General features: G+C 35.1%; 7 protein-coding genes and 1 long non-coding RNA gene across 11 annotated transcripts; 3 read left to right on the top strand and 5 right to left on the bottom strand.

The window, feature by feature from the left end:
• Nucleotides 1–42254: 42254 nt before the first annotated feature.
• Nucleotides 42255–54028, top strand: LOC131643603 (uncharacterized). 2 transcript variants are annotated; one of them, XM_058913862.1, is made up of 24 exons: nucleotides 42255–42468; nucleotides 42598–42750; nucleotides 42872–43031; nucleotides 43143–43461; nucleotides 43677–43814; nucleotides 43894–44083; nucleotides 44167–44297; nucleotides 46335–46538; nucleotides 46873–47039; nucleotides 47340–47418; nucleotides 48766–49671; nucleotides 49762–50132; nucleotides 50315–50389; nucleotides 50463–50567; nucleotides 50814–51038; nucleotides 51250–51318; nucleotides 51509–51733; nucleotides 51988–52098; nucleotides 52281–52391; nucleotides 52582–52689; nucleotides 52801–52908; nucleotides 53015–53122; nucleotides 53226–53333; nucleotides 53675–54028. In XM_058913862.1, exons 1-24 carry the CDS (start codon nucleotides 42366–42368, stop codon nucleotides 53832–53834), a joined length of 4434 nt encoding a protein of 1477 aa, XP_058769845.1. In that variant the 5' UTR covers nucleotides 42255–42365; the 3' UTR covers nucleotides 53835–54028. The 2 variants fall into 2 exon arrangements, with proteins under 2 accessions (XP_058769845.1, XP_058769846.1); XM_058913863.1 differs by lacking the exon at nucleotides 53015–53122.
• A 677-nt stretch (nucleotides 54029–54705) lies between these two features.
• On the bottom strand, nucleotides 54706–60936 carry LOC131643604 (uncharacterized). 2 transcript variants are annotated; one of them, XM_058913864.1, is made up of 15 exons: nucleotides 60266–60936; nucleotides 60049–60170; nucleotides 58914–59056; nucleotides 58606–58838; nucleotides 57808–57866; nucleotides 57579–57673; nucleotides 57123–57225; nucleotides 56929–57023; nucleotides 56790–56852; nucleotides 56422–56497; nucleotides 56245–56353; nucleotides 55939–56051; nucleotides 55800–55858; nucleotides 55204–55315; nucleotides 54706–55027 (listed from the first exon to the last, which is right to left on the bottom strand). In XM_058913864.1, exons 1-15 carry the CDS (start codon nucleotides 60657–60659, stop codon nucleotides 54890–54892), a joined length of 1914 nt encoding a protein of 637 aa, XP_058769847.1. In that variant the 5' UTR covers nucleotides 60660–60936; the 3' UTR covers nucleotides 54706–54889. The 2 variants fall into 2 exon arrangements, with proteins under 2 accessions (XP_058769847.1, XP_058769848.1); XM_058913865.1 differs by having other exon boundaries at nucleotides 58717–58838.
• Nucleotides 60937–61565: 629 nt separating this feature from the next.
• Nucleotides 61566–64943, bottom strand: LOC131643601 (G-type lectin S-receptor-like serine/threonine-protein kinase At5g24080). Of its 2 annotated transcripts, none has more exons than XM_058913859.1 (5): nucleotides 64648–64943; nucleotides 63061–64433; nucleotides 62747–62927; nucleotides 62207–62660; nucleotides 61566–62050 (listed from the first exon to the last, which is right to left on the bottom strand). In XM_058913859.1, the coding sequence occupies exons 1-5, from the start codon at nucleotides 64893–64895 to the stop codon at nucleotides 61706–61708; spliced, it is 2601 nt and encodes an 866-aa protein (XP_058769842.1). In that variant the 5' UTR covers nucleotides 64896–64943; the 3' UTR covers nucleotides 61566–61705. The 2 variants fall into 2 exon arrangements, with proteins under 2 accessions (XP_058769842.1, XP_058769843.1); XM_058913860.1 differs by lacking the exon at nucleotides 64648–64943 and having other exon boundaries at nucleotides 63061–64036; nucleotides 64125–64398.
• A 2918-nt stretch (nucleotides 64944–67861) lies between these two features.
• On the top strand, nucleotides 67862–72821 carry LOC131643602 (uncharacterized). Its single transcript, XM_058913861.1, has 4 exons — nucleotides 67862–68245; nucleotides 68350–68505; nucleotides 70336–70401; nucleotides 71091–72821. The coding sequence occupies exons 1-4, from the start codon at nucleotides 68126–68128 to the stop codon at nucleotides 71757–71759; spliced, it is 1011 nt and encodes a 336-aa protein (XP_058769844.1). The 5' UTR covers nucleotides 67862–68125; the 3' UTR covers nucleotides 71760–72821.
• A 3452-nt stretch (nucleotides 72822–76273) lies between these two features.
• LOC131612863 (probable membrane-associated kinase regulator 6) lies at nucleotides 76274–78185 on the top strand. The gene is made up of 2 exons (XM_058884616.1): nucleotides 76274–77173; nucleotides 77647–78185. The coding sequence occupies exons 1-2, from the start codon at nucleotides 76504–76506 to the stop codon at nucleotides 77658–77660; spliced, it is 684 nt and encodes a 227-aa protein (XP_058740599.1). The 5' UTR covers nucleotides 76274–76503; the 3' UTR covers nucleotides 77661–78185.
• Nucleotides 78186–84473: 6288 nt separating this feature from the next.
• On the bottom strand, nucleotides 84474–87452 carry LOC131643600 (uncharacterized). The gene is made up of 3 exons (XR_009296248.1): nucleotides 87182–87452; nucleotides 86647–86734; nucleotides 84474–84716 (listed from the first exon to the last, which is right to left on the bottom strand). It is a non-coding gene; the product is annotated as an uncharacterized LOC131643600 (long non-coding RNA).
• Nucleotides 87453–104244: 16792 nt separating this feature from the next.
• Nucleotides 104245–110750, bottom strand: LOC131612852 (uncharacterized). Its single transcript, XM_058884609.1, has 2 exons — nucleotides 109791–110750; nucleotides 104245–104480 (listed from the first exon to the last, which is right to left on the bottom strand). Exons 1-2 carry the CDS (start codon nucleotides 110737–110739, stop codon nucleotides 104467–104469), a joined length of 963 nt encoding a protein of 320 aa, XP_058740592.1. The 5' UTR covers nucleotides 110740–110750; the 3' UTR covers nucleotides 104245–104466.
• A 339-nt stretch (nucleotides 110751–111089) lies between these two features.
• On the bottom strand, nucleotides 111090–117491 carry LOC131612842 (uncharacterized). Its single transcript, XM_058884597.1, has 2 exons — nucleotides 116638–117491; nucleotides 111090–111325 (listed from the first exon to the last, which is right to left on the bottom strand). Exons 1-2 carry the CDS (start codon nucleotides 117437–117439, stop codon nucleotides 111312–111314), a joined length of 816 nt encoding a protein of 271 aa, XP_058740580.1. The 5' UTR covers nucleotides 117440–117491; the 3' UTR covers nucleotides 111090–111311.
• Between the last annotated feature and the right edge of the window lie 12305 nt (nucleotides 117492–129796).

Genomic DNA, 129796 nt, shown 5'->3' with positions numbered 1-129796 from the left:
TCCATGAAATCGCTCAGTCAACTGCTCAAACAATCAATAATCAACTAGTTGACCTAAAAGTCAAACTATGGTCAAATCACAGTCAAAATTCCTGATTTTTTTGTCAACAACCTTATTTTGAAGTATCATTCCTCATTTGACCAAGGATTGACCATGGTTCATCAAGGAAAGTTCAGAAATCAACAAAACCTAAAGTTTCTAAATTAGGGTTTTTGACCTAAAGTCAACTGAACTTTGACCAGCCATAACTTTCACATGGAACATCAGAAAATTTCCATCCAAAGCTTATTTTGAAGGAAATTTGATTCTCTACAATTTTGTCTCTCGCATGCCAAGTCTAAAAATGCTTCATTTGATAGATATGGACCAAAACATTATAGGTCCTTTTCGAAAGTCAACCAAAAGTCACTTTTTTCAAAAGGACACACAAGGAGCATGGAAAATCATTTTGATATGAGACCAAAGACACTGGTTGAAGGACTCTCTAAGGTTTCTAAAAAGTCCTAAAACACTTCCGTACCTCAAAAATTGAGAGAGTTAGGCCTTGTCAAAGTTGAGCAATTTCAAGGGAAAATGTGAAAAGAAAAGGTCCCAAAATCCAAAATTTTCCAAATGGGCCTATGTTCTATTAATCCAATCCTCACATTAAGCCCATGAACGACCCAAAAACATATATCTTAATTTTATATTATTTTTATTAATTATTTTATGATTTTTATACATTTAAATCATGATTTAGTTATATAAAATAATAAATTGGTAAAAGATATGATTATTGCCTTGATTCTAAGCCAAATACCAATCAAATTTTCTCATTAAGACAACCAAATTTCGTTCATATAATTGGAGGTACAAAAAATCAATTAAGGGCCAAATTTAGAAGCTTTTATCAATCAAAATTTTTCCAATATTCTCAAGTCATCAATCACACAAATTCTTTCCAAAACAAATGACCTAGTCTCTCCCTCTATATATACCTAACTTATGCAGATCTGAGGACGAGAGAAAAAAGGTGTTGGCAGCCAAAGAAAAATAGGATTTCCACTTCCAAAAAATTCCTTTAAACTTGCACTCTCAAGTTTCAACTTGCAGCCTGATTCCAATGCTTTCACGCGCTTTATCTTGTTCCTAAGGTATTAAATAGTAGGTCCAGGTCCCAAGCCTTGGCTCATGCATGCTGAAACATCCGTACGCAAACTCACTTTTTTTGTTTTCTTATGTTAAATCGTATTCCGTTATATAGCTTGTTTTGATCCAAACTAACGACACTAATGTGTTCTGGAGAGTTCTAAGAACAGGTTGGAACCATCGAAGCAGAGTTTTAAAGCTTGTAACGCATACCACCATGGCTAGGGCTCACGAGAGCTTTGCTCTCGTTTTGGTACTTACGGGTGTTTCTTGGCCAAACGGAGATCACCATCGAACTTGCAGCGGTCTAATTTGGTAATTGGGCATTCTTGGATACTCTTAATGTGTTTTGATGTGAGTTTTTTATTTTTGCAGAATTCGAAGGAGATATCCGCAGGAGAAGACGCAGCTAAATCCATAAAGAAATCCGCAGGTAAAATGTAGAAGATGATGAACAGTAAACAAGGGAGTTTGACCAGGTTGCGTGGCGTGTGGATGCGTTCTAATTGGTTGGTCAGAAAATCCATTCTCTCTCTCTTCACCTAATTCGCTAGTCAACACGTATTGGGGCCCAGGCTGACTATGCGTTTGAATTTTCCCACTACCACTTTGTTTTCTCTTTTGTTTATTGGTGTTGATGCTTGTATCAATAAAAGCACACAGCTCAATGGCCAGCGACACGCCCAGAAGTCCTATCCACGAGGACGCAGGTTCGATTCCTGCTCTGTCCATAATAAAAATTTTCCTTGCATTATTTTCTGTTGAATTGCCTGCAGATCCCCTACGTATGACACACGCTCCTCACCATACGCTCTCACGTCCCAACCGTTGATCTCCCTCCAACCCAGATCTGAGGACTCACGCGACAGGGTCTACCATACTCCCTCAGAAGCATGATGCACCAGATCACACGCCAGGTTTAACTTATTGTTTTCTTTTCCCTTATTTTTATTTATTTATTTTCTTGCTTGTTTTCTTAAATTGTTTTTTACTTTCTTTTATAATTTTCTTTTTTAACTAAATTATTATATTTCCACATAAAACATAGTTTTTTTTATGTATTTAATTTTTTCTTTATTTCACAAAATATTAAAAGATGTTTTTTTAAATTAGTAATTTAGTTTTTTTAAAGTTAAATTTAGGTTAAATAAAATTAGGTTTTAGATTAGACATAGGTTTTAATTAATTTTAATTTCGTTTTTATATATAATCAATTTAATTGGATAATTAACTATGATTGGTCTTAATTTAATAATTAATTAGTAACTAGGTAAAAAAAATAGGTTTTTTAATTAATTTAAAATACTGATTTATTCTATCGCGATTCTCTTCTCATCTAAAATTCTCAATGATTGGCGCATGGCTGCTTATTTAATTTTTGCTACTGATTTAATTATTTAAATTATGCTATTTAATTTCCGTCTTTATTTAATTTTTACCTTTTATTTAATTATACTATTTTTTGTCATTTAAATTCTAGAAGGTGTATAGGTCGCTCATTTGATTTTTGATGTAATAGTAATTAGGGCCTTTACCTTCTCGCTTTTTACTTTCCGCACCCATAAACTGTTTTAGTTTTCTGTATATATTAAACCGCGTGGTTAGTAAATTAGGGAGTGACAAGACTAATTAATTAAACGGTAGCTCACCTAAATCAAGATAACATAATTGAATTCAACTCACGTGATTGCTGCACACACTCACCTTTAGGGTACCTCTCTTGTTGCCTGTTGCCTTCAATTTCGATCAAATAGTCAAGTCCCTTCGAGCGTAGGGATACCTTAGCTTGCTGCCTTCGATTCAAAAATCACCACGTCCCTCCGATAAAAGATCATAGTCCCTTCGAGTTGCCTACGATAAATATGATCTCGTCCCTCGATTAAATGGTGATAGTCCCTTCGATTGCTAAGGTATCCTTACTGTTGCCTACAAATGACTATTCTATCCTTCCCTTAGACTACCTGCCCTCTTTATGGCAAGGGACAGTCTTATGGCGAAGATACTTTTCTCGATGACCCGCACATCCAATTGAAAGACTTCCTGCCCTCTTATGGTATGGATAGATCCTTTCACCCGAAAGACTTAAAGATCAAGAAAGACAAACTTAGGGTAGGTAGTTCTTAATTGCTTGCTCAACACATTCAAATTCAAAATACTTTTCACACCTCCTTTCAAATACTTTCAAACAAGGCTACGCTTATTTACAAGCTAAAGTCCTTAACGAAATCTTTTTACTATTCACACACGACACTTCAAACTTTTCAAACAAACAAGTGAGCTAAGCAATTAAGAGCCCATGGATAACCATGGATGCAAAGGGTGCCTTACACCTTCCCTTTGTATAACCTACCCCCCGGACTCAATCTATTTTCAAAGGTCTTTCCTGTTCTTTTTGCCTTTCCAATTGGGTAAAATAAAAGTCGGTGGCGACTCATGCTTAACCGCGACATTTTAAAAAAGGTCAGTTCACCGTATTACACCACCCATGCTGGGCCCGACCCGGTTTCGTTTTCAGAAAAGAGATTTAGGGTTTTTGGAGGTTTTTTCCTCCATTCTTCCCTTTTTCCTCTTTGTTCCAAGAATAGTAAACAAACAAACACACTCCAAGCTCTTAGATTCTTGCATTTGCCTCATTATTTTCGTCACTCCACTGTCATCAATCATCAAAGGTTTGTCTTTCTTCTCTTCTTTTTCCATTAATTTAGTTTTAGAAGTTTAGATTTTTGGATTTAGGATTTTTTTGATAAATTTTGAAAAACTAGGGTAGAAAACATGTTATTGATGTATATATTGCGTGCTGGAACCTTTAGAAGGGAGGAGAAACTTGTTCTCCTCTTCTGTTTTGCAGATTTCTGAAGAAATTTTTTGGGTTTCGCAGAGCGCGCGTCGCGCCCTGGGTTCAACTTTAAAAAAAAAATTAGGCATTCTGAGTAGTTGTTTAGGCCTGATTATGTGATTGATGATGAATGTGGAATGATGTGGGCTTTTAGTTGAGAGGATGTGCTAACTTTGTTTCAATTTGTGTGTGTTTGTTTTGATTTAAATTGTGCAGGAATGACACCGTTTTTGAAAAGAAAGAAAGCCGGTTCTGGTGAGGGTTCTTCCTCACAGGCTGCTAGGTTTGATCGGTCAAAATTTCAAGGACCGGAGCAAGAGGCTAGGTACCATGAGCTCGAAAGCCGTGTTGTGTGGAGCGAACGCACGGTGGTTCCTATTGACCACGGTAACTTCCAAAGGGCGTGGAATGCTTTGACTGATACTTGCTGGGACAAGTTGTTCACTCCAGGACAATTCTATCAGGTGGAGATTGTTAGAGAATTCTATGCGAATGCCTTGCCTCCTAGCAATTGGACGGGCACAGAAGCTTACCCGTTTAAAACATGGGTGAGAGGTAAGGACATTGACTTTAGCAAAGATGCAATTTTTGATTTTCTTGACAATCCTCTTGCTTTGGTGGAAGAATGTGAGTACCATCCCAGGTTGAATAGAGGAAATTGGGATGCAGAGAATATTAGGGAGAAGATTTGTCGTGCTGGTTTCACTTACACTTTGACTAGGTCCGGGCTTCCAAAGACCTTCCTTCGTAGTCAGTTGACGGAGGATGCTCAGCTGGTGACTTCGGTGGTCCTTTATTACATAAGGCCACAAAGCCACACTTCCTCCATCACCATTGATACTGCAGGCCTGGTCCAGTGTATTTTGAATGGTAATGATGTGGATGTATCTCGGATAGTGGCGAATGAGCTGAAAAGAGTCGCCCTGAATGGGACTCCTCATGGCGATGGGGTAAAGTGTAGGTTGATTTTTCCTGGTCTGATAATGGGTTTATGCAGGAAGGTTGGTGTCCGGTTTCCATCTAGGGGTATGATTCCCATGGATGGTGTTATCGATGATGTTTTTGCTAACAGGTACTGTTTGCCTGGAGGCCGTCCTTTTGGTGCTGCTGTTAATGCACCTGACCATCCTGATGCCGCTCGAGCTGTTCCGGTTGCTGCCGCACCACCTGCTGGTCCTCAGTATGATGATACAGGTGATTGGAACTATCAGATGCACATGGCACATCAGAGAGCATTTATGTTTTTGCAGGATTCTATCCGGCAGTTGTCTCTGCAGCAGCCTGTTGGTTCTAGGGATGATTTATCTGCCTATGCTTCATGGCCTGAGGGCAGGCCAGATCCTGAGGAGGGGATGGAGCAGGATGATCCGGAGACTTCCGATGAAGAGTAGACTTTATGTTTTATTGCTTTATGCTTTATTATTTTTAGTTTGATGTTAGAACAATTTTTAGTTGTTTTTAATTTTGTTCCATCCTGTTGGATGAGGTACTTTGAAAGGCTAAGTTTACGCCTTTGGATAGTTAACACCATTTGGTGTGGTTTTTATTTTATATTAGTTCAGTTTATTTTATTTTTTGCATTTATTTAGTTTTAAGTAATTTTATTTTTATTTTTAGTTCAGTGTTTATATTGTTTATATTTTAGAAATAATGGTTTTTGATAAGTTGTCCTGATGATTAATTAGCTGGAACACGAATTTTTGTTGTCACGATGAATTTGGGTGATGCAACACAATTTGAGTGGTGATTGTCATACCCCAAAATTTTCCCAACTTATTTATTCATATTTCAGTCCATCTGACTTTCAAAGACATACAAGAAGAAAGCATGCAGTCTCTCTCCTAAACAACAGCCTCTAAATTAGGGTTTCTGATTTAATCAAGGAACTTGAAATTCTGACACCTCAAGTGGATTTCATGATCTCTCATATGATTCTAAGTACCCTCATGCCAAGTTTCAAGCCCTGATTCAAAAGATTACTCACTCAACGGCCCAAACGATCAATAAACGATTGGTTGACCTAAAAGTCAAACTATGGTCAAATCATAGTCAAAACTTCTGATTTTTGGTCAACACTAATATTTTAATGTTAGATTCATCGTTTGATCAAGGGTTGATCATGATTCATCAAGAAAATATCAGAAATTAACAAATTCAAGAGTTTCTAAATTAGGGTTTCATAGGAAAAGTCAATTGAACTTTGACCAGCCATAACTCCCACATGGAACATCAGAAATTTTCCATCCAAAGCTCATTTTGAAGGAAATTGAATTCTCTACAACTTTGCCTCTCACATGCCATGGCTAAAAATGCCTCATTTGAGAGATATAAGCAAAAACATTGCAGGTCCTTCTAAAGGATCGCAAAAAGTCAATTTTTCTCAAAATTCATAACTTGAACATGGTAAACTCAATTGAGATGAAACCAAAAGCATCCTTTAGAGGACATCTTGGGATTTCCAAAAAGTCCTATATCATCTCCATATGATAAATATTGAAGGAGTTATGATTGACAGAAGTTGGGAAAATTGAGAAAAAGACATGAAGCCCTAATGGATGAAATTCATATTTTTGAGTATTGGGCCCATAAATTTGGATTCTCCACGTGATCATAAGCTTACAAGAGGCCCATTAACCAACTATCCTTTATTTCTTGATTTTATTTTATTTTTATCTGAATTAAATCACTTATATTCAAATAAAATTAAATATAATCATAAACTAAATGATAGATGATGGTGAGAATTTTTTTTAATTTCTTGATCAATCTAAAAATCACCTTGGGGGTCCACAAATAAATCTCATACAATATCCTATGATTTTATTCTTTTAATTTTGAATTTATTCATTTTTATTCAAAATTAAATCAAATAAAATTATGATTTAATTATCAAATATTGTGAGATTTATTTTTGATTTACTAAGCCAAATAAAACGTGAAGGAGATATCATGAAAGGAGAATTGGATAAGATTGGATGCAAAATCAAATCAAATATTCTTTAAAAATCAAAGGTTTGATTTTTTTTGTTAACCTAATCTCACCATCTATATATTCAATCATTTAGTACACAAAGAAGGGGACATAAGGATTGGCAAAAGAAGAGTAGGGTTCAAAAGTGGTGGAGATACTCAAGTTTGAGGGCAATTCGCAAACACAAATTCCAGGAGGTTTCAAGACAAGCCAACCGTCTCAATCAGTTTCAGTGGTATTAAAGGGTAATGCTAAACCAATATATAAGCTTCATAATATTTGGAACGCATACATCACGTGTACCATGTTCATAAACATTCATGTTCTAATTATTTCCTTTTTATCCTGTTTTAATCTAAGCTAATGACGTATTTGAGTTCCTGGTGTTAGTTAGAAGAAGTTTGAATTGTTTTTGTGAAGCTTCAGGAGCTGAGACGCAAGACACCGTTCTTAGGGCATAAAGGAAAAAGCTTTGCGTTTTCAATGATCATGAACGATTCAATCCAAAACGACCTCATATTCCGATTGAGGACATGATTTTACGTGGTTCTGGGTCCTTATATTGATTGCCTAACGTTGTCTCGTTGAGTTCCATGTTTACAGATTTCTTTTCTACGAGATGCAGCTAATCCGCAGGTAAAAAGGAAGCTAAAAACGCAGCAAAATCCGCAGGTCACAAGGAGAGTGATGATGAATAGTCCCTGGACCGGTTGACCATGCGTGGCGTTGCTCCATTGGTTGGTCAACGATTGTCGATTCTCTCTCCAAGCATGATTGCACGCTGCACAACGCTCCCGGGGCCCACGTTGACTGAGTTTGAGTTTTTCCACTTACTTTACGTTTTATATATATTAATTTGAAGTGAATTAATTAACAGAACAAATACACAACTTAGTTGGTGAAAGGCTATGAATGGTCGAGTGGGGGTACCCGGGTTCGATCCCCAGTTCTTGTGCGCCTCTACTTTGATTTTTTGATACAATTATTTCCAAGATCCAGTGCATACCACCAACGCAAGCCTATAATGCGCCCTCATGCTTTCACCATCAGATCTTCATCAAGATGGATCCAACGCCCTAGAATGCGAAGGCACACCATGCTCCTTCATCAGCCTATCACACAAGATCAGAGCTGAGTTTCTCTAACTTTTTATTTATTTATTTTTATTACATAATTCCTCTTTATTTATTTTATTTATTATTTTCAAAGAAAATTATTTTATTTAAACTTTTTATTTATATTTATACAATTATATTTTTATAACCCTTTAATTTATTTAATCGAACTTTCGATTTTTTTTATATATATACCATGGCTTTAAACCCTGATTTTGTTTTTAGCCATTTTTATCATGACCACTAATCACTGTTAGGTAGATGTCATCCATCAACTTAGTGTCTTTTCTCTTAAAACCTCATCCTTTAAAAATCAGGGTTTGCCCTGGATCTTTTCAAAAAACCTCTTGTTTTTATTTTTAACTATTTTATTTGGTTTGCTTTCACCAATTAGGGTCGATCTTTAAATGCACTAACACTTCTCTTCTTCGCGCCTACTTTTCAGGATTGCATCAAGATTCTCCGATTACGCGCCATGGCAATAAAAAGCTAAGTCCCTATTTAATAATTATTTTAAATATTATTTATTTTTACCTCATAGAATGTGAATTAGGGTTTATTTTCAAGTGTTAAAGAATTCCGCCTACACTCACCTCTATTATTTTCATTTTAATTTCCAGGGTCAATCGAAGGTTCGAGGGAGATCAAGGCATTCAATGTTTAAAACTAATTATTGATCCTTCTTATTTTCGTTTGTTAGTTTCCCTCATCCCCGCAGGTGTTTATTGTAATAGCGTAGGAATTTAATTTCTGCTCATTTTAAACTGCATGGTTAGTAATCTTAGGGAGTGCAAGCCTTTAACAGAATTAGGATAACTAATTATAAGATAAATATCTGAATTAACCACTTGATTGTGCCACACACGCACCTTTAGGGTAATCCCTCTTGTTGCCTTGTTGTTGTCTTATTACTGTTGCCTGTTGCCTCTAAATTTACTAAATAGTCAAGTCCCTCGATTCCGAGGATACCTAAAGCAAGGTTGCCTACAGAGATTAAAAATCATCTAGTCCCTCGAAGCTGCCTCGGTAAAAGATGATTGTCCCAAATTGCTAAGGTATCCTCGCATGATGCCTAAAAAGATTAATGACTATTCTATCCTTCCCTTAGACTACCTGCCCTCTTTATGGCAAGGGACAGTCTTATGGCGAACGATAACTCGATGACCCTTCAACATCCAATTGAAAGACTTCCTGCCCTCTCATGGTATGGATAGACCCTTTCGCCCGAAAGACTAAAAGAACAATTTTTCTAACTTAGGGTAGTTGCTACTAATTGCTTGCTCTAAATTCAAATTCTTTTTCATAATCTCTTTTCAAAATCAAATTCAAAAAGACTATGCTTATTTACAAGCTAAAGTTCTTCTTCAAAATCTTTTCCAAATGCACTTCAAACATTTTAAACAAACAAAGTGAGCTAAAGCAATTAAGAGCCCATGGATAACCATGGATGCAAAGGGTGCCTTACACCTTCCCTTTGTATAACTTACCCCCCGAACTCAAAATCTTTCAAAGGTCTTTCCTATTCTTTTAGACTTTCCTAAATTGGATAAAATAAAAGTCGGTGGCGACTTTTGCTTACCGCGACATTTCGATAAAAAGTCAGTTCACGGTATTACAGAACTGGCGACTCTGCTGGGGACACTATCGATTAAAAGAGGGGTTACCTTAGAGTTTAGGATTCACTTTAATTGTTTGATTTGTCTGCTTTATATTTCAAAGGCTTTTTTGGGTATTTACTTGTGTGAAAGATCCTAACCCAGATCTGAGAACCTTAGGTAAATGGCATGAGACCAAGGAGACTGCATAGTGTATACTGATGTGGTTGATCTGGTGGCCATCGTTAGTGTGACACATTTGTTTGTCCTGGTGTTCCTTGGGATCCGACTTGAGGAAACACTTGGTTGCTGCGTGGTGTCATTAAGCACTAATTTGCCCCTAGAACCCTAGTTGAACTTGACTTTGGCCTATTAGAAAGTAGCGAGATGGCTGGTTTTGGTTCCGACTGAAGTTGGTTGATACTCGAAGCTACACTCATATGGACTAGACTTTCAGGACCTTCTCGGTCGGTGATTCGATTGCCGAACTGAGATAAGCGCCTTCGAGAAAGGTCAATGATATGAGCTCCCTAGAACCCGATCTTTATATATGACAGGTTGAACCAACTTAACTTCAGTGGGGAGGGTACTTTCCTACGAACTTCAAGCAAGCCTCTAAACCTAAGGGCACTTGTGTGACTTGTTTGTGTTTGCTACTAACCTTTGTTTCCTTGCAGGTTTTATCAAAGGACTTGTTTACCCTTACTATCTCACGCTGTGCCTAATGAACTGCATTCGCATAACATTCATGACATCATGACATCATAAGCATAACATGATTTAACTAACCCTTTCAAGGATCTTAGGGATTTAGGGCGCACAATTTCAGGTACTCTTATCAAGGACCGAATTCCTAATCAAGGGGCAAGAGAATTTATTTTCCTCTGGCCACATACCTTCCAATTCAGAGACGTTGTACCTATCAAGGGGCAAGAGGATTTATTTTCCTCTAGCCATGTACCTTCAAATTCAGAAGTTCCCGAATCAGAGGCTATGACCCACTGGATATGGTGAGCTTGATTCCCATAGAAGAACATCCAGAAATCAGAGTTCTTCAAACGAAGAAGCGACCAAATCATTTTTGACGTTGCTAACTAAATTTCCAGAGATCCTTGAAAATATTGCATCTGCATTCATAACATTGCATCACAGGTTTCCACCACAGGTTTCTCACCTCCTCGCTGTTTATTTCAGCATCATGAATCTCGAGCAATCAGTCAAAGACCTTCAAGCTCAGAACGCCCAATTTCAAGATCTGATCCTGAACTTGTCCAAGGGGCAAGATGAACTGAAAGCACTCCTTACCAAGAATAAGAAAAAGAAAGGCAAGAAGACTCTGGGGAAAAGGCTTAGACCGATCTTGCAACTCAGGGATGCCGAAGCCTCTGAAGACAGTGACGAGGATGAGCAAGATGATGATCCTAGTGTCAAAACTGATGCAAAAAGTAACCATGATTCTGCCAAACCCTCTGAAGAAGAAGAGGACTATCACCATGAGGATGAACATCCTGATGACAAATACAAGTTGCTGGAGGAACGTATAAAGCCATGGAAATTCAGAAGATACATGGACTGGATTTTGAAGATCTAGGACTCATCTCTGGAGTTGTTATACCTCCGAAATTCAAAATTCCAATTTTTGCAAAATACGATGGAGTCTCTTGTCCTAAGCTGCACTTGAAATCATATGTGAGGAAGATTCAACCTCATACTGCTGATAAGAAGCTATGGATCCACTTTTTCCAAGAGAGTTTATCTGGAACTCAACTCGAATGGTACTATCAACTAGAAAGTACCAACATCCGTACCTAGGAAGATTTGGTTGTTACTTTCTACCAGCAATACCAATACAATGCTGACCTCGCACCAACTCGCATACAACTACAAAGCATGTCTATGGGACCCGAGGAAAGTTTCAAGGAGTATGCTCAAAAATGGAGAGATCTAGCTGGAAGAGTCAAACCCTCCTTGACTGACAGAGAATTGGTCGATATGTTCATGAATACACTGACTGGTCCTTTCTACAGCCATTTACTTGGAAGCTCCTCGTCTGGTTTCACCGACCTCATACTGATTGGAGAACGTGTTGAAAGTGGTATCCGAAGCGGAAAAATTCAGGTGGCTACTTCTTCTAGTACTATTAAAAAGCCATACAATGGGAGGAATGACTCCAACACTGTTGGGGCAGTCTTGGTCCCTAGTCAGGCTCCAACACAACAACAATAAAAGACAGATCGACGTAAGCAACAAGGTGGCCAACGTACTTGGAAATCCAAACCCAAAAGGTCATTTACCCCACTACATATGCCATTGGCTCAAGCTTTGCAACACTTACTCGATCGGAGTCTGATAACTCTACTGCCTCCATACTCAGCTCCTGCTAATCCCGTCCCTGGGTACAAGCATCATGCAAGATGTGCTTCCCATTCAAATAGTCCTGGTCACGATACAGAAGATTGTGGGCCATTGAAACATAAAATTCAAGACTTGATTGAAGAAGGGGTCGTCGAATTTGGCCAACCAGAGGAGCCACACAAAGTCTAAAGGATGGCTATTTAGATCATTAATTTACTCGCATTCGCAATTTCTTTCTTGTTTGTTTAAACATTCGTCTTATGTCAAACTCTACTTATTTTATCATAATCATTAATGCATTGCATACGTTTGTCTTTATTTATTTCTCTTCCTATTGCTATATTAAAATTTGTTTTTACTTGGTTTTCTTTATGATATTTAATTCTCGCTAAAGCTGTAAGCCTTTTGAGGGAGGATGACGAAGACGATACCGCAACCTCATACAATATGCTTTTGAACGGACTATGCTGACGATGTACAGGCATTATTTCAATCCCTAAACAGTGGAGATATAAGGATGTTAATCCCTCTTCAACCCCTTCGAGCCTAAGAAGTAGAAGTTTTCTTTCTCATACAGATTAAAACCTTTAATCATAACCTGGGGCAAGGTAGTTACTCAGTTACCTCAATTATATCAGGTGCTTTACACAAGTGATGGATTCCCGTAATTCTCAAGTCAGGCAGTCAATATCCATAAAAGAAAAAAGAAAAATGTTAAGTCAAAACCTATGAAGGAGACTTATCAAAAATCGAAACATCCCGCTGATTGTAATCTCAAAACAAACAGTTCAGGCAAAAGTTAGGGACAACAAAGTCAAAAAGAGGTCGCTACAAATCCTCGACAAAAGAAAATTACAAAAAGGATGACTGCCTTTTCAAATAAACTTTCGGTGCTTCAACCATCATCAAAAGTCAACATTACGACTTCAAGACCTGCTAGAACTTAAATGCAAAGTTAACTGAGCATAAGATCGAAGAACATCACGAAGATTGGGATGGGTACAAATAAACTTTGAGCCTTTATCCTTTGTTTCTTAAACCGTGAACCAAGCCACGTTACAACCCTTGAAAGTCCTAACTGAAGCATGGTAAGTTCGAAAGCGTACTGTCACAAAAAGGGTATCCTGACTCCTTAAAGTTTACCAAAAATCTTGAGTTGATATCATGTTTTTACAAATATCACTTTCTTACATATTTTGTTTTACTAAAATTATTTTTAAACTCCAAGACAGACATATGCATTGCATTTTAATGAGTGTCATTATAAAACAATTTTGTCTACGTGATTTCAAATGTTTGACATCAGGAAGAATCTGCATGGGGCATAATTACTGACTAAAAGTCCTCCCGACAAATAAATCTGCAGAGACGTCTCGTATGCATGACTTCATCAGCTAAAAGCTTGTATATATAATGGGAATGACACATTACTATCCCATCTACCAGGGGCAATCGAGTCACGATTCATAAAATCTCTCAAAGGCGCTGAATAACCAGAGAGACTAGCCCATCACTAGAGGCATGTTGCATTAGTCACAAATCTCAGCAAGAGCTGTTTAGCTACTAGTATCAGATGGCGTCAGTATCTGTCTCTCCTTCGAAGTTCCAATTCCAGTAATCTCCAGCGTCAAGCATACCAAGCTATTGATTCCAGGGGCAGGTATACTCTCGCAAGTGTTTTTCAACAGCAAGTACTCAAAGACAAGGGGCAATGAAAAATTGAAAATCTCTGGGAACCTTCCCCACAGAGCAGTTCTCATAATATATCCCCACATAACACCTTAAGAAGTTATCTTCAAGCAATCTCTTCCTAAAAAGAGACTTGGTTCCCCAACGGAATTTATACCTCTGACATTGCCGGTTTTCCGACACAATCTTCTTCTCTAGCATGATTCATTCAAACTCGCTATCAAAATTGCCACTCAGAAATCTGGTCGTATAGTATGCTCATTTCTCTTGCCCCCGGGATACATCAGGATCATATCACTCAAGTCAATCTCATCCCCAAGCGAAGATCAAAAACCCCCAGCTGAATATCATTGAATAAAAGACAGTAATTCTCTTGTCATCATCTCCAACAACACACAGAGATTTATTTTCTCAACCAGCACCTGCTATCAATACGCTCTGGCTATATAGTCCATCCCTACATCATTCATGAATACACGCATAACATACCGTACTCTCGTTTATTCCGAGAACCTCAATACATGCATCATGACATTGCATAAAACTAATCTCTCCTTTTTAGGTCATTTCAAAGTCGAAAGAATATTATCATCCAAGTGCGGTGAAATACAATTGTATCAACGATTCAATCTCAATACTCATTCAAGACAAATACAATTCTAACACTTCATTACGGGTCTTTCTTCAAAGATAATTCAGAAGTAATCAAAGAACTTCCCATCCTTTCTAGGAACCTTTCTAGGTAATCTTTTCTAAGATGGTTCATATCCTTTCTAGGAACCTTTCCAGGTAGTCTTCTCTAAGACATTTATCATCCTTTCCAGGAACCTTTGTAGGTAGTCTTTTCTAAGACATCTATCCTCCTTTCTAGGAACCTTTCTAGGTAATCTCCTTTCAAGGAACCTTTTCTAAGATGATTCATAGCCTTTCTAGGTAATATTTTCTAAGATGATTCATATCCTCTCTAGGAACCTGTCTAGGTAATATTTTCTAAGATGTTTCATCCTTTCTAGGAGCCTTTCTAGGTAGTCTTGTTAAAGACGTATCATATCCTTTCTAGGAGTCCTTCTAGGTCAGTCTTGTTTAAGACATATCATACCTTTTTAGGACGTATCATACCTTTCTAGGTTAATCTTGTTTAAGATATATCTCAACCTCTTTAGGTAATCTTCCTTTAAATATTTATCCAACATGTTCTAAGACATCTACTACCCTTTCAAGGAGTTTTCTCAGTTAATCTTCTACAAGATACTTTTTCCCAAGCTTCGTTTAAAGCCTAATCTCTTTTACCTCAGTCAATGATCTATCTATTCATCAACCTCTCCAGGTAGTCTTCTGTAAGACATTACTTCATTTTAACGAATCTCCTTCAAATACAATCAATGCATATGATCCAGTCTGAAAAGCATTTGCTTTAGACAAACAACTCTTCAAACATCTGATGGCATCTTCAAGCCCATCTCCGACAAGCGCCTTTCAAATACTTCAAGCTCGGATATAGTCTAACGTACGACTTATCCTGACTTTCGTATTTATACAGATTAGATGGCATCTTTAAGCCCGTCTTATGCATCTTTTCCAACACTTGGACGACATCTTTAATGTTAGAACAAGATTTGTTCTGATCAATTATCTTAGTTTTGATGATAACAATAATATGAATTTTGCTTAAGATAATATGGTACTCTAATCCAATGCAATTTCCTTTTCAGGAAATATATATAAAGAGTATGCATAATTCAGCGCTCAGAAGCTTTGTCTCAAGGGTTCAGCATGCAACATCAGAACATGGTCTGGCAAGACATCAGAAGATGGTCGAAGCAGAATCAGAACATGGGTCTATGGAAGCATCAGAAGAACATGAGATCAGAAGCACTGAAGTTCTGATGGTATCACGCTCAGAAGCACTTCAAGGTCAGAAGATCAGAAGATGCTTTGCACCAAGTTGTTTGACTCTGATGATTTTCAAACGTTGTATTCACAAACATCAGATCAGAAGGAAGTACAAGTGGCAAGCTACGCTGACTGACAAAAGGAACGTTAAAAGCTATAATAGGCAACGTCAGTAGACACAGCGTGAACAAGGCTCGAGGTAGTTGACAAAAGCGTATAACATTAAATGCGATGCTGTACGGAACACGCAAAGCATTAAATGCACTCAACGGTCATCTTCTCCAACGCCTATAAATATGAAGTTCTGATGAGAAGCAAGGTTAACGATCCTGAAAAAAAACAACTCATATTAACTTGCTGAAACTCTGTTCTATTCAAAGCTCAGAATCTTCATCTTCATCAAAGCTCACTACATTGCTGTTGTAATATATTAGTGAGATTAAGCTTAAACGTTAAGAGAAATATCACAGTTTGTGATTATAGCTTTTAAGAAGCAATTGTAATACTCTTAGAATTGATTACATTAAGTTGTAAGGAACTAGAGTGATCGTGTGGATCAGAATACTCTAGGAAGTCTTAGAGGTTATCTAAGCAGGTTGTAACTAGAGTGATCGTGTGGATCAGAATACTCTAGAAAAGTCTTAGAGGGTATCTAAGCAGTTGTTCCTGGAGTGATCAGTGTGTGATCAGAAGACTCTGGAAGACTTAGTTGCTGACTAAGTGGAGAACCATTGTAATCCGTGCGATTAGTGGATTAAATCCTCAGTTGAGGTAAATCATCTCTGCGGGGGTGGACTGGAGTAGTTTAGTTAACAACGAACCAGGATAAAAATAACTGTGCAATTTATTTTTATCTGTCAAGTTTTTAAAGCTACACTTATTCAAACCCCCCCTTTCTAAGTGTTTTTCTATCCTTCAATTGGCATCAGAGCGCCGGTTCTAAGGTGCAAGCACTTAACCGTGTTTAGAAAAGATTCAGGAAGAGAAAAACGCTTCAGTAAAAGATGGCTGATGAAACTGCAAAGTCTACACCTGCATCTACATCTGGCTCTGCTGAGCAACACAACGGTAACAATGGTTATACTAGACCGCCGGTATTTGATGGTGAAAACTTTGAATACTGGAAAGATAAACTGAAAAGTTACTTTCTTGGACTAGATGGTGATCTATGGGATCTTCTGATGGATGGTTACAAACATCCAGTAAATGCCAGTGGCGTAAAGCTGACAAGGCAAGAAATGAGTGATGATCAGAAGAAGCTTTTCAGGAATCATCATAAATGCAGAACTGTTTTGCTGAATGCTATCTCTCATGCTGAGTATGAGAAGATATCTAACAGGGAAACGGCCTATGACATATATGAGTCCTTGAAAATGACTCATGAAGGAAATGCTCAAGTCAAGGAGACTAAAGCTCTCGCTTTAATCCAGAAGTATGAAGCCTTCAAGATGGAGGATGATGAAGACATTGAAAAGATGTTTTCAAGATTTCAAACTCTTACTGCTGGATTGAGAGTTCTTGACAAGGGATACACCAAGGCTGATCATGTAAAGAAGATCATCAGAAGCTTACCCAGAAGATGGGGTCCTATGGTGACTGCATTCAAGATTGCAAAGAATCTGAATGAAGTTTCTCTGGAAGAGCTTATCAGTGCCTTGAGAAGCCATGAAATAGAGCTGGACGCAAATGAGCCTCAAAAGAAAGGTAAGTCTATTGCATTAAAATCCAATATCAAGAAATGCACTAACGCTTTTCAGGCTAGAGAAGAAGATCCTGAAGAATCAGAATCTGAAGAAGAAGATGAACTGTCCTTGATCTCCAGAAGGCTAAATCAACTCTGGAAGACCAAGCAAAGGAAGTTCAGAGGCGTCAGAAGTTCAAAGAAATTTGAACGTGGAGAATCTTCTGATGACAGAAGATTTGACAAGAAGAAGGTCATGTGCTATGAATGCAATGAGCCTGGACACTTCAAGAATGAATGTCCAAAACTTCAGAAGGAAAATCCCAAGAAGAAGTTTCATAAGAAGAAAGGTCTTATGGCAACCTGGGATGAGTCAGAAGATGATTCAGACTCTAAAGATGAGCAGGCTAACTGTGCGCTGATGGCGACAGAAGATGACGGATCAGAATCTACGTCAGAATCAGATTCTGAAGAGGTATTTTCTGAACTTACTAGAGATGAGTTAGTTTCCGGTCTAACAGAACTTCTGGAATTCAAGTCTCAGATTAGTCTCAAATACAAAAAGCTGAAAAAGCTATTTGAATTTGAAACAAAGAAGCTTGAGTTGGAGAAGTCTAAATTAAAAGAAAAACTTTTAAAATTATCCAATAATGTTGGATCTTCTTCTGATTCAGAAAAATCCACTCCTAGTCTAAACCATATTCTGAAAGAATATGATTTAAGTTTCAGGAAGTTCTTATCTAGAAGTATTGGCAGAAGTCAGCTAGCTTCTATGATATATGCTGTGTCTGGAAACAAAAGAGTTGGCGTTGGTTTTAAGGGTGAAACTCCATACAAACTTGAACCTGTTGATGAAATGAAATTCACATACAAGCCATTGTATGATCAGTTCAAGTATGGCCACTCCCATGATATTAGACACACTTCACATGCTCAAAGTTTTCACATAACACACACCAAAAAGCATGTGACACAACCTAGGAAATATCATGAAACTCACATTAAAAATTATCATGCTGTTCCTCCTATTGCTTACAATGTTAAACCCAAGTTCAATCAGAACTTGAGAAAATCTAACAAGAAAGGACCCAAGAAAATGTGGGTACCTAAGGATAAGATTATTCCTATTGCAGATATCCTTGGCTGCAAAAAGGACAAAGCACAACATGTCATCGTACCTGGACTCTGGATGCTCACGACACATGACAGGAAGAAGGTCTATGTTCCAAGACCTGGTGCTTAAGTCTGGAGGAGAAGTCAAGTTTGGAGGAGATCGGAAGGGCAAGATAATTGGCTCTGGAACTATAAAGTCTGGTAACTCTCCTTCCATTTCTAATGTACTTCTTGTAGAAGGATTAACACATAACCTCTTATCTATCAGTCAATTGAGTGACAATGGTTATGATATAATCTTTAATCAAAAGTCTTGCAAGGCTGTAAATCAGAAGGATGGCTCAATCCTATTTACAGGCAAGAGGAAGAATAACATTTATAAGACAGATCTGCAAGATCTTATGAGTCAGAAGGTGACTTGTCTTATGTCTGTTTCTGAAGAGCAGTGGGTCTGGCACAGAAGATTAGGTCATGCTAGTTTGAGAAAGATTTCTCAGATTAACAAACTGGATCTTGTCAGAGGACTCCCTAATCTGAAATTCAAATCAGATGCTCTTTGTGAAGCATGTCAGAAGGGCAAGTTCTCCAAACCTGCATTCAAGTCCAAGAATGTTGTTTCTACCTCAAGGCCATTAGAACTCTTGCACATTGATCTGTTTGGCCCAGTCAAAACAGCATCTGTCAGAGGGAAGAAATATGGATTAGTCATCGTAGATGATTATAGCCGCTGGACGTGGGTAAAATTCTTGAAACACAAGGATGAGTCTCATTCAGTGTTCTTTGATTTCTGCATTCAGATTCAATCTGAAAAAGAGTGTAAAATCATAAAGGTCAGAAGTGATCATGGTGGTGAATTTGAGAACAGATCCTTTGAAGAATTCTTCAAAGAAAATGGTATTGCCCATGATTTCTCTTGTCCTAGAACTCCACAGCAAAATGGAGTTGTAGAACGAAAGAATAGGACTCTGCAAGAAATGGCCAGAACCATGATCAATGAAACCAATATGGCTAAGCATTTCTGGGCAGAAGCAATAAACACTGCATGCTATATTCAGAATAGAATCTCTATCAGACCTATTCTAAATAAGACTCCTTATGAATTGTGGAAGAATAAAAAGCCCAACATTTCATATTTCCATCCTTTTGGATGTGTATGCTTTATTCTGAACACTAAAGATCATCTTGGTAAGTTTGATTCCAAAGCACAAAAATGTTTCCTTCTTGGATATTCTGAACGCTCAAAAGGCTACAGAGTATACAATACTGAAACATTGATTGTGGAAGAATCAATCAATATCAGGTTTGATGATAAGCTTGGTTCTGAAAAACCAAAGCAGTTTGATAATTTTGCAGATTGTGATATTGATATATCAGAAGTTGTTGAGCCAAGAAGCAACGCATCAGAAGCAGAGCTTCTCAGAAGCAAAGAATTTGAAGATCAAGTATCAGCTTCTCTGGAGAATCTAAGCATTTCTGAAGAACCATCTGTCAGAAGATCATCCAGACTCATCTCTGGTCATTCAGAAGATGTCATTCTTGGAAAGAAGGATGATCCAATCAGAACAAGAGCATTCCTTAAGAACAATGCAGACTGTCAATTAGGTCTTGTATCTTTGATCGAGCCAACTTCTGTTGATCATGCTCTAGAAGATCCAGACTGGATAATTGCTATGCAAGAAGAACTGAATCAGTTTACAAGGAATGATGTTTGGGATCTTGTTCCTAGACCAGATGGATTCAATATAATCGGTACAAAATGGGTCTTCAGAAACAAGCTCAGTGAGAAAGGTGAAGTGGTAAGGAACAAAGCCAGACTGGTGGCTCAGGGTTATAGTCAGCAAGAAGGGATTGACTATACATAAACCTTTGCACCAGTGGCCAGGTTAGAATCTATTCGTCTATTAATTTCATTTGCCACTCAACATAACATCACTCTCTATCAGATGGATGTTAAGAGTGCCTTCTTAAATGGTTATATAGATGAAGAAGTTTATGTCCATCAACCTCCTGGTTTTGAAGACTCTATGTCTCCTAATCATGTTTTTAAACTAAAGAAATCGTTGTATGGATTGAAACAAGCTCCCAGAGCTTGGTATGAACGCTTAAGTTCTTTCCTTCTGGATAATGGTTTCACTAGAGGAAAAGTGGACACTACTCTCTTTTGTAAAACCTTTAAAAGGGATATTTTAATTTGTCAAATATATGTAGATGATATTATTTTTGGAACATCTAATGCTACACTTGGAAAGGAGTTTGCTGAGTCTATGCAGGCTGAGTTTGAAATGAGCACGATGGGAGAACTCAAGTATTTCCTTGGAATACAAATAAATCAAACATCAGAAGGAACGTATGTTCACCAAACCAAGTATGTGAAGGAACTTCTGAAGAAGCCAAAACTCCTATGCATCCAACATGCATCCTAGGTAAGGATGAGGTAAGTAAGAAGGTAGATCAGAAGTTATACAGAGGTATGATTGGATCTCTTCTATATTTGACTGCTTCTAGACCTGACATTCTGTTCAGTGTTTGTTTGTGTGCTAGATTCCAATCAGATCCTAGAGAATCTCATTTAACTGCTGTTAAGAGAATTCTAAGGTATCTGAAAGGTACTACTAATGTTGGCTTAGTTTACAGAAAATCTAAAGAATACAACTTAGTAGGATTCTGCGATGCTGACTATGCTGGAGACAGAATTGAAAGAAAGAGTACTTCAGGAAGTTGCCAATTTCTTGGAAGTCATTTGATCTCCTGGTATAGCAAGAAGCAAGCAACTATTGCTCTATCAACAACAGAAGCAGAATATGTCGCTGCTGCTGGTTGCAGTACACAGATGCTCTGGATGAAGAGTCAGTTAGAAGATTATCAGATATATGAGAGTAACATTCCTATATTCTGTGATAATACTTCTGCTATATGTTTATCTAAGAATCCTATTCTTCATTCAAAGGCTAAACATATTGAGATTAAACATCATTTCATAAGGGACTATGTTCAGAAGGGTGTTATATCTTTAAACTTTGTTGATACAGACCATCAATGGGCTGATATCTTTACAAAACCCCTGGCTGAAGATAGGTTTAAGTTCATTCTGAAGAACATCAGTATGGATTTATGCCCAGAATGAGAAGATGAGAAGTTCTTACGTATGAGTATCTTCTGAAATGAATGTGGATTTTTTTTATCAGAAGTTCTGATTGAAATCTTTTAGAAATTATGATTCGGTTATTACTAACGTTTCATTGTCTAAGTTGATTCAGAACCTCTTTTAAAGCAAAACAGCTGTAACGTTTTATCTCGGGATGGTAAACCTGTCGTTACTGTTCATGAATAAGCGCGCGTGCAGTTGAAGGGACGCCGACCATAGGTAACTGTGCTAGTCACCTCATTTGTCTTTATTATCTCTCCTCATGTCACGTAACATTAAATGCTATCCATCATTTGTTTCATTTTATTTTCTTTTAAATACTCTACAAACGCTTCTCCTTCCCTCCTATATTTTCTCTTTTACATTCTGTCTGTGTTCTCCTTCTCTATCTCTTTGCATTCCTCATCAAGTTTTTCTCTCTCTCTCTTCCGTTTTCTTCTCTTGCTCAAACAAAGTTTTTCTTTCTTTTAAAAAAATCCTAGTTCAAACCTAGCGTTCATCTTGAATCCTTTGTCTGGATCTCTTAATCATGCTCTAAGCCTGTTGAAGATCTATGACTCAAAGGCGGCAGATCTCTGCATATCTCGGGATGGCTCTCCTAATACCTCTCAAGTCAGACCTCTTCTGTGATGTTGTTATCAACTTTCACCCAAAGACAGAAGACTTTCTTGAGTTATGGGAAGAGGTTAAGAATGATATTCTTAACTTCTATGTTAAGGGAAAGCCCCGTTTGCAACAGCAGTTCTCTGTCTGTGAACTGTCCCTCTCTTCCTCTTTGGTCTCTTGAATCTCTCCTACAGTGGAGGTTCTAGTCTGGAAGACAAGAAGACCACGGGGATTCTTGATGGGTTGACACAGAATGTGTCTTGCTAGGGTTTTGTTTATAATTTTTGTAGTCATTTCCTCTTGGAATGACTTTTTATGTATTTGCTAGGAATGTTTCTCATCTTGTTAAACATAGGAACCTTTTGTAATATCTTTTGATTATCAATGAAAAGTTTCTTTGTTTTTTACATTCCAGTGATTTTATTTGTCGTTTTATTCATCTGAATCTTTTGATATATTCTTTTTGATGTTATGACAAAAAGGGGGAGAAGATAAATGATAAATGATTTGATTAATCTATCAGTTGCTGGGTAAAGCTCCCACACATTTTCTAACAAGAACTGCAAGTTCTATATGGTTTAAGTGTTTTGCAGGTATAAAGAAGTGAAGAGAATCTTCAAAGCAAACACAAGAAGCAAAACCATAAGAAGTGTTATTCTGTAAAAAGAATAAACTCATGGAAACTGAAGCAAGCTGAGTGCTGTCAAGCTTCAGAAATCAGAAGCTGTGAATGCTCTAAAGATCCAGAAAACTCAAGTTCTGAAGCTGTCCTAAAAGGAAGCAGAAATCAGAAGCTGTGAGTGTTATAGGGATCTAAAGAAATTCTAGTTCTGAAGCTGTCCAATGGAAGCAGAAGTCAGAAGCTATGAATTCTCTGAAGACAGAAGCTTATGTGATCGTCTCTACCGAAATAATCAGGGAAGTCTTTTATTAAAGTTCTTCGAGTATTTATTTCAGGGGGAGATTGTTAATCTCAGGGGGAGACATATTCATATGCTTATGCTATAGCTGTGTAATTTGTCTTTTGCCGTCTGCTCTTTCTGATCGCAAATTCATATCATTTATATATGTTTTTGTCATCATCAAAAAGGGGGAGATTGTTAGAACAAGATTTGTTCTGATCAATTATCTTAGTTTTGATGATAACAATAATATGAATTTTGCTTAAGATAATATGGTACTCTAATCCAATGCAATTTCCTTTTCAGGAAATATATATAAAGAGTATGCATAATTCAGCGCTCAGAAGCTTTGTCTCAAGGGTTCAGCATGCAACATCAGAACATGGTCTGGCAAGACATCAGAAGATGGTCGAAGCAGAATCAGAACATGGGTCTATGGAAGCATCAGAAGAACATGAGATCAGAAGCACTGAAGTTCTGATGGTATCACGCTCAGAAGCACTTCAAGGTCAGAAGATCAGAAGATGCTTTGCACCAAGCTGTTTGACTCTGATGATATTCAAACGTTGTATTCACAAACATCAGATCAGAAGGAAGTACAAGTGGCAAGCTACGCTGACTGACAAAAGGAACGTTAAAAGCTATAATAGGCAACGTCAGTAGACACAGCGTGAACAAGGCTCGAGGTAGTTGACAAAAGCGTATAACATTAAATGCGATGCTGTACGGAACACGCAAAGCATTAAATGCACTCAACGGTCATCTTCTCCAACGCCTATAAATATGAAGTTCTGATTAGAAGCAAGGTTAACGATCCTGAAAAAAACAACTCATATTAACTTGCTGAAACTCTGTTCTATTCAAAGCTCTGAATCTTCATCTTCATCAAAGCTCACTACATTGCTGTTGTAATATATTAGTGAGATTAAGCTTAAACGTTAAGAGAAATATCACAGTTTGTGATTATAGCTTTTAAGAAGCAATTGTAATACTCTTAGAATTGATTACATTAAGTTGTAAGGAACTAGAGTGATCGTGTGGATCAGAATACTCTAGGAAGTCTTAGAGGTTATCTAAGCAGGTTGTAACTAGAGTGATCGTGTGGATCAGAATACTCTAGAAAAGTCTTAGAGGGTATCTAAGCAGTTGTTCCTGGAGTGATCAGTGTGTGATCAAAAGACTCTGGAAGACTTAGTTGCTGACTAAGTGGAGAACCATTGTAATCCGTGCGATTAGTGGATTAAATCCTCAGTTGAGGTAAATCATCTCTGCGGGGGTGGACTGGAGTAGTTTAGTTAACAACGAACCAGGATAAAAATAACTGTGCAATTTATTTTTATCTGTCAAGTTTTTAAAGCTACACTTATTCAAACCCCCCCTTTCTAAGTGTTTTTCTATCCTTCATTTAAGCCCGTCTCCGGCAAAAGTCCCTATCTCAGCAAGGGCAAATTTCTTGGGTATTCTAGTGTTCAATCCTCTTCTACCTTCAGGTTCCAACAGGCACACATGCCATTCTACATCTTCAGGTATAAGAAGATTGAACAGGGGCAGCTGTCATACCCCAAAATTTTCCCAACATATTTATTCATATTTCAGTCCATCTGACTTTCAAAGACATACAAGAAGAAAGCATGCAGTCTCTCTCCTAAACAACAGCCTCTAAATTAGGGTTTCTGATTTAATCAAGGAACTTGAACTTCTGACACCTCAAGTGGATTTCATGATCTCTCATATGATTCTAAGTACCCTCATGCCAAGTTTCAAGCCCTGATTCGAAAGATTACTCACTCAATGGCCCAGACGATCAATAAACGACTGGTTGACCTAAAAGTCAAACTATGGTCAAATCACAGTCAAAACTTATGATCTTTGGTCAACACTAACATTTTAATGTTAGATTCATCGTTTGATCAAGGGTTGATCATGATTCATCAAGAAAATATCAGAAATCAACAAATTCAAGAGTTTCTAAATTAGGGTTTCATAGGAAAAGTCAACTGAACTTTGACCAGCCATAACTCCCACATGGAACATCAGAAATTTTCCATCCAAAGCTCATTTTGAAGGAAATTGAATTCTCTACAACTTTGCCTCTCACATGCCATGGCTAAAAATGCTTCATTTGAGATATATAAGCAAAAACATTGCAGGTCCATCTAGAGGATCGCAAAAAGTCATTTTTTTTCTCAAAGTTCATAACTTGAACATGGTAAACTCAATTGAGATGAAACCAAAAGCATCCTTTAGAGGACATCTTGGGATTTCCAAAAAGTCCTATATCATCTCCATGTGATAAATATTGAAGGAGTTATGATTGACAGAAGTTGGAAAAATTGAGAAAAAGACATGAAGCCCTAATGGATGAAATTCATATTTTTGAATATTGGGCCCATAAATTTGGATTCTCCACGTGATCATAAGCTTACAAGAGGCCCATTAACCAACTATCCTTTATTTCTTGATTTTATTTTATTTTTATCTGAATTAAATCACTTATATTCAAATAAAATTAAATATAATCATAAATTAAATGATAGATGATGGTGAGAATTTTTTTTAATTTCTTGATCAATCTAAAAATCACCTTGGGGGTCCACAAATAAATCTCATATAATATCCTATGATTTTATTCTTTTAATTTTGAATTTATTCATTTTTATTCAAAATTAAATCAAATAAAATTATGATTTAATTATCAAATATTGTGAGATTTATTTTTGATTTACTAAGCCAAATAAAACGTGAAGGAGATATCATGAAAGGAGAATTGGATAAGATTGGATGCAAAATCAAATCAAATATTCTTTAAAAATCAAAGGTTTGATTTTTTTTTGTTAACCTAATCTCACCATCTATATATTCAATCATTTAGTACACAAAGAAGGGGACATAAGGATTGGCAAAAGAAGAGTAGGGTTCAAAAGTGGTGGAGATACTCAAGTTTGAGGGCAATTCGCAAACACAAATTCCAGGAGGTTTCAAGACAAACCAACCGTCTCAATCAGTTTTAGTGGTATTAAAGGGTAATGCTAAACCAATATATAAGCTTCATAATATTTGGAACGCATACATCACGTGTACCATGTTCATAAACATTCATGTTCTAATTATTTCCTTTTTATCCTGTTTTAATCTAAGCTAATGACGTATTTGAGTTCCTGGTGTTAGTTAGAAGAAGTTTGAATTGTTTTTGTGAAGCTTCAGGGGCTGAGACGCAAGACACCATTCTTAGGGCATAAAGGAAAAAGCTTTGCGTTTTCAATGATCATGAACGATTCAATCCAAAACGACCTCATATTCCGATTCAGGACATGATTTTACGTGGTTCTGGGTCCTTATATTGATTGCCTAACGTTGTCTCGTTGAGTTCCATGTTTACAGATTTTTTTTCTACGAGATGCAGCTAATCCGCAGGTAAAAAGGAAGCTAAAAACGCAGCAAAATCCGCCGGTCACAAGGAGAGTGATGATGAATAGTCCCTGGATCGGTTGACCATGCATGGCGTTGCTCCATTGGTTGGTCAACGATTGCCGATTTTCTCTCCAAGCATGATTGCACGCTGCACAACGCTCCCGGGGCCCACGTTGACTGAGTTTGAGTTTTTCCACTTACTTTACGTTTTTTATATATTAATTTGAAGTGAATTAATTAACAGAACAAATACACAGCTTAGTTGGTGAAAGGCTATGAATGGTTGAGTGGGGGTACCTGGGTTCGATCCCCAGTTCTTGCGCGCATCTACTTTGATTTTTTGATACAATTATTTCCAAGATCCAGTGTGTACCACCAACGCAAGCCCATAATGCGCCCTCATGCTTTCACCATCAGATCTTCATCAAGATGGATCCAACGCCCTAGAACGCGAAGGCACACCATGCTCCTTCATCAGCCTATCACACAAGATCAGAGCTGAGTTTCTCTAACTTTTTATTTATTTATTTTTTATTACATAATTCCTCTTTATTTATTTTCTTTATTATTTTCAAAGAAAATTATTTTATTTAAACTTTTTATTTATATTTATACAATTATATTTTTATAACCCTTTAATTTATTTAATCGAACTTTCGATTTTTTTTATATATATACCATGGCTTTAAACCCTGATTTTGTTTTTAGCCATTTTTATCATGACCACTAATCACTGTTAGGTAGATGTCATCTATCAACTTAGTGTCTTTTCTCTTAAAACCTCATCCCTTAAAAATCAGGGTTTGCCCGGGATCTTTTCAAAACACCTCTTATTTTTATTTTTAACTATTTTATTTGGTTTGCTTTCACCAATTAGGGTCGATCTTTAAATGCACTAACACTTCTCTTCTTCGCGCCTACTTTTCAGGATTGCATCAAGATTCTCCGATTACGCGCCATGCCAATAAAAAGCTAAGTCCCTATTTAATAATTATTTTAAATATTATTTATTTTTACCTTATAGAATGTGAATTAGGGTTTATTTTCAAGTGTTAAAGAATTCCGCCTACACTCACCTCTATTATTTTCATTTTAATTTCCAGGGTCAATCGAAGGTTCGAGGGAGATCAAGGCATTCAATGTTTAAAACTAATTATTAATCCTTCTTATTTTCGTTTGTTAGTTTCCCTTATCCCCGCAGGTGTTTATTGTAATAGCGTAGACACTTTAATTTCTGCCTTTAATTTCTGCTCACTTTAAACTGCATGGTTAGTAATCTTAGGGAGTGCAAGCCTTTAACAGAATTAGGATAACTAATTGTGAAATAAATATCTGAATTAACCACTTGATTGTGCCACACACGCACCTTTAGGGTAATCCCTCTTGTTGCCTTGTTGTTGTCTTATTACTGTTGCCTGTTGCCTCTAAATTTACTAAATAGTCAAGTCCCTCGATTCCGAGGATACCTAAAGCAAGGTTGCCTACAGAGATTAAAAATCATCTAGTCCCTCGAAGCTGCCTCGGTAAAAGATGATTGTCCCAAATTGCTAAGGTATCCTCGCATGATGCCTAAAAAGATTAATGACTATTCTATCCTTCCCTTAGACTACCTTCCCTCTTTATGGCAAGGGACAGTCTTATGGCGAATGATAACTCGATGACCCTTCAACATCCAATCGAAAGACTTCCTGCCCTCTCATGGTATGGATAGACCTTTTCGCCCGAAAGACTAAAAGAACAATTTTTCTAACTTAGGGTAGTTGCTACTAATTGCTTGCTCTAAATTCAATTTTTTTTCATAATCTCTTTTCAAAATCAAATTCAAAAAGACTACGCTTATTTACAAGCTAAAGTTCTTCTTCAAAATCTTTTCCAAATGCACTTTAAACATTTTAAACAAACAAAGTGAGCTAAAGCAATTAAGAGCCCATGGATAACCATGGATGCAAAGGGTGCCTTACACCTTCCCTTTGTATAACTTACCCCCCGAACTCAAAATCTTTCAAATGTCTTTCCTGTTCTTTTAGCCTTTCCTAAATTGGATTCTGATGTACGCGCAAGGTACATCCTTTATTGTTTTATTTATCAAGTACCTTTGATTCTGATGCTTTTAATTGTACAAATTAGTTGTCATTAATTTCTGTTGATAAAATTAGTTCAATTGTGAATCACTTTAGCCTAGCTGTAGTTGTGAGGAGACTTTCCACTGTGTAGATATATAATAATTGTGCTGGATACCAGCAATGTGCATTTTAATTCGTTTTTCTTATGATTAATCTTGCATTGTTATTAAATTGTGTTAAGCATGAAAGTGATCAAGGCGTTTTGTTCCTCACTATGAGAAAAACTTCCTATCTAAATGTAACCTACCCGGTGAGTGTGTGAGTATTTGCTAACCACTTTGAGCCGTTTGCCAAGATTCTTATCGGTTAAGATTATGTGTATATAGATCTCTATACCGATTTTTGATAGAATCTTGAAGACTTTCTTTTTACCTTGAACTGTTGCCATTAGATATGGTAAGGATTGATTCCTTTTTGCCTTAGAATAGGGAGCATTCTTATTGATGTCTTGGTAATATACAAGTTGGGGAGAATGACATAAAGGTGTACATTGGTGGGGATAAATCAAAAGATATTGCTCAAGGGGTATATATATATATATATATATATATTTATGTATATAGTAAAGAAAAGAGAAAAAGAAAAAGAAAAAAAAAATATATATATATATATATATATATAGAAAAAAAAAGAGAAAAAGAAAAAAAAAATTTGTAACCCTTGAGCAAGTAAAGAATTATGTGGTGAACTTGGTTATTTAGGTTGTGATAATTGAATTGAATTTGAATGCTCTCTTAGGTTTTGACACTTTCGTTTCAATGGCCGTGAGATATGACACTTCTTTGTAACCAAGCCAAGCTACAACCCGAAAGTCCTTAGTGATTCATGCTTATACATTTTTTATTTAGCTTATGCTTAGATGAGTTCATAATTAATTCTGTATGTCAGCGTCATTGTCTGGTGAGTGTTAGGATCCTCCATTTTTGTTCTCTCAATAGAGAAGTGCGTAGGTGTGATTCATTCTTTAACTTCTTTTGCTTGTGGAATTTCTGACATAGAATTTGTATATAGGATTAGCATTGTTATCATGGTACTTTGATGGAAATTGGTAAGGATTGATCTTTGTGTACTTTTGGAATTTGAACCACTCAATTGTTCTTGTTTCTGCCTGGTTGTTTCATTTGTGAGATTTTGTGTTCCCGGTAATTTATCATTGTTTTGTTTGAGGACAAACAAAAGTTTAAGTTGAGGAAAGTTGTTAGGTGCCAAATTGTGTTAATATTTAGTTTAATTAGTGGCACCTTTCGACCGATTTTATCGAGTATGCTTTTAATTCTATGAAGTTTTAGATAATTATTTATAGTTTATAATTTTAACCTTTCATTTTATGTTAATATGTGTTTTAGTTATGATTTTGTAGGTATTAGCCAATTTTGGGAAGTTTGGAGCTTGTTTTGGCCCTGATTGAAGATTGCTGGGCAGAAGTATGCGCGCGTCGCGCGGTGATATGGGCGCGTCGCGCCCTGGCCAAGATATTTTGTGAAGCTGGAGGCAGAGAGTTGCGCGCGTCGCGCGTCTGGGCGGTTTATCTTTTAAGTGTATTGGCGCGTAGCACGCTGGAGGGCGCGACGCGCCCTAGACAGATTTCAGAACTCCTATATAAAGAGTAATTCAAATATTTTCCTTCTTCTTGATCATCTTTAGAGCTCAAGGAACCCAAATCTACTGTAGCAAACTGAGATTTGAAGAATCGAAGCTTTGATCGTCGATTAATCGCCGTAGATGCTTGTTGTTCTTCATCCTTTCCTTCTTGAGCAAGCTACCATTCTCATGGATAGCTAAATCTCTTTTGTATCAAGATAAGATGTAATCTTCCTAGCTTTTTGTATGTATTTCTTGTGAATATATTATGTATGAACAAGTGATGATCAATATAGATGGTTTAGTTTGTTTATTAAAGCTTTTCTTTGGTATAAGTGTTTGAGACATCAATGTTTGTATCTAGACCTCACTTTATCATCTATCAAGCTATAAGTTGCAGACATGGATTTAGCGTTTGATGTTTACTTAGTATCGGTTTTAAAACGTTATTTGTATTGTTTAAACGGTGGAGAAATCGTCGGTTAAACAATACGGTAAATCTAGCTATATCGTTGCGGACACGGACGGTATAGACGTTGATACGTAATTATATTGATCGTTAACTAGTTCATATACATATATTTATAAGGAGACATACAAATTTAGGTCGATAAAATCGAATCTTGATACATTTTCTTTAACTTAGAACTTTCATCAATTTACTCTTTGCTACTAAAATTGTTGAATGATCTTTTGCAAACCCAAAACTAAAGTAATATTAATTCAAGACAAAATAGGCTATAGAACGGCGGTGATATCGCAATAATCCCTGTGGATACGATATAAACGAAAAGTACACCACAATACTCTTTCAACAGTGTTCTGAAAATTTTATATTCATATAAATTAAACTAAATTATTATTCCTTTCATCTTAAAATAATTGTTATAATTATACTATTTTTGGTGACCAGTCCTATTTATTAGAAAATATATATGATAAATAAAAAGAGAATAATAATTTTATTAGATTATTTTTATTAATTGTTGATGTATTTAAATTAATATTAATGCAAATTGAAAATATTAGTTTGAGGATACAATTAGAAGAAGATTAAAATTGTATTGATAATTAAATTAAAAGTGACAAATATTTTAAGGCCGGTCATTTTTTAAACTTAATACTTTTTTTATAATTAAAATTGTAAATTTAAACTATATAAATTAAAAAAAGAGTTTCTGGAAATACTACTATTAAGAATCATTGCGTTAAAATGATTTTGGTAATAAAATTATCTTTTGTATAATACTTTGAAACAACTTTCACACAATGAGAAGACCTTCACTACAACCATTTAATTTGTCCCAAGATTGCAACTTGAGAATTCTTAGTGATTGAATTTGTCAATTTGACATCAATATTTGACAACAAACCCCCAAAATCTCGAATAAATCATTTCTAACTAATTCACTTCTCTTCTATCTCTCAATTTTTTTTTTTTTAAATTAAAAATATATTAACGACAAAATAACTCTTCAAACACAAGTTTTGCTAGAAGAGTTGTTCCAACAAAAAATACACTAATACAAATCACAGAAAGACAACCAAAGATCCAAACTAGCCTTCAGTGCCTAGAATGCACTGAGGCGGCGTACTCCTCCAAACCTAATATTTAATTCCAAAAGATGACTCGTTAGCTTTTAACCGCCAGAAAGCTTGGACTTTAACCTTCTCATAAATGCTCATCAACGAAAGACTCTTATTCTGAAAAAACTCGTTGTTTCCTCGTTTTCCAAATTAACTAAACGGCAAATACCCAAATAGTATGAAATACATGTTTATGCTCATTTATTTGACCACCAAAAGACATAAATTGGTCATAATGATCCTTATAATTCTCCTGAAAAATCGACTCAATCCTTAACCACCCAGACAATAACAACCAGAGTTTACTATAAAACTCACAGCGAAAAACATGTGATCCTGGTTCTTCTGTAGACCACATAACGATGGGCAACTTTGCTCCTTTGCACTAATAATTTGTCTTCTAACCAAATTATCTTTCATCGATAATCGATTACGAAATAACCGTCAAACAAAAAGACCAACCTTCAATGGCATCGCTTTCATCCACCATACATGATAGTCACGAACTCGATGATCATCCATGGTCTTTGTCAAGAATTGATATGCGTTGCTCACAGTATAACAATTTGAAGCATGTAAATTCCACACCCACGAATCGTCAACATTAAACTACAAAACCACATAACGCAACAACAAAATACACTCCCCCACCATTTGTTTCCCCCATACAGACAACCTCCCACGCCATCTTCACGCCTCCACATTCACCTCCACCCTAAGGAATACATTTCTGCTACTGACACATCCTTTTCAACCGATAACTCAAAAAGCCTACTAAAACGAGTCATCGACGTCCCTCCTTCCAACCAATGATCCATCCAAAATAACGAGTTTACCCCCGTTACCAACAACACACTTATTATTATTAAGCAACCATCCACAATTGACCGTCTCAATCCCTGACCTAATATTATTCACAGTCTGCCACCAGACAGATCCTTCAACCCGATCATACCTCAATCGCCCTCATTCCTATCCATATCGCTGAGCTAACACCCCAAACCAAAGATTTCCCTTTCCTCCAACATCCTCCAACACCACTTCCCCAACAAAGTCACATTAAACTCCTTCAACCTTCTCACACCCAACCCTCTATTCTCCTTACTCAAACAAATAGAATCTCAATCGATCCACGCCATTTTCCTCCTATCCTTCATGCTTCCCCTAAAGAAAGCATTAAATAAAGATTCAAGAGAATAAATGATACATGTGGCATGTGGGAGCTTTGAAGAAAGAAAAATAATAAATTGCAATAGAGGACAAAACAGACTTTATCAAAATCAATCGACCACCTGAGGAAAGGTTTTGTTTCTTCCACCCAGAGAATATTTTCTTAATAGATTCCACCACCAATGGGCAGCCCCAAATACACAAAAGGAAAATTTCCCATCTTACAGTTTAACACAAAAGATGCCTCTTTTAACCAAGAATTAGAAATATTAACTGCCACCAACATACTCTTGTGAAAGTTCACTTTAAACCCCGATATGGATTTAAACAACAACAAAGCTGCTTTTAAAGCTCTAACATTCGACCAACTCTTAGACCCAATCAAAAGAGTGTCATCCGCAAATTGGAGATGCGTAACAGGGTTACCTACACCATTGCCCACTTTAAACCCATAATATAATTGCTGGTGAACCACAATTCTCATTAACACATCAAAAACTTCAATCGCAAGTAAAACAATAAATGGCGATAAAGGGTCACCCTGTCGTAAACCTCTCTCCAACCTAAACTCATATATTGTACTTCCATTAACTAAATTGGACGCCGTAATGGTCGAGACACATTCATGGATCCAATTAATCCATACCAAAAAGAAACAGATTCCAGCCATCACACAAGATAGGTAGGTCCAATCAACTGAATCATAAGCTTTCTCAAAGTTCAATTTGAATAACAACAGTTCCTTCTTGTTTTTCCTAACGTCATCAACCACCTCATTAGCAATGAGAATGCCATATAATAGTTGTCTTCCACTTATAAATGCATATTGAGTCTCTGAAATCAACCCTCTAATAACCTTTCGTAATCGATTAGCCAACACCTTTGCCCGAAATTTATACAAACATCCCACTAAAGAAATAGGATGAAAATTCTCAACCCGTTATGGACTAGTAACTATCACAAGACCACACTGCATCTTTTACTTCCTCCATCGAGAAAGGCTTGATGAGATTCACCCCTTCCTCCCCATAAATAGTTTTAAACACTAAGTTATCAATCATCGGTCGATTACCTTCCACCACCCTAAAATGAGACTGAAAATGTTGGAACACAACCTCCCTAATCAGGCCTACCCCTCCACAATACCATTATCCATAATTAAGGCAGTGATCGCATTAGACCTTCTTCTAAATGTGATAAACCCATGAAAAAAATGGAATTCACATCACCTTCCTTAAACCGATTCAACCTGGACTTTTGCCATTGAATACTATATTGCAACTAGATAACGTTAGTAGATAGACCGACAAATCAGTCAATTATTCCACCTCAACTTCATCTAAATTGACAGTTTCCCCTTTCACTTCAATGGATTTGATGCGCTTTTCTACCTTTGTAATCTGACCCACAATGTTTTGAGAATGTTGTTGATGCCATCATTTCCAACTCCGTTTAATCAACTTAAAATTTTCCTTCAACACATACCCACCTCATTCCGCCACCTGGAACAAACACCACTGACTAACCATATAATCATGATAACCTGTAAATCTGCTCAACACTTCAACATACGTTGAGGTCGCGGCCCCTAATCCTGAACATCAACGGGCAATGATCTGATGAACCTCTAGGAAGCAGCCACTAAGTACAAATAGGCTAAGTAACACTCTAATATTTCGTTACCAAAAACCTATCCAGACGGTGATACTGATGTGGAGAGAATTGGCAGTACTGGCAACCGATGGGCCATTTGGTTTTTGTTTAATGTACTTTTTGTTTATGTGCTTTGTGAGCTATGACCTGGATAATTTGCGCACCATGTGCGCTCTTTTGGTTTGTTATATGATTTGCTACATCTATGTTTTGTGCTCCTATTGAGTGTCGTGTCTTGCTTTTGTCAATTTTTTTTGGCTAAAATAGGGGAGTAGTAGTTGTAGTAGTTGAGGGGGAGTTATCCTGATCTTAAGGGGGAGTTATTCTGTGCATGTTGTCATACCTGATATCTTGACATCCTATTTTGAAGAAGTTTTTGTAAGAATTTATTTTTCTCTAAAAGAATGCTATGTGAGGCTGAGTTCTAAATGTTTTTCTGTTGTGTATGCCTCTGACGTGAACTAGTGTAGTTCAAATTTATTTTGTGTATTATTTTTGAAGATGTTCTTTTGAAGTAATGATGTTGTTTTATCCCTCTTGTTGTTGAATGCCCTTTCTATATTTTGGTATTTCCAAGATGCTTATGCTAAGGTTGTTTTAGCCAAAATATTGCCAAAGGGGGAGATTGTTAGTTTAGTTTTGTTAACTACATTTTGTTAAAACAAGTTTTCAGTAATATGTTGGACAAGATGTATTGACATGTTAGTACGACATCGTAGCATGACTTGTTTATATTTCAGAAGATTTGTTTCAAATTCTCTCAAGATTTGTTATGTGTTTACCGCAATCCAAATAATGTGTAAGAATAATTGATTCTCTAAAGATTTGTTTCAAGATGAGATATACGAAGATTTGTTTCGCAAGAATGGATGTCATAAAATTTAGGGAAAAATCAGATTTGATTTGATTATGTGCAAAAGATTTGATTTGTCTTGCCAACCCATTGTTTTACGAAGTCCATGAGTTCTCTAGCTATAGAAATAGAGGCTCTAGACCTAAAGAAGATAGAACACGCAAGTGTGAGAATATTCATTAGGGTTTAGTTTGTTATTGGTGAGCCACTATTGCATTACTTTGATGGTAGGGGTGGACTGTTATTTGAGTTGTAATTTTGAATCACTCATTAACTTTTAAGCAATAATGGATTACGTTTCATTGGAAGTGTGTATTCTATTTGTGGTCATTGTTGTTTATCACTAGTTTTGTGATTGGGAGGAAGTGATATGGGTATCATATCTAGGAGAGTCTTAGATGGAAATATCATGGGTAGTAATTAGGTGCGAAGTTTGTAAAACCATAGGTTATTTAGAACTTTAAGTTAATACCATTATAGTGGATTTTCTTTCTAGCTTGGATGCCCCTAGATATAGGTGACGTTGCACCAAACTGGGTTAACAATTGATCTGTGTTATTTACTTATTGCTACTTACTTTAATATGTTAATTGTTATTGGTGTTATGATGTCGTGACATTGCATTCGACATTCTAGAAGTCCTGACATCATATACGACACCTGGTTCCTAAGTTCCAGAGTTTCAATTAGCATCAAAGCAGACACCCTGTTATGTTTTTTAGTTTAGCTCCAGGGAAGATATTTTCTGGTACTATAGGAAAGGAAAGAGGAAATACTAACAGACCGCCTATTTTGGATGAGACCAACTATGATTACTGAAAGGTACGTGTGTTTGCTTTTTCTAAAATCTATGGATAACAAAACCTAGAAAGTAGTAGTTATCAAAGGTTGAGAGCACCCTGTGGTGAAGGACAAAGACGGGAACACATATGAAAATCCATAAAAGGACTGGTCTAAGGAAGAAGATGAACTTGCTCTTGGGAATTCTAAAGTGTTGAATGCATTATTCAATGGGGTTGACAAAAATATATTCAAGTTAATAAATACCTGTATTATGGCCAAAGATGCTTGAAAAATTCTTAGAGCTTATAAAGTTTTCAACACGAGAACCAAATTTATTATAGAATCCGTTAATGCAGTGGTTGATGACTCTATCATTCAAAAGGGGACTAATGTCGAAAAAGATGTTGGAACATCATCTCAATAGACAGATGTTTTAGCAAATGAGGGAGACATGAGTCCAACATTGAACCAACGAGTAATGGAAATTCTTAAGCCGACAAAGGTCCTTCTATTAGAGTTCAGAAAATCATCTTAAGGAACTCATTATTGGGAATCTTGATGAAGGGATCACCACTATATTATGAGATGTGATATCAAATTCTTATTTTGTATCTAAGTTTGAACCTAAAAACGTGTAGGAGGCATTGAATGATGAATCATAGATTAAGGCCATACAAGGAGAACTAGGTTAGTTCAATTGAAATGAAGTATGAGACTTGGTACCCAGACCTAAAGAAATGAATATTATTGGCACAAAATGGATTTACAAGAACAAATCTGATGAAAAAGGTATTGTGACTAGAAACACGGCCAGGCTTGTGGCCCAGGGATACACTTAAGTTGAAAGAGTTGACTTTGACGAGATTTCTGCTCTCGTTGATCGTCTTGAATCCATAAGGTTGCTTTTGGGAGTGGCTTGCATGCTAAAATTCAAGTTATTTTAAATGGATGTGAAAAGTGCCTTATTGAATGGATACTTAAATGAAGAAGTGTTTGTTGAACAACACAAAGGATTCATAGATCCTAGTTTTCCAGACCATGTTTACAAACTAATGAAAGCTATATATGGTTTGAAGCAAGCACCTAGAGCTTGGTATGAAAGGTTAACTGATTTTCTTGTCAACAATGGCTACAGGAAATGGGCAACAGACAAGACATTGTGTGTTAAGGAAGAGGATGGTAAACTCGTGATAGCTCAAATATATGTTAATGTCATTGTATTTAGAGGGATGTCAAACCAGATGGTACAACATTTTGTCAAACAAATGCAATATGAATTTGAGATGAGTCTTATTGGTGAATTATCTTATTTTATTGGTCTTCGAGCCAAACAAATGGATGATTGTATCTTCATTTCTCAAAGCAAGTATGCTATGAATATATTGAAGAAATTTGGCCTTGAAATTATCTAAAGATGAAAAAGGTGTTGATATGGATCAAAAGTTGTAAAGGAGTATGATTGGTAATCTTTTGTATCTTACAGCCAAGAGACCTGATATTGCTTTTGTTGTACGAGTGTATGCAAGATATCAGGCAGAGCCTAAAATAAGTAACATTACTCAAGTGAAAAGGATCTCGAAATACATCAATGGTACGAGTGCTTATGGCATGTTGTATTCTCATAGTACTAATTCCATGCTTGTAGGATACTGTGATGCAGATTAGGCAGGTAGTGCTGATGACGGAAAAAACACTTCTGGAGGATGTTTCTTCTTAGGGAACAATCTTATCTATAGGTTCAGTAAGAAGCAAAATTGTGTATCATTGTTTACCACTGAGGATGAATATATTGCAGTAGGAAGTATTTGCTCTCAATTGATTTGGATGAAACAAATGCTAAATGAATATAATGTCGAGCAGGATGTCATGACATTATATTGTGACAATCTGAGTGCTATGAACATTTCCAAGAATCCCATCCAACATAGCAGGACAAAGCATATTGACATCCGTCATCATTTTATTAAGGACAAAATTGTGTCTATTGAGCATGTGGCCATTGAGAAGAAAATGGTAAATATTTTCACAAAGGCTTTGCGTGCAAATCAATTTAAAAAATCAAGGGGAGAATTAAAAATTTGCACTGTTGAGAAATTATAATTACATATATGAGGGAGTGCAATGAATTATTTTGAGGAATTATTTTCTCTTCTCTCCATTTATTGGTGCATCATCTACTATAAGTTCATAATCTATTGGTAAAATAAGAGTAAATTGTTTAATAATATCATATGAGTAATTTAAAATTTATATAATTCATGGTAGTAATTAATTTATGGTATAAAATAATTTTAGTGTATATCCTATTTTCTCATAAAATTATGATAAATAGTTGTAATGAGATTAATAAAACTTACAACTAAACTCTTTTTTTTTAATAAACTAACATTTGCTGAACCGCTTTGTAAAAAAAAAACATCCGTTGAATATTTAGTTTAATGATTACTAGTATGTTTGTTGACCCGTGCGATGCACAACATATTAATAATCTTAATATAAAATTATAATTAATATAAACAATAATTAATTATATACTTAAATAAATTTATTGTAGGTTAGATTTAATTTATTGTAGGTTAGATTTAATATTTACGAGGCCGGTTCTAGTTAAATACAATAAATAAATATAAATTCAATAACAGTTCTCAGTTCTCAGAACTTATAGTTATTCAACATATATATATATATATATATATATATATATATATATATATATATATATATATATATATATATATATATATATATATATATATATATATATATATATATATATATATATATATATATATATATATATATATATATATATATATATATATATATAGGGAGCGTATCCGGTGAGAACTGATATCTTTTATGAGAAACGAGAACTATCAATATCAACCATCTGATTTAATTAACGCTTAAGATTTAATAATTCCATATAAAGAGCACCTTATTGAATCTTTACTATTATATTTAATATTTAAAATTTTCATAAATATAAAATCTTTCCGAAAATATTTTTCAATATGATATTTAATTTTACCATTAACATATAAATTTAAATTTTTTACAAGATATCTCGTATAATGTTTTTTAAACTCTCGTGATCCTTTACAACTGTTTCAAAAAGAAATCATATATTTATTGTTATGGAACTCTGTTATTATTTATTTTACTAAAATATACATGTCTAAAATATATAATTTTTTTTCAATTATTAATCGTTGTATTGTTAAGGAGTTCGAAATATTATTATTTACAAAAAAAAAATCATATTCTATATTTTTGTTAATTGTTAAGAATTTTTTTTGATATTTTAATTTGGATTATTTATTTCTTACTAAATTTTTTTTTCCAAATTTTACCATTGTAATTATTTTAAATAAATTTTATTTTTAATATTATAATATTTTAATAATTGTTGCCTCTTTTGAATATTGACGAACTAAAAATTTTAGTCTTATTTTTTATTTAATTTTTTTATATGTTATCATTCTTGCAAGTAGCATATTGAAAATTATTTTCATTCTTTCAAGAATAATAATTTTATATCGAAACAAAAGGAATAAATAATAAGATTAAAAATTATAATTTATTAATAGTTAAGACGGGTCACAATTATTAAAATATTATAATAATAGTATAAATTATTAAAATAGTCACAATGATAAAGTTTGTAAAAATAAAAAATTTCCAAACACGCAAATAAATAAATCAATAAAATTAAAATATTAGTAATACTTTCATATTTTTTAAATATTTTTAATAAAACATAAGTGATAAATTAAATAAAAATATTTTTTTATAAAATAAATATTTTTAATTAAATAAAAATATAGATGATAAATCAAAAATGTACTTTTATTTTGTAGAATTTGATAAAAGAATAATTTCCTAACTTGTAAGTAAATAAACCAGACACAGTAAAATAGAGGTAATAATTTTAAATTCTTCAATATTATTAATAAAAAAATTTACAAGTGATAAATAAATAAAGTTCTTTGTCCAAAATAAAATTGTATACCTTAGACATGTCTATTTTACTGTCATGTATATTTTAGTAAAATAAATAATATCAAAACTCTCCAACAATAAAAAATAAAATAAAATATGATTTGTTTTGTAATAGATGTAAAGAATCAAAAGAGTTTGAAAAAAAATGTACGAGATAAGATGAAAAAATTAAAACTGATATGTTAATGATAAAATTAAATATGATATTGAAAAATATTTTTGGAAAGATTATATTTTTATGAAAATTTTAAATATTAAATATAATAGAAAAGATTCAGTAAAATGCTCTTTATATGGAATTATTAAATCTTAAGTGTTAATTAAATCAGATGGTTGATATTGATAGTTCTCGTTTCTCATAAAAGATATCAGTTCTCACCGGATACGCTCCCTATATATATATATATATATATATATATATATATATATATATATATATATATATATATATATATATATATATATATATATATATATATATATATATATATATATATATATATATATATATATAATACAATAAAAAAATACTAAAGTAACCCATAAATAAAATTACAGTAACCCTTAATAAAATATTGTTTATTATTTATTTATTTAGATAAAGTAATTTTTTTTTTTAAAATAAACAAAAATAATATTAAATATAGGTGTTAATGGAAAAGACTTGGTTTTAATTAAATAAGTGGTTTTAATTAAATAAGTCAAATATATATATATATATATATATATATATATATATATATATATATATATATATATATATATATCAAAAATTACTAAAAAGTGTTTTTTTTAATTAATTATAAAAATAAGAAATTGTCGAGAAAATGTTAATTTTTATTAAATAATTATAAAAATTAAATAAAATAAATAAAAGAGGTATAAGATAATGTTTATTTATTACTTTTACTGAATAAATAGAATAATAATAAATAAAGAAGTTAAAGGAAGAAACTTAGTTTCAATTAAATTAATAATAAAATAAATATTAGAATACCGTAAAGAAAGTTTCTTTTATTATTAATTTTAAAAATAAGAATTAGTTGAAGAAAATTAATTTTATTAAATAATTATAAAATAAATATAAAAAATTAGTGGAAGAAAGTTAGTTTCTACTAATTAACTAATAAAATAAAATAAATTTAACGGTTAGTTAGGGGAGAGAGTGATAAAAAAAATAAAATTTTATAGTTATCAAATAGTTATCCCTTATTTTAATAAAATAAAATAAATTTATAGGATGATGTTTTACTAATTAAAACAAGGCTAGTTAGTGAAGTGTATGATAATAAATATGGGTAAACACAATGGAATCATAGGAGTAGTTTTTGAATGACCAAAAACAAAATTTATTAATAAGATAAATATAATAAATTTATAAGAAAAATAAGCATTCATAATTAGTTATTACTAATTGTTTTGATTCTCGCAACTGCGATTGGAAGTAGATTTGATCCATTTAATGTCATAGCTGATCTTCAAATTGGACTATACCAGTTGTGATAAGCCAAAAAAATTAATTATTACTAACGGAAGTTATGTTACATGCATATGATTTTATTTTTAGAGAAATGATTTTGATTATTTTGTTGTCGTAAAACTAAAGATAGATAAAAAAATTAAAGATGAATAAGATATAATAAAAAATAAAAATACGAACAAAATCTCGTCAATATTTTGAGCTTAGGTTTAATAGTTTAAGAATTTGATTTAAAGAAAAAAAATTAATTAATAATATTTTAATATGTAAAAAATAGTTTATTAATTAAAATAAAAAATATTAGTTAGTGGTGTAAATAATAAAATAAAATAAAAAAATAAATATATAAATAACAAATTATCGAATTATCCTTAATTTTGACGCTAAAAAATTCTTTAAAAAATTTAACAACTTTAATTAATAAGATTTCTAATTATTTATTATTATTATTATTATTATTATTATTATTATTATTATTATTGTTATTTAATTTAATTATTTATTATTATTATTAATTTGCATAAAATAAAACGGCAGCGTTTTCTGCTTAAGCACTCAAAAAGGCGGGAAAAGTTTCCGCCACATCAACTAAGATCTCAAAAACCACACTCTCTGCAACTTCAACACCAAAATCCCCAAATCTCTTCGTTCTCTCAAAACCCTCGCGCACAATCTACCTGTATCCCTATCACCATGGACACAGATGGGTTATCCCAAATCTGCAGCGGCCTCGGAGCCATCGAAGAAGACGACGAGGGAAACCGAATCGGTTACTCCAAAGGCGAATACTGTCTCGGTATGAACCTCTTGCATTTTGATTATTTGATTATTTTCTCTCGTATTTTTTTCCTTCGATTTGATTTACTGAAAATTTTCGGTGCATTTTTGGTGCCTAATCGGTTATATGCGTTATCGAAATTATCAGATAACCTAAAAGACTTGCTAAGGTTTTTGAGACGTGATGATCCGCAAACACGTGATGTGTTCAAGCAAGTGTGCAAATGGAATATAGTTTCTAAGGATTTGGTACCGATTATCGAGCATTACCACGAAGATCGTAGCATGCTTCTGAATGCAGGTTTATGTTTTTTTTTAATTCGTTAATTTGCGTCCATGTATGATGATGATGTTGGCTGATTGAGATTTCATTGATTGGATTAGTCGGCGTTGAGTTTTTTTTTTCTTGTTGAAATTTTCAGTGAAGGTTTTGGTGTTCCTTACAATGCCAATTGAGCCTGGTTCCACCGATGTATCTCAGCAGTTGGAGTATTTATGGGATTTGAAGTCTGCAGTGACTAACAGTGACGTTGCTACAGTGATAGTGTCCATTTTGGAAAAACCACTTGAGAATTTGGAACTGTGAGCTGATCATGATTTCATTTTGTTTTTAATGATTTGAAAGATAGAAATTGGAAAGGTTACTCAGTGTTTGGCTAGATTTATTTATTTATTTGTTTCATTTGTTTACAGTAATAAATTCACGGAGGATGATTGGAAATTGGTACAGCTGGTGTTTACATTATTTAGAAATATACTTGCTGTTCAAGAAATCCCATTGCATCAGAAATCAGCAGGATTTGCTAGTCATTTTTTATCATTGAGAGATAGATTTCTGGAACTTTTGTTTCGGGAGAATGTGATGGATATAATCTTGGTTGTATCTCAAAACGTCGGCAGTTCTAATGTTTATATCCGTCAGGATAATTTGCTTCTATTGGAAATATTCCATTACATTTTTATGGGTCAGGAGCCAGAGTTGATTGTCCGGGGCCATTCGAATGGATTGAAGGTAACCTCAATCAACTTCGCAAGCATCATATCTTAGTGGATCTCCCCAAGAGCACCCTACTACTTTAGATTTTTCTTTCTAAAATGTGTTTTGCCTACATGGTTTACAAGGTTTTTGTGGATGTTACCTCTCTTGTGCGTGCTGTTATATCTTAATTATTATTCTTGGCTGTGTTTTGTTTGGTTACTTACATTTTGTAGAGTTTTTTTTTTCAGGTTGAAGAAGACTCCCAAGCTTCTCTTGATAGTCTCCAGTCCATCATGGAGGAAGAAAAGAAGAAAAGAATTATTAATAGGCTTGGCAATATAAGCCGGCATTCACAATTCAGTGGAACATTTGCACGGGTTACCATGGTACTAATTTTTCACCCATTGGACTTGTTTTTTTTAATGCTGTGGACTTGAATGACACTAGCCTATTATTTGTTGGTAGGATGGTTCTAAAGCCGTGTTTAAGGGGAATCCTAATTCTTCCCGTAATATACATCTTAAATCACAAAATGTTATTCGAGGTCGAGCCAAAAAAATTGCGTGGGATCATCCAAGGTTGCCTTCAACAAAGGACAAGATCTTGGAGATGCTTAAAGGATTTGTAAATCAGTTTCTTTCTGGGGGATACAACGGTATGAATTTTCAGAATATGGTGTATCATTTGCGATGTGTGTGTGTGTATAAGTAGTCTAATTGATGGTTAAATCTGTATCAGTTTTGATGCGATCGGTCCGTGAAGATATTGTCAAGGAACATCCTGCAATTCAGAAAAATGACATCATTGTTTTCTTTCAAGTGGCTGACTTTATCTCTTCATTTCAGTTTTACAAGTATTCAACTTCAAAGGTGAGTATAATAATATGAACACAGCACATCTCTTGGCATGCCTTTCTCTGTTCCTCTTTCAAACTAAAGTACTTCATTCCACTCATTGTGGATTTCTGATACAACTACATATTAAATTTTGATATAGAATCTCCACACATTTCTATCTATTTTCGCATTACTTAGCTTTTAGCAGTATGCAACCGAAGTGAATTTCTGATTTATTCATTCAAGTAGTTGCAATCCTCACAGCATGTTGAAGCAAAGTTTTCATATAATGATTGTCTGTACTTACAGTTTCTCATACAATGTGGGTATCAGATTGTTTCTGACATTAATATATCCTTGAAATATCCTTTTTCCCCTTTTCTTTTAAAGAAATTATATTTTGACTTCAAATTCGACAACAAATTAGAGGGAGCAGAGAGCAGAGAAAATAGCTTTTCTGTGCATATCACACTCATTTCCTTTTATTTATGTAGAATCACTCTTAAACTGTTTATTTTCTTTGAATTATTTCTCATAGCCATATAAAAATCTAATCGAATATATAAATATAAAAATATAATATAAAATCACTCAATATATTTTCCCAACCACTTACGTTTTCGGGTTATTTGGTCTTGTGATACAGCAAGAAAATTTCCACAGCTAAATTGTTTAGGCTATGATTGGGAGTAAAGGAGGGGAGAGGAGGGATTTGGGAATACTGAAGGAATGATAGTCTACTTGAGCGAGGGGTTTATTTTTCTCTCAAATTAGGTGTATTTCCCTCTTTTCCTCCCCTCACCTCTAAACTCCCTAATAAAGACTTAGGCTATGTTTGGGAGTTGGGTTTTGGAGGGAAATGTAGGGGAAGACTTGTTTACCATTCCTAAATTAAAGTTGTTGTATAATGTAATATATATCTGTGAATATTAGAGTGTAGTGGCAGCAAAGCATGCAACTGATTTGCATACAATTAGCAAGACAGAATTACAGTAAGGAAGAAGTTAGTTATAAAGCTCTAGAAAACTCTAGAAGGTTGTTACAACCATATGCTGAACTGTAACTAAGTGTAACCAACTCAGTTCAGTTCAATTCAAGTCATCTATAAATAGCAAGTTAGCTATTCTATTGTATTCAAGATTCATTTTCTGTTTAATACAATAACATAATTACAAATTTCTCTCTTCTAACAAACCTAAGATTAACCGTTATTCATCATTTCCATTTTTCTAATAGTTAAGACAAATAAAAGGGTGATTGAGCTATAAAATTATATGATCATCTATCACTTCTTTCCTTCAGGTTTTTAAAATCTCAAATACATGTCAACATAGAGAATACTACAAACAAACTCTCCCAAACCCTCCAAAATCCCCCTACCAAACAGACCCTTAGATGTGTTCTAACTGTCACCTTCCTCCAATAAAATAGAATTGGGTTAATAGTAGTTCACCCCCCTGCAATGTTAGCGAATTTTGCTTTTCCCTCCTCCCTACCTTTTGGCAACGGTTTTTTCAAAAAAACCGTTGCCAAAACCTGCCTTTGGCAACGGTAGGGGGGTAAACCGAAACACGCTCATATTACAGGGGGGGTAAACTACTATTAACCCAATAGAATTTTAACATAAGGTAGATGTCATTTACATTGTATATGTATCATCAAGCCCAAGAGCTCTTGTATTGTAGGGCTTGTAAGAGATGAAACATAAACCAGTTGTACGTTTCCACCCAACAGTTTATGCGTTACGTATAGTTAGTTAATGACAGGATGCTAAATGTTTGAGATTATATACCTTAATTTGAATTAGAAGTTAACTACATGTTCTTGTGTATCCTATTTTGGCATTATTCATGTATGTGCTAAATGTTAATTTTTTAGAAGAATTTTTGCTGAACATATGGAATCAATAAAAATAATTTAGAACATAAATCACAGCATAGCATGTGCTTATCTAGTGTTGAGATATCACTTGCTCCTTTATTTGTAAATAGCATATGTTATAACTGTCATTTGTTAATCTAATCTACATTTGTGAGATGTTGTTTATACATATTTTCTCTTCATTAATAGACAGAGGAAGAAAAGGACATATTTGGTGATAATGATGCTGAAGCTTCAGATTTCAATGGTAAAATATGTGGCCCAATTGAGGCATCGTTGAATGAGTCAATGTTCCAACTAGTTATTTCACAGTGGCGGCAGGCCTATGATGGTCTAAAGCAGACCAATGACTACAAGTTTCTATCTGCAGCTGGTTCTCTTTTGAAAAACATGGTAATACGAACTACCGAATCATATGTATTTGTTTTGTTATAATATATATGCACTATCAGCTGGTTCTCTTCCGACAACCTTTCTTTTTTTCCTTCTCTTAAATCTTTACTTGGGCTCTTAACGGAGGTATCTAATGCTTTGCGAATCCTATCTCATTCCATTTTGATTTGTATTCCATGTCTTTCATTTCACTTTATTATTATTTTGGTCAACTTTGCAGATTAGGACATATATGCCTCTAATATATTCAGTTGAACATAGGAACACAGACAAGAACTCCACCTTTATTTATATCTCATCAAGTGCTTCCTAATTGCTCTTTCTTTATTTGCAGATTCGCATGCTGGATTTAGTACTTAACTCGTTGCCAGATGATTCTAAGGAGCCGCAAACAGCCCGCATTCTTCTGTATAAGTTATTTTATGATCAGACTGAAGAAGGGATGACTCAATTCCTCTTGAATTTGATCAAAACGTTTGACACACACAAACAATGCAAAAGGTTTTGCCTCTTTATTTGAACCAAGAAAATTTTCACATTATTTAACCATGGACATTTATGAGCTTCTTTTCTAGCATACTAAATTAATTTTTTAGCAGACTTCCATACTCCACAAATGATTGAAAAGCTACATAAAGGACATTTATGGATTGAGTAGTATATTTATGTCTTTATACAAGAATGAATTGCAGCATAACACTCTGGTTTGAGTGTGATAAAATAGATGAAAGCTATATGCTAAGATGCTTTGAATTAAGTTAATTTCCTTGCTGTCATACTCATGATTGCTCTTTCTTACAGTGATCTTGCAGATTTGGTTGAAATCATTTGCAAAGTTGTGAAGCTAATGGATTATCTTCAGTCTCGAGGAACATTGAGGGTAAGTTGCAACTATGTGTTGGTGTGTCTATTCTATTTGTGTTCTCTCTACAATAAATTAATAATAATGATGACAACGATGATGATATAACAACAAGAATAACACAAATAACCTTTACGTATATAGAATCTGTCCAAATGACTACAGCATGCAAAGTTTTAATTTACTTTTTTGCTATCAAAAGAAAATTCTAATTATTTACATATAATGCGCAAGCATTTATGAATTGAGTGTGATTTTATGGATGAAAATATGTCAAATTGTCTATCGGGGGTGTATGGCATTGTTTACACCAAGTTTAGTTCTCACTAGACTTTTTTACCAAATCGAGTAGGTCAATACCATTTTCAAAATCCTATCTAGCAAAAAAGGGCCAAATTTAGCTATTGAAAAGCCTCTTAGACCTAATAAGATGTTTATTTAAATATATAAATAATAAAATAATATTTGATAGTTGTTGGTACTATTATGAAGTTTTTGAAGAATCTTTTAATCATTCTTATTGGCATGTTTAAGGATTTAAGAAAATTGGTCTATATGAAGACATAAGTTTGTAACCTTATTTAAAGAATCTTTTAATCATTCTTATTGCCATTTATTTGTTGTTTCTTTTTCTGTGCAAGGTTTGAACCCAACCCACCATACCAGTGTTATTTATTATATTATTAGTATGAACTTAAATTTTCTCCGTCACTCGTTTTAGCTTTTTATTCAATTTTTTATGTCCATTTTAATGACAACTTTCTCCATCACTCGTTTCTTTGCTTTTATCTTTGTAACAAATATTAGTTTCATGGTTGATTTCCCATCATTAAACCTAATTGATACTCCCTCCGGTCCTAAATAGAAGAGAAAGTTGAGTCAACAAAAGTTGTTGTATTTTGTCTAAAGTATAGCCTAAATACAGTACACCAACTTTTGTTGACCCAACTTTCACTTATATTTAGGACTCGAGGAGTTTTTATGATTCATTGTATGACTCATAAGCTCATAAGTTTAATTCCTCTGTAGTTGGCACAATTATGCGCCTATCCTATTGTTGTTAAAGATAGGGATTATAGTACTTTTCCACCATTAGTCATATTCTTAGACTTCATAATCAAGGTTATCTAATCAAGGAAAGAGCTTGTGTAATTATGTCCTTTGAAATTTTGCAAACACGTTGCAATCTTTGCTAGAGCTTGTTACATGGAAATGTTACTGTTTTCATGGTTTTTCATAAATATACTTGAGAATAGAGGAAAAGTGAGAAATAAAAAAAAATGAAGTAAAAGAAATAGAAAAAATATATATGTGCTTTTAATTCAATCATTTTAATTTGTTTCTCTGCATGTCCTGTAATTCAAGGTGTCAAAAAAAGCTAGGAAATTGAAAAAGAAAACTTCCAATGGAACAGAATCAGGGAGTAAACCAACTGGAGACCATTCTTGTGTTAAAAAAGAAGCTGGCATTTCTATTGACAATCCATTAGGTGAAAATCATTTGCTACAGAAGGAATCCCTACCGAATGTAATCTCCAGTGACCAGGAGGGCATCCCTGACGATAATGAACATGAAAGTCTCGAGAAAGATGTGAACTCTCAAGTTCGCTTGGAATCAATGGAAAACACACATCTTGATGGTAAAGAGCATGAAAATGTCAAGGGAGATGCGAACTCCCAAGTTCGTTTGAAATCAATGGAAAACACACATCGTGATGATAATGAACATGAAAATGTCAAGGGAGATGTGAACTCCCAAGTTCGTTTGGAATCAATGGAAAACACACATCTTGATGATAATGAACATGAAAATGTCAAGGGAGATGTAAACTCCCAAGTTCGTTTGGAATCAATGGAAAACACACATCTTGATAATGAACACGATAATGTCAAGGGAGATGTGAACTTCCAAGTTGGTTTGGAATCTGTGAAAAAGACAAATCTTGATGATAATGAACACAACAATGTTGAGGAAGATGTGAACTCCCAAGTTGGTTTAGAACCAGTAGAAAACACAAATCTTGAACATCTTAATGAGGATATGTTGGATGACACTGGTGACTTTTCTGAAGATGAGCAATTAAATACAATTAGTGAAGTTGATTTCAATGTTTCAACACTTGTCTCCGCTTTTGCAAATCACAGTATCATTCAGAAATTATGTTGGTTGCTCAAGTTTTATAAAAGCAATTCCCTTGCTATAAATCATTACATAATAAGCATGTTGCGGAGAATTAGTGATGAGCTTGAACTCCATCCCATGCTCTACCAGGTTTGGTCTTGAAAGAATTTCACCATCAATGAAATCATGTAGTTTATGAATGTGAATAACATTTCTAATCTTGTGAACATATTCTTGTAGTTGTCGCTGCTCACAATTTTCTACGATATTCTTGCTGAACAAAAGTCATGCCCCTGCAAGGAATATGCAAGTATTGTTGATTTTCTGAATAGTTTGGTCAGAAAGATGCTAAAGAAAATGAAAAGGCAGCCCCTCCTATTTGTTGAAATTCTTTTTTGGAAGACTCGAAGGGAATGCCATTACATCAATGCAGAATATATGATGGATGAACTTAACCATTTGAGAAAAGAAAGTAAAAAGTGGAATGATAATCAAGGAGATGGAGAAATTGGTTCCTCCCCAGTGAAGGCACGGACTCATAGAAGCATTGCTGATGCACTTGGTGATGATGAAGCTGATGTCGTGATCTCTCATGACTCAAGATATCAAAAGTAAGATAAGATTATGTTAAGCTTCTCATGTAAATTTCCCCCAGCTTTTGGGTTTTGTTTTTCTGAAAGAGATGTCATTTTTAGAATGTGGGGCCAGTTTACAGTTTATGCTTGACTGATCCATAGTTCATCTAGAAAAGATACTGCAATGCGACTAGTCTTATTTTTAATTTTTATTTCAGCAATGGCGAAAATCTTGATGATGTTGAAGGCTTTGCTTCTACCTCGGGAAGCAAGAATGGCAGAGACGTTAACAAGTATGTTTAAACTTTGAGATCAAAGTTTATTTAGATTTTACAGCTTCTGATACTTGGTTTACTTGGATAACAGTGGGGAGCCATGGCTGGAAGATGAATCTCAAACAGCTCCCAGAAGAAAGAAAAAACTTGTTCTAGATGCTGAATTAGAGATGCAAATTAAGAATCTCTATGAGAAGTAGGTTTTACCTGCTTAAACCATATTTTCTGTAATCTAGTGCATGGTTTATATTAGAGATTCGATATTAATATATTATGCAGTTTAGCTTCTATTTGTTTTTTTATACTATTCTCCACCATTGGTGCAAACATAAATGTGTCACAATGATAAATTACTTAACTGCTTGTCAGTTTTTTTATTGTCTTGTTTATAAGATTAGCATTCATTTTGATAATCGGTTCTTCCATGCCTTGAATATATCAGATTCAAAGATGACCGAAATTGCAGTCGACTTATTGCTGAAGAGCTAGATCCAGATGGTAAAATTTCTCCAGCTCAAATATCCAATAAATTGAAAAAACTAGGGCTAACAATTGCATCAAGGAAAAAGAAGGGCGATGCTAATGAGACTCTCTCAACAAGCCCTTTAGAAGGTGCCGGAGTAGCCGGAGTTGTGAATTTAGAGGGAAGCCTGTTGGTTCAGCATCGGTGAGTGTAGAATGAACTGCTATGCTTATTAAATATTACTGGTTCAGTAATAAACTACTATTTAGTATTTTTTCCTTAACTTATTTTTCTTCTTTGATACAGTAAGCTTCAGAATTATTGTTCTTCGTAATTCAACAATTTGCTTATGCTTTCATTGTATTAAATGTGTCAAGGTATTCTCTAAGTTTGTGTTCAATTCCCATATTCACAGGCAGAAAAGAAAAAGAGTCAGTGCTTTCAATGAAGATCAGGAAGCCCTTATCAAAGTTCTATTTGAGCAGTAAGTGTTACTTAACTTGGTTGCTTGGTAGAGGACTGAATTTTCTCTCTTTGCTCTCTTGATGAATGCTGAATGAATAGTTAAAAAATAACATGTTTTCTGAGTTTTCTTATTTTATTTTTTCACAAGACAACTAAAAGAATTATAGCCTGTGCTTTTCCTTTTAATATCTGGGATGTTACTTTGGCAGATTCAAGGACCATAGAAGATGTAGCTATATGATAGCCAATGCACTGGATGTTGATGGTAAATTCACACCTGCCCAAGTCTCTCGAAAACTTACGCAACTTGGCTTATATGTTCCGCAAAAGAATTCTAGAGGAAATATCCACCAAAAGAGGGAGGATCTTATGGATTATTCTAAGGATGGAATGGATGAATCTGATGATGAGACATTGGTATCATTGATAGAAAGGTATTGTTGCATTAATCTTACGTTTATACAAATTTGCGATATTAATACTTGTCTTTTATAAAATTATATTATTTAATCACCATGCAGAATTCATTTCAAAACATCATATATGCACATTTTTTAGTTGATTTTATTCTTCCATTTTATACATAGATATACACTTGTTCTACTTTATATTAATGCAACTTTTTGTGTACCCTGCTGAACGAGTCTCTCCTTTTTTCTCCCTTTAATTATTGTTTATTTAATTTTAGAAAAAAAGTGAAGAATGGAAAAAAATCAAGCAAACCATTACATGAACAGACCAACGATGATAAGCTGTCAAAAGATGATTCTGATGATGAAATACTTGGCTCCATCCTCAAGTAATGTCCCCTTTACTTACTTTTCTGAGACCAGTAGTTTACTGATAATGATGGGATCTTAAATGTTTATATTAAGAATATATAGTTTGAACTGGCGATTTTTCATTTTTCTGCTTCTATCTATTCAAGATATGTCTCTCCTTCTCTTTCCTCCCTTTAATTATTGTCGTATTTAATTTTAGGAAAAAAGGGAAGAAAAGAAAAGAATCAAGCAAACAGGTCCATGAACATTCTGGTGAGGATAAATTGTCAAAAGATGATTCTGATGATGAAATACTCGGCTCTATCCTCAAGTAATGTCCCCCTTTACTTCCTTCTCCAGGACTAGTTGTTTAATGATAACGATAGGACCATAAATGTTTTATATTAGTAATTTAGTTTGAACTGATGATTCTTCATGCTTCTGGTTCTATTCTACTATAGACCTCCAGTCGCTATCTACAATTTTTTTTCAGAATTAACTAATGTTTTTTTTTTAATTAGGAAAAAAAAGAATAGATCTGTATCTGGTGAACATTTACATAAAAACACCAATGTGGGTGAATTGTCTAGATATGATTCTGAAGATGAAATTCTTCAATCTGCGCTGAAGTAAGTATTCCATTCTTCATCTTTTCTATTCTAGTTCTACTATAGACCTCCTGTCTCTGTATCTACAATTTTTTTTTCCAGAATTAACTAATGTTTTTTTTTTTAAATTAGGAAAAAAAAGAATGGATCTGTATCTGGTGAACTATTACATGAAAACACCAATGAGGGTGAATTGTCTAGATACGATTCCGAAGATGAGATTCTTCAATCTGCACTGAAGTATTCCATTCTTCATCTTTTCTATTCTAGTTCTACTATAGACCTCCTGTCTCTGTATCTACAATTTTTTTCCAGAATTAACTAATGTTTTTTTTTTTTTAATTAGGAAAAAAAAGAATAGATCTGTATCTGGTGAACTATTACATGAAAACACCAATGAAGGTGAATTGTCTAGATACGATTCCGAAGATGAGATTCTTCAATCTGCACTGAAGTAAGTATTCCATTCTTCATCTTTTTTATTCTAGTTCTACTATAGACCTCTTGCCTCTGTATCTACAATTTTTTTCAGAGTTAACTAGTGTTTTTTTAATTAGGAAAAAAAAGAATAGATCTGTATCTGGTGAACATTTACATGAAAACACCAATGAGGGTGAATTGTCTAGATACGATTCTGAAGATGAAATTCTTCAATCTGCACTGAAGTAAGTATTCCATTCTTCATCTTTTATACTCTACAGATCAATTTACAATAGGACCATCAAATGTGTATATTAGGAAATTAGTTTGAGCTTTTAATTTTTCCTGCTTTCCCATATATCTGTTCCTACTTAAAAAAACTATCATCAATTCTTCCATTTATATATGTTTAGTCTATTAGAATTTTTAGAAAATCATGTTCTGGCGCTTATTTTTTCCCCCTCTGTTACACTCATCTTTAGAGCATTCGCCATTTTAAACAATTCTGACACTGTATCAAGCTTTTTGTATTTTTTTAATGTTTTTAGCTGATTACTCTAATGGTTGAATCAAATGGCATTTGCAGTGAAAATCAAGTAGGTTTTAAGAATTCCCAAGTAGAAAATAAGCAAGTGGATCCTGACTTGGAAGATTCAGAGGATGATGTGGCTGTTAATGTACTTCCTGACAATGCTGTATCAAGAAGGAAGCTGAGAATGGTGATGGATCTTGAGGATGATGAGTGATGTGAAAGTATGGTTAGGATGCTGGTTGATTCCTTTATACTTGACTGTTTGCTTTCAACTTGTACAAATATTATGTGTACTATTGAACTGATTATGGAAGATTTTATCCTCGTGTATACTGTATAGTTGGTTTTGTTGTAATTTCTCAAACAGAGCAACATCCATATATAAGTTATTCTCCTATTTATTTTCAAGTCTAGAGATATGTGAACACATTAGCGTGTGGATTGAGAGTATGAGAATTGAATCATATAAAAAAGAAAAAAAATACTTTTGTTTGCTTTGCACATAATCGATAGAAAAATGCTATTGTTACATTTAAAATATACACTACACCGATAGAAAAATGCTATTGTTACATTTAAAATATACACTACACCATATTAAATGTGCACCAATAACACAGTTTTATTATAAAAATAGTATTTTTTTTTTTTGAATTAAGGAGCACAGATATAAAAATTGTCTGATTAATCAATTAATATATATATATATTGGAACTAAATTTTTTAGAGAACTTAAAAAAATCATTTTTGTAAAATAAATTTTAAAAATAAAACTTAATATTGAAAAAATTAATCAAAATATTTCAACTAATTTTGAGGATGGATATCCCTCCAAGAAAATGTTAATAGATGAATTAGATGAATTTTTTTTAATAGATAGATTGAATTGGATTTTTAAAGAGAATTTTAGTGGAATGTTAATGGATTATTGGATTGTTGTGATCCATCAATTTATATTCATCTAATTCATCCATTTTGTCACCACTAGAGACCATTCATAATTCTGCAACCAAATCTCTATTGTGATCTATCCATTCTAAGTGAAAAGAAAAAACAAAAATAAATATATGTAGTATTGTTGTAACTATAAAACAAACAAGCAAATTGCATGAATATACATCCTACCTGGAGATACAGAATTTACAGAGTCAGTTGCAATATACATTATAATGAGAGAGAGGCCAATAAATTACAACATAAAAATCCAATAGAACCTATTTAAACTCTCACCAAAGAAAGAATGAAAAAATCCAAGATAACAAAGGGGCACTATGATAGTAAAGATGTTACTCGGACAGAGTTATCAGCTGATCCAGTCAAGAAAATGGGCAAAGTCGGATGCCAATCTACAGCAGTAATAGGAGCACCGTGAGAAAGTGTTCTCCAACCAGTCAAATGATCCTGAACCTGACAAGATAACCAGACATTGACATTTTCAGTTAACTAACAAGATAGCTAGAAATATCCATGCCAAATTTTACTTGCTTTAAGAAGTCAAATTAAAATACATATAAGCAGATTATAACCCCTTCAAAGGGAAGGTCTAATTATAATGCATGCAGAGGAAACCGAGAAACATCAACCTGATATATGGGTGCTATAACTGAACTGGATGTTACCAAGAGTCTCCTCCCATTTGCATCTAATGCCATATCACGTCTATAATAATTTGAATCATTAACGGGGTAACAAAACCTACAAAATGCAAAAAATAACACGGTGAGAATTAATTATTCAAAACATATCTAAAAGCAAAGATAGTGGAATAGGGATTACACCATTATCCCTCATTTAGCATGAATGAGCTAAAACATTTTCATTAGGAAAAAATGCATAGGTCATACCACCTATTCCACAAATGCATTGAATCTGATTGACATGGATTATGTGATTGGTTCCAGCCCCTCATAATTTGAATTGAATTGTCACATGATTTTATAGTATTAGTAATACTCTAAATAAAATATTATTTAGAGTATTTGAAATTGTGTACACATGTATACTATTTGAAATTGTGTACACATGTTCTGTAGTAAGAAAGGCGGTCCTGAGAAAAGAACCTGCCATTTATGACATCCCTTCATTTCATTTATCTAATTTCACAATCTTTGGCTGGTATTGGCAAGAAAAGAAAAAAGAAATATGAGTTTAATCATAACGTATCAAACTATAAATATACCTACTACAGTCTCTCGACCACAAGATTTGACCTTGGTTTTGCAAGCTCCACTCAAAAATCTGTTAACAAATAACTAATTTACAATGAAGTTTGAAATCTATTCCACAAACTGGAATAACATTAAATTAATAGTACTTGCCTTTCCATCCGAGCCGAAGCTAAAAATGCTAGTCTCATCCGGTCCAAAAAGAATAGAACTGATGGAAGAATCATGTGCAGGCCAGCCAGTGATTTGTAGACCAGCGGACATGTCTTAAGTTTGTTAAGAATGACATGATTGTCAAACCATGTGACTCTTCTAGACTTTCAAAATGTGTTTTCTTATGTGTAAAAGTAAAAAAGAAAAAAACTGAATTTTATTTCATGAGTAACTTTTAAAACATAAATACAAGCTATAAAACAATTTATTAATACACAGTAGCAACCAAGTGAATATAAAGGATACCGAACATGTGAATCATTCCATCAATAGCAGAAGCTGCTAAAATCTTCCCGTTATGATTGAAACATAGAGAAGTAATTGCGGGTGGATCTTCTCCAAGAGGAAGAACTGTCTTTATGGAATCCAAAATTAAACATAGCCATTGAATAGCTTTAGTATTATACACAAAGAAGCACATACCATGGCCTTCCATGTCTTCATGTTCCATACAGTGAGTGAAGCAAAACCCAGGTTGTCAAAATAGTTTGAACTAGACCTACAGAGACAAAATGGACCTCATAATTCCTTTCTAAAATGTATCAACAGTGTAGTATAAACGACAACAAAAAAGCAATGAAAGGATGTTCATTTAGTGCGTAATAAAAGGTGGGATACCCTGACCAACACTATTTCAGCATACCTTCATTATTATGTCCAAAATAAAAACAGAGAATGTACAAAAATTGGACTGACATTGTGTTAAACAGATCATCAATATTCAAATCACCAAATTCAACAATTTTACTATTTCAGTAAAAGGATTCAATATTTAAAATTTTGATGCATACCCTCCAGATGCTGCTGCGGACACAAAAATAGGTTCAACAGGACTGCACTTTATGTCCAATACACTGTAAAATCACGTACACTTGTGTCAGACAGTTGAAAGTAATACACAAACCTGAAAAGTTTATACACAAGAAATACCTTGGAAATGCTTCAGTTGTGTTAAGGTCACAAACAACTCTCTTTGCGTCCACATTCCATGCCTTAATGCACGCATCAGATGTACCTATCAGAAGCTTTTATCAAGAAGAACAACTCAATTATTTTAATTTACAATGTAATATAATCAATAGAAAAGAATAATTTCAATCACAATGATAAATCAATTCACATACCAAGCGGTCTGATTTGCATTCCCAGTCAAGTGACAGAATTTCAGTGCCGCAATATATGGTTGCATTTCTAGACGCCGGAGTTGATGCATCGTATGTCCATATCCTTTACCAAAAGATGTAGAGCAAACCATAAAATAAGACCAAATTTCTTGAGAGAGATTTCTTAAAAATAAAGAAGAGTTGTAGCCTTGTAGGTATTTGAAAGGTAAAGAAAAAACATTATTGAAAATAGGCAATATAAAGTGCTATAGTACAATAAACTTCATTTCTATCTATTTAATTTCTTATACATTGTTGACAATGTTGCTATAAATACATCCACACACAGTTTTTCAATAGTGGAAAATGAGTGCAGACTACAGCCAGCAATCTCAGGACTAGATAAAAACTGATCTATTTTTCCACTTAATCAATAATCTCGATATATTAGTTTATATCACCTCCGAGAGAGGGTACCTGGCAGTTCCATCTAGAGAAGCACTAGCAATATTGTTTCCAGATGCAGAGAAGCGGCACCGGCTGATTGGACTGGTGTGCCCCAAAAAAGTCTCCTAAAATCCATAATGATATCATATTTACACAGATTTCGTAGAAAATATAATATGCTCCTGATAGTTAAGAGTAAGACGAAAAATGTAGAACAAAGGGAGAAGAAGAACACAAATAAGGCTCGTACAAATTTTACCTGGTGCTCTACATTGACCTCATCAAAGTCTTCTTCCCTAGACACATCCCCATCGTTTTCTGCCACAAAATTAATTGTTATTTTTTTATTTCCAAATATATAATCAAGGTAACTGAAATGGCAGTTGATATCTCAGCCTAAAATCAAATTACTCAGCATACAGAAAATTCAACGTGTTTTGGAGTTCAGATAAAGTGTAACAAGATTAGGAGCTAATTAAGCGAATACAATGCATCTTGAAATTTTTTCAGAAATAATAATATAATAGTAAAAATTTGGTTGCTTCTCTGTCTCAGTGCTAAATAAAAATACAACGCTTTCTTGTTTCATTTCCATGAGTTCTGCAACAGAATCCACATTTTGTAGGGTCCGTAACAAATACCATCATTTGAAACCAAAACATATTGTCTATCCTCATTCAAAATCAATATATTGTTTTAGAGCAATTTATGCTTACAAGTTAACAGCAAGCTGCAGTGTAAAAGTAATATCATAATTTGTCTCAACATTGCATATAGAGTCATACTGCATGACAATTTCATTTACTTCTCAGGATTCACTAACTAACATTATCTACCTTTTCCATTCACTGATGACTAGTTAACTAATACTCCTATCATGTTAAAACAATAATTCAACATCAGAACATATCAGCAAATAAATTTTAATAAGTCTATTTATATAAAGTAGCCATCAACTTGCTTAAAAAACAATGATCAGGCAACTAGTTAAAGTCACTTCACACAGAAGAAGCGGACTTGAAGTATATCTGTCTGCCTATATGGGGACTGTCATGACCTTTTAAAGTGGTATTGCCAGCCTTGCCATTTCCAACATCATTCAATAAGAAAGTTGAATTATCGCCAGACTTAGAGCTAACAAACTCAGACTGAAAACTTCCAGGCTCACCCACAACTAAATCTTGGCCAATATCTGTTTGAACTTCTCGTGGAAAAGTCTCTGGAGAATCCTTTGACATATGAGTACTTTCTTCATGCAAATTGCTTGATGAGCTAATACTTCCTTCCATACTTCAATCCAAATTAATTAGAAAGGTAAACAAGACTTATTTATTAGACTTGAGCGTTGAATAAAAATGTGCTTACCTTTTAAACTGCCTTAATTGTGTCTCTTTTTCATTGAGTAAAGCCTGAAGTTCTGACAATTTAATATTTAGCTGTGTGATATCTCTTTTGAGTAGGTTGGTAGCATTCATCTCTGAACTAATCTTCAGTAGAGCAGGTAGACGTGATTTTATTAAGGATAATTACAGAGGGTTTTGATGAAATTGTGTATGTAGAAGACACGAGAAAATCAAATAAGAAATCATAATCTATAGAAACGTTGTATGCATGAGATCATGACATCAGTGTTGTCAAATAGCGGTGCTATAGTGCAATAACATAGGGGAATTTGATTAAATCACTAGTGTTCCGAGATCTGCTATTTATTCAAATATTGTCATATAGCCACTATTGCAATGGTTATCAAAATCTCGATTTAAATCTTAAAATCTTACGATTTTGCGATCTCACTCACCCCCAACGATCTAAATCTTAAGCAGAATCCTGCGTTGTAGTTAAATTGTAAAAAAAAAAAAAAGGTAAAAAACATTGATTATGAGCGATCTTGGGCACTTCTAGCCACGATCGTCCATTTTCCGGCCACCGCCATTACAGGCCGAGAAGGATGACGAGATATAGAGGCACAATAATTATGATTCGGCAGCGTCTATTTTCCCACAAATACACTTGCCTAGGAAAATATCATTTAGGAATACTTCAAATATGAAGTATTATTTTATGTTTTAGTAGTATCTTACGATTTTTGTTACGATCTTATGTTTTACAATCTTGCTACCCACTCTCGATCATACAAAAATAATTGAGTAGGATCTTCCGATCATAGTTACGATCTCATGTTTTACAATCTTCATAGCAGTAGCATCATATCGTTCTGTAACCTGCTTCATTTTCCTTCCCCCCCCCCCCCCCCCCCCCCCCCCCCCCCCCCCCCCCCCCCTAAATTACCAACATACTAAGCATGAATCAACCTATCATAATTTTAGTCACATCCTTCAACCTACTTTTGAAACTATTAACAATTGTAAAATCAGTAATCGAGCGAAAACCATGTTACCTAACAATCTGTAACTACACCTGAAAAATGCACCCAAAAAAAATCAATCTGAAACAATAGAAACTATTTTTTTTTTTTCAAAAAAATGTTGTGAAGGATATGAGTAGCATTGAAGATCTCACTAAAGAAGTTTCTAACAGAAAGATGCAAGGCCTGATACCACTCCTTGGAGAAGAAAATTCGAAATTCCGGATCCAATTGCGGATTCTTCACATAAGGAATTGCTGCAATGCAGTACAAAATCTCATCATCACATATTTCACATTCATACACTGAAAATTCAATACAAAAAAAAACCACAAAAAACCTAAAACCTCACCAAACCATTGAGTCCAATCCTCCTGAGAACTCTGCAACAAATCAGGACCATGCACAGTGAAAAACTCAACAACCTTATCCCTCCGGTTGGATTGCAAAGCGTGAACGACGTAGAATCGTAAAACAGAAGCTTCCAGCTTAGAGAAAGTTGAAACGAGTGTAGTTTCGAAAGACGAAGATAGATAGTGTTTGAAGAAACCGAGAAGCGCTACCAGTTTATCGATCTGAAACTTCGGAACGTATAGCGAGAAGATTAGGTCAAGAATTTTGTCGACCTGAAAGCCTTTTCCGACGTCGGTGCGTAATTCCGTTTCGTAAGCTTCGAGAGTGTTGGTGAATCCTCGGAACACGAGAAACTCTCTTACTAACTCCTCGGCGTAATGCATCTTCTCCATGTTCTACAACGCGCGAGATAACACTGTTATCGATTATACTCGATACAATTCAGAATTGATTTTGAAGTGGAACGGAAGCGGTGATGGAGTAGTGTAAGGTATTGTTTTACGGTTACGGCGTTGTATCGGAAAGTGTGCGGTTGGTGAATTGCGCCGGTGAGGGAGTTGGTGTAGTGTTGTTGGTCTGGGCGAGTCGGCGATCTACCAGATGTGGAGGTTTTAGGACACAACGGTGGTGGATACACATGTGTGTTTGTCACGTGCGTGACACGTGATAAACAGAATGGTAGTTACTAAACTAAATTTTTATTTGGGATTTCTTCATTACACTTTTATTACTAAACTAAATTTTTATTTGGGATTTCTTCATTACAATTTTATTACTTTTAAACACTTGTTTGAATTTTAAAATTCACATAAAATTTAAAATTTGAAATCCAGATAGATTTATTTTAGTATTGGATGAATTTCGGATGAACTTTAACTCTCTTGTAATATATTGAGCGTTTAGATTTTAAAATTTGAAATTCGAATTTTGTTCAGATTTTGAATTTCAAATAGAGATATTTATGCATTGAGTGTGTTTTGGGTGTTGTATTAGAATTTCGGTGCAAGAGAGACATTTCTAGAAATTCCATAGAAATTGAGAGATAATACTAAGAAATAATGAACAATCCTCTTTATTCTTTATTTTTGGAACAATTTTTTTTATCTCAGTATTTATTTTCAAATTTTCACATAAGTTCATTTGATTCATATTTTTTTTTTAGTGGGAGAGGTAGTTCAATTAATTTCATATAAGTTTATTTAATACATATTTTTTGAGTGAGAGAGATAGTTCAAACTAATTTGAAAAGAGTTAAATCTTAACAGTGTAAATATATACGCGACAATTTGTCTGCTTAAAGAAAATTTGATACAACTTCTTATACAATTTGTACAACTTAACATAATTTGCACAAAACACCAATCTTAATCTTAAGCTTTTGGAGAAAGCAATAAATTACAAATTCATCACAAAATTTATCTATACTACGATTTAAACACTATCTTGGTGACATTGTGGAATTGCTACATGTTGCATGAGATGTAAGATGACTAGTAATGGTGAATGAGCTATAGTGATTATACTCTCTTTTCATAGCTTTGTAGACATGATCCAACCCTTCTTCAATTAACTCTAGTACTGTTTGTGGCATTGGTGGCATATTTATGATATTTGATTCTTGGCCTTCGAGCATTCTCACGACTTCTCCCATTGGTGGTCTCATTGAAACATCATCTTGGATGCACCAAAAGGCAACATTCAAAGCTCTTGTTAGTTCTTCTTCATCAACTGCCCCATTTAATCTTCTATCTGCCACTTTGATTGTTGATCCACTTGTCATCTCCTATAATAACCAAACATTGTATTATCACCGTTTAAATAACTGAATCATAGACACTTCTGGGTCACGATTCATCTGGTTGAACCATTCTGTTCGGCTTTAAAAACATTATAAGTAAAGACGTAACAATAAGACAGTAGAATTAATAAATTAGTATACCTTGTAAGCCCAACCAGGATAGAAGAAATCTTCTTCATCAAAGGACAAATCAAGATTTCTTCTACCACCAATGATTTCTAAAAGAAGCATTCCATAACTGTAAACATCTGCTTTTACGGTTATCGGTCGATTACTAACCCATTCTGGCGCCAAATAGCCTCTAGTGCCTCTTACCATTGTTACCACATGAGAATGTTCCCTTGCCATCAATTTAGCAAGTCCAAAATCAGATACCTTGGGACAAAAGTTTTCATCTAACAATATATTTTCTGGTTTGATGTCACAATGTATTATCTTATTTCTACACTGCTCATGAAAGTATGCAATCCCTTGTGCAGTATTTAAGGCTATATCAAAACGAGTTTGCCAATCGAGCAATCTATCTCGCCCTCTAATCGAAGGGAAGATCCACTGATCCAATGAACCATTCTTCATAAACTCGTAAACTAAAAGCCTGCAAATTAACAAACATTGCTTAAGCCAATTAAAGCGATGAAATTTGAATTCTTATGAAGGAATTGTAAATAAAATAGTACGCACCTCTGAGGTCCCTCGGAACAAAAACCACATAAACGAACCAAATTCATATGATGCATTGAGCCAATCGTGTTTACTTCAGTGATAAATTCTTTCTCTCCATGAGGCAAAATCTTATCGAGTTTCTTCACCGCGACTAAGGTACCATCTCCTAAGCTTCCTTTATACACACTTCCAAATCCACCTACAAAATATAAACTGTTAGCAACAAACTATAGTTTACGAGCTTTGGTTTCAAATACACATTTCCAATCTCCTAAGCTTCCCGCGCTTTATACACACTTCCAATCTCCTAAGCTTCCTTTATACACACATACCTGTTCCTAGAAGCTGCGAAAAATTGCTTGTCCTGATTTGCAAAGCGCGGTAAGTAAAATTCACCGGAGCACCTGATAATACCAATGAACTTTCCATCTCTCTTTTCAAAGTTTTTTTTCTATGAACACTATAATACAGTAACATACATAGTAAAATAATGAGAACTATCATGCCTAGAACAATTGGAATAATCACAGCCTTTTCCTTAGCACTCCCCATTCCATTAGAAGAACTGTTATTAGACCTTCCTTGTCCTTCTGCTGTCCACGAACTATTTGCTCGAATCTTCACAAACAAAGTCGAGCTCGTATCTTCAAAACCGCCGAAACTTAAACTCCTCAACACCCAACAAAAAGGTCTTTCTTCATTTAGTCCATAAACAGAAGCAACACAGTCACAATCTGATAAACATGCATCGCCGCATTTTGATACAGAAGAAACATCACTCTCACTATAATTAGCTATTATTGAAGATTCAGAAAAATAATAATTAGTTTGTTGCACTGTTGAAATTCTAAAATTCGATGTCATGTTTTCGTTTTTTCCATTAGTACATTTTCCAACAAGAGATGAATTCTCATAACACTGTCCATCTCTTCCAACTTTGGAAGTTCCTGGTAAACAAGTGCAAGAAGCATTAGTCTTAGTTTTATCCAATTTGCAAACTCCATTACCACAAATTCCACCAATATCACATGGATTTGAAACTGCAGCCCACTGTGACACCCATTGTTTCGATCCATTTACGTCTTCCCATCGATACAACCGCAGATTTCCATTCTCTTCGAGCGTAAGTCTTCTAAGAACGGTTAACGGCGTAGATTGATGAATTGCAGAAGCTAAACCTGCATCATCATTATCATTCTTATAAACATAAACTGCACCATCAGATGAATTTCCATACACAATTCCAAAGCTTCCGGCCTGATCTAAAACCGCGATAACTTCTCCGGTTACATTGGAAATGTCAGGACCCTGCCAATAAGAATAATTTGCATATGATTCATTTTCATCAAAAGTTTGAAAACTTTCTGGAAGATTGTAAGTTAGTCCAAGACTTAACGAAGTCGGTTGCTGAAGCATTTTGAGAGCATAGTAGCCGCCATGAGATGAAGATTTTGATGATGTTAATTCTGAAGAAACTGTTAGAGGCTGATTTGGGAGAAGTGTGTTTGAAGGTTGAGAAAAACTCTGCCATATAGGGTGGTTGTTTGTGTTGTAAAGGATGAAGTTACCAGATTCTGACATGGTTGCTGATTCTACATTAGCATTTGAGGTGTTTGAGGCCCATATGGTGACTTTTTTGTCAACGAGAATGAGGTTTCCTGTTGTGTCAAGCTCCAAAATTGCTTCCTGAGATGTAGGTGAGTTTCTGTTTGGATTGAAAAAGAAAATTAATCAGTTCCTTGACAATGTATGCAGAAAGAGAGTATGATAGTGCAACAATGAAACATGGACGCGATACAGGTATTAGTATCTGATAAGCAGATACATCAGTCATTGAAAAATCTAGGATACTGATAGAGTAAGCATTATGATTAATTATACAATACGAAAGTAGTGATATTAGTTAATAGCAGATGTACCTATTGGGTGACCAAACGAAAGTTCGGTCTCCTGGAAGGCTAGCAAACCAAATGCCCAACGTGAATAATCGATTATCAGTGTCTGATGGAGTGAAGCCGATAGCGAATGTTCCATTATCAGAAATCCAAACTTGATTCTTACTAGCCAATAATCTTGAGCCCAACTCAATCTCACTTGAAATGCAATCACTGGGACAACTCAAGAACACAGTAACAACAACCCAATAGTACATAAATGAAGAAGCCATGTGAAGTTACAGTTGCATGCTAGTGTGATGAGTTGGTTATTATAGATATTATAGTAAAAGAACCAAGCTAACTAAATGGTTTGGATTTGGCATGGTGTTTTATATATATGTGGAATGTGATTGATTAAGTGTTTTATTTGGAGAAGAAAAATACATAAATTGGACACGTGGTTAGTGGTGGCCTGGTGGGTGAACTATAAGTTTGAAAAAATGTGGCTTAGTGAGTGGTCGGCAAAAAAATAGTTTGATATATTAATATGGTGGCATAGATTCATTGCTTTGTGTGAGTTTTCATAGGTTTAGTAAGGTTTGACAATATTGATATGTAGTTGGTGCAACTATGTGAGGCTGAAGGTTTGTTTTTGCATTTCACACTGCACACTTTGAAAAAAAATATGTTTGCAACATTTTCATTTGATTAAAAAGGTACACTTATTTATGAGGTATACTTGCAGTTATTTGACACACTCTCTTTTATGATTGGTGGTTGATATATCCATTAAAAAACAGCTTTTGAATAATAAATATGGGGTGTCCACAAAAAATACCCTTTTCATTGTGTGTGGTTTGCACATAGAATGAAAAAAAATGTTATATAGGTAATTCATGTTAGTAAATTTGCAGCCATATGTTATATGCTTCTCTTTGATTTTATCTAAGCAAACGGGATGTCGGTTTTTGTAAAAGTTCGAAAAAAAACATAGCAAAACAGGATAGAGTAATTAAGGATATATGTTTAAAACTTTTCCGCCCTGTGAAAAATATTGCGGAGCGGGACATGCCTATGAACTTTGCATTTAAAAAATCTAAAATAGCACAAAATTATAGGAGATTATTTTATCCAACCCATGAGATGAGAGAGAACACACAGAAAATCCAATTTTGCTTTCTTATATTTTGAAGATGCATCTTTCACCGCAATCAATACACACAAAAAAGTGTTGCAAGTAAGTCACACATCATTTATGTAAAAAAACTAGTATGGAGATGCATATTATGAATCACCGTTGGATGTTATTGATGGTGTTTTAAGTTGACTGAGTTAGTTTATTCAACTCAATGACAATTTCTGAGATGCATCTTCGGAAATATCTAGCAGAAAATTTAATAAAACACCACCTTACCTTTACATGTTCTTCTTCTTCATGATGACACAACACAATTCTATTTTATAAAAACCCTTAAAAACATCCATTCATTCTTAACTAACAATCAAACCTAAAAAACTGACTGTTTCTGGTTCGATTTCAAAATTGAACCAAACTAATGAAAATTGATACAGTTTGGTTCAGTTCTCGGTTTTAGTTTTTAGAACCCGCCAAACTAATGAACTGAATCAATGATTACAATTGCGCTCTAAATCTTTTATTCCACCCATGATGAAGTTCAAATCATTGTCCATCTTTGGTTGCGTTTCATTCCTTTCAACAAAACACACATCTATATCCGAACTCTAAAACATAGAAAGTAGAAATGATAAGTAAAAAAAAACCCGCTTTCATGGAACTGCCGCTCTCTCTACCGTTGTTCTTATATGTTATAGTCACCTTCTTCGTGTTCAAGTTCTATTTTAGTTTTATTATTTTTATACATTTTTTTTCTTCTTTAACAAAATTCTTTTACAAAATAATTTTGATGTTTATTTGAGGTGTGAAACATTAATTTATGTGTATTGAAATTGATCTTACCGAGCAGATCAGATGGCCAGCAACAAAGAAGGCTTGAAATTCGGAATGGTTGAGAGGGAAAAAATAGTTGGACCTGCAAGGCACTCCGATGCCAACGTAAGTATGTGATCGACAAGATACAACAACGTGAGAGATTTGGAGGTAAGAAAAAAGTTACCTCGCCCCCTGAGGATAGAGGGCTATTTATGGGATAATCCTAAGCGAAATTAGCTCCGCTTTGCAAGACGTGGATTTAGGCGACGCAAGAGCTGGCCGCTTCCGGGCACGAGGTTCTCTCGTGCTCGGTTATGTCTAGTGTTTGCCCGGGGTGGACCGGGGAAGACTGTCGTGTGCGCGTCCAGGGTGCCTTGGGCCAAAGGCTGGATTGACCCAATAAGAGGGATTGGACCGGTCCAGAACATAATTTTTTTTATTTTTTATTGTGTTTTATTTGTTAAGTTTTCAAATTACTTCTCAACCTTTTAATGTCAAGTGTTAATTTTTATATTTGATAATAAATTTGTTTTATGATGCAATAAAAATGTCATGTTTTGTATAGATTAAAAATAACTTATAATTTGTAGAGTATAAAATAAATTATAAAAAATGTATTGTTTAAAAAAATATAAAATATACCGAAAAACACAACAATCTAAATATGTAACGTTTGAAAAATAAAAATATTGGGAACCTATTAATCAAATCAAACCAAATGAAAACTCGCTAGTTTGATTTTGTTTCATTTTTAAAAAATATTTAAAAATCGAACCAATGAAATATGATTGATTTAGATTTTTTTTACCAAAAATCGATCAAAACGAAGCAAATATAAATTAAATTGAAAATAAAATGTGCATAGCATTTTTCATATTTAATTTTAATTAACTAATCTTTAAAGAGTTTAATGGTAGTGCACTGTCAGTGTAAAGAAGTATTACACAGATATCCAATCAGATTATTTTAAAGTGCCAAATTATTTCAGTATGGAAAAAAAGGAAATGCACTGACAGTGTAAAGTATTTTTACACTGTCAACCAATAAGAGACATGCATCAGAATAAAGCCCATTTTTAATTTTAAAAAATTGTAATTACATGGCAAATTAAAGCATTTTAATTGGTTATATGTGTAAAACTGATTTACACTGACAGTGCACTATCTTTAAACTCTTTCAGTATTTTAAAATTTAAAAATTGACTTAATAAGATACATGATTGTCATTGATTGACGTGTAAAAATAATTTATAGATGCACATCCCCTTTTCTCATCTTTAAAATATAATCCAATAAAATTTGATTTTAATTTTTTTTTATTTGTATCACACGAAGAATCACAGTCCCAATCCATCCCTTGCGAAGGGTAACAAAATTTGAAAAGGTGAGGTTGATTCACGGTTTAAGTTTCCGACAAAGACATCATTAGCATCAGGTATCGGAAGAGAGTGAACAATTGGTTCTGTTTCCATTCCGATGTTAAAAAGGATCTGCAAAGCGTTCTAGTCAATCTGGAAGAGAATCTCTGGATTACAGTCTCGCGAGGGTTTTGGTGTTGTAGCCAATTACCATGTCCACCACAATTTCTTCTCTCCCCTTCTCTCTCCCTCCCCGCCACAATTCTAGGGTTTCTCGTTTCAATCAAATCTCTTCTAGTGTTCCATTCCAATCATTCACCCTTCCTACAAACGTAATCACTCTTTCATTGGTTTGTGGAATTTTTCAATTGCTGTTCAGAGTGTGTATGAAGTTTGATTGTTTATTGATCTGACCTGAATTGATTTTTGACTCCAGAAATGGAGAGTTTTGTGTTTTAAGCATGAGAACATTCCGTCAGAAACTAATGGCTCTGAGTTCAAAGACGATAAGTCGTCGGAAGATTTGATAAAGTTTAAAGGGGATGATGACTCCAAAGACTTGAAAAAAGACTGGCTTGCTGCTCTCCATATGGTACTGTTTTCTTTTTTTATAGTCATGTTTCATGGCGTTATAGGCAGTATAAACTAGGAAATTATAGGCAGTGACTATTTGAGAGACTTTAATCTAATCTGTTCATAATCAGATGAAATTTTTGGAATAGTCTGTATGCTATTTGACATTTTGTACGACAATTAGTGCTCAGTCACTTCATTTACCTAAGTCCATCATAACCTTACCTAATCATTCTTGAATCTAAAGGTCCAATAAGTGCTTAGCTTTCTATTACAATAAGTGTAGTAAGGAAGTTAATCAGGCTTAGGTGGTTTGGGCATGTAGAGAGAAGACATTTAAATTCTATTGGAAGGATAGTAAATTAGATGGAGAGAAGTCAAACTCTAAAGGTAGAGGAAGACCTAGAAAAACTAAGAAAAACTATTAAGAAAGATCTTGAGATTAACGAATTGGATAGAAACATGGTATTAGATAAAACATTATGGCGGAATTTGATCCATCCATGTAGCCGATCCCAATTGGTGGAATATGGCTTGATTGTTGCTGTTGTTGTTGTAGTAAGGAAGTAATCCCGGAAAGAATGATGTTTCAATTACCTCAAAATTTTCAGCTTCTTAAGCCTTTCCCATCTGTTGTGTGGTTGTGTCTACTGGATCACCAATTTACATATCCTGCAATTTTCCAGATAAATTTGACATGCCATTCTGGTTTTCCTTTGGAGTTGCCTCAGGGTTCATTCCCTTTTTCATATTAGCAATTGACCACCCATATAGAAAGTCTATCAGATTTCTAACGAGGTTGGCGTCTTTCTTTGTTTTGAAGCCATGGCTAAAGTAAAATTTTGTTAGAGATAGTTAAGTAGTTAGATTTAGATGGAGTATTTTTTTTGTATAAATAAGATAAATATGAGTAGAGAAAGGCATTTTGGTTTGTAAAGATTGAGTGAATAGAACAGTGGTTCTGTTCTTTTGTAGAAGGTGGGAAATTGCAAATCAAAGCAATCAAATTTGCCAGTCCAGAGACTGGTTGCAGCAATGAAGTTTCAGCATACCTTTCACCACTGTCACACACTTAATTTGTGTCCTGCATTTTCAATTTTCAGATGCAACCTTCAGGGTAGTATGGCAGTTAAGTAGTTAATTAAAGGTAATAGTTTGTATGGATAGGAGAAAGATGAGTAGAGAATGACATTTATGTTCGCAATTGCACAAATAGATCAGTTTCTCATTCTTTCTATAAGACTCTATTCTTTTCCTAGGTCTTAACAGTTTTCATGTGTAAAGATAGTAGGTATGGTCACAATAATGAACTGAACACATTTTCACTATTTTATTTCAACATACAGTCTACGATGGTAGAGGGGAAAAACAAGACTTAACACTTGTATACACAGTTGTGTGAGAATGAATGTAGAAGAAAAACAGAAGGCCGAGGAGACAGAAAATGAGAATATATGAAAGAGAACTGATGCTTTAAAAATACCTAAATAGAAAATGGGGTTTTCTCTTTGGTAATTAGCAATAGGCTCTAAAATTAATATATGTTTTTCTATCATTATATTTAAACAACATACACATACACATACGTATATGTATCCTGATTTGATACTTGTTTCTTGCTTTTATGTATTAGCTCATGTCATTCTGCTTTTTCCAATTGATTTGGATTATTCTTAAAAGAAGTTATAACATTATTCAACCATCAAACGTCAATCTGCTTTTAACTCTTCATTATCCACCATTACTTGTTAAAAAAAAACTCTTCATTATCCACCTCTAATTCTTCTGTTTAACAATGTAAACATCTTGTGTATTGGGAATAGTAAAGATATTGTTTTTAACCTTCCAGATCATAAATACCGTGCTTGATGTGGAACCCTGGAAAGTTCCTTGGACTGCAAAGACTATTGTTCAGGTAAAGTGTATCCTTTCTTATCATTATATATCATTAGCAATAATCAATATTATCTGTGCTTCAAGCATGTTTGGTACTCTGGATTGGGGATTCATTTCTGTCTCCTCACCGTATACATGATTATTCCTATGTTTCATGTGCTAAACTAAAAAGACACGAAGTGGCCATTCCATTCAGCCTCTGACTCCTCATGACTAAGAATGACCCCACCCTTTCTCTTTCTGTTGGAATGACAAAAATTTTGACTTCCAAGAAAGAGATCATTATACAGTCGTACCCTATTTTCTTCCTGTCAAATGAATAAGAATCCCTTCGTCTTAGAGAGAAATAATGATCCGAGGTTAAAAATAACTGTTATATACATTTTACCAGCTTAAATAATAAAAATGACTAAAACTCCATAAATTAATCTCTCAGAAATTCATGTAAGGGAATTTTCTTGATAGAACGTTAGAAACTTATTTAAACAATCATAAAATAATGAATAATAACATCTTTTTGTTTTAAAATTCAAGTGAAAAAATGTAACAAAATTATACTTATTTAATAATTATAGTAGTTGATTTGACAGGGGTTGTTGATGTCATAATTAAAATTCTGTTCCTATTCCATGTACAAACATAGTTGTGTTATTTAATAATTAATATGAAATCACAATGTTAGGAAGCAAACTAAGTTGGGTTTTGCAGGTTATGCTCCTCTGGATTGCCTCATTCTGGTTGGTAGGTTCTTGGATAGTTCCATTTTTAGCTTACACAGCAGGTTTTAGGAAGGAAACTCTTTCATACAGAGGACAAGCATTGTACAGTCTCTTGACGGATGTTGCTGAAGGCGTGGTTGGGATAGCTATACTTCATCGTTGTCTTGCAAGGTTTAAACCACTCCCAGCTGACTGGTTCAGATTTGAACTCAAAGGGAACTGGCAGTTTGATGTCGGTTTAGGTTGCCTCATGTTCCCCCTCATCAATCATTTGTCACAAATGAACCTAAACTTATTGCCTGTTCTTCAATATGCTCCAGTTACAGTCTCGAGTGTAGAGCAATCAATTCTAGCACGAGACCCTGTGGCAATGGTCCTATATGCAGTGGTAGTTTCAGTTTGTGCCCCAATATGGGAGGAGATTGTCTTTCGTGGTTTCCTTCTCCCATCTTTAACGAGGTACATGCCTGTGTGGAGTGCAGTATTAGTTAGCTCAATAGCATTTGCGTTGGCACACTTTAACATTCAGAGGATGCTGCCCCTTGTATTTCTTGGCATGGTGATGGGTTTTGTATATGTACGGTCTAGAAACCTCTTGCCATCAATGTTGTTGCATAGTTTGTGGAATGCTTTTGTATTTCTGGATCTCATGAAATAGTATATATTTTTTACTCTTCATCTGATCTTCTATTTTCAACTTTATACATGGACACAAGTGAGTTTCAAGGGAGAATGGAGGGCAGTGGTGGAGGTATATTATTGTCCGATTTGGATGTTATGATTCAACGCGAGAGGGTTATGTTGGAGATCTCATCATGAACAGTTGTTGGGTCCCACAACTAAATAATATATACAATTGAATTTTATTGGAGAGGTTTTCAACATCACCCTCATGTTGAATTTCAGTTTGAGAGAATTCAAATCATTGTTACCGATGATGCCTTGACATTCAAATGGCACACTTGGATCACAGTCATCTGCAGTTTCCTTAAAAATGCAATTGATTTGTCCCTTCCATATTTTCTTATAGTGTTGCTGTTTAATTTAGGAGATCAGTATGAGGGTGTTATGTTGCAGATCTCATCATGAATGAACACTCATTGGGCCCCCCCCCACGGGTGAAAATTATACGAGCTGACGTCTCCATCATAACTCTCATATTTCAGACGATACCATAACATATAGTTGCCACACTTGAATCATGGTCATCTGCAGGTACGATCCTACCTTTTCCTCTCCCCTCTTCTCCCTTATATACACGAGCTAGAAAAATGTGAGTAACCAACTCCTTTTCACCCTAACCGAAAGCTTGAAAGTTTCAACTTTCAAAGCCTATCGTTGATATAATTTAAGGGTAAAATATCTCATAAGTGGTATTCTGTGACATCTGATTAATAGTTTGCATTATTTTAGCAGTACAGACTAAGAATTGAATAATTGTTGATGGCATTTCAATTGTGAACATCCTTTCAGCCAGGACCCACATTAGATAGTTATAGAAAGAATGCATGTGGTTTGCTTCATACTTATAGCCACATTTTACGAGCTGATGAGCTGGTTGTCACGCTCTCCATTTTGAAATTTATATGCTAACTGTATTCTGTCAATTTCTAAAAAAAACAACTTGAGTTTGTATTTGGGGTCCTTGGTGCTTGCAAGAACGGTGTAACATTCTTTTCAGACTTAGACTGTATTAATGAAAGTTGTATTTACATGCAAATACCTATTGTCTTAAATGGAGACATAAAAGTGGGGACCGATTGATTTCTAGTCATTTGCTATGCTGGCTTACTGAGTTTTGTCCCATGAAACTTTGTTCTTGTTTGCTTTATCCTACCAACATAGGGTCCCTTGTCTGCCATTTTGTATTTTCAGAAAGTTGCTTAACAAAACCAATTCGTTCATTTTGGGATGACAATGACGTACCTTTATATACATTTAATTCAGAGGGTGTTTTTGTCTACAATTTCTCTTTTTCTTTGGATTCAAGGCGAGTTTGAAAAATTTCATTGAAAGCTATGTAGCTATGTGATTTTGGCAATTTCATTGAAAGCTATATAGTCATGTGATTTTGGTCTATTTTCACCATCATTTCTACGTGTATAGGTGCTTCCCCAACTTTGATGAAAGCTATGCAGTTCTTTAATATTATTATTTGTAATTTTATTTTGTTAAGTTTTATTACACATCCATATTCTCCTCCTTATTACACTTACTATATTCACGTGTTCTTAACTGTATACCTTCTTGTCTCGTATAATATCGCAAGTCTTATAACTATCTGATAAAGTTTTTTCCTCAACGTGAGCAGTACTTATATGTAACATAAAATTCACGAGGCTCTCCCATATTACAACCGTCCAATTTGAATTCGATGGTTTACATCTTCTAATTTTTCATTTATTTGTATTATGGATTCAAGATATTTAATCAGAGTAACTTATAACTCCAACTTTTATGCTTAGGTTAGTAATATTTAATTTACATTTCATATATCTTGTCTTACTTCTGCATAGACAAAAACCATACACATCTTAGATTCACCTTCAAGTCTCAAATTTCTCATTTAAATCGTCATTCGACACTTATTTAAATCGTCATTCGACACTTTTTGTATGACCATATCATTTAAAGAAACATACATCTTGGTGCTAGCTCTCAGATGTTTCATAAATACGTCTAAATTTTAGAGTTGAACCTTGGTGCAATCTAGTATTTATGAAAAAAAAATTAGAGTTGAACCTTGGTGCAATCTAGTATTATGAAAAAAATTGCCCGTTTTTCCTTCGTGTCTTCACACACTAGTTGATATTCTCTTATAAATATTTTGGATAACTCGAATATAGACAATTCTAATCCCTTCTTCTCAAGGGTTTTTTCACAAAATCTCATAGACAATGTATCATACACGTTTTCCTAGTCAATGAAAATTAATTATCAGTCTTGTTGATCCATCGATACTGCTCAATCATATGTTGTAATATGTTGTAGTAAATAAACTGTTTTTATGGTCGACCTCTCAAACATAAAATCATATTAATTACCGGTAACTTAAGTATCTTTTCTTAGCTTTCGTTCAATCATTATCTTTCATAACTTTATGACACGACTTATAAGTTTAATTATTCTATAATTTGCATAATTTTTTTATATACCTTTCGTTCTTATAGATTGGAGTTTTTTTTCCATTCATGCCACATTTGTTTTGGTCTTATAATTTTGTTAAAAAGTTTGGTTTGACACTAAATACTTCAAACTCCAAGAATTTTTCGAACTTCAATAGGTATTATTCATCTCATCGACAATAACATCTTTTTAAACTCTTCTTTTATCTTGTATTTTTGAATTCGACGATCCTAGTTATAGTTTCAATCTCCTTCTCTATTGTTGGTCGGTTAGAGTTTTGTGAAATAATATACCTTTATTAAATAAATTATACTAAATACACTTTTGATCTTTTTTTTTAGTCTTCCTAATTTAAAACTCAATCTTTTGGTCTCTTTATTGCAGAGGTGACACTTTTATTTAATATGTGACACTACCTTTTTCTCTATCCATTTAATTTATTTTTAGACACATGAAATTGATCTTTCTCTTAACTACCATGTCCGCTACATCTATAGATTTTTCTCTAAGCGGACACATATTTCATATTTCAAAACAAATCCTTTTATAATGGACTAACTTCTTTATTCATACCTGATCATAAAAGTATGAGAATTTTTGCTTATTTTTCATGGCATCTAGACGATGATGCAACAATTCTTGTTCATTTGGCACTATATACAAGTCACACAACACGATATTTTTGGATAACGATTTAACATTTACATTATTACGTATTTGATCCATCTCATAAAAATTCAACAAAGTTTTACATTGATGGTCGACTTTGTAACATAAGGCTTTCTGTATATTCCAAACACACTTAAAACCTCAAAAAGATTATATGCATCACCTCTGAGCTGTTAGTGGAGGAAAAAGCCTGAAATCTCCTTACTGTAAGAACCTAATGATACCTTCCTTTATTCTTTCAGATTCTGAAAATATGTTAAAGTTGTTATAGATAGCAATAACACCACGTAATCCCAATTGGTGGTGAAGTTATGATTTAGCTTATCAATTTGTGCCTTGACTTTTTAAAAAGAGAAAGAACATGTCTAATGCTTTTTCAGTACATCTGTTTTTATGTTATGAATTATAAGCTAGACATGTGGCACAATGTAAATCCCTTCTTTCATTCATAATAATTAACCATTCAAGTAATTTTTAGAGTAAATTTTACTCTCAAAATAAATTCTCATCACTCTTTTTTTATTATTCCTCAAACAATAGTTTTGTGTATATTATATATTTAATAATGTTCCAATGAAATATTTTTATAAGTGATTGTTTAGGTTCCATGGACATATTACAATTATTTTATAATTTCTGTTAAGTTTTATTTTGCAGGCTTGTAGCAGTTGAAATGTTATAATCAGAGTGATGAAATCACTCGTTAAAAGTGGTTATATCCATCCAAATATTAATATTGCATTAAACAAAAAAGAAAACAAAATAGCATAACACATAAAAACTTAAAATATAATTAACCACATTGCAAATATTAATTAATTTATTACACATAATTGAGGCCTTTAACTAAATAAAATATTCCCTCTAATTTGCAAAGATTCCTTATGATTACTCTTAAAGCTTTTAATTTACTTTATAAAAGCTTAAAGGCAACATTGTAATTCAATAAAAGTTAACACTTCTTGGTTTTTCTGAATTCCTTTTTTACCATATATATGCATAATATGCATGTACCTATTTCTTGACTGTGATTTTCTGATTTGTTTATTAGACTAAGTCCAGAAACAACCCAACCCTCTTTATGAAAATTTTAAAGCAACAAATGATTAAAAAGGAAAGGTGAGGTTAACTGACCATGAAACATGACAATATGATTAGGTTTAAAAAATATCACATCTCATTTTCATTTTAAAACTATTTTGTAAGCGTGAATTAAATTCAATATATAAACCTAATAATTAGCAAATTAGATTTAAAAAAACGTTACATCTTATTTTATAACTATTTTGTAAGAGTGAGTAAGATTCAATATAAAAACCTAATAGTCGGGAATTAGGTTTTCTAAATGAGATTGATCATCGACTGAACTGGACTGACCGATACTTCAGACAGACGAATAAATTCATTTAAAAAAAAATCTAACCCACCACCCCCACATGACCAATTCTAGTTGTTGGAGAGAGATTATATATTAAGGGGCTTCGTGTGTATACAAGTCAAAATATGTGTGCATAAGAGAAGAGTCTTCTCTAGCTATACCTACCTTCTATCCCCTTCTTTCCAATTTCAAATTCAAAATATTTTTTCCTAAAGAGTTGCTTGCAACCATGGAAGCTTCACAGCCTCTTTCTATTGAAAGCTTCTCTTATAGTTGGTTAGTGAACTTAAAGCCATCACTAGAAAGCCTAGATAACTCCTTTAGAATTCCTCTTGATGCATATGATGAAGCTTCCTTCATTGAGATGGATCCAAGAATGCCACCATCTAAAAGATTCTTCATGAACTCACATGATTCCAATTCCAACATATTTGATTTTCCAACTTCACAATCCCCTCTTACTACTCTTGTTCATGCAGATGAACTCTTCTCTAATGGGTACCTCATGCCATTTTTTGTTGAGTCTTTGAAAATGGAGGAATATGAAGCCTTAGACTCCAATATTACAAGTCTCAATTCATCGTCTTCGCATGCACCGAAATGCGTAGTTCCTCTTGTTCATTCTAGATGTTCTTCTTTGAAAAGATGTAGAACATTATCAAGGAGAATATTTTATAAGTACTTGAATTTCTTAAGGTCTTTGTGTAGAAGAAGATCAAGTGGTCATAAATCAGGTTCAAATGTTGGTAAAAGAGGTGAGGGTTTGATGAATAGGAATTACTATAATTCAGAATCATCTCCAAGAGTCAGTGTAGCTTTTTCTGCAGATGATTGGAGAAAGTCTTGTGATTCTGAAAGCTCAATACATGAGGCAGTTCTTCATTGCAAAAGATCCATAGGTATGTGCAAATTCAGAAATGAATTATAAGAAAATTTACCTCATATTTTTGAAATAAAATACATACAAATGTGAATTAATCCTATGATAATATTTTAAAAATACTTTTTTTTTATCTAATTTAATTTAATTTTTTTATATTTTCAATAAATAAATTTATTAGTCATGAAAAGATCTTTACGAATTCGTTTGACGGTTAAAGTTTTGAGACCTGCTCTACTTTATTTCTTAGACTTGAAGCTCTTAGATATCAATAATTTTTGTCTTAGATCAGTTCATACAAAATTTTGTTTAGACTTTAACTGGAAATTCGGCTAGTGGACTAAATTTTTTTTAAAACTATAACATGTTTTACTCAAATTTTGTTTTACATTTAATTCTAAAGGGAGTGTAAATCATGCATAAGTTTTTCCCATCTTAGAGTTAGGTAGAGTTTTTCTAGTGTACTAACATTTGACTTTTATTTTATGACAGAAAGAATGAGTTAAGGATGGTGATGAAGATGAATGAGATGAGAAACATTTAATACTATGATGAAAAAAATGATACCACTTTATTGTTGTAACTAAGGTATTTCACTTCTTGTGGAAACTTATTTACTTTTTTACAATTGGTGGCATCATATGGTTCATGATAGTACAAGTCAATGGAAGAAAATAATATTCAAAAAAAAAGAAGAAAGGAAAGATGAAGAAAAAACAATGCCATGTGAAGTGAAGAAGCATGAGACCAAATCATCATCAGCCACTCATGTTGTCTCAATCTTATTTGCTTTAAGGATGTGTGGTTGGTCGGTCATTATTCAAGCAATGTATTCAAAAAATAAAAAATAAAGAAGAGATAGAGTTCAATTTTATATTTTAATAATCTTGTTGATAATAGGGAGGAACACTTTGGCACTAGATGAGAATCTGCTTTTTTCTATCTTAGTTTGTATAGTTCCTTTAATAATTCTTTGTTGTTGATAAAGTTTCTTTAATAGTTTTTGAATTAAAAGTGTATGCTAAAAGAGTCATTATGTGTGTAGATAATATAATTCCTACTAAGAGGAATTTATTTGAAATGAAGCAATGGTTAAATCCATGTGGTACCTTAACCATTTAGAATGACCATCGAAACATGTGATTTTTCTTTCAACAAGTGACATGTGTTTATTTATAAATAGAGAAACTTTTGAAGTAGAAAGATAAACTAAGGTGGACATATATATAACGGTTATGGGTGGGTTTAAATCCAAAATCTTCAATTTAAATAAATTTATAGTTAAAAAACACAGAATTTTTTTCGTTGGTGTCTATGGTTACATCAGTTGTCGAGTTGAACGATTGTCAGTTCAATCAGATGAATTAACGCAGAAAAGACGCAAATATAAAATTTGCAAAAGAAAAATTAAAAAATGATAAGAATAACATCATATGAAATAAGAATACTAAAAAAATTCTTCAATGTAAATTTTTGAAATAATACAAGATATTTTTTTTACGGTTTACTCATGAGTAATATAGAGTAAAAGTAGAATAAAAAACAAAATGATAAAAACATGTAGAAGAACATCTTGTTAAATCACATCTAATATGAAATTATATCTGATGCAAAAGAGATTTAAATTTGTGTGGTATAATAATCAATGTAATAATAGTGGAGATGATTAAATGGTTTAGCAAATGACAAAGATAAATATTGGAAAGTAAAACATGGTCGATTTGTTTAACAAAACTTTATCCTTGTCTAGCAAATCTTGTTGGTTTTAGTGACTTAGTGAAGACAATTGGATTTACTGATGAAGAAAATTCAATTCGCTAAGTGAGCATTACTGTACTTACCGTTCATCTATAAATAGATAAGTTGCTAGAAACTCATGAATCAATCGTCAATGTTCCATTTGTCTTGTTTTTCTTCTTCCATCTCTTGTAAGGCTACAATAAATATGAGTAAATAGTTATATTTTTTTTTACCCGTATTCATAGTAAAAATAAATCGATAAATTATAAAGATGCTTACGGTTGTATAAGGAAGGATCACATTGAGTCTTGAAAAAAAAATTCATTTGACATCCCTACACACCACTTGCTAAGTTATTACTGCTTAGAAACTAATGCATAATGTTATTGTATCATAAGAGAACTTGATTCGAAAGGAGAACACACATGGTTTCGAGGTGCTCTCTCATCAATTTTGATGTCGAAACGACATATCACTTATTTCTAAGATGCACATACACTTTACTTTTTTGGAATTGAATAAAGCGATTGTTTGACATGAAGATTGATAGAACTAGTTACAAAAGCTTATTCAAATTTGTTGGTAGAAGTTGGAGCTCTCAAATTTAGAATTTAATTTTCAATCTCATCATGTTAATTATTTGGAAAATATGGAACACAGGAAATGATATCAGATTTCAAAATGGTAACATTGACTTTGATAAAGACATTTTTCATGTTAAACAATTGGTCTATATAGCATCTACTTATTTCAAGTGGCACATGTACTCTTTAATTCACAAGTTTACAATTATTAAGTGTTTTAACATCAAATGTTGACTTCTTTTCGCACCTAAAATTATACAAGTTAACTGTTGTTTTCCTAGTCATAATTGGATTAAGTGCAACATAGGTGGAGCTTGAAGAGGAATTCCTAGAGTATCAGGTGGCATATTTAGACATAATTTATGAACATTTTTTTGGAGCTTTCTCAGCTAAGATTGGAGTTTGCTCCTCCTTTCAAGTTGAATTTTGCATATAATCACGCTTGCTCTCGAATATACTAAGAGGGAAAATTAGAGAAATCTTTGGCTTAAAGTTGGCTCAATGTTGGACATTTGTGTATTTTCTAATTTGAATATTGTCCATTGACATCTTTTAATTAAATGGATGAATACTTTACACTCCTTTAGATTCAATATATCTCACATTTTCAGAGAGGAAAATACATGTGTAGGTAGATTAGCCAAAGCTAATTTTTCTTGTTTCGTGGGATTCACTTCCTATTTGTGCTTTTGAAAGATTTTTGAGAGATAAATTATAAATGTCCAACTATCATTTTTGCTAGCTTTTTGATGATTTAGGTTCACTACTACAAAAAACACATCTAACATCGGAAACGAAATGCGTCTGACCTCGACTACGAAAGCGATGTAACGAAGAACGTCATGAAAAAGTACCCCTTATCACCTCAGATATTAAAACGCCGAGAGGTAAATTAACTACACGTGGGTTTGATTCCCAACATCAACTTTTTTATTATTTTCAGAACTGGATGATGCGCCCAATATTAACACTCGGTGAGTTGAAGAACCAAGGTAATAGATTAATATTCTTACCTCGGCTTATTGAGAAAACAAGGGGTTAGGAATTTTGTGTGTGCTGTCGTTTGCACCTGTATTACAACAACTATTTCACTTCCCGACCCTTTATTTGTATGTGTGATGCTTCAACTGTGAGTTAAACCAATTTAAAAGCTTTTTTTTTTTGTTATTAATGTGAACTTGTTAAAACATCTGTTTGGTTGGGAGGACTGCGTAATTAAAGCTCTCGTTTGGTTCGTGAGTTTAGCCTGATGTTAAATATCTTAGTTGGTTCAAGCTTGTCTTGGTTGTAAAATTTCTTTGTTAGGAAGCATCCATAGTTAAAACTCCCGTGTTTGGTTAGGAGGGAAGCCATAGCAAAACTCCAGTCATTTTGCAAGGAGGTTTTTGGGTAAAATATGTCAAAAGCTCACATCGTAGGGGAAACTCTCGAGAAGAAATTTTTGGAGAGAGGAGTAGGCCAAATCATTAGGCCGGACCTTTATAAACCTCTGTGCATCTTTCTCTTTCCATATCTCCTTACATTTCTGTTATTTATTTCTGTTGTATTTTCTTCTCTTTGATTTACTTTATTTCGCTATTTATTTCTCGTTTGTTTTATAAAAGTGTTTTAAATTCTAATTTTATCAAAATAAATTATTTGCAAACCGTTTTGTTGACCCACACAATTCACCTCCTATTGTATTTAGAGTCACTTGTCAAAAACTATTTTTCCACGACTTAACCATGATAAATTTTAAACTCTATGCAGTAACCTATCTTTCACATCTCAAAAACCACCCTAAATAAAATCAAACCTGCCTTATCAACAGTGTACACATGAACATAAATTATCAAGGGGACAAAAATACATGCATATGTTGTCCATAGCAATTGCTTATATGTGAGATATAACAAATAAAGCGTTATAATTAAGCTTCTTATGATTACCAATATGTGTGATTTAACTAAAACTAATATTAAAATAACTTGTTCAATGCTTCAAGTTCATTGCACTTGGCCTTAGCGTTGGTCTGAAATTGGATAAAATAGTGCGAAAACTTTGGAAGTTAGTAGCTATATTTGGATCAGCACACAGCACTTTCAACCACTTATGAAAACATGTTGAATTGTCCCCAACATTTATTAGTACTTCCATTCCATATATCTTTCTTCAGTAAAGGTTGCTAGCATATTGACATGGACATTAGAAAACTTCTGTTCAATTATCTAAATAGGCAAACATGACAACGATTTTTCTTCCATGTTGGTTGTTTTGCTGTTACCAACTTACCATATTCATTCACCCACTAGAACATGGGGACCGTCTTTTCATTTCGTATATTTGCACAATTTTTTTTTATGTCAAAACGGATATTCATTTAAGCAATACATGAAAGTAATAATAAAAAAAAAGAAATAGTTAATATAAACAGGGACAATCATGACTTTTAGAGGTCTTGACAAAAAAATAAAAATGGAACCTAATAAGATTCAACAACTAATCTTCAATTTTTTTGTGTTTTATTATTTTTTTTAAAAATTTTAGAGAGAGAGAGAGATGAGAAGGTCACCGCGTCAAATTCAAAAGAAAGGACGGTGACTTTGGTTATCACCAAAGGTTGCGGCGGTGCAGTGCGGTGGCTGACGCGTTAGAGCAAAGGTTCAACGTGAAGACCTAAAAGGTAAATATATACGTGAAAATGTGAATACATATTAATGAAGGAGATGCGAATTTTATATCGGTATGAATGCAATCAAATCAAATCAATGTATTAAGTTATAGAGTGTTACACAAAAACAATTGTTAAAGATCCACTTCCATAGATGATAATGAATTATATTTCTCTAATCTTTGACTCTTTTTTAATTTATCTAAATACTAAATATATGAAGCACACATGACTAAGATGATACCTCTTTCATTTTTCTCCAAGGTCGTCTCATACAACTTGGAGTTCATGTTCAAATTTTAAAAAATTGACTTCTAATATAAAGGAAACAAATTTAAAAATATTTTATATTCAAATTATAAACAACATTAAAAACTAAAAAAATAATTTCAAGTATTTTCATAGAGTTTCAAAACTTTAAGACATAACAATAAGAATATTGAGATTCTATTAAAATTGATATATAAGCATAAGGGAAGCTAAACTAGTTAAAAAAATTATTAAATCTTATAAATACTACATCAAATTTGACTGTAATTTTTTTTTGTGTAAGCAAGATATATTAATAAGGGAGAACTAAGGGTTCTCTAACCCGATTACACAATAAGCGGGAAAAAACCCGAACAAAAAAGGAAAATTACAACCAAATAAACTTATGAGAGAAAAAGAAGCGGATCTTTTAGAAACTCATAAAACGAATAATTGGAGTAAGTAATTTTCCCGCAAAAGGACCATTTCCAAACCATATACTTTATATTCCACACCATGTCGTTAAAATTCCAAGCTTCATCACGGAAGCACACACCATTACGGACCAACCATATCGTCCATATAGTAGCCAACCAAACGACATCCGCCTTACTGTAATAAAACTGTTCAATTTTTTTAAATTTTAATAATTTAATTTATCATCTATTTAATTGTATTAACTTAATAAAAAATATTGAATTTCTTAAATTTTAATTTATTATTATAAAATAAAATTTAATAAATATATTTTTCAATAAAATAAAATAAAAAGTAATAAAAATAAAAACAAATAATAATGTACTATATTTTATTATATAAATTTAATAATAAATAAATTTATTATATGCACTACAAAAAAAACTCAGATTTACCAGGTGAAAGCCACCCCGCAAATACCAATTTCACCCTGCAACGCAACATTAGCGAGGTGGGCTAGCCACCTCGCAAAAACGTTAGTCGCAACTTTTTGCAAGGGGATAAGCACCCCGCAAATTTGCCAGGTGTTTCTCACCCCGCAACATTGCAAGGTAAAAAGCACCCCGCAAACACGCTTTCCAAGAGGTACAGACACCTTTGTTCAGTTGAGTCAGAGCAGGTGACACAGGTGATTCTGCAGTGTGCTTTTCACCCCGCAACTTTGCTAGGTGTATAGCACCCCGCAAACACGCTTTCCAATAAGTGCTACCAACTTCGTTCAGTGTGACACATATGATCCAAAACAACTTGCGGGGTGAGATGCATTTAGCAATATTTGAATATTTAAATATAACCTTTAATATGAAGCCATCAAACTAAACTTCAAGAACCTTAAATATGCACTTATTGGATCACATGAAAAAAATAGAGGCAGCATCAAAACTTAATAAATAGCATGGGGTTCTATGAAGAGATACACATAAACCAACAAGTCATCACACAATTTTATTCAAACATCAACAACAAGGATATCATCATATATTCAAAAATTTAGTTAGCTATTAAACTGAAATATTAAACTGAACCGGAAATTAGACATTACAGAGTTGCCCCTGCAACAATAATTTTTAACATGGTATAAATTTAAAGACTATTTAATTTTTAACAAAAATTTAAATCTATGTCTATCGCACTTCTCAACAATTGCTTCATCTATAATAGTTCAGATGTCAAAGCTGACATGGTTTTCATATTCTGCCTCTGCAGAGAGTCTGGCAATAGTAGGTTGTCTTAAGATATTATGGATATATAGAGTTTTCTACTTGACACCTCTACACCTAGCCATGATATTTAGTTATTAATCCATGAAACATAATAATCCTAGGTTGTTAGTGATTTTTTAGTGGTTTAAACTAACTAACTAACAATTGGTTAGTTAGTTAGGTTTCTTAACCAACTAGCTTTATATACTGATGTAACTTCTGTTTGAAAAAAAATGGAAATATCGCACCCAGTAGTTACAACATTTGCATAGAGTTTATTTCCACCATTGTTAACATTCATTTAGTTATTAGAGAGAGTGGTCTAAATTTAAAGACTATTTAATTTTTAACAATAATTTAAATCTATGTCTAATTAAAATAACATGTTTGGTTTCAATTAAAAGTGTAGTAGACCCCAACATCTATCATCCTTAATTAACACAAACAGCCCCTAATGATAGAAAAAACAAAACTAATGATTATCAAAATATCAGTTGAACATTAAACAAGTGCAGCAAGAATAATCAAAGCAGTGAACATTAAAAAAGGCCAAAACTAATGATTATCACCTCACCAAATGCTGTCCAACAAGTGCAGCAAGAGTGACTACAGCAACAAAGTAAAGAGCAGCAAGATTGACTACAGCAACAAAGTAAAGAGCTGCAAGAATAATCAAACATTGAACATTAAAAAAGGCCAAAACTAATGATTATCACCTTACAAAAAGACAATTAGCTTCCTCATCAAATGCTTGATGAAGACACTAGAATCATACCATGAAGTATTAAATCTGACAGTGGTGTATATATAATGTTGAAACCCTTTAAACTTCAAGAGCAAGCTAATTAGATCAATGGGAGTAAAATCCTACTCTTGAGTATCACATATTTTTAATAGTACTCAAGGTTTTAAAAAACGGTCATGACGTCAAAACAGTATCACCTGTACTAGTTGAAATCGCAAAAGTCTTTACGGACGGTGTGCCGGTTGTTTAAATCCTTGATAGTACTATTGCATAGTGCAAATGGTTAACTTATTAATGATGGATTTCATTGGATTTCACACAGGAAGGATAGTTTTATTACACATAGAGCTTTCTGTGATGCTTTAGCAGAAGAGAGTGCAAGACACACCTCATGGTAACTCTGCTCTAAACTGATCATGGGTTCCCGCTGAAGGGTATTGAGTTCTCATGGCAGTGGAATGTTGTGGAGAATGGTGTTCTTCTGCTCTTAGCTGATCATGGATTCCAGCTGAAGGAGTTCTCATGGCACTGGAATATTGTGGAGAGTGGTGTTCAGTTGGTAACTCTGCTCTTAGCTGATCATGAGTAATGAGTCTTTATTTCCCTAGAATGCTGTGGCAAGCTTGTAACAGATTGGTGGTGAAGTTTAGGCTCAGTTACCCTAGAATATTGTGGCAAAGATTGCTCAAACTGATCATGGGTTCCAGAAGATGGATACTGAGTTTTCATTGCACTGAGGTGTTGATATTTAGGCTCATGAGATTCCATCACACCGAAATGATATGTGTCATGGCTTGTTCCAGAGTAGTGTTAAGGTTTTGGTTCAGTTGGTAGCAGTTCTGGTTTAAACTGGCCATGCCTTCCAGCAGAAGGATATTGAGAATCCGCCACGCCAGAACTCGGTGGCATGTGTTGAGGTGTGAAATGATCATGGCTTGTAGCAGAAGAAGGGTGTTGAATTTGTGTTGTAGTATTAAAAACTGGTGTAAATTGATCATGGTTTTTGGGGTATTGAGCTTTGATTTCAGAAGATATTTGTGGTACCAACAACTCTAAATTTCAGGAATGAAGAGTCAAATTTGATGAACACACAAACTAGTTTGTCACATGGATTCATATCACGTCAAAATCTAGCTGGTTTTCCACATGAAGGGTTTCGTGATCAGCAAAAGCCAAGTTTATCACTATGGTTAAACCATGAAAATCAACAGAATATTAATCATCAACCATATAATTCAGTTGATAATATTTCATCTGTTTTTTGTGATATCATGCAAATGGCACAAACTAGTACTACTCCAATGTCAGCTACTGCACTTCTTCAGAAAGCAGCTCAAATAGGTTCAACAAGAAGCAGTACTACTAATAATAATCTATCTATTTTCAGTGGAAGACAACTTGACGAGACAAGCTATGCGAGTTTGCAATGAAGTGTTGGGCAAGGCTGTTGATAGGCTTACCAAATCTGATGGTATATTTGGACAGTTTCGATCTACAAGACACATTCAAATTGTATTTCCTTAAAATTAAGACACAGTTCTGATGGTATATTATTTCCTTAATTAAGACACATTCAAATTTGGTCCTTGGATTTTTTAAACTAAATGTGTATGTATTATTTTTTCTAACTATTACTACTAACAATTCGGCACTACAAGAATTATATATGAACGACAAATACGAATGACAAATTAAACTAGTTCAGCACTACAAGAATTATATATGAATGGCAAATACGAACGATAATTGTATGTCAAAAGAGCTGACATTTGTAAACAATTTCAGAAACTATGCATAAGAGTAATTCAGAGCTACTGATTCAATTCAAGTTTTACAGATTCATACCAAGCCAAAACACTTCAAGGCCAATGTCAATTTATTGTATCACTCTAACTCGAGCCATCTTATTTCGCATCCATCCGAGAGAAAAGACCTGCAATCACACATCAAAACCAAACCTCATATCAGCTCCAAACTCACACATTCAAATTGCACAAAATAATACATACACATTCAGTTTAAAAAATCCAAACATTCAAGAGGCAAGACATTCAGAGAACATCCACATTATCCACTATCAAGTGTATATACCCAGTAAAAAACAGTGAAAGTAATTAACCATTCAAACTCCTTTTCTTCCCCACCCTTCTTACCAAAAACATTGCAAATCTATATAGTTCTCGTCGTTGTTAGATTAAGTTATAGTGACAGAAATGACAACCACAATGAAAGAAATTAACCATTGAAACCTTATATAGTGACAGAATAAAAGATAAAAATGGAGTCTTTATTATACTACGAAGTTCATTTCAACCCTTTCGACGAAATCGAAAGTTGAATTAGCATGAATGTTGATAAAATGAAAATGAAAAAAAAATACCTGAACCCAAATGTTGAAACCCTAGAAAGGAACAAACAATTGTATCTTGTGAGAAGGCTTGAAACGAGATTGCAACTTGTGGAAGGTTTGGAAGGAACGATGCAGCTTGTGAGGTTCTTGTTGGGTTAAAGGTTCTGTGAATATTTTGTTTTTCTTCAGTGAATGATGCAAGTGTGGGAGGCAGAGTGGAAATGGAAAAATAGAGAGAATGAGAACGTGGGAGGTGGAGATGAAAAGGAAATATTAAATAACATTTGCGAGGTGCGAAATACCCTACAAACTTTATTTTCATTGATGTTTCTCATCCCGCAACCTCTTTGTCTGACACATGTACCTACCACTTTCTATCATTATTAATTTCCAGATTTATTTTTTTCAAAATTTAAAAAAAAACCTTGTGGAGTGGTTCTCACCTCGCAAAGTAAAATGGTGTAGAGACTTGCGGGGTGATTGGCACTACGCAACTTTTGTGTCAGTAAAATCAACAAAAAGTCATCTGCTACCCTGACTTCTCAGTAAGTGTAATATTTATTTTTTTAAAAACTTTTTTAAAAATTGTTGCGGGGTGTTTAACACTCTACAACGTTTTTTTCCAAAATTTCAAACTTCCCTCCCTCCGTTGCGAGATAGGAAAAACATTTTTTATTTATTTTTTTAGAAATCTGGGTTGCGAGGTGGAATGCATCCCGCAAGTGCAATATTTTGCGAGGTGTTTGTCACCTGGCAAATTCACCCGGCTAAACAACAATTTTCTTGTAGTGATGATATACTTTTTAAATATATATATATATATATATATATATATATATATATATATATATAATTTAAAATTGAAAAAGTACGTGGAATACAATAAAATATGATAAATTAGATATAATTTATATATATTCTTCAAAGTTGAAAAGCTACCTAATGAAACTCTGAAACTGAAAAGAGTGCTGGAATGTATTACTTTTTTACCATTGTATTTTTTTTTTTTTGATAAGCAAAATATATATTAAATCGAGTACAAGGGGTACTCAACCCAATACAACAGGAACCAAATTAACATTGCTTTAAACATTGTTCAAGAAATCTAGAGGAGAATGCATCCAATTGTATAGATTTGTGACATTATTTATCATAACTTTTAACATTTTTTTTTTTTGATTTTGAAACTCCCAATTATTTAGGCCTTAGACCGTGGGTTTGATTGTGGGTTCCTAAAGTCAACCCTGAATATAAATAGAGAAGATTGATCTTAATTCTTTTTTACCATAACCACAGACCTCTTGAGACTACTGAAGACTTGGGTAATTGTGCATTAGAAAATGAGTAGTATGTAAACTCTTTTTCAATTTTTTTTAAAAACAATTTAAATTATGAGAAAAAGGATATGCAGTGACAATGTAAAATATTTTTACACTGCCAATCAATCACAATCTTGTATTTAATTAAAAGATAATTTTAATTTTAAAAAACTAATATAATATGACATATTCAATTAAAAGACAATTTTAATTTTAAAAAAACTAATATGACATGACAAATATAAGGATGTTGATTGTGTAAAGTTAGTTTACATTGGCAAACTCTTAAATTATTTTAATTTTATCTTTATTAAAATTTATTTGTATTAAAGATTGAGAATGGAGTGTTGAACCATAAAAATTTGTGTTATATAATTTTAAATTACTTTTGTGAGTAATAAGATTAAGGGAAAATACCCTTTTTCGTCCTTTAACTTTGGCACGGGGTCCATTCTGGTTCCTTAACTTTTAAAAAGTGCAAATTAATCCTTTAATTCTTAAAAACGGAGCACGTTTGTCCTTTCCATCCATTTGGAACAAACGGCCGTTTGATTCTGCATACGTGGCACATGACATGGATCTTCTATTTCATTCTCCATTGCTCCCCCAGAATTTGCCCTAGCCGCGTCCAGAATTGGGATTAGGGATAACGTAAATTGGGTTCTTCTTTCAATTCGTCTCCATGAAACATCAAGTTAGGGATTTAGGGATAACATCAAGTTTCAATTCGTCCTCCATGAAACAGAAAAGCGAAGATAGTATGAAAACCAGTTCTTTTACGGTGGAGAATCTTCCATGGAAGCCAAGTTGTCATTGTGGAGATGCAGCTACTCTTCGCAGGTCATCAACGTCGAAGAGCTATGGAAAATATTTTTGGGGTTGTTCTCATTTTAAGGTATGTTTGTATTTTCGAGGTTGTTCTCATTTTATCTCCATTGTTCATATTATCTCCTTTGTAAAATGCAGGGAACAAGGCAACCTGGGTGTGGATTTTTTGAATGGTTTTATGAGGATGTTCAAGATGACAAAGGTCATGTTATAATGGCCAGATTGGAAAAGTTATCAAAAAAATTGGATGATGCAACAATGGAGATTGAAAAAGTAAAGCTGACAAATGAAGAATTAAGGAAGGAGATAAACAAGATTATGAAGTTTAAGAAAATCTGGATGTTTGTTATCTTAGGTGCAGCTTTTGTGATTATTATGTTCTTGATGAAATGAAACGAGAAATATTGTATTGTAATTCTTCATCTATTGTAATGTAATGTTTAAGCTATAATGAAGTGAGAATTTTTGTTAATTTCAGTTGTCACAAAATTTCAGTTTAAATGTCCTTACGAACATGCTCTGATACCAATTTGTAAAATATTGACTGCTACTTTTTCACACTTTTAACACTATACTTCCACTGGTGGAAGACTTGCTTTAAAACTGCACAGAACACTTTTTACACTTTACTTCCACTGGTGGATGTCTTACTTTAAAACTGCACTTTTTACTTTTTGTGAAAAATAAAGAGTCTCTTGTAGTTGAAAGGCCAAGAGTTTTGTACTGGAAAAGCCAAGAGATAATGGCATATTAAGAGTATTTATTTGTTTTAATTTCCTAGTATAGCAGAAGTCTTTTAGGTCTATATAAGACTTGTTTGTATTTTCATTTTCAACAAGAAAGTAAAAAGTGCAGTTTTAAAGTAAGACATCCACCAGTGGAAGTATAGTGTAAAAAGTGTTCTGTGCAGTTTTAAAGCAAGTCTTACACCAGTGGAAGTATAGTGTTAAAAGTGTGAAAAAGTAGCAGTCAATATTTTACAAATTTTTCAGAATTGTTGCTATACATAATTTTTGTTAATTTCAGTTTAATCCTGTATTAGCATTGCAAAAGTAACAGAAAAGAAGAATATGATGTGATAACACAAAAGTAACATACTGAATTTCAGTCAATAGTGCCTTAACATTGCAACACAAAGTGCCACACATTTGCATAACACAAAATACCAGTACACAGATTGAGTTTCAACATGAAAAAGAGAAACAGTTAAGATAACCTTGTTCAACATGACACAAAATGACATCAGTACAAAATGACACAAAATGAGTTAAGACCATTACACAAAATGACATCAGTACAAAGTGCAATACATTAGGATAACATTAGACACTCCTCCTAATTTTTTTCTTGGGTGTTGTCCTCTTGGTTGGTGTTGTCCTCCTTATAGTTGGGCCAATCATATTCTTGGCAGCACTAAGTCGTGTAGTTGGTCCAGGGGGAACAAAAGGGGTTGTTGGTCTTCTAACACCCAACTTTGCTGGCCTTGTAGTTGTCTTCTTGGATGGTTGAGTAGATTTCTTGGATGGTTGAGTAGATGTCTTGGATCCTTGTGCAGATGCAGGCTGAGACAGGTTCACAGCAGGTTGAGACATAGATTGAGACAAATTCACTGCAGGTTGAGACACAGGTTGAGTAGCAGGCTGAGTTGGCTGAGTTTCTTGAGTGTTCTGTTGAGTACCTTGAGTACTCTGAGTAATCTTACATGTTGTTTTGTTGTGACCTGGTTTCTTGCACCTTGAACACCTGATTGCCAATCCTACTCTCCTCATTTTTTTGTCAGAACCATCTATCTCTCCCTGCTCCAAATTTCTCCTTTTCTTTGGTCTCCCAGGCATCCTCCTATACTTAGGAGGGAGCACATCTGGATATTCAGTTCTGGCCCATAGATTTGATCCATTCAAAGGATAAATTATAGATGAATACACTTTCATGTACATTGACTTCCTATAATATGCAGGGATGTATTCCTCAACCTTGAAGTTCCTACTTTTAATGCTAGCTAATGCATGAACACATGGAAGTCCAGTTAATTCCCACCTCCTACAGGTGCACACACATTCCTTCAAATTCACAACAAATTTATCTGCATGGTTTTCTACATGATGAACCTCAAATATGTGTTCAGCAGACATCCTACACAATAATAACAAACTTAGAGATTTGATGGAAAATTGTAAAGTAACATATTACAATAGATAACTCATACCTCACAATCCATGAATTTGTGTAAGTACTTGTTCTATCAACCTTCTTTCTAATGTTAGGCAGCACATCATCATCAGCCAATTTTTGAAACCTCATTCTATTTGTTGCCCATTTTTCCATACAATATGTCCTTATCTCCTCTACCATAGTCACTAGGGGTTTAGACCTTGCTTCAAGAATAACACTGTTGAAAGATTCAGACAAGTTATTCACTACAACATCACATTTATCAGCCTCCAACACAACCTTCTCAGCCTCTAACACAACCTTCTCAGCCTCCAAACCAATATTCTCATCCTCATCCTCCAGCTCAGCTTCATTAGAATTACCAGTCACTTCTTCATGCAACTTAGAAAGCATTTCTTCAACTACCCTCTCCTCCTCATCTCTTACATGCTCCTCAGTGACACCATGCTCCTCACCTACAACATTTTCTAACCCTGCTGGGTCTGCAAACTCAGCCTGCCCAATTGTGTGTTTAATAAAAATGTCTACACCTAAATGAACCTTATACAGATCGGCTACTTCTAATGCTCCTGCATCATCATTCAGTTGTTGCATCCCAAATGTTGGGTCTTTGTAATAGATTTTCTCAAAATCCCTATACCCTAAACACTTAAGTGAATCTGTCAGCTCAAAGTAACTCCATGTGTCAACATCTATTTTCAACTTAGAAACTTCCCCTCCTTTATAAACTCTAAGATCACCATCAACAAATTCACCACTATGGTGAATTGTGAGTACGATATACTCGTCCATTTCACCTAAAATCATAAATATGTAAAACCCTAATTACTCAGATTAAATACATACATGCAAACAATCAATTTACTATGAAACCCTAATTTATCAGAAGAAAAAACGTGGATTTCCAATATTTAGCAAAATAAAACCCTAAATTCTAACACTGAAACATGCAAAAACCCTTATTTCTACCACAATCAGACAAGCCACATATCATGAACTTTCTAACCTGGTTGCAAAAGCTTTGAGGATGGCCTCCCTCACTGCACGACGATTCGCCTTCAACGTTCTTCGCTGCACCACGAGCTTTTTCTTCACAATGGGTAAGTACTTGAAATGTTCAGAATGAGGTGTTTAGTTCACAACACTTAAGATTATAACAATTAAATGCCACGTTAGACAATCAAAATGCCACATATGCAGTTAATTTGAACGCTTACTAACATAGTCAAACGGAAGGACAAACGTGCTCCGTTTTTAAGAATTAAAGGATTGATTTGCACTTTTTAAAAGTTAAGGGACCAGAATGGACCCCGAGCCAAAGTTAAAGGACGAAAAAGGGTATTTTCCCTAAGATTAATTATGACTTATTTGTATGTTTTTTCTAAAACATTGCTATGATTATAATAATTTTAATATGTGTTAGGTGAGTTAAAAATGGAAGTTATTTATTTAGGTTCAATTTCTGACGTAACATATCTTTAATATATTAAAACAGAATACATGTTTAGGCGCCAACTTTAGACCATAATCCCGCCTAAACACGTGCAGCGCACGGGGTAAAGTACTAGTTTATATTTATGTATTAATACAAATAAGTTGTTGATAATTATAAACCAATAATTTAAAAAAAAATAATTAGAGTTAAATATACGTTACCTGTAACGCTCCGAATTTAATTAATTATTTAATTAAATTGATCGAGGATTTATTCATTGGAATTAGTTGAAGTCGAGGTTTATCGATATTATTCTACAAACGTAATAGATTAATATGTTGATTTGAGCAGTTAAGTTATGGTCAGATTAATAAGTCGGATTAGTCAGAGATGTACAATTGCGAGTTAGTATTGTTAAAGTTATGGAGCGATGGTAAATGTGGAATATTATTGGAAATAATATTCGGTTATGTTGTGTGGTTATTTATTTACGTGTATTATTCGGATTAATTGAGTAACTAAAGAGATATTATGAATTGGGCCTAAGTGGAAAGAATATAACACAATGGATGGGTTATGGGTTAAGCCCATTAGTGAGAATGATAGTAAGAGTTAGGGTTTTAGAGGTTTGGCCTCATAACTCATTTTGTGGAGAAAGAAGAGAAAGAAGAGAAAGCTATGGCATGAAGAGGAAGAGCTCCATTGAAGGAAGTGAAGCTTTTGCTAAGGTAAGAGTGGGGTTCTTACCTTCTAAGGGTTGGCATGATGATGTTTATGGTGGGTTAGATTGTATGTTATTCTCCATGGATGTGTGAGTTCTAAATGTTAGGTTTTGAGTGAAATCATTTGGTAATGTTGTATGTATTGATGGAAATGATATGTTATAATGCTTCTTATCATGATTCTATGTGTGGGTTCTGAATTGTAGTATGATTGGTGGAAAGAATAAGAAAACCTAACTTTTGGGATTTTGGGTGAAATTCATAGATTTGCATGATTAATGAGGTTTTGATGATTAGAGGTCCTTATGTGTTGTATATATATGATATGTATGGGAATTTCGTGTGCAATTTTGAGCTAGAACATGAATTTGGGTGTTGGGATGAGAAGGGGGATGTGCTGAACGCGTACAAGAAAATGTTCCTGCACTGCAATCGCGGCGCGAACTGAGTAGTTGGTAGGTTAATTCCTTGTAGTTCGCGGCGCGTCTGTAGAATGGCGGCGCGACTGTAGACAGATTTGAGAAAAATTCAAATGTGTGTAACTTTTGATCCGTAACTCCGTTTTAGGCGCCGTTCGAAGCGTTGGAAAGCTAACGCAATGAACTATACCATGATGCAATAAAATGATTCATATGATATAGTTTCCTATTATGTTTATTAGGATTAAGGGATGAACTATGTTGTGTTAACAAATGAAGTATGCTCTTTGCGATGAATTGACATAATTGTGTTGTAGTATAACTTGACGTATGTTTTCTTATGATGATACAATGTTATTGAGATGATGATAAGTACCTTCCTTATGATGAATGAGATAATTATGTATGTGATGATATGCATGATTAATAAAGATGTTCTATGCTATATGCGATTAATTGTGCGTATTTGATATGCATGAGTCGACGATGATGCCATGCGATGACTTAACAATATATATGAAATTGAATATAACGTATTAGGATGATTACTTGAATTAAGGAATATGATGAATGTGTTGATGTTGTTGGCAATATGATGAATCGTTGATGTTTGTTATAATATGATGAATTTATGGTTGTTGTTAACATGATGAATTTGCTGTCGTTGTCGCTAGTATGTGGAAATTTTTGTTGTTGTCGTAGACCCTATGGTAAATGTTGATAAGTTGTATTGTGATGTATTTGGAGGTGAATTATTGTTGTATGATGATGCAACATAGTGACGTGATTGAGAAGTGATGCATTCTTATGAATGATGATGATTTTGTTGTTGTTGAAGTTCGACATTATATTAATAATGTTCGATTGTGATTTAGATGATGTTGTGACGTATTAATTATGTGTGTTGTGTTTGTGTGGATGTTACATTTATTGAGTCACATCCATTGAATAAAGAGACGATGGCCTTAATGGCAAAAGCGACAGTGGCCTTGGTGGCAAATAGCGACGGTGTGCCCAATGGCAAATTTTGAGACGGTGGGAGTCTTACTCCAAATGGTACCACATGCATTTGCATAAGTCGAGTTACATGTGAATTGCATTTGAGTCTTATTTTATTATGTTTGTGGTGATGTGTTGACTTGATGATGACATGTTTATCGTGATGTGTTGGGATCTTACTTGTGAATTGCATATATTGTCATGGTTGATTGTTGACATTGTTGCCATTCCATAAGTTGATTATGTTATTTGAATTGTTGAGTCGATGATCTGTTTTTGCGACATGATGATAGTATAATTGTGAATTTGAATATGTTGTCTTAACCGATCAATGATATTGTTGCCATTTTGAAAGTTGTATTAAATTGATAAGTTGTTTTGCGATGAACGTCGTTGTAAGATGTTATGCGATGCGAAGTGGTGAAATTATGTATGATCTATATTTCCTATATTATTCATCATGCATTCCTTTATATTGTAAGATATCTCACCCCTTTGCTGATATTTCCCCTACCATGGGAAATGGGCAGGTACTCAAGATTAGTCGTGGATGTTCGAGGTTATTGATGTGAAGTCTTGATGTTGCTTTATGGCAAGTCGAGTCGGTGTCCATTGCTCTGATACGTAGCACTCGGGGGGATTAGTCGTTATTACTTGATTATTGTATGCCATGATGACACTTGTGTTAAGTTGAATAATAAAGATGTTTATAAGTTTAAGCTGTAAGTGGTGAATGGGGTTTTGTTCCGAATGCTATGTATCTTTATTAAATGCAATATAAGTATGTTTGTTTGGTTAAGTCAAATTGCGACATCCCATCTTTGATGAATATTTTTAAATGCACTATGATTTTCGCTTATAATTGCGGGGTAGATTTAGGGTGTTACATTACCTCTATAATGTAAGCGAGTTTTGGTTTACTCCTTGTAATTTTTTTCCTCCCTTATAATATCAAGATTTATCGAGTATGGCCCATGGGTTGACTATTTCAACCCAGAATCATATTTTACTCCTACATAACATTATTTGTTTATTCTACGTGGCATTTTAAATTTTCATTTTCATCCATTTTTATTTACCCTATGTAAAAGCTAGGGTTACAGTCATTCTCAAATTCTCAAATCAAGCAACGAGACAAATACTAAGTAGATGGAAAGAACGTCATTGAAGCATATGAGTTTGCATCACGAGCTTGTTTATGGAGGACGAATAAGAAGAACGAGGACTTGCACGCTCGAAGGTGAAGCACGAAGACACCGTCGAAACTTCAAATGTCTGAGGTTAGTTTTTTCGATCTCTCTGAAGGATAGAAAAACACTTAGAAAGGGGGGGGGGGGGGGGTTTGAATAAGTGTAGTATCAAAACTAGTAAAATAAAAACAATTTGCACAATTATTTTTATCCTGGTTCGTTGTTAACTAAACTACTCCAGTCCACCCTTATCAGGTGATTTACCTCAACTGAGGATTTAATCCACTAATCACACGAGATTACAATGGTTTTCCACTTAGACACTGCTAAGTCTTCTAGAGTCTTCTGATCACAACCTGATCACTCTAGGAACAATCTGCTTAGATACCCTCTAAGACTTTTCTAGAGTATTCTGATCGAACTGATCACTCTAGTCCTTTACAACTTAATGTAAACAAATTCTAAGAGTATTACAATGCTTCTTAAAAGCGATAACCACAACTGTCATATTTATCTTACAGTTTAAAGCTTAATATCACTATAGTATTACAACAGCAATAAGTGAGGTTGAAGATGAAGTTTGAGAGCTTTCAAAATGAACAGCGTTTCAGCAAAGTTTTTGTTAAGAGTTGTATGCAGTTTCGTTAACCTTTGCTTCTCTTCAGAACTTCATTTTATAGGCGCATGAGAAGATGACCGTTGGGAGCATTTAATGCTTTGCGTATTCCGTACAGCATTGCATTTAATGTTTCACACTTTTGTCAACTACCTCGAGCCTTGCTTTTGCTGTGACTACTGACGTTGCCGTTAATAGCTTCTAACGTTCCTTTTGTCAGTCAGCGTAGCCTGCCATCTTGTACTTGATTCTGATTGATCTTTTGTAGATACAACGTTTGAATATCATCAGAGTACAAACAGCTTGGTGCATAAGCATCTTCTGATCTTCTGACCTTGAAGTGCTTCTGAGCATGATACCATTACTTCAGTGCTTCTACTTCTGAACTCCAGTCCTTCTGATGCTTCCATAGACCATGTTCTGATTCTGCTTGACCATCTTCTGATGTCTTGCCAGACCATGTTCTGATGTTGCATGTTGAACCTTCAGAGTCAAAGCTTCTGAGCGCTGATTTGTGCATACTCTTTATACATTTCCTGAAAAGGAAATTGCATTGGATTAGAGTACCACATTATCTTAAGCAAAATTCATATACATTGTTATCATCAAAACTAAGATAATTTGATCAAAACAATTCTTGTTCTAACAATCTCCCCTTTTTTGATGATGACAAAAACATATATAAATGATATGAATTTGCAATCAGAATAACAGACGGCAAAAGACAATTACACATTTATAGCAACAGCATATAAACATAATGTGTGAATGTGTCTCCCCCTGAGATTAACAATCTCCCCCTGAGATAAATAATCTCCCCCTGAAATAAATACTGGAATAAATTTTGCATAAAGAACTTCCCTGAGTATCTTCTATTTCAGTTGAGACGATCACACATGCTTAGATCTTCAGAATATTCACAGCTTCTGCTTCTTGCTTCCAGAGGACAGCTTCAGAGCTTGAATTTCTTCTTGAATCATTTTATGCTAGATTGTATCAGAACATTGTTGAATGTACCAGAGCATCATCAGAGCATCTTCTACATTCTGAAATGTTACAGAACAAACTATACGACAAAAGTCATAGCATGAATGAATCAGAGCATAACACATATATATATATATATATATATATATATCAGAGCATAAAATATGTATCAGAACATACAGAATGCATCAGATCATATATATAGTAAAGCTTAAACAAATATATCAGAGCATATAAGGATAGAGAAAAAGTTAGTGCATATTCCATCATTAGAATATCATAACATCCTTCCTTCTTGCTTCTGATTCTGAAGCTTCATAGCACTCAGCTTGCTTCAGTTTCCATGAGCTTATTCCCTTTTACAGAATTGCGTTTCCCCCATGGTTTTGCTTCTAGTGTTGAGCTTTGAAAGATGTCTTCAATCCTGCAAAACACTTAAACAACATAGAACTTACAATTTCTTGTTAGAAATGTGGGGACTTTCACCCAGTAACTGATAAAATAAATCAGATCATTTATCACATCTTGTCCCCCTTTTTGTCATAACATCAAAAAGAATATAAAAGATTCAGATGTAGAAAACGACAAACAGAAGAACTTTTCATTGATCAAACAAACAGAGTTACAAAAAGAGGTATGCAGATAAAAGTATGCTGCAAGTAAAGAAAACTACAAGGACTCAAGGACTACAACCCTAGCTTAGACAAAATCTTAGCTAACATATCATGAATCCCATTGATGTCCTCAATTTGCCTAGCCACGAAAGCTTGAGACTCTGCATGCCTGTTCAGACGAGAAGCTCTACGGGAAGAGAATACATGAATACAAGGAGGAACTGAAAACAGTTCACAGGAAGAGAGCTAATGTCTCAAACGGGGCTTTCCCTTAACATAGAAGTCAAGTACATGATGCTTAACTTCATCCAATATCTCAAGAAAGTCTTCTTCCTTTGGATAAATGTTGATAACAACATCACAGAAGAGATCTGACTTGAGACTTCTTGGAATCTTGAGTCTCTTGTGAGATCCGTCTTGACATCAATGTCGGCGATCCCCGAGATTTGTTTATCAACCTGGAACCAATCAACCCTTTCAACCGTTCTATTCAAATAGATCGACCACCCTTGTTCCATAGTCTTAGCATCAAATCTGAAACCATATGCACCCAAGTTTTCAAAGTCCACCGGAGACTCACACAGCACATCCATTTCTGATGGAGGAATGGAGCAAGTTTTCAGTGGAGTAGCCTCTTGTCTGTTGAATGCTTGTTGAGAGGAACTTGAAGATGGATTCATGGTGAATGCTAGGTTGAAGATGAATAAACTAGGGTTTATGCGAAATGCAGATAATGAGAGAGAGAGCAAACAAAGATGACAATGAATGCAAAGAGAGAGAGAAATAAAAAGAGGGAAATGAAACGTTTGAAGAATATAAAAAGAAAAAGAAATAAACTGAAATGATAAATGGCATTTAATGTTACGTGACATGAGGAGAGAGACTTATGACAAACGAAGTGATTAGCACAGTTACCTAGGGCGGCGTCTCCTCAACTGCACGCATGCTTGTCCAAAAATAGAGAACACGTGTTCATTTTCTGGAAAGACTGGTGACAGCTGTTTTGCTTTAAAGGAACTTCTGAATCAACTTAGATAATGAAACGTTAGAAATAACAGAATCAGAATTTCTAATTGATTAATATTAGAACTTCTTATGACTTCCTAGTCCTAACACATTTCAGAAGATACTCATACAGAGATCTTCTCATCTTCTCATTCTGGGCACAAATCCATACTGATATTCTTCAGAATGAACTTAAACCTATCTTTAGCAAGGGGTTTTGTAAAGATATCAGCCCATTGATGGTCTGTATCCACAAAGTTTAAAGAGAGAACACCCTTCTGAACATAGTCCCTTATGAAATGATGTTTGATCTCAATATGTTTAGCTTTTGAATGTAATATAGGATTTTTAGATAAACATATAGCAGAAGTATTATCAGAGAAGATAGGAATGTTACTCTCATATATCTGATAATCTTCTAGCTGACTCTTCATCCAGAGCATTTGTGTGCTACAACCAGCAGCAACAACATATTCTGCTTCTGTTGTTTAGAGAGCAATGGTAGCTTGTTTCTTGCTGTACCAGGAGATCATATGACTTCCAAGAAATTGGCAACTTCCAGAAGTACTCTTTCTTTCAATTCTATCCCCAGCATAGTCAGCATCACAGAATCCTACTAAGTTGTATTCTTTAGATTTTCTGTAGACTAAACCAACATTAGTAGTACCTTTCAGATACCTCAGAATTCTCTTAACAACAGTTAAGTGAGATTCTCTAGGGTCTGATTGGAATCTAGCACACAAACCAACACTGAATAGTATGTCAGGTCTAGAAGCAATCAAATATAACAGAGATCCAATCATACCTCTGTATAACTTCTGATCTACCTTCTTACTTACCTCATCCTTACCTAGAATGCACGTTGGATGTATGGGAGTTTTTGCTTCTTTGCAGTCAGAAAGATTAAACTTCTTCAGAAGTTCTTTCACATACTTAGTTTGATGAACATATGTTCCTTCTGATGTTTGATTGATTTGTATCCCAAGGAAGTACTTGAGTTCTCCCATCATGCTCATCTCAAACTCACCCTGCATAGACTCAGCAAACTCCTTTCCAAGTGTAGCATTAGATGTTCCAAATATAATATCATCTACATATATTTGACATATTAAAATATCCTTTTTAAAGGTTTTACAAAAGAGAGTAGTGTCCACTTTTCCTCTAGTGAAACCATTTTCCAGAAGGAAAGAACTTAAACGTTCATACCAAGCTCTAGGAGCTTGTTTCAATCCGTACAATGATTTCTTTAATTTAAAAACATGATTTGGAGACATGGAGTCTTCAAAACCAGGAGGTTGGTGGACATAGACTTCTTCATCTATATAACCATTTAAGAAGGCACTCTTAACATCCATCTGATAAAGAGTGATGTTATATTGAGTGGCAAAAGAAATTAACAGACGAATAGATTCTAACCTGGCCACTGGTGCAAAGGTTTCTGTATAGTCAATCCCTTCTTGCTGACTGTAACCCTGAGCAACCAGTCTGGCTTTGTTTCTTACCACTTCTCCTTTCTCACTCAGCTTGTTTCTGAAGACCCATTTTGTACCAATGATATTGAATCCTTTTGGTCTAGAAACAAGATCCCATACATCATTCCTTGTAAACTGATTAAGTTCTTCTTGCACAGCAATTATCCAGTCTGGATCTTCTAGAGCTTGATCAACAGAAGTTGGCTCGATCAAAGACACAAGACCTAATTGACATTCTGCATTGTTCTTAAGGAATGCTCTTGTTCTGATAGGATCATTCTTCTTTCCAAGAATGACATCTTCTGAATGAGCAGAAGTGAGTCTGGAAGATCTTCTGACAGTTGGTTCTTCAGAAATGCTTAGATTCTCCAAAGAAGCTGCAACTTGATCTTCAGATTCTTTACTTCTGAGAAGTTCTGCTTCTGATGCTTTGCTTCTTGGTTCTACTGCTTCTGATATATCAATATCAAAATCTGCAAAATTCTCAAACTGCTTTGGCTTTTCAAGACCAAGCTTATCATCAAACCTGATATTGATTGATTCTTCTACAACCAATGTTTCAGTATTGTATACTCTGTAGCCTTTTGAGCGTTCAGAATATCCAAGAAGGAAACACTTTTGTGCTTTAGAATCAAACTTACCAAGATGATCTTTAGTATTCAGAATAAAACATACACATCCAAAAGGATGGAAATATGAAATGTTGGGGTTTCTGTTCTTCCACAATTCATGAGGAGTCTTATTTAGAATAGGTATGATAGAGATTCTATTCTGAATATAGCATGCAGTGTTTATTGCTTTTGCCCAGAAATGCTTAGCCATATTGGTTTCATTGATCATGGTTCTGGCCATTTCTTGTAGAGTCCTATTCTTTCGCTCTACAACTCCATTTTGCTGTGGAGTTCTAGGACAAGAGAAATCATGGGAAATGCCATTTTCTTTGAAGAACTCCTCAAAGAATTTGTTCTCAAATTCACCACCATGATCACTTCTAACCTTTATGATTTTGCACTCTTTCTCAGATTGGATCTGAGTGCAGAATTCAAAGAACACTGAATGAGACTCATCCTTGTGTTTTAAGAACTTTACCCATGTCCAGCGGCTATAATCATCAACGATGACTAATCCATATTTCTTCCCTCTGACAGATGCTGTTTTGACTGGGCCAAACAGATCAATGTGCAAGAGTTCTAACGGCCTTGAGGTAGACACAACATTCTTAGACTTGAATGCAGGTCTGGAGAACTTGCCCTTCTGACATGCTTCACAAAGAGCATCTGATTTATATTTCAGATTAGGGAGTCCTCTGACAAGATTTAGTTTGTTAATCTGAGAAATCTTTCTCAAACTAGCATGACCTAATCTTCTATGCCAGACCCACTGCTCTTCAGAAACAGACATAAGACAAGTTATCTTCTGATTCTTGAGATCTTAAAGATCTGTCTTATAAATGTTGTTCTTCCTCTTGCCTGTAAATAGGATTGAGCCATCCTTCTGACTTACAGCCTTGCAAGACTTTTGGTTGAAGATTATATCATAACCATTGTCACTTAATTGACTTATGGACAATAAGTTATGTGTTAATCCTTCTACAAGAAGTACATTAGTTATGGAAGGAGAGTTACCAGACTTTATAGTTCCAGAGCCAATTATCTTGCCCTTCTGATCTCCTCCAAACTTGACTTCTCCACCAGATTTAAGCACCAGGTCTTGGAACATAGACCTTCTTCCTGTCATGTGTCGCGAGCATCCAGAGTCCAGGTACCATGACATGTTGTGCTTTGTCTTCTTTGCAGCCAAGGATATCTGCAATAGGAATAATCTTTTCCTTAGGTACCCACATTTTCTTGGGTCCTTTCTTGTTAGTTTTCCTCAAGTTCTGATTGAACTTGGGTTTAGCATTATAAGCAATAGGAGGAACAACATGATAATTCTTATTCTGAGTTCCATGATATTTCTTAGGTTGTGTCACATGCTTCTTGGTGTGTGTTATGTGAAAGCTTTGAGCATGTGATGTGTGCCTAATATCATGTGAGTGGCCATACTTGAACTGATCATACAATGGCTTGTATGTGATTTTCATATCATCTACAGGTTCAAGTTTGTATGAGGTTTCACCCTCAAAACCAATGCCAACTCTCTTGTTTCCAGAAACAACATATATCATAGAAGCTAGCTGACTTCTGCCAATACTTCTAGATAGGAACTTCCTGAAGCTTAAATCATATTCTTTCAGAATATGGTTTAGACTAGGAGTAGACTTTTCTGAATCAGAAGAAGATCCAATGTTGTTGGATAATTTTAAAACTTTTTCTTTTAATTCAGAATTTTCCAACTCAAGCTTCTTAGTTTCAAATTCAAATTGCTTTTTTAGCTTTTTGTATTTGATACTAAGATGAGCTTTTAGTTCAAGAAGCTCTGTTAAACTGGAAACTAACTCATCTCTAGTTAGTTCAGAAAATACCTCTTCAGAATCTGATTCTGACATAGATTCTGATCCATCATTGACAGTGGCCATCAGTGCAATGTTTGCCTGCTCATCTTCAGAGTCTGATTCATCTTCTGACTCATCCCATGTTGCCATAAGACCTTTCTTCTTATGAAACTTCTTCTTGGGATTTTCCTTCTGAAGCTTTGGGCACTCATTCTTGTAGTGTCCAGGCTCATTGCATTCGTAGCACATGACCTTCTTCTTGTCAAATCTTCTGCCTCCAGAAGATTCTCCTCTTTCAGGCTTCTTTGAGCTTCTGAAGTTCTTGAACTTCCTCTGCTTGCTTTTCCAGAGTTGGTTAACTCTTCTGGAAATCATGGACAGTTCATCTTCTTCTTCTTCTTCTTCTGATTCTGATTCTTCAGAATCTACTTCTTCAGCCTGAAAAGCGTTAGTGCATTTTTTATAATTAGATTTTAATGCAACAGACTTACCTTTCTTCTGAGGTTCATTGGCGTCAAGCTCAATCTCATGACTCCTCAGGGCGCTGATCAGCTCTTCCAAAGAGACTTCATTCAGATTCTTTGCTATCTTGAATGCAGTCACCATTGGACCCCATCTTCTGGGCAAGCTTCTGATGATCTTCTTCACATGATCATCCTTGGTGTAGCCTTTGTCCAGAACTCTTAATCCAGCAGTTAGTGTAACACCCCAATTCTACCCGCGGAATTTAAATAAAATCAGAGTATAAAAATTCATAAACAAACAATTGAGGTATCACATAATCATCCTCAAAAACAATTCACCTCGTCGCATAAAACGGATACATAGCATTCACAAATACAGAAGGACTGAAAACATCAAATAATAGTCTTTAACATGAATTAACTTCCATAGAAGTGCAACGGAAACTCAACAATTAGTTCAAGATTTCATAGCATCTTAATTCAACAATTAAAGCACTTTAAAGCGACAATCTCAAACAAATAACTCAAGTGTATGCCAAAACATAAAAATCCAAAAGCAAGTAAATCAACTCGTTCGTCCCCCCCGAGTGCTACGTATCAGAGCGACAACGACTCAAAACCAACTCGGCTAACCTCCTCTCAATGCGAATCACCTGCACGTTACCAATATAAAGGCAACGGCGAAACAAAGAAAGGGTGAGATATCAATTCATATAATTGAGCGCATGATAAATTATATATTAGAAATTAGACATATTCGGTTAATCGCATTCACAAGTATTGATATTCTCATATTATTATCCAAGTCATTAATTCACAATTCAAATACTTCTGTCATATAACAAGTCGCAAAATTACAATCACAATATAGTCACAAAACGTCACAATGTATAAATCACATAAGACACATGGGACACGACTCATGTATATGCATGTGGTACCAATCGGAGCTTCAGCCCCCGTCACCAATTGCCCAATTCAGAGGCACAAGGCATAAGCCTTCGTCACTAATTTGCCAATCCAGGCCGTCACAATAAATATGCATATGTATGAGACTCGATGAACCAAACATCACACAACATCATCATCATCATCATTTACTTCACAAAATATTCGTCACAAGGCACACGCCCATATCACAATTATCACCGATTATTAAAGGTAATACACTTCACACATAGTACAACAACTTCGTACAACAACGGAATAATTCCGACAACTCATCAAATCAACGGAAGATATCATTAGCAAAAGAATCACAAAGATATTCACAACAATCACATTCACGGTCAAATTCACAAGATACCGTAATTTACCGCTAAACCGAATAGTTAATCTAAGTTCAATTTATTCTAATTAGATAGGCTTAATAAAAATTTATTCAACTATTAATTTAATCGACTGATTACTATCACAATTTCGACAAAAGAACACCACCACGTTAATGTACGAATTAAATTTAACTACCACGTAAATTTTCATCAAATTCCGAGCAACTAATTATACCGCTTAATTCGACTATTTCGATCAAACGGGACTGTTTGGAATACATTGTTCTAAATTTCTAATGGTTCACCATTTTCAATTATATAATATCTTACTGATTTTCAATAATATCAATCCTATATGCTACTGTTCACAATCCATATCTTACTATTTTCTAATGTTTATCTCATTACAAAATCATGTATTATGTCACAGTAGCTATCATGGTAAACAAGGCATGTGAGATAACATGAAACAAAACAAGGTGGAACGAAACGTGTGATATGCCGTCATCCATTTCATAGTGACGTTTGTCACTTGTTACAAGGAAGGCAAGGTAATTCAGTTCAGCAACATAAACAGCAACGGCAGCAACACACGGTAACAATCAACAACGAAATGCAACAACCAGAATTTAAGTTTTGGTACAAATCAACATAGCAAAACACTAACCTAAATCCCTAATCCCAACATACAATATTTCATAAGCCTTATTATAGGAGAAGAACCCCACCCTTACCTCTTGTTTGGATTGAAGAAAACTCTACAATCTTGACACTTGAATTGGGACCTCTCTAAGCTTGCTTCTCCTCTTTAAGACCTAGCCCCCTTTCCTCTAAATGATTCTATTTTTTTTCTGGTTTTCTCTACTCTTTCTTAAACCCTTACTAACACAAAAATCTATTCTTTCTACAATATTGGGCCTAGAAGTTAACACCCCTTTCTCCAATCTTTACTAAATCAAAAATAGGCCCAAAAAAAACTCATTAATTCAAAATAAATTAAAATACTATTTTTAATAATATTCCACTATCATTCCATAAAAAAAATAATATCTGATTATTTAATATATCAGTTTAATACTCAATAACTCATATTTACGGTTTAATCTCAATTACTCAGAAAATTCCCAAAACGCTACATATTAGCTTATTAATATTTCTAATACTAAAAATATTAAAATTTTAGATTAAATGTCGATCCGCTATCCCGAACTAATACCGACTAAATCGCTTCAAAACGCAAAAATTCAATAAACATCACAAACGTCTAAATTAAGCGAATAAATAAATTTCCGGGCGTTACAATTCTCCCCCACTAGAATATTTTCGTCCTCGAAAATAGAAATTTACCTGATTCAAATAACTCGGGATAGGAGTCTCGCATCTTGCTCTCCAGCTCCCAGGTTAGGCTCTCACCAGCAGCTCCCAACCAGACAACTTTCACCAATGGAATCTCTTTGCCTCTTAGAACCTTCACTTCGCGATCCATAATTCGCACAGGCATCGTCTCTACTGTGAGATTATCGCGCACTTGCACATCGTCCATCCGAATCACATGAGACGGATCTGAAACATACTTCCGGAGTTGTGACACATGAAACACATCGTGCAAATTAGCAAGATTTGGCGGTAACGCCACACGATAAGCAACCTTCCCAACTCGATTTGATATCTGATACGGACCAATAAAGCGAGGAGTGAGCTTCTTAGACTTCAGAGCTCGCCCAACACCAGTCACAGGTGTGACCCTCAAAAACACATGATCACCAGCTTGGAACTCCAAATCTTTCCTTCTCTTGTCATGGTAACTTTTCTGCCTACTCTGAGAAGCTTTCATCTTATCTCGAATAAGTTTCACTTTCTCCGTAGTCTCTCTAACCATCTCGGGTCCAAGTACCACACTCTCACCCGACTCGTGCCAACATAACGGAGTCCTACACCTCCGACCATACAACGCCTCAAAAGGTGCCATCCCAATACTAGAATGGTAACTGTTATTGTAAGTGAATTCAATCAACGGAAGATGAGTATCCCATGAACCTCCCTGCTCAAGAACACATGCTCTCAACAAATCCTCCAATGACTGAATAGTCCTCTCGGTCTGACCATCTGTCTGTGGATGATACGCCGTACTCAACCTCAACTTAGATCCCAATGCCTCTTGCAAACTCCTCCAGAAATCGGAAGTAAACCTCGGATCTCTATCCGACACAATACACAAAGGTACACCATGCAACTTCACAATCGTCCTGACATATAACTCTGCTAACTTCGCAATCGGGAATGTGATGTTAATAGGTATAAAGTGTGCCGACTTCGTAAGCCTATCAACAATCACCCAAATCGAATCAAATCCTCTTAAGGTATTAGGTAATCCCGTTACAAAGTCCATCGAAATGCTATCCCATTTCCATTCTGGAACTTCTAACGGTTGCATCAATCCTGCAGGCTTCTGATGTTCGATCTTTGACTTCTGACAAGTCAAACAAGCATACACAAACTGTGCCACATCACGTTTCATACCAGGCCACCAAAACAAACCCTTCAAGTCTTGATACATCTTTGTAGCTCCTGGATGAATACTCAATTTGCTTCTATGACTCTCTTCGAGAATCGCCTTCTTAATCTCCTCATCATCCGGAATGCAAATACGATCTCGGAATCTCAACACACCACGTGCATCTAACTTGAAATCACCATTCTCAAGTCGATCGGTTCCTACCATCAAATCCACCAACTTCACATCTAGCTTCTGAGCCTCTCTGATATTTTCAAGAAAGTCATTGTTAATCTTCAACATTCCCAACATAACACTATGCGGTGTCACTTCGCATACCAAACTCAAGTCTCGGAACTGCTCAATCAACTCCAACTCTTTAACCATCATGGCCGACATATGCAAAGTCTTTCGGCTCAAAGCATCAGCCACTACATTTGCTTTTCCAGGATGATAGTTCAAACCGAAATCATAATCCTTCAACAATTCAAGCCACCTTCGCTGCCTCATATTCAACTCTTTTTGATCGAACAGGTACTTCAAACTCTTATGGTCGCTAAACACTTCAAATCTAGAACCATAAAGATAATGTCTCCAAATCTTTAACACAAAGACCACTGCAGCCAACTCAAGATCATGCGTAGGATAATTCTTTTCATGGATCCTCAACTGCCTAGACGCATAAGCAACCACTTTACCATTTTGCATAAGCACTCCACCTAAACCCATCAAGCAAGCATCACAGTACACAACAAAAGGCTCTCCTGAATTAGGCAAAGTCAAAACTGGAGCCGACGTCAATCTCTTCTTCAACTCATTGAAACTTTCTTCACATTGAACATCCCACACAAACGCCTTTCCTTTGCAAGTCAATCTCGTCAATGGAAGTGCCAACTTAGAAAACCCTTCGATAAACCGTCTATAGTAACCGGCCAAACCCAAGAAGCTTCTAATCTTAGTAGCTGACTTCGGAGTCTCCCATTGTAACACAGCATCAACTTTAGAAGGATCCACGGCAATGCCACTACCAGAAATAACATGACCGAGGAAACTAACTTCGTGCAACCAAAATTCACACTTAGACAACTTGGCATACAACTGTTTCTCCTTCAGAATTTGTAACACAATTTTCAGATGCTCTTCATGCTCTTCTTCAGATTTAGAGTAGATAAGAATGTCATCAATGAATACCACCACGAACCGATCCAAGTAAGTATGAAAAATACGGTTCATGTACTCCATGAATACTCCCGGTGCATTAGTGACACCAAAGGGCATCACCGAATACTCGTAGTGTCCATACCGAGTCCTGAACGCGGTCTTCTGAATGTCATCTTCTTTTACTCTAATCTGGTGATATCCGGACCTCAAATCAATCTTAGAAAACACACTAGCACCCACTAACTGATCCATCAAGTCATCGATTCTTGGAAGTGGATACTTGTTCTTTATCGTCACTTTATTCAACTGCCGATAATCAACACAAAGTCTCATACTTCCATCTTTCTTCTTTACAAGCAATACGGGTGCTCCCCACGGCGATACACTTGGTCTTACAAACTTCTTCTCAAGCAATTCCTCTAATTGCTTCTTCAATTCAGACAACTCTGATGCAGACATTCTGTACGGTGCCATAGAAACAGGTCTGGTACCAGGTACAAGATCAATCGTAAATTCAACTTCTCTTTCTGGAGGTACATCAGGGATGTCATCAGGAAACACTTCAGAAAATTCTCTCACCACCTTTAACTCATCAATTCGAACTTGATTCTCAAAAGACAAGGACGCCATCAATGAGAATATTTGCGCTTCGTCTTGCATCAGTTGCTTCAATTGCTTACCAGTCAACAAACCAACTCCTTCTTCTTCAAGAGAAGAAAATCTCACCGTGTTGTTAAAACAATTGATATGAACGTAGTTGCGTTTCAACCAATTCATACCCAAAACCACATCCAAACCAACAAGCGGTAAACACACAAAGTCAACAACAAAGTCCCTATCAAAGATTGACAGAGGACAATCCAAACACATTAGAGAAGTAGTCACCGTTCCCTTAGCGGGGAGTTCGACAACCATTTCTCCATTCATAGCAGACAAAGTAAGACCCAATCTTTTTACACAATCAGCAGCAATAAAACAATGAGTTGCACCGGTATCAATAATAGTAATTAAAGGAATGCTATTAATGAAACAAGTACCTCTAACAAGGCCATCCTCACTAGATGTCTGAGTTCCTGACAAAGCGAACACTTTACCACCTACAGCTGTCTTCTTTGGCTTCTGACACTGGCTATCAATATGTCCCTCCGCACCACAGTTAAAGCAAACAACATCCTTATGCTTACAAGCAGATGACATATGTCCCGTCTTACCACAACGGTAACACCTCTTCACATCAGCAGTACAAACATCGCTCTTATGACCAGGTCGACCACACTTGAAGCATACAACCCTAGCAGGAGCATCTCCCCCACTAGTCTTATGACCATGAGCAACTCTTTGCTTCCCTTTACCAGCATCATATGGTTTCTCACGACTTTGTTGATTCTTGCCCCTCTTCTCATTAATAACACGATAATGAGCGTTGTTGTCCTCCTCATAAATCCGACAACTATCAACCAAATCAACAAAAATACGGATCTTCTGGTAACTGACCGCTTTCTTGATTTCTGGACGCAACCCATTCTCAAACTTGATACACTTGGAAAACTCACCATTCGGACCATCATAGTATTGGTAAAACTTAGCCAGCTCACCAAACTTAGCAGCATACTCCACAACAGACTTGTTCCCTTGTTTCAGCTCAAGGAATTCAATCTCCTTCTTACCACGGACATCCTCAGGAAAGTATTTCCTTAAGAACTCCATGCGAAATGCAATCCAAGTGATCTCCTCACCATGAGCCTCTAACCTCCTACGGGTCTCAAGCCACCAATCATCCGCTTCCTTAGCCAGCATATGAGTGCCATATCTAACCTTCTGTGTAGGAGTGCAATCCATAACACGGAAAATTCGCTCGATCTCCTTCAACCAATCAAGAGCACCATCGGGGTCATGCGTACCCTTGAACACTGGCGGATTTTCCCTCTGGAAAGTCGCCAAACTACGAGATCCAGCACTCTCGTCAGCATTCGGTTGGTTCTGCATAGCCTGAGCCATCGCTTCCAAAGCAGCAGCTATCGCAGCATCATTCCTCCCAGCCATAGCTCCACTACAACACAAAAACAATCAGCACAAACAACAATACACAATTGTTAGTCTACACTACGACTCGACACTTGGCCGGACAAGACCGACCTGCTCTGATACCACTAATGTAACACCCCAATTCTACCCGCGGAATTTAAATAAAATCAGAGTATAAAAATTCATAAACAAACAATTGAGGTATCACATAATCATCCTCAAAAACAATTCACCTCGTCGCATAAAACGGATACATAGCATTCACAAATACAGAAGGACTGAAAACATCAAATAATAGTCTTTAACATGAATTAACTTCCATAGAAGTGCAACGGAAACTCAACAATTAGTTCAAGATTTCATAGCATCTTAATTCAACAATTAAAGCACTTTAAAGCGACAATCTCAAACAAATAACTCAAGTGTATGCCAAAACATAAAAATCCAAAAGCAAGTAAATCAACTCGTTCGTCCCCCCCGAGTGCTACGTATCAGAGCGACAACGACTCAAAACCAACTCGGCTAACCTCCTCTCAATGCGAATCACCTGCACGTTACCAATATAAAGGCAACGGCGAAACAAAGAAAGGGTGAGATATCAATTCATATAATTGAGCGCATGATAAATTATATATTAGAAATTAGACATATTCGGTTAATCGCATTCACAAGTATTGATATTCTCATATTATTATCCAAGTCATTAATTCACAATTCAAATACTTCTGTCATATAACAAGTCGCAAAATTACAATCACAATATAGTCACAAAACGTCACAATGTATAAATCACATAAGACACATGGGACACGACTCATGTATATGCATGTGGTACCAATCGGAGCTTCAGCCCCCGTCACCAATTGCCCAATTCAGAGGCACAAGGCATAAGCCTTCGTCACTAATTTGCCAATCCAGGCCGTCACAATAAATATGCATATGTATGAGACTCGATGAACCAAACATCACACAACATCATCATCATCATCATTTACTTCACAAAATATTCGTCACAAGGCACACGCCCATATCACAATTATCACCGATTATTAAAGGTAATACACTTCACACATAGTACAACAACTTCGTACAACAACGGAATAATTCCGACAACTCATCAAATCAACGGAAGATATCATTAGCAAAAGAATCACAAAGATATTCACAACAATCACATTCACGGTCAAATTCACAAGATACCGTAATTTACCGCTAAACCGAATAGTTAATCTAAGTTCAATTTATTCTAATTAGATAGGCTTAATAAAAATTTATTCAACTATTAATTTAATCGACTGATTACTATCACAATTTCGACAAAAGAACACCACCACGTTAATGTACGAATTAAATTTAACTACCACGTAAATTTTCATCAAATTCCGAGCAACTAATTATACCGCTTAATTCGACTATTTCGATCAAACGGGACTGTTTGGAATACATTGTTCTAAATTTCTAATGGTTCACCATTTTCAATTATATAATATCTTACTGATTTTCAATAATATCAATCCTATATGCTACTGTTCACAATCCATATCTTACTATTTTCTAATGTTTATCTCATTACAAAATCATGTATTATGTCACAGTAGCTATCATGGTAAACAAGGCATGTGAGATAACATGAAACAAAACAAGGTGGAACGAAACGTGTGATATGCCGTCATCCATTTCATAGTGACGTTTGTCACTTGTTACAAGGAAGGCAAGGTAATTCAGTTCAGCAACATAAACAGCAACGGCAGCAACACACGGTAACAATCAACAACGAAATGCAACAACCAGAATTTAAGTTTTGGTACAAATCAACATAGCAAAACACTAACCTAAATCCCTAATCCCAACATACAATATTTCATAAGCCTTATTATAGGAGAAGAACCCCACCCTTACCTCTTGTTTGGATTGAAGAAAACTCTACAATCTTGACACTTGAATTGGGACCTCTCTAAGCTTGCTTCTCCTCTTTAAGACCTAGCCCCCTTTCCTCTAAATGATTCTATTTTTTTTTTCTGGTTTTCTCTACTCTTTCTTAAACCCTTACTAACACAAAAATCTATTCTTTCTACAATATTGGGCCTAGAAGTTAACACCCCTTTCTCCAATCTTTACTAAATCAAAAATAGGCCCAAAAAAAACTCATTAATTCAAAATAAATTAAAATACTATTTTTAATAATATTCCACTATCATTCCATAAAAAAAATAATATCTGATTATTTAATATATCAGTTTAATACTCAATAACTCATATTTACGGTTTAATCTCAATTACTCAGAAAATTCCCAAAACGCTACATATTAGCTTATTAATATTTCTAATACTAAAAATATTAAAATTTTAGATTAAATGTCGATCCGCTATCCCGAACTAATACCGACTAAATCGCTTCAAAACGCAAAAATTCAATAAACATCACAAACGTCTAAATTAAGCGAATAAATAAATTTCCGGGCGTTACAATTCTCCCCCACTAGAATATTTTCGTCCTCGAAAATAGAAATTTACCTGATTCAAATAACTCGGGATAGGAGTCTCGCATCTTGCTCTCCAGCTCCCAGGTTAGGCTCTCACCAGCAGCTCCCAACCAGACAACTTTCACCAATGGAATCTCTTTGCCTCTTAGAACCTTCACTTCGCGATCCATAATTCGCACAGGCATCGTCTCTACTGTGAGATTATCGCGCACTTGCACATCGTCCATCCGAATCACATGAGACGGATCTGAAACATACTTCCGGAGTTGTGACACATGAAACACATCGTGCAAATTAGCAAGATTTGGCGGTAACGCCACACGATAAGCAACCTTCCCAACTCGATTTGATATCTGATACGGACCAATAAAGCGAGGAGTGAGCTTCTTAGACTTCAGAGCTCGCCCAACACCAGTCACAGGTGTGACCCTCAAAAACACATGATCACCAGCTTGGAACTCCAAATCTTTCCTTCTCTTGTCATGGTAACTTTTCTGCCTACTCTGAGAAGCTTTCATCTTATCTCGAATAAGTTTCACTTTCTCCGTAGTCTCTCTAACCATCTCGGGTCCAAGTACCACACTCTCACCCGACTCGTGCCAACATAACGGAGTCCTACACCTCCGACCATACAACGCCTCAAAAGGTGCCATCCCAATACTAGAATGGTAACTGTTATTGTAAGTGAATTCAATCAACGGAAGATGAGTATCCCATGAACCTCCCTGCTCAAGAACACATGCTCTCAACAAATCCTCCAATGACTGAATAGTCCTCTCGGTCTGACCATCTGTCTGTGGATGATACGCCGTACTCAACCTCAACTTAGATCCCAATGCCTCTTGCAAACTCCTCCAGAAATCGGAAGTAAACCTCGGATCTCTATCCGACACAATACACAAAGGTACACCATGCAACTTCACAATCGTCCTGACATATAACTCTGCTAACTTCGCAATCGGGAATGTGATGTTAATAGGTATAAAGTGTGCCGACTTCGTAAGCCTATCAACAATCACCCAAATCGAATCAAATCCTCTTAAGGTATTAGGTAATCCCGTTACAAAGTCCATCGAAATGCTATCCCATTTCCATTCTGGAACTTCTAACGGTTGCATCAATCCTGCAGGCTTCTGATGTTCGATCTTTGACTTCTGACAAGTCAAACAAGCATACACAAACTGTGCCACATCACGTTTCATACCAGGCCACCAAAACAAACCCTTCAAGTCTTGATACATCTTTGTAGCTCCTGGATGAATACTCAATTTGCTTCTATGACTCTCTTCGAGAATCGCCTTCTTAATCTCCTCATCATCCGGAATGCAAATACGATCTCGGAATCTCAACACACCACGTGCATCTAACTTGAAATCACCATTCTCAAGTCGATCGGTTCCTACCATCAAATCCACCAACTTCACATCTAGCTTCTGAGCCTCTCTGATATTTTCAAGAAAGTCATTGTTAATCTTCAACATTCCCAACATAACACTATGCGGTGTCACTTCGCATACCAAACTCAAGTCTCGGAACTGCTCAATCAACTCCAACTCCTTAACCATCATGGCCGACATATGCAAAGTCTTTCGGCTCAAAGCATCAGCCACTACATTTGCTTTTCCAGGATGATAGTTCAAACCGAAATCATAATCCTTCAACAATTCAAGCCACCTTCGCTGCCTCATATTCAACTCTTTTTGATCGAACAGGTACTTCAAACTCTTATGGTCGCTAAACACTTCAAATCTAGAACCATAAAGATAATGTCTCCAAATCTTTAACACAAAGACCACTGCAGCCAACTCAAGATCATGCGTAGGATAATTCTTTTCATGGATCCTCAACTGCCTAGACGCATAAGCAACCACTTTACCATTTTGCATAAGCACTCCACCTAAACCCATCAAGCAAGCATCACAGTACACAACAAAAGGCTCTCCTGAATTAGGCAAAGTCAAAACTGGAGCCGACGTCAATCTCTTCTTCAACTCATTGAAACTTTCTTCACATTGAACATCCCACACAAACGCCTTTCCTTTGCAAGTCAATCTCGTCAATGGAAGTGCCAACTTAGAAAACCCTTCGATAAACCGTCTATAGTAACCGGCCAAACCCAAGAAGCTTCTAATCTCAGTAGCTGACTTCGGAGTCTCCCATTGTAACACAGCATCAACTTTAGAAGGATCCACGGCAATGCCACTACCAGAAATAACATGACCGAGGAAACTAACTTCGTGCAACCAAAATTCACACTTAGACAACTTGGCATACAACTGTTTCTCCTTCAGAATTTGTAACACAATTTTCAGATGCTCTTCATGCTCTTCTTCAGATTTAGAGTAGATAAGAATGTCATCAATGAATACCACCACGAACCGATCCAAGTAAGTATGAAAAATACGGTTCATGTACTCCATGAATACTCCCGGTGCATTAGTGACACCAAAGGGCATCACCGAATACTCGTAGTGTCCATACCGAGTCCTGAACGCGGTCTTCTGAATGTCATCTTCTTTTACTCTAATCTGGTGATATCCGGACCTCAAATCAATCTTAGAAAACACACTAGCACCCACTAACTGATCCATCAAGTCATCGATTCTTGGAAGTGGATACTTGTTCTTTATCGTCACTTTATTCAACTGCCGATAATCAACACAAAGTCTCATACTTCCATCTTTCTTCTTTACAAGCAATACGGGTGCTCCCCACGGCGATACACTTGGTCTTACAAACTTCTTCTCAAGCAATTCCTCTAATTGCTTCTTCAATTCAGACAACTCTGATGCAGACATTCTGTACGGTGCCATAGAAACAGGTCTGGTACCAGGTACAAGATCAATCGTAAATTCAACTTCTCTTTCTGGAGGTACATCAGGGATGTCATCAGGAAACACTTCAGAAAATTCTCTCACCACCTTTAACTCATCAATTCGAACTTGATTCTCAAAAGACAAGGACGCCATCAATGAGAATATTTGCGCTTCGTCTTGCATCAGTTGCTTCAATTGCTTACCAGTCAACAAACCAACTCCTTCTTCTTCAAGAGAATAAAATCTCACCGTGTTGTTAAAACAATTGATATGAACGTAGTTGCGTTTCAACCAATTCATACCCAAAACCACATCCAAACCAACAAGCGGTAAACACACAAAGTCAACAACAAAGTCCCTATCAAAGATTGACAGAGGACAATCCAAACACATTAGAGAAGTAGTCACCGTTCCCTTAGCGGGGAGTTTGACAACCATTTCTCCATTCATAGCAGACAAAGTAAGACCCAATCTTTTTACACAATCAGCAGCAATAAAACAATGAGTTGCACCGGTATCAATAATAGTAATTAAAGGAATGCTATTAATGAAACAAGTACCTCTAACAAGGCCATCCTCACTAGATGTCTGAGTTCCTGACAAAGCGAACACTTTACCACCTACAGCTGTCTTCTTTGGCTTCTGACACTGGCTATCAATATGTCCCTCCGCACCACAGTTAAAGCAAACAACATCCTTATGCTTACAAGCAGATGACATATGTCCCGTCTTACCACAACGGTAACACCTCTTCACATCAGCAGTACAAACATCGCTCTTATGACCAGGTCGACCACACTTGAAGCATACAACCCTAGCAGGAGCATCTCCCCCACTAGTCTTATGACCATGAGCAACTCTTTGCTTCCCTTTACCAGCATCATATGGTTTCTCACGACTTTGTTGATTCTTGCCCCTCTTCTCATTAATAACACGATAATGAGCGTTGTTGTCCTCCTCATAAATCCGACAACTATCAACCAAATCAACAAAAATACGGATCTTCTGGTAACTGACCGCTTTCTTGATTTCTGGACGCAACCCATTCTCAAACTTGATACACTTGGAAAACTCACCATTCGGACCATCATAGTATTGGTAAAACTTAGCCAGCTCACCAAACTTAGCAGCATACTCCACAACAGACTTGTTCCCTTGTTTCAGCTCAAGGAATTCAATCTCCTTCTTACCACGGACATCCTCAGGAAAGTATTTCCTTAAGAACTCCATGCGAAATGCAATCCAAGTGATCTCCTCACCATGAGCCTCTAACCTCCTACGGGTCTCAAGCCACCAATCATCCGCTTCCTTAGCCAGCATATGAGTGCCATATCTAACCTTCTGTGTAGGAGTGCAATCCATAACACGGAAAATTCGCTCGATCTCCTTCAACCAATCAAGAGCACCATCGGGGTCATGCGTACCCTTGAACACTGGCGGATTTTCCCTCTGGAAAGTCGCCAAACTACGAGATCCAGCACTCTCGTCAGCATTCGGTTGGTTCTGCATAGCCTGAGCCATCGCTTCCAAAGCAGCAGCTATCGCAGCATCATTCCTCCCAGCCATAGCTCCACTACAACACAAAAACAATCAGCACAAACAACAATACACAATTGTTAGTCTACACTACGACTCGACACTTGGCCGGACAAGACCGACCTGCTCTGATACCACTAATGTAACACCCCAATTCTACCCGCGGAATTTAAATAAAATCAGAGTATAAAAATTCATAAACAAACAATTGAGGTATCACATAATCATCCTCAAAAACAATTCACCTCGTCGCATAAAACGGATACATAGCATTCACAAATACAGAAGGACTGAAAACATCAAATAATAGTCTTTAACATGAATTAACTTCCATAGAAGTGCAACGGAAACTCAACAATTAGTTCAAGATTTCATAGCATCTTAATTCAACAATTAAAGCACTTTAAAGCGACAATCTCAAACAAATAACTCAAGTGTATGCCAAAACATAAAAATCCAAAAGCAAGTAAATCAACTCGTTCGTCCCCCCCGAGTGCTACGTATCAGAGCGACAACGACTCAAAACCAACTCGGCTAACCTCCTCTCAATGCGAATCACCTGCACGTTACCAATATAAAGGCAACGGCGAAACAAAGAAAGGGTGAGATATCAATTCATATAATTGAGCGCATGATAAATTATATATTAGAAATTAGACATATTCGGTTAATCGCATTCACAAGTATTGATATTCTCATATTATTATCCAAGTCATTAATTCACAATTCAAATACTTCTATCATATAACAAGTCGCAAAATTACAATCACAATATAGTCACAAAACGTCACAATGTATAAATCACATAAGACACATGGGACACGACTCATGTATATGCATGTGGTACCAATCGGAGCTTCAGCCCCCGTCACCAATTGCCCAATTCAGAGGCACAAGGCATAAGCCTTCGTCACTAATTTGCCAATCCAGGCCGTCACAATAAATATGCATATGTATGAGACTCGATGAACCAAACATCACACAACATCATCATCATCATCATTTACTTCACAAAATATTCGTCACAAGGCACACGCCCATATCACAATTATCACCGATTATTAAAGGTAATACACTTCACACATAGTACAACAACTTCGTACAACAACGGAATAATTCCGACAACTCATCAAATCAACGGAAGATATCATTAGCAAAAGAATCACAAAGATATTCACAACAATCACATTCACGGTCAAATTCACAAGATACCGTAATTTACCGCTAAACCGAATAGTTAATCTAAGTTCAATTTATTCTAATTAGATAGGCTTAATAAAAATTTATTCAACTATTAATTTAATCGACTGATTACTATCACAATTTCGACAAAAGAACACCACCACGTTAATGTACGAATTAAATTTAACTACCACGTAAATTTTCATCAAATTCCGAGCAACTAATTATACCGCTTAATTCGACTATTTCGATCAAACGGGACTGTTTGGAATACATTGTTCTAAATTTCTAATGGTTCACCATTTTCAATTATATAATATCTTACTGATTTTCAATAATATCAATCCTATATGCTACTGTTCACAATCCATATCTTACTATTTTCTAATGTTTATCTCATTACAAAATCATGTATTATGTCACAGTAGCTATCATGGTAAACAAGGCATGTGAGATAACATGAAACAAAACAAGGTGGAAGGAAACGTGTGATATGCCGTCATCCATTTCATAGTGACGTTTGTCACTTGTTACAAGGAAGGCAAGGTAATTCAGTTCAGCAACATAAACAGCAACGGCAGCAACACACGGTAACAATCAACAACGAAATGCAACAACCAGAATTTAAGTTTTGGTACAAATCAACATAGCAAAACACTAACCTAAATCCCTAATCCCAACATACAATATTTCATAAGCCTTATTATAGGAGAAGAACCCCACCCTTACCTCTTGTTTGGATTGAAGAAAACTCTACAATCTTGACACTTGAATTGGGACCTCTCTAAGCTTGTTTCTCCTCTTTAAGACCTAGCCCCCTTTCCTCTAAATGATTCTATTTTTTTTTTTTCTGGTTTTCTCTACTCTTTCTTAAACCCTTACTAACACAAAAATCTATTCTTTCTACAATATTGGGCCTAGAAGTTAACACCCCTTTCTCCAATCTTTACTAAATCAAAAATAGGCCCAAAAAAAACTCATTAATTCAAAATAAATTAAAATACTATTTTTAATAATATTCCACTATCATTCCATAAAAAAAATAATATCTGATTATTTAATATATCAGTTTAATACTCAATAACTCATATTTACGGTTTAATCTCAATTACTCAGAAAATTCCCAAAACGCTACATATTAGCTTATTAATATTTCTAATACTAAAAATATTAAAATTTTAGATTAAATGTCGATCCGCTATCCCGAACTAATACCGACTAAATCGCTTCAAAACGCAAAAATTCAATAAACATCACAAACGTCTAAATTAAGCGAATAAATAAATTTCCGGGCGTTACAGTTAGAGTTTGAAATCTTGAAAACATCTTTTCAATGTCTTCATCATCCTCCATCTTGAAGGCTTCATACTTCTGGATTAGCGCAAGAGCTTTGGTTTCCTTGACTTGAGCATTTCCCTCATGAGTCATTTTCAAAGACTCATATATGTCATGGGCAGTTTCCCTGTTAGATATCTTCTCATACTCAGCATGAGAGATAGCATTCAGCAAAACAGTCCTGCACTTATGATGATTTTTGAATTCCTTCTTTTGCTCATCAGTCATTTCTTTTCTTGTGAGCCTCACACCACTGGCTTTAACCGGATGTGTGTAACCATCCAACAGAAGATCCCATAGATCAGCATCTAGACCAAGAAAGTAACTTTCAAGTTTATCTTTCTAGTATTCAAAGTTTTCACCATCAAACACTGGTGGTCTAGTATAACCATTGTTACCATTTCCATTGTATTGCTCAGCAGAGCCAGATGTAGATGTAGGTGTGTTTGTTGGAATTTCACCAGCCATCTTTTACTGAAGCGTTTTTCTCTTCCTGAATCTTTTCTAAACACGGTTAAGTGCTTGCACCTTAGAACCGGCGCTCTGATGCCAATTGAAGGATAGAAAAACACTTAGAAAGGGGGGGGGGTTGAATAAGTGTAGTATCAAAACTAGTAAAATAAAAACAATTTGCATAATTATTTTTATCCTGGTTCGTTGTTAACTAAACTACTTCAGTCCACCCTTATCAGGTGATTTACCTCAACTGAGGATTTAATCCACTAATCACACGAGATTACAATGGTTTTCCACTTAGACACTGCTAAGTCTTCTAGAGTCTTTTGATCACAACCTGATCACTCTAGGAACAATCTGCTTAGATACCCTCTAAGACTTTTCTAGAGTATTCTGATCTAACTGATCACTCTAGTCCTTTACAACTTAATGTAAACAAATTCTAAGAGTATTACAATGCTTCTTAAAAGCGATAATCACAACTGTGATATTTCTCTTACAGTTTAAAGCTTAATCTCACTATAGTATTACAACAGCAATAAGTGAGGTTGAAGATGAAGTTTGAGAGCTTTCAAAATGAACAGCGTTTCAGCAAGTTTTTGTTAAGAGTTGTATGCAGTTTCGTTAACCTTTGCTTCTCTTCAGAACTTCATTTTATAGGCGCATGAGAAGATGACCGTTGGGAGCATTTAATGCTTTGCGTATTCCGTACAACATTGCATTTAATGTTTCACACTTTTGTCAACTACCTCGAGCCTTGCTTTTGCTGTGGCTACTGACGTTGCCGTTAATAGCTTCTAACGTTCCTTTTGTCAGTCAGCGTAGCCTGCCATCTTGTACTTGATTCTGATTGATCTTTTGTAGATACAACGTTTGAATATCATCAGAGTACAAACAGCTTGGTGCATAAGCATCTTCTGATCTTCTGACCTTGAAGTGCTTCTGAGCGTGATACCATTACTTCAGTGCTTCTGCTTCTGAACTCCAGTCCTTCTGATGCTTCCATAGACCATGTTCTGATTCTGCTTGACCATCTTCTGATGTCTTGCCAGACCATGTTCTGATGTTGCATGTTGAACCTTCAGAGTCAAAGCTTCTGAGCGCTGATTTGTGCATACTCTTTATATATTTCCTGAAAAGGAAATTGCATTGGATTAGAGTATCACATTATCTTAAGCAAAATTCATATACATTGTTATCATCAAAACTAAGATAATTTGATCAGAACAATTCTTGTTCTAACACTCTCTTCCAATGCCTGAGCTTGTTTTTGTATCAATTGTAATGTCGAACGTAGAACATTAAACCTATTTTCAAACCCCTTTCACAGATCATGCAACATTTGTCGCACGCTCGCGAAATGTGAACAACAGAGTCGCCACTAACATATCTATCCTAAAAGGAAAGGAACGCTAGCAAACCTAAAACGAATAAGAACGAGGTCTTTCGACCAGAGATAGGGTAAGAAGTCGGTTACGCAAGGGGAAGGTATTAGCACCCCTCACGTCTGTGGTACTCCACAGGATCCACTTATGTTTGCTCTATTCTAAGGGTGTATAAATCTAAAGCTTAATTACTAAGGGAATGCATGCAAATGAAAGAAAAGAAACACGGGGAAAATAAGGTTTATAAATAGTTGTGCTCGCTTAGGCCCCGCGACCTAATGCCTACGTATCCTTTTCAGGAATCAGAGCGCCGTAGTTCGGCTCTTTAGTTTTTGTTTGTTTTTGTGTTTTTTAGTTGAACAGTTACATTCGCACTCCGCTGCTCGACCTCTGGAGTCTTAAGCTGGGAATGGAGCGGAAATAACGTGTCCGATTAATGAGAAAGAATGCCCTGAAGGCAAGAGAAAGAATGCCTCGGAGGCAAGAGAGAAAAGAGATTGGTTTGTGTCTTTTATGTGTGATTCCATGATGGACGAAAACCTACTACAAGGCATCGCATCACTTCCTCACTTTGATTAGCTCTGAGCCTTTATTAGATATTTTGAAATGTTTTTGGTTAGGTGTCTTTTAAGGGAAATTAATTTGTGACTTGAATCATGCCGTGAAAAGAGAGTTTTTGTGTATTTAGAGAATGCACATCGAGGCCTACGCCACAATCGTTTCTCTAAATGAAATATAGTTTTTAAATATTTAGAGAATGCACATCGAGGCCTACGCCACAATCGTTTCTCTAAATAACGGTTGAGAAATACACCGAGGCCTACACCTCAATCATTTCTCTTCCGCTAAGTGGGAAAGAACATACACCGAGGCCTACGCCCCAATCATTTCTTTCACACTAAAAAAAAAGCATTAGCATGATTCGCGTCGTCCTTTATTAATGTTTTAAAAGTTGAAAAGGAAAAGAAGGAAAACTAGCCTAAAATGATCAACTAGCCTAATGTTATGATTATAGGTCCTAAATCTTAAAGGAAGCGTACAAGTGAAGTTACAAGCAAAATTACAAGTAAGCATGATACAATATTGGTACAAAAATGACTAAAAGAATGACTTGAAAATAGTACAAAATGATTCACAATATAATGCAAAATTAGTACAAAACGTGAAACTAAACAAGCCAAAATATGGCACGAAATGGATTAAAGGACTATTTATTTGATTTGATTTTATATGACAAAAGGAAAGAAATTAATCAAGCAAATGAATTAAAAGAATACAAGCCTAAACTAATATTTTTGTTGATTATTTTTATGTGACAAAAGTTGTGGATTAAAGTCTAAAATGACAAGGAAAAATTAGTTTAGTCACTAAAAAATTATAGCAAAAAACTAATTAAGAATTAAATTCTAAAATGATAAAAAGAAATGTGAATTGAAGGGGTGCAGATTGAAACATGGTTTGTTGAAAGGAATGGGCGTGTGGCCCAGGCAGATAGGCCCAAGGTTTTTGTTTTTACATATTTTTTGTTTACAACAAGAAGGTGGTGTGCGGGCCCAAAAATGGGGTGCTGAAATAGCAATTCAGGCCCAAGCGTTTGTGTTTTCTTGTGACAGATCCGTTTTGTTTTATTGTATTATTCAGATTTTAATATTAAAAACAAATTAATTAAAATAAAAAAAAGGGAAAAGCAAAGATTGGGATTAGGGTTGAGTTACAGTACGCCGCTCCCAATTCTTTCTCTCGCGAATCCCGCGGCGGCGTCCTCTCCGTCTCCGGTTGTCCTTCACCCTCGTATTTTCTCCGGCCACGACGAAAGTTTGTCTTCTCGCAATCTCTGCCTCTCGCGTGCTCGAACTCTGATTGATGAAGATGGCGATGAGATTTTGTTGGAGAGCGACGGTGATTGAAGATGAAGTGCCGATGAATGGATGAGGAGGGCCAGAAATAAATTCCCGAGCTGATTTGAAATGAACGCGATTTGAGGCAACTGATCTTCAGGTGAAATCTTGGCTCTTTGATTCTTCCATCTTCGAATTCTTCTTCTTACTTTGCTTCTTGCGTTTTTCTTTTATGATGATGATAATGAGCGTGGTTGTAGATTGCAGATGTTGCCGTTGATTGAAGAATTGCGTTGTGATTGATGATGATTCGGTGGAGATGATGAAGGTGATGTTGATGCTATATTCTTCTTGGTCACCGGTTATAGAGAGGGTCGAAGATTGACGAGGGTGAATCGATGGTGTATTGAAGCATAGTGATGAAGAGATGGCGAAGGTTGCAGGGAATGTGGTTTGGTGAATGGATGAAGGTTCGATGATTGATTGAGTTGTGAAAGTGAAGATGATTATTGAGATGGATGTGTAGAGAAGGTTGAGGTGAAGTCGAGAGAGTGAAGATTCAAGTATGTTGAAGAGGGAGAAGAGATTGCCCGTTATGAAAATGGTGGAGAAGTGAAGAAAATGGTCGAGTGAGAGTCTGAAGATTGAGAATGAAGGGAGAGCCTTCTGAAGTGTGGTGGTTCTGGTTTTATAGAAGTGGAGGAGACTGAATTCTGAGGTCAATTCTCTTCCCCAAACTCTTTCTGTTATCTCTGGTATAAAAAAGTTAGTTAGGTTGTTATGAAGTTAGTTATACTCTGTTATAGGGTTGTTACAATCAGTTATGTATCGGTTAGGATAGGTTAGAGATTTGTACTAGGTTGTTAGAGGTAGTTGGGATTGTTAGAAATCGGTTAGGGAAAAATAGGAAGGGTTTTGCAATTCTGTTATGGCTGGAAAAGTTTGTTATAAAATTATTTGGAAGTTGTTGCAGGTTAGTTAAGTTAAGTTTGTTATGAATGGGTTCTGTTCTGTTATATGTTAATCTGAGTGGAAACTGAGAAATGTTAGTAAACTGTTAGTAGGTTGAAACTGTTAGAGGTTTTGGATTCTGTTAGTTTAAAAACAGTTGGTAGTTAGGATGGTTAGTTATGGGGAACTGGTTATTTGGTGGTTAAGGTTTAGGAGAGTTGGCAGTTAGTTGAGAGTTTAGAATGTAACTGATAGGTTAGAAAAGTTAGTTATACTGTTAGCAGTTTGTTAGGAAAAAAGGAATAGGTTAGTGAAATTAGCTTAGGTTGAGACTGAGTTTGATAACTGGTTATGGCTGCTGATACATATATGTTATTTTTTTCAGGCATCCTTTGTATAACGGCGACAAGCTCCCCCCTCTAAAGCAAGAATATGCATAGCGAACAATGGATAGTTCACAAGGGATGCACTCCTTGACAACAAACCAGCAGGGCTTTCAAAAACGTCATAAGTTATGCTGCTATCAAAATTAGCATACATGTGAACCGCAAATTTTTGTGTAATTCTTTTCCAAGGTGTAATATAAAAGTGCATTAGACATGTAATGTTGTAATGAGAGTGATTTTCCTGTACTGAGCTTCGAAAATACTTTTGCAAATGAAATTATGATGATATGAACCTTGGGAATATGTATGATAATTTAAATCTTTCCTCCCATGTTTCCAATCTTTATCTTGAATAAGATGGCATAAGATAAGTCCAAAGAACAAACAAACATGACCTAGGTCAAAGCTTAATTTTTCTTGTAGCCCTCTTGATGATGCATTTGAATATGGATTATGCAATGAGAATCGGACTTTTCCTCTTCACATTCTCAAATGAAATTTGAATGACCTCTTTTTCCAAGTCATGGCCTAAGATAAATCTTTATTTAAGCAATCACCATAAGAATCTCAATCTCAAAAGGCTCGTCGTAGGTTAACATCTTTATCCAAATGAATTCACTCAATATTGTACCATAACCTATAATTCAAGCAGCGCACCGAACAATTACGTCCAAGTTCCATAAAAAGGATCTCCTTGATTAATAAATGAATAGTGAAATAAAACCATGATCAAACTGATGCCTTTAACCTATCACCATCGATTTAATGAACCAGTATTATTCTTAATGAATGAATGCATGATGTGTTAAATGTTAGTGAATGAATGCATGATTTGTTAGATGAATTTAATGGAGGTATGCAAATGAATTGAAAAGCATAAGCCAGATAGATGTAAATTAGAATGGGCAAATTTTGGGGTGCAACAGCTGCCCCTATTTAATCATCTTAAACCTGAATGTGCGATTGGCATTAGCCTTTCGGGCATTCGAGGTAGAAGAGGATTAAATACAAAGTGAACCTGAAAATTTGCCTGGTGAGAGATAGGATCCACTGGGGAACAAATGGTGTCAACTCCACTGAGTAAAAATGTATCAAGTCTGGGTTGGAAATGAAATAAACATCAACTCTGGGTTGAGAAAGAAAAGTGGGTCAACTCTAGGTTGAAGAATAAAGGAAAGTCAACTCTGGGTTGAATAAGAGGTAAACATCAATTCTGGATTGAGAATGAAAAAGGAAATCAATATTAATGGGATGAGATATAGGCATCAACTCCGGGTTGAGCAAGGGTATCAACTCTGGGTTGAAGAAGAAAAGGAAGTCAACTCTGGGTTGAGAAAGAAAGAAGATCAACTCTGGGTTGAGAGAAAGAAAGAAGATCAACTCTGAGTTGAGAGAAAGTAATTCAACTCTGGGTTGAAAGAGGGAAGATAGACAATTAGGAGTAACCGTCAACTCTGGGCTGAGTGGGAAGGAGAAATAAGATCAACTCTGGGTTGAATAAAAGACAACCGTCAACTCTGGGTTGATTGGGAAAAGACAAAAGATAACCGTCAACTCTGGGTTGAGTGGGAAAGAGATCAACTCTGGGTTGAATAAAAGATAACTGTCAACTCTGGGTTGAGTGGGAAAAGAAGAAATCAATTCTGGATTGAATAAAAGATGACCGTCAACTCTGGGTTGAGTGAGAAAGAAAGAAGACAAACGTCAACTCTGGGTTGAATAAAAGGTAACCGTCAACTCTGGGTTGAGTGGGAAAAGACAAGAATCAACTCTGGGTTGAAATGAAAGGTGACCGTCAACTCTGGGTGAGTGGGAAATAAACAAGACGACCATCAACTCTGGGTTGAGTAAAAGATAACCGTCAACTCTGGGTTGAGTGGGGAAAAGATAAGGGTCAACTCTGGGTTGAATAAAGGAAGACCGTCAACTCTGGGTTGAGTGGGAAAAGATAATTAACTCGGGGTTAAAAGATGAAAGGAAAGCCAACTCTGGGTTGAATCACAAAAAACATCAACTCTAGGTCGAAGAAAGGTGAACATGATTGACTTTTGGAGATGACACCGCAATGGTAACTCTGAGTGATCCAGTGGAATGTCAATTGTATGCTTTGTAGGGACCTCATCTGATGAATAACTTGGCTTATGCTTCATATGCAATGCTTGATTTGTTTTATGCACTTCTGGAGATGCAATGCAATGAATTCTATATGCAGTGTACTGATTGATTGTCAGGGTTTCTGCTTTGTGTGAGGGATAGATTAGGTGGAGTTCTAAAACTCTGCTTGATTCAAGATAAGGTGGATGCCCCTGCTTTATTGATGATTGGATCATGTGGAAAAAATGATAATGAGAATGCAATGATATGCATGATGCATGTATGACTATGGATGGAATGATTGTCTCCAAGATACAAGGAGTGGATGGAGGAATCCTTGCAGGAAGGTTGTTGCTTGAAGGATAGCCCTTGTGAAGGTGAGGTGTTTGGCTTGACTCCTCGACACTTGTCTTAATATCTGACACTTGATTGAAGATGAAGAGATGAATTGTTACTAGCTTGCCCCAGCTTGTAAGATCTCTTGAGATAGAACTTTGATATGCTTGAATCATGGGGATTTGAAATGGTCTGCCCTAGTGTAGATCATGGATGAATGCCCCATATTGAAAGGAACTCTTCCACCAGATGGGTGCTTCAGGTATTTGCTTTGTGGATGACCAACCTTTGCCCTTGTAAGATTACTCGATTGGGATTTCAATGTTGGACTTTCCTTGGTATCAAGTACTCACTTTCTGATTAGAGACAATTCTGTTTTGCAAGAGATAATGAGAAATGCAATGCACATGTTAATCTCAAAGAAAAAGTTTTATTTGTCAAAATGTTGTACTGATACTAACACAAATGAAAAGCAACATTAGGAGTCAGTTTGACATGATTTTTACAGTTTGTATGCTTTCGGAACGAACCTTGCTTCAATTAGGACTTTTGAGGGTTGTAACGTGGCCGGGTTCACGGTTTGAGAAACAAAGGATAAAGGCTCAAATTCTACTTAACCCACCCCTTCTTCGTGATGTCCTTCAGTCCTACGTTCAGCTAGTTTGACACGAGTGTTCACCTTTCAGGAGGAATTGTGATGGATGAGGATCCTTTATGGCTTTGACGGAGGTGGCAGTCACCCTTTGGTGTTTTTGTTGATGGTCACGACAACTTGTCCCTTGGAGGTTTTTTTTCTTTGTTTTTTACTTTCCCTAACTTTTGCCTGGACAAAGATTTTCTTTTGATTTTGGTTTCCGTTGTCCAGCGGGATATGCCCTAATTTTTGCCTAAGTCTTTTGCTTAAAAGCTTCTTTTTCTTTTGACTTAGCGGGATATTGTTTCTTTTTTGATCATGATTCATAACTTTCTTTTCATTCTTTTCGTCTCGTTCGGGAACAAGTTGTATGACATTTATGATTGACTTGATGAAAAGGTTGTGACTGCCTTCTTCTTTGTGAATGGGAGACATCCATTGTGGATTGTATTCTTCCTTTTTGTTGCGAGAGATGAGAGGTAATTGATCCTCTGATGGAATACCTGAAAGTTGAGCGCTCGGTCGCACTAACTGAAGACTACCCTGCCCCTGGTTAAAATTGAGGGTTTTGTATTTTTTTGAAAAGAAACTACTACTCCTTAGGCTCAAAGGGGTTGACGAAGGTTTCACTCCCTTATAACTCCGGTGTTTAGGAATTGAAATAATGCCTGTACATCGTCAGCAGGACCTTTGTTCCAAAAGCATACAATTAGTGATTCATGTGTTTTTGATTTTCATCATTCTCCTTTTTTAGTTGCTTAAGACAAATGAGTGAGGTATCAATGAACATAATGACAAAGATGAAATGATTTGAGAAAAACATGTATATTACATTTTTATTTATTCAAACAGAATGAGTTTCTTACAATGAGAAGTACTCGATAACAACAAAAGTAATACAATTGAAAATACTAAAGAAATCTATACAATGGCAAGCTTGGCCTTATTCTAATGCAAATGAAATGTTTTCTGACAAACATAAAAGTCTTCATGTTCCACTGGTGGAAGCTCCATTGTGAGGTGGCATGGGATTGTTGACCACATTAGGTGCCGCAGGTGTGAATGTAATCTCCTTTGCATCAAGCAGATCCTGAACCTTGTCTTTGAGAACTCTGCACTCTTCAGTGGTGTGACCAGATCCTCCAGAGTGGAATTCACACTTGGCATTAATCTTGTAATTTGGAGGGAGAGGATCAGGAGGAGGCCTCGCTTCAGCTAATTGAATCAGTTTTTGATCAAGCAAGGCGGCGAGAAGTTGGCTATAGGACATTGGTACACGATCATACACCCTTTTAGGCCTATTCTGCCTCTGTTGACCTTGTCTCTGCTGATAACCTTGTTGTTGGACATATTGTTGATACGGAACCCAAGGTTGTTGACCAACAGGTGCCACATAAGCTTGAGGAGCGGTGGCGGCCACTTGATAGCGAGGAGCTTGATCTTGAGCATAGGTGGCACTGGTCTCGCCTTCTTTCTTCTTGACAAAGTTACCCTGAGGTTTCTTGTACCCATATTGGTTTGCAGCAGCAGCATTGGCGGGATTCTGGATCTTACCAATTTTCAAACCATTCTCAATTCTTTCACCA

This window comes from Vicia villosa, linkage group LG1 (assembly GCF_029867415.1).
Source record: "Vicia villosa cultivar HV-30 ecotype Madison, WI linkage group LG1, Vvil1.0, whole genome shotgun sequence".
In the NCBI taxonomy this organism is placed as follows: Eukaryota; Viridiplantae; Streptophyta; class Magnoliopsida; order Fabales; family Fabaceae; genus Vicia; species Vicia villosa.
This window is presented reverse-complemented; position numbering and strand designations above follow the sequence as displayed.

Excerpts from the sequence above, each read along its gene's own strand:
- LOC131612852 (XM_058884609.1), bottom strand. The coding sequence starts at position 110,739 with ATGCAGAACCAACCGAATGCTGACGAGAGTGCTGGATCTCGTAGTTTG.
- LOC131643601 (XM_058913859.1), bottom strand. The coding sequence starts at position 64,895 with ATGGCTTCTTCATTTATGTACTATTGGGTTGTTGTTACTGTGTTCTTG. Across the intron at positions 64,434-64,647 it reads TTCGTTTGGTCACCCAATAG|AAACTCACCTACATCTCAGG; the intron begins GTACATCTGCTA and ends CAATCCAAACAG. Across the intron at positions 62,051-62,206 it reads ATCCTGGTTGGGCTTACAAG|GAGATGACAAGTGGATCAAC; the intron begins GTATACTAATTT and ends TGGTTATTATAG.
- LOC131612863 (XM_058884616.1), top strand. The coding sequence starts at position 76,504 with ATGGAAGCTTCACAGCCTCTTTCTATTGAAAGCTTCTCTTATAGTTGG.
- LOC131643603 (XM_058913862.1), top strand. The coding sequence starts at position 42,366 with ATGGACACAGATGGGTTATCCCAAATCTGCAGCGGCCTCGGAGCCATC. Across the intron at positions 43,032-43,142 it reads CCACTTGAGAATTTGGAACT|TAATAAATTCACGGAGGATG; the intron begins GTGAGCTGATCA and ends ATTTGTTTACAG. Across the intron at positions 53,334-53,674 it reads ATTCTTCAATCTGCACTGAA|TGAAAATCAAGTAGGTTTTA; the intron begins GTAAGTATTCCA and ends TGGCATTTGCAG.
- LOC131643604 (XM_058913864.1), bottom strand. The coding sequence starts at position 60,659 with ATGGAGAAGATGCATTACGCCGAGGAGTTAGTAAGAGAGTTTCTCGTG. Across the intron at positions 57,867-58,605 it reads TGGCAATACCACTTTAAAAG|AAAACGATGGGGATGTGTCT; the intron begins GTCATGACAGTC and ends ATTTTGTGGCAG. Across the intron at positions 55,316-55,799 it reads TGGTCGAGAGACTGTAGTAG|GTTTTGTTACCCCGTTAATG; the intron begins GTATATTTATAG and ends TGCATTTTGTAG.
- LOC131643602 (XM_058913861.1), top strand. The coding sequence starts at position 68,126 with ATGTCCACCACAATTTCTTCTCTCCCCTTCTCTCTCCCTCCCCGCCAC. Across the intron at positions 68,506-70,335 it reads GGCTTGCTGCTCTCCATATG|ATCATAAATACCGTGCTTGA; the intron begins GTACTGTTTTCT and ends TTAACCTTCCAG. Across the intron at positions 70,402-71,090 it reads CTGCAAAGACTATTGTTCAG|GTTATGCTCCTCTGGATTGC; the intron begins GTAAAGTGTATC and ends TGGGTTTTGCAG.
- LOC131612842 (XM_058884597.1), bottom strand. The coding sequence starts at position 117,439 with ATGGATTGCACTCCTACACAGAAGGTTAGATATGGCACTCATATGCTG.